This window comes from Oppia nitens, unplaced genomic scaffold, assembly GCF_028296485.1.
Source record: "Oppia nitens isolate AA-2021 unplaced genomic scaffold, nextdenovo-longstitch-racon4-pilon3 scaffold2_pilon_pilon_pilon, whole genome shotgun sequence".
Lineage (NCBI taxonomy): Eukaryota > Metazoa > Arthropoda > Arachnida > Sarcoptiformes > Oppiidae > Oppia > Oppia nitens.
The window spans coordinates 7343317-7487495 of NW_026533210.1; the positions used below are offsets into that span (position 1 = coordinate 7343317).

The 144179-nt window shown below is 23.2% G+C and overlaps 7 protein-coding genes across 8 annotated transcripts; 4 read left to right on the forward strand and 3 right to left on the reverse strand.

Moving 5' to 3' along the window:
* Positions 1-6463: 6463 nt before the first annotated feature.
* Positions 6464-7321, reverse strand: LOC128955986 (uncharacterized). The gene is made up of 3 exons (XM_054301666.1): positions 7211-7321; positions 6680-7151; positions 6464-6600 (listed from the first exon to the last, which is right to left on the reverse strand). Exons 1-3 carry the CDS (start codon positions 7223-7225, stop codon positions 6464-6466), a joined length of 624 nt encoding a protein of 207 aa, XP_054157641.1. The 5' UTR covers positions 7226-7321.
* A 13661-nt stretch (positions 7322-20982) lies between these two features.
* On the forward strand, positions 20983-22963 carry LOC128954986 (uncharacterized). Its single transcript, XM_054300610.1, has one exon. It carries the CDS (start codon positions 21342-21344, stop codon positions 22818-22820), a length of 1479 nt encoding a protein of 492 aa, XP_054156585.1. The 5' UTR covers positions 20983-21341; the 3' UTR covers positions 22821-22963.
* A 3919-nt stretch (positions 22964-26882) lies between these two features.
* LOC128955310 (mucin-2-like) lies at positions 26883-28782 on the forward strand. The gene is made up of 2 exons (XM_054300972.1): positions 26883-27599; positions 27698-28782. Exons 1-2 carry the CDS (start codon positions 26897-26899, stop codon positions 28738-28740), a joined length of 1746 nt encoding a protein of 581 aa, XP_054156947.1. The 5' UTR covers positions 26883-26896; the 3' UTR covers positions 28741-28782.
* A 1844-nt stretch (positions 28783-30626) lies between these two features.
* LOC128954953 (peptidyl-prolyl cis-trans isomerase NIMA-interacting 4-like) lies at positions 30627-32046 on the forward strand. Its single transcript, XM_054300570.1, has 4 exons — positions 30627-30850; positions 30933-31103; positions 31209-31331; positions 32017-32046. The coding sequence occupies exons 1-3, from the start codon at positions 30743-30745 to the stop codon at positions 31314-31316; spliced, it is 387 nt and encodes a 128-aa protein (XP_054156545.1). The 5' UTR covers positions 30627-30742; the 3' UTR covers positions 31317-31331; positions 32017-32046.
* Positions 32006-33610, reverse strand: LOC128955987 (uncharacterized). Its single transcript, XM_054301668.1, has 5 exons — positions 33592-33610; positions 33215-33516; positions 32761-33144; positions 32222-32675; positions 32006-32142 (listed from the first exon to the last, which is right to left on the reverse strand). Exons 1-5 carry the CDS (start codon positions 33608-33610, stop codon positions 32006-32008), a joined length of 1296 nt encoding a protein of 431 aa, XP_054157643.1.
* A 619-nt stretch (positions 33611-34229) lies between these two features.
* On the reverse strand, positions 34230-38487 carry LOC128956416 (beta-hexosaminidase subunit alpha-like). The gene is made up of 5 exons (XM_054302155.1): positions 36362-38487; positions 34665-36297; positions 34570-34609; positions 34393-34491; positions 34230-34312 (listed from the first exon to the last, which is right to left on the reverse strand). Exons 2-5 carry the CDS (start codon positions 36010-36012, stop codon positions 34243-34245), a joined length of 1557 nt encoding a protein of 518 aa, XP_054158130.1. The 5' UTR covers positions 36013-36297; positions 36362-38487; the 3' UTR covers positions 34230-34242.
* Positions 38488-48431: 9944 nt separating this feature from the next.
* On the forward strand, positions 48432-85218 carry LOC128956412 (discoidin domain-containing receptor 2-like). Of its 2 annotated transcripts, XM_054302149.1 has the most exons (7): positions 48432-48643; positions 60922-61072; positions 68168-68405; positions 71803-71953; positions 75339-75740; positions 76131-77214; positions 84516-85218. In XM_054302149.1, exons 1-7 carry the CDS (start codon positions 48541-48543, stop codon positions 85048-85050), a joined length of 2664 nt encoding a protein of 887 aa, XP_054158124.1. In that variant the 5' UTR covers positions 48432-48540; the 3' UTR covers positions 85051-85218. The 2 variants fall into 2 exon arrangements, with proteins under 2 accessions (XP_054158124.1, XP_054158125.1); XM_054302150.1 differs by lacking the exons at positions 48432-48643; positions 60922-61072 and adding an exon at positions 67870-68016.
* The last annotated feature ends 58961 nt before the right edge of the window (positions 85219-144179 follow it).

Genomic DNA, 144179 nt, shown 5'->3' on the forward strand with positions numbered 1-144179 from the left:
TAAAATTTTCAAATCTAAAAAATTTAAAAGTAAATGATAAAAAAGTAGGATAAACTTTTTGTTATAAACATTTCAAGTCTAAAACTATTTAAAGTAAATGATAAAAGAAATAAAATTAATTTTTTATTATAAAATTTTCAAGTCTAAAACTTTTTAAAGTAAATGATAAAAGAAGTAGGATAAACTTTTTATTATAAAATTTTCAAATCTAAAAAATTTAAAAGTAAATGATAAAAGAAGTAGGATAAACTTTTTGTTATAAGCATTTCAAATCTAAAAAATTTAAAAGTAAATGATAAAAGAAGTAGGATAAACTTTTTATTATAAAATTTTCAAATCTAAAAAATTTAAAAGTAAATGATAAAAAAGTAGGATAAACTTTTTGTTATAAACATTTCAAGTCTAAAACTATTTAAAAAAGTAAATGATAAAAGAAATAAAATTAACTTTTTATTATAAAATTTTCAAGTCTAAAACTTTTTAAAGTAAATGATAAAAGAAGTAGGATAAACTTTTTATTATAAAATTTTCAAATCTAAAAAATTTAAAAGTAAATGATAAAAGAAGTAGGATAAACTTTTTGTTATAAGCATTTCAAATCTAAAAAATTTAAAAGTAAATGATAAAAGAAGTAGGATAAACTTTTTATTATAAAATTTTACAATCTAAAAAATTTAAAAGTAAATGATAAAAGAAGTATGATAAATTTTCGTTATAAACATTTAAAATCTAAAAAATTTAAAAGTAAATGATAAAAAAAGTAGGATAAACTTGTTGTTATAAACATTTCAAGTCTAAAACTATTTAAAGTAAATGATAAAAGAAATAAAATTAACTTTTTATTATAAAATTTTCAAGTCTTAAACTTTTTAAAGTAAATGATAAAAGAAGTAGGATAAACTTTTTATTATAAAATTTTCAAATCTAAAAAATTTAAAAGTAAATGATAAAAGAAGTAGGATAAACTTTTTATTATAAAATTTTCAAATCTAAAAAATTTAAAAGTAAATGATAAAAGAAGTAGGATAAACTTTTTGTTATAAGCATTTCAAATCTAAAAAATTTAAAAGTAAATGATAAAAGAAGTATGATAAATTTTCGTTATAAACATTTCAAATCTAAAAAATTTAAAAGTAAATGATAAAAAAAGTAGGATAAACTTTTTGTTATAAACATTTCAAGTCTAAAACTATTTAAAGTAAATGATAAAAGAAATAAAATTAACTTTTTATTATAAAATTTTCAAGTCTAAAACTTTTTAAAGTAAATGATAAAAGAAATAAAATTAACTTTTTATTATAAAATTTTCAAGTCTAAAACTTTTTAAAGTAAATGATAAAAGAAGTAGGATAAACTTTTTATTATAAAATTTTCAAATCTAAAAAATTTAAAAGTAAATGATAAAAGAAGTAGGATAAACTTTTTGTTATAAACATTTTAAATCTAAAAAATTTAAAAGTAAATGATAAAAGAAGAAGGATAAACTTTTTGTTATAAAATTTTCAAATCTAAAAAATTTAAAAGTAAATGATAAAAGAAGTAGGATAAACTTTTTATTATAAAATTTTCAAATCTAAAAAATTTAAAAGTAAATGATAAAAGAAGTAGGATAAACTTTTTATTATAAAATTTTCAAATCTAAAAAATTTAAAAGTAAATGATAAAAGAAGTAGGATAAACTTTTTGTTATAAAATTTTCAAATCTAAAAAATTTAAAAGTAAATGATAAAAGAAGTAGGATAAACTTTTTGTTATAAAATTTTCAAATCTAAAAAATTTAAAAGTAAATGATAAAAGAAGTAGGATAAACTTTTTGTTATAAAATTTTCAAATCTAAAAAATTTAAAAGTAAATGATAAAAGAAGAAGGATAAACTTTTTGTTATAAAATTTTCAAATCTAAAAAAATTTAAAAGTAAATGATAAAAGAAGTAGGATAAACTTTTTGTTATAAAATTTTCAAATCTAAAAAATTTAAAAGTAAATGATAAAAGAAGTATGATAAATTTTCGTTATAAACATTTCAAATCTAAAAAATTTAAAAGTAAATGATAAAAAAAGTAGGATAAACTTTTTGTTATAAACATTTCAAGTCTAAAACTATTTAAAGTAAATGATAAAAGAAATAAAATTAACTTTTTATTATAAAATTTTCAAGTCTAAAACTTTTTAAAGTAAATGATAAAATAAGTAGGATAAATTTTTTATTATAAAATTTTCAAATCTAAAAAATTTAAAAGTAAATGATAAAATAAGTAGGATAAATTTTTTATTATAAAATTTTCAAATCTAAAAAATTTAAAAGTAAATGATAAAATAAGTAGGATAAACTTTTTGTTATAAAATTTTCAAATCTAAAAAATTTAAAAGTAAATGATAAAAGAAGTAGGATAAACTTTTTATTATAAAATTTTCAAATCTAAAAAATTTAAAAATAAATGATAAAAGAAGTAGGATAAACTTTTTATTATAAAATTTTCAAATCTAAAAAATTTAAAAGTAAATGATAAAAGAAGTAGGATAAACTTTTTATTATAAAATTTTCAAATCTAAAAAATTTAAAAGTAAATGATAAAAAAGTAGGATAAACTTTTTGTTATAAACATTTCAAGTCTAAAACTATTTAAAGTAAATGATAAAAGAAATAAAATTAACTTTTTATTATAAAATTTTCAAGTCTAAAACTTTTTAAAGTAAATGATAAAAGAAGTAGGATAAACTTTTTATTATAAAATTTTCAAATCTAAAAAATTTAAAAGTAAATGATAAAAGAAGTAGGATAAACTTTTTGTTATAAGCATTTCAAATCTAAAAAATTTAAAAGTAAATGATAAAAGAAGTAGGATAAACTTTTTATTATAAAATTTTMMAATCTAAAAAATTTAAAAGTAAAWGATAAAAGAAGTATGATAAATTTTCGTTATAAACATTTCAAATCTAAAAAAAAAATTTAAAAAAAGATAAACTTTTGATCTAAAAAGTAAATGATAAAAGAAATAGGATAAACTTTTTGTTATAAACATTTCAAGTCTAAAACTATTTAAAGTAAATGATAAAAGAAATAAAATTAACTTTTTATTATAAAATTTTCAAGTCTAAAACTTTTTAAAGTAAATGATAAAATAAGTAGGATAAATTTTTTATTATAAAATTTTCAAATCTAAAAAATTTAAAAGTAAATGATAAAATAAGTAGGATAAATTTTTTATTATAAAATTTTCAAATCTAAAAAATTTAAAAGTAAATGATAAAAGAAGTAGGATAAACTTTTTGTTATAAAATTTTCAAATCTAAAAAATTTAAAAGTAAATGATAAAAGAAGTAGGATAAACTTTTTATTATAAAATTTTCAAATCTAAAAAATTTAAAAATAAATGATAAAAGAAGTAGGATAAACTTTTTATTATAAAATTTTCAAATCTAAAAAATTTAAAAGTAAATGATAAAAGAAGTAGGATAAACTTTTTATTATAAAATTTTCAAATCTAAAAAATTTAAAAGTAAATGATAAAAGAAGTAGGATAAACTTTTTATTATAAAATTTTCAAATCTAAAAAATTTAAAAGTAAATGATAAAAGAAGTATGATAAACTTTTTATTATAAAATTTTCAAATCTAAAAAATTTAAAAGTAAATGATAAAAGAAGTAGGATAAACTTTTTATTATAAAATTTTCAAATCTAAAAAATTTAAAAGTAAATGATAAAAGAAGTAGGATAAACTTTTTGTTATAAAATTTTCAAATCTAAAAAATTTAAAAGTAAATGATAAAAGAAGTAGGATAAACTTTTTGTTATAAAATTTTCAAATCTAAAAAATTTAAAAGTAAATGATAAAAGAAGTAGGATAAACTTTTTGTTATAAAATTTTCAAATCTAAAAAATTTAAAAGTAAATGATAAAAGAAGTAGGATAAACTTTTTGTTATAAAATTTTCAAATCTAAAAAATTTAAAAGTAAATGATAAAAGAAGTAGGATAAACTTTTTGTTATAAAATTTTCAAATCTAAAAAATTTAAAAGTAAATGATAAAAGAAGTAGGATAAACTTTTTGTTATAAAATTTTCAAATCTAAAAAATTTAAAAGTAAATGATAAAAGAAGTAGGATAAACTTTTTGTTATAAAATTTTCAAATCTAAAAAATTTAAAAGTAAATGATAAAAGAAGTAGGATAAACTTTTTGTTATAAAATTTTCAAATCTAAAAAATTTAAAAGTAAATGATAAAAGAAGTAGGATAAACTTTTTGTTATAAAATTTTCAAATCTAAAAAATTTAAAAGTAAATGATAAAAGAAGTAGGATAAACTTTTTGTTATAAAATTTTCAAATCTAAAAAATTTAAAAGTAAATGATAAAAGAAGTAGGATAAACTTTTTGTTATAAAATTTTCAAATCTAAAAAATTTAAAAGTAAATGATAAAAGAAGTAGGATAAACTTTTTGTTATAAAATTTTCAAATCTAAAAAATTTAAAAGTAAATGATAAAAGAAGTAGGATAAACTTTTTGTTATAAAATTTTCAAATCTAAAAAATTTAAAAGTAAATGATAAAAGAAGTAGGATAAACTTTTTGTTATAAAATTTTCAAATCTAAAAAATTTAAAAGTAAATGATAAAAGAAGTAGGATAAACTTTTTGTTATAAAATTTTCAAATCTAAAAAATTTAAAAGTAAATGATAAAAGAAGTAGGATAAACTTTTTGTTATAAAATTTTCAAATCTAAAAAATTTAAAAGTAAATGATAAAAGAAGTAGGATAAACTTTTTGTTATAAAATTTTCAAATCTAAAAAATTTAAAAGTAAATGATAAAAGAAGTAGGATAAACTTTTTGTTATAAAATTTTCAAATCTAAAAAATTTAAAAGTAAATGATAAAAGAAGTAGGATAAACTTTTTGTTATAAAATTTTCAAATCTAAAAAATTTAAAAGTAAATGATAAAAGAAGTAGGATAAACTTTTTGTTATAAAATTTTCAAATCTAAAAAATTTAAAAGTAAATGATAAAAGAAGTAGGATAAACTTTTTGTTATAAAATTTTCAAATCTAAAAAATTTAAAAGTAAATGATAAAAGAAGTAGGATAAACTTTTTGTTATAAAATTTTCAAATCTAAAAAATTTAAAAGTAAATGATAAAAGAAGTAGGATAAACTTTTTGTTATAAAATTTTCAAATCTAAAAAATTTAAAAGTAAATGATAAAAGAAGTAGGATAAACTTTTTGTTATAAAATTTTCAAATCTAAAAAATTTAAAAGTAAATGATAAAAGAAGTAGGATAAACTTTTTGTTATAAAATTTTCAAATCTAAAAAATTTAAAAGTAAATGATAAAAGAAGTAGGATAAACTTTTTGTTATAAAATTTTCAAATCTAAAAAATTTAAAAGTAAATGATAAAAGAAGTAAGATAAACTTTTTGTTATAAAATTTTCAAATCTAAAAAATTTAAAAGTAAATGATAAAAGAAGTAGGATAAACTTTTTGTTATAAAATTTTCAAATCTAAAAAATTTAAAAGTAAATGATAAAAGAAGTAGGATAAACTTTTTGTTATAAAATTTTCAAATCTAAAAAATTTAAAAGTAAATGATAAAAGAAGTAGGATAAACTTTTTGTTATAAAATTTTCAAATCTAAAAAATTTAAAAGTAAATGATAAAAGAAGTAGGATAAACTTTTTGTTATAAAATTTTCAAATCTAAAAAATTTAAAAGTAAATGATAAAAGAAGTAGGATAAACTTTTTATTATAATATTGTGTTCAAATTACCGATATTTTGCAACAGTTGATAGACATTACCCGAGCGACAGACGGCGGCTGTAATGTTGTTGTTGTAGTACTCGTTTGCTATCAATTTGTGGTCACTTTTACAACAGACAAACCACTTATAAGTCCAAACTCTCTCAAAACTATCGCTAATACCAATCGATAGTTGTTTTTGTATTTCAAAAACCGATTGAATGCATTGATTAAACTGTTTGGATATCACCTGATATTTAATTAGGTCTTAAATGTCGATTTACGACAAGATTTCCATCAGTATGTAGTCGTTTGTTACACGACTACACTTCAGCTCATCGGTTGGCTGTGTATTGAGGAGTCGGGTATCACTCTTTGCACTGACTAATTGACATTTACTGTCCATATTTTGCTACTGATCTTTACTTATAGTATCGAAAACGTTATAATAATTATTAATAAAATCTAAAATCTACATTTATTATATACAATATGTATAAAATTAGATTTTATTTCAAAATGTTTATAATTTAAAACTTTAATACAGAAAATATTAAGCAATAGCTATATTAGAATTTATGTTTAAGGCATTAGAAAATTATATATCAACTGTTAAATACAATAAACCAATAAATACTTTAATAAATTAGGATTTATAATACATTTAATTCAAAACAATAATACAATATATAAACGACAAGATATTATTTAATGGATAATAATTTAAATTATTTGATATGTATGGTTGAACCGGTTGTCGAGTCGATTGTATTAATGGTACCTAAAGTGGTAAATGAAGGCATTTTAGAGATATCTCCCGATCGTATTGAAGCATTCAATGTCTTGTTTGAATTATCCGATTTTCCTAATTGTTTTAAATAAATTTATATTAAAATATCAATTATCAATATTATTAAATACAATGTTTTTGATTTGTGTCATACTTTTGATCACATAATACACACTAAAGACACACAACGCAGAAATAATAAGTATTATTATAAAAATTAATACAACAAATATCGGAAGTCCATAACTATTGTCAAAAATAGACGATTCGCTCATCGATTCCGTCGATTCTAAAGATTGTGTACTATTTGTTGTCGGGTTTGTCGTGTTGTTAGATGTAATCACTTCAGGAATTTTTGTAATTGTTGTCTCAGTTTCGGCGGTAATTGTAGTCAATGTCTGTGTAATTGGTGTTTCGGTTTCAGTTATTGTTGTCATTTCAGTAGTGGATGTAGTTTCAGATTCAGTCATTTCAGATGTTGTTTGTATTGTCGACGGAGTGGTTGTCATTGATGTCGATGAAGTGGTTGTTATTGTTGTCGACGGAGTTTCAGTGGTTGTAATAGTAGTAGTAGTAATGTCTGATTTATGACAATCAACCAAATATTGGATATTATTTTCATCGCACTGTGTTGTAGTGGATAACAAATAATTTAATTAATTAATAATAATAATTATAGGCTAACCTCCTGTTCAGTCATATTGGTTTTAGTGACACAATATTTAGGTCCGTACGGGTCATCAAATATAACCAAAAATTTTTGGAAGTGATATATTGAAAGAATTACATCCAAATGTAATCTTGGATTTAGTTTTGCAATAAAAATGGGAATTTGATAATATGATGGATCGCCTTAAACATAAATTCTAATATAGCTATTGCTTAATATTTTCTGTATTAAAGTTTTAAATTATAAACATTTTGAAATAAAATCTAATTTTATACATATTGTATATAATAAATGTAGATTTTAGATTTTATTAATAATTATTATAACGTTTTCGATACTATAAGTAAAGATCAGTAGCAAAATATGGACAGTAAATGTCAATTAGTCAGTGCAAAGAGTGATACCCGACTCCTCAATACACAGCCAACCGATGAGCTGAAGTGTAGTCGTGTAACAAACGACTACATACTGATGGAAATCTTGTCGTAAATCGACATTTAAGACCTAATTAAATATCAGGTGATATCCAAACAGTTTAATCAATGCATTCAATCGGTTTTTGAAATACGGATGATTTTATGATTTAATTTTCAAATATAAAAATAATAATAATAATTAAAATGACAGCTATACGGATGATTTTATGATTTAAATTTCAAATATAAAAATAATAATAATAATTAAAATGAGAGCTATACGGATGATTTTATGATTTAAATTTCAAATATAAAAATAATAATAATAATTAAAATGACAGCTATACGGATGATTTTATGATTTAAATTTCAAATATAAAAATAATAATAATAATTAAAATGAGAGCTATACGGATGATTTTATGATTTAAATTTCAAATATAAAAATAATAATAATTAAAATGACAGCTATACGGATGATTTTATGATTTAAATTTCAAATATAAAAATAATAATAATTAAAATGACAGCTATACGGATGATTTTATGATTTAAATTTCAAATATAAAAATAATAATAATAATTAAAATGACAGCTATACGGATGATTTTATGATTTAAATTTCAAATATAAAAATAATAATAATAATTAAAATGAGAGCTATACGGATGATTTTATGATTTAAATTTCAAATATAAAAATAATAATAATAATTAAAATAACATCTATACGGATGATTTTATGATTTAAATTTCAAATATAAAAATAAAAATAATAATTAAAATAACATCTATACGGATGATTTTATGATTTAAATTTCAAATATAAAAATAATAATAATAATTAAAATGAGAGCTATACGGATGATTTTATGATTTAAATTTCAATTATAAAAATAATATCTATACTGATGATTTTATGATTTAAATTTCAAATATAAAAATAATAATAATAATTAAAATGACAGCTATACGAATGATTTTATAATTTAAATTTCAAATATAAAAATAATAATAATAATTAAAATAAGAGCTATACGGATGATTTTATGATTTAAATTTCAAATATAAAAATAAAAATAATAATTAAAATGAGAGCTATACGGATGATTTTATGATTTAAATTTCAAATATAAAAATAAAAATAATAATTAAAATAACATCTATACGGATGATTTTATGATTTAAATTTCAAATATAAAAATAATAATAATAATTAAAATGAGAGCTATACGGATGATTTTATGATTTAAATTTCAAATATAAAAATAATAATAATAATTAAAATGAGAGCTATACGGATGATTTTATGATTTAAATTTCAAATATAAAAATAATAATAATAATTAAAATGACAGCTATACGGATGATTTTATGATTTAAATTTCAAATATAAAAATAATAATAATAATTAAAATGACAGCTATACGGATGATTTTATGATTTAAATTTCAAATATAAAAATAATAATAATAATTAAAATGACAGCTATACGGATGATTTTATGATTTAAATTTCAAATATAAAAATAATAATAATAATTAAAATGAGAGCTATACGGATGATTTTATGATTTAAATTTCAAATATAAAAATAATAATAATTAAAATGACAGCTATACGGATGATTTTATGATTTAAATTTCAAATATAAAAATAATAATAATTAAAATGACAGCTATACGGATGATTTTATGATTTAAATTTCAAATATAAAAATAATAATAATAATTAAAATGACAGCTATACGGATGATTTTATGATTTAAATTTCAAATATAAAAATAATAATAATAATTAAAATGAGAGCTATACGGATGATTTTATGATTTAAATTTCAAATATAAAAATAATAATAATAATTAAAATAACATCTATACGGATGATTTTATGATTTAAATTTCAAATATAAAAATAAAAATAATAATTAAAATAACATCTATACGGATGATTTTATGATTTAAATTTCAAATATAAAAATAATAATAATAATTAAAATGAGAGCTATACGGATGATTTTATGATTTAAATTTCAATTATAAAAATAATATCTATACTGATGATTTTATGATTTAAATTTCAAATATAAAAATAATAATAATAATTAAAATGACAGCTATACGAATGATTTTATAATTTAAATTTCAAATATAAAAATAATAATAATAATTAAAATGACAGCTATACGGATGATTTTATGATTTAAATTTCAAATATAAAAATAATAATAATAATTAAAATGAGAGCTATACGGATGATTTTATGATTTAAATTTCAAATATAAAAATAATAATAATTAAAATGACAGCTATACGGATGATTTTATGATTTAAATTTCAAATATAAAAATAATAATAATTAAAATGACAGCTATACGGATGATTTTATGATTTAAATTTCAAATATAAAAATAATAATAATAATTAAAATGACAGCTATACGGATGATTTTATGATTTAAATTTCAAATATAAAAATAATAATAATAATTAAAATGAGAGCTATACGGATGATTTTATGATTTAAATTTCAAATATAAAAATAATAATAATAATTAAAATAACATCTATACGGATGATTTTATGATTTAAATTTCAAATATAAAAATAAAAATAATAATTAAAATAACATCTATACGGATGATTTTATGATTTAAATTTCAAATATAAAAATAATAATAATAATTAAAATGAGAGCTATACGGATGATTTTATGATTTAAATTTCAATTATAAAAATAATATCTATACTGATGATTTTATGATTTAAATTTCAAATATAAAAATAATAATAATAATTAAAATGACAGCTATACGAATGATTTTATAATTTAAATTTCAAATATAAAAATAATAATAATAATTAAAATAAGAGCTATACGGATGATTTTATGATTTAAATTTCAAATATAAAAATAAAAATAATAATTAAAATGAGAGCTATACGGATGATTTTATGATTTAAATTTCAAATATAAAAATAAAAATAATAATTAAAATAACATCTATACGGATGATTTTATGATTTAAATTTCAAATATAAAAATAATAATAATAATTAAAATGAGAGCTATACGGATGATTTTATGATTTAAATTTCAAATATAAAAATAATAATAATAATTAAAATGAGAGCTATACGGATGATTTTATGATTTAAATTTCAAATATAAAAATAATAATAATAATTAAAATGAGAGCTATACGGATGATTTTATGATTTAAATTTCAAATATAAAAATAATAATAATAATTAAAATGAGAGCTATACGGATGATTTTATGATTTAAATTTCAAATATAAAAATAATAATAATAATTAAAATGAGAGCTATACGGATGATTTTATGATTTAAATTTCAAATATAAAAATAATAATAATAATTAAAATGAGAGCTATACGGATGATTTTATGATTTAAATTTCAAATATAAAAATAAAAATAATAATTAAAATGACAGCTATACGGATGATTTTATGATTTAAATTTCAAATATAAAAATAAAAATAATAATTAAAATGAGAGCTATACGGATGATTTTATGATTTAAATTTCAAATATAAAAATAATAATAATAATTAAAATGACAGCTATACGGATGATTTTATGATTTAAATTTCAAATATAAAAATAATAATAATAATTAAAATGAGAGCTATACGGATGATTTTATGATTTAAATTTCAAATATAAAAATAATAATAATTAAAATGACAGCTATACGGATGATTTTATGATTTAAATTTCAAATATAAAAATAATAATAATTAAAATGACAGCTATACGGATGATTTTATGATTTAAATTTCAAATATAAAAATAATAATAATAATTAAAATGACAGCTATACGGATGATTTTATGATTTAAATTTCAAATATAAAAATAATAATAATAATTAAAATGAGAGCTATACGGATGATTTTATGATTTAAATTTCAAATATAAAAATAATAATAATAATTAAAATAACATCTATACGGATGATTTTATGATTTAAATTTCAAATATAAAAATAAAAATAATAATTAAAATAACATCTATACGGATGATTTTATGATTTAAATTTCAAATATAAAAATAATAATAATAATTAAAATGAGAGCTATACGGATGATTTTATGATTTAAATTTCAAATATAAAAATAATATCTATACTGATGATTTTATGATTTAAATTTCAAATATAAAAATAATAATAATAATTAAAATGACAGCTATACGAATGATTTTATAATTTAAATTTCAAATATAAAAATAATAATAATAATTAAAATGAGAGCTATACGGATGATTTTATGATTTAAATTTCAAATATAAAAATAAAAATAATAATTAAAATGAGAGCTATACGGATGATTTTATGATTTAAATTTCAAATATAAAAATAAAAATAATAATTAAAATAACATCTATACGGATGATTTTATGATTTAAATTTCAAATATAAAAATAATAATAATAATTAAAATGAGAGCTATACGGATGATTTTATGATTTAAATTTCAAATATAAAAATAATAATAATAATTAAAATGAGAGCTATACGGATGATTTTATGATTTAAATTTCAAATATAAAAATAATAATAATAATTAAAATGACAGCTATACGGATGATTTTATGATTTAAATTTCAAATATAAAAATAATAATAATAATTAAAATGACAGCTATACGGATGATTTTATGATTTAAATTTCAAATATAAAAATAATAATAATAATTAAAATGAGAGCTATACGGATGATTTTATGATTTAAATTTCAAATATAAAAATAATAATAATAATTAAAATGACAGCTATACGGATGATTTTATGATTTAAATTTCAAATATAAAAATAATAATAATAATTAAAATGAGAGCTATACGGATGATTTTATGATTTAAATTTCAAATATAAAAATAATAATAATAATTAAAATGACAGCTATACGGATGATTTTATGATTTAAATTTCAAATATAAAAATAATAATAATAATTAAAATGAGAGCTATACGGATGATTTTATGATTTAAATTTCAAATATAAAAATAATAATAATAATTAAAATGAGAGCTATACGGATGATTTTATGATTTAAATTTCAAATATAAAAATAAAAATAATAATTAAAATAACATCTATACGGATGATTTTATGATTTAAATTTCAAATATAAAAATAATAATAATAATTAAAATGAGAGCTATACGGATGATTTTATGATTTAAATTTCAAATATAAAAATAATAATAATAATTAAAATGACAGCTATACGGATGATTTTATGATTTAAATTTCAAATATAAAAATAATAATAATAATTAAAATGAGAGCTATACGGATGATTTTATGATTTAAATTTCAAATATAAAAATAATAATAATAATTAAAATGAGAGCTATACGGATGATTTTATGATTTAATTTTCAAATATAAAAAAAATAATAATAATTAAAATGACATCTATACGGATTATTTTATGATTTAAATTTCAAATATAAAAATAATAATAATAATTAAAATGACAGCTATACGGATGATTTTATGATTTAAATTTCAAATATAAAAATAATAATAATAATTAAAATGAGAGCTATACGGATGATTTTATGATTTAAATTTCAAATATAAAAATAATAATAATAATTAAAATGAGACCTATACGGATGATTTTATGATTTAAATTTCAAATATAAAAATAAAAATAATAATTAAAATAACATCTATACGGATGATTTTATGATTTAAATTTCAAATATAAAAATAATAATAATAATTAAAATGAGAGCTATACGGATGATTTTATGATTTAAATTTCAAATATAAAAATAATAATAATAATTAAAATGAGAGCTATACGGATGATTTTATGATTTAAATTTCAAATATAAAAATAAAAATAATAATTAAAATGACAGCTATACGGATGATTTTATGATTTAAATTTCAAATATAAAAATAAAAATAATAATTAAAATAACATCTATACGGATGATTTTATGATTTAAATTTCAAATATAAAAATAATAATAATAATTAAAATGTCAGCTATACGGATGATTTTATGATTTAAATTTCAAATATAAAAATAAAAATAATAATTAAAATGACAGCTATACGGATGATTTTATGATTTAATTTTCAAATATAAAAATAATAATAATAATTAAAATGACAGCTATACGGATGATTTTATGATTTAAATTTCAAATATAAAAATAATAATAATAATTAAAATGAGAGCTATACGGATGATTTTATGATCTAAATTTCAAATATAAAAATAATAATTAAAATGACATCTATACGGATGATTTTATGATTTAAATTTTAAATATAAAAGTAATAATAATAATTAAAATAACATCTATACGGATGATTTTATGATTTAAATTTCAAATATTAAAGTAATAATAATAATTAAAATGACAGCTATACGGATAAATTTATGATTTAAATTTCAAATATAAAAGTAATAATAATAATTTAAATGACAAAATTAAAAGATTGTAAATTATGTTAACGGCGAATATTAAGATTTTGAAGAACATAAACTCTATCTGTAAATATCAAAAATTTGTCAAATATAATATTCAAATATTTTTCAATACCGTTTTAGATAAATACAGTTTAATAATTTAGTGGTCAACTAGTTTCGCAAATTAATTAATTTTACATCCTATAATCGCAGTTTACGACAACAATAAAATTCTTTTTTAAATAACATTTATTTAAATTAATATTTTTAATATTACAAAATATATTAAGGTTGTTTTGGAAAAGTCTCAGACATACAAAAATATTATCTTAAAGTATTATATCTTGATAAACAAGTAATTAATTGTATTTAATAAGATTAATCTAATTTAGATTAAATATTATAAATTTGATAATAATTTTCTTTTAATAATTTTACATTAATTATAACTTTAATCTTTATTAGTTTAAAAACTTATTTAATTAATTTGCCTTTTAATAGATGTAGTTATTGTACAAATAAATAGTATTTAAATATAGAGAAGGATTTGTTGTAAAGTACTAAACATTATAGCAATACATTTCAATTACATGTTTAGCTCTAAATATAGCCAATAAATACGTAAAACAATAAAACAATGATTGAAAGTTTATTTTATTGTCTAAAAGCGCGCAAACTTAGGGTATAGTTATTTGAATACATTTTTTATGGACACTATAATAGCATTACAAACAAACCTTCTCTATATTAAAATATAATCAAAAATAAAGATTTATGTCAAATAATTTTTGAAAATAATGAGCAAAACTATAAATATATTAAAGTAAAGTATATAAAAATAATAAATATTTTAAATAAATATAAATCAGAAAAATTCTGGTTTTGTTTGGTTTGAAGTTTTATTACTAATTGTTTTTTCGTTTATTTAATAATTTAATATTTATTTTTTCAATAGATTTTTACGTACATCAACTGATTATTAATTCAAAATAAATTTTAAGCTATAATATTAAAAACATTATATCTAATTTTTAATACAATATCATCTAATAGTTATCATTCAATGCTTGCAAAGTGTGCTGTTATTTGGCACACAAGTTATATATCTGTAAATATGATATGTTGTACTTTACATTATACGGTATTACAAAATTGATAATAAATAATAAAAACACTACTGTATATTAAGCAGTATATATATATACGATAAATACTGTACAATATTAATAAGTTACTATAAAATACATAAAATAAAACTTTATTAATTTAAAAATAAAAATAATTCAAATCATTATATTGCTTAATATATAATATAATTTTTATTATTTGCAAAATGTTTTGCTATTATAAATTTAATTGTTACAATTAATTATTTTTTGTTGTTATTAAATATTGCGAATAATTAAATTAATATATTCATTAAGTCAAAATATTTTTATTTAAAAGTAAAGTTTTTACTTTAATATAATTGTTAATTATATATATACAATGTATAATTTTAATTAAGTATTACTAAATATATATACACATATGTATATATATATATATATATTGTATATATAATTTTTTATAACTTTGATAATTATTTATTACATGTAGATTGTATTTTATACTTATTAAATTATTTTATTAGTAAACTTTAATACTTTATTTAAGCAAATAGTATTAAAGTTTACCAATAAAATAATTTCATTAATATGATTTTGTTTTTAAATAATTGTAATAAATTTCAGTGATTTTAATTTAACTCTATTACTATATAAAATAATAATAATAAACAAAAAATATATATATTAATAGAAACTATAAAAACATTTGAATATATATATAAAAATTTAGTTTTACATAAAAATATGCTTTTTTAAATTTTTTACTAGTCTGGATTAAATCATTAAATGCACTTTCATTGCATATATTAATATTAAACATTAAAATGTTTGTCTGTATGTGAGTAGTAGAGAGAGGAAAGTCCTATTTTGATCATAATTTAATGTAATAGAAAACATGAGATTTGTTCTGGCATTTCAAGGATTATTATAGCAAACAAAAATTATATATTATTCATATGATTATTATTATTATTATTATTATTATTATTATTATTATTATATGACTAATAATACTGTATATCTTCTAACAAAATTCAATGAATTATAGTTTTGTAATTTACTATTTTTAATAATAACAATAATAGACACATTGCCGTAATTAATATATTTTATTGAATTTTAGTTAAACATACCATAACATTGTTTGAATTTATATTATATCATTATAAACATATATAGGAAACAAATTGATAATCTAGTATTGAAAAATTATATTTGGATATACAGTATATTTAGTACTGTATATATCTATTATATTACAAAAATATTGTTGTATGATTTTAATTTATATAAATACAGTATTATTTTATCTAATTGAGTTTAGTGTGTAACGTGATGTTAAATAAATTGATTTAATTTTTAATAATTAAATAATTAAAGTTTACAATAAATTTTCCCTATTTTTTTATTTTATTAACATATACAACAATAAGCTAATAATGTACTATAATTATAAATGTTGTTTTGCTTCAATAGTTTCCCTTTATATTAATTATGAGAAATTTACCTAAAACTTTATTGTTTTATATATAATATACTTTTATTTAGTCTACCCATTGGTTCATTGACATTAAATAAAATGTCTACAAAAATAATTACTTTATATTTTATTTATGTTTTAAGCAATCTCATTTTTAACTATTTTAGTTGTATAATAATAATTAGTGAATTTATAATTAATGTTTAAAATAGTATAATTATGAATTAAATATAAGAATATATTTTTTATACTGCAGTAACTATAGCAATGTTTAATGTTAACTAAAATTTAGATTTATTTTATTATACTGTAGACAGGTAAGTATACAATTATATTTATTGTACCAGATTTACAAAACAACCAGGATAAAGTTCAATTAATATAGATAATATTTGTAGACAATAATACAATAAAACGGTATCATTTTACAAACTAAAGTTAACATATAAATGTAATATATTATAAAAATATATCTTTGTATTATTTGGACCTTTGATCACATAATCAACTACAAGTGTAGTCTATAACCAAGTTATTTGCTATAAATTAAATGTATAATTTAATACTTTTATTTATTTATTTGTCAATTCAATCATTGCAAAACTTATTTCCCATGTATAGAGTGTTTAATTTAATTATTATGTGATAAACAAATTAAAATTTCTAAGCATTTTAGTCTAAATTCATAAAATGATTTTTATATTGTGTTATCTTAATATTTATAATATTACTAAATATTATTTTTAAATATAAATGGCTATACAGTATGAAAACAGTACAATTATCTTAAAAGTTTTAACTGGCTTATGTTTGAATTTTATATAAATATATTAATTATAAATACAATATTAAATTTTTAAAATTATCTATTAATATACAGTATGTACAGTACACTGTACACAGTATAAATAAACTTAATAATAAACTAAATGTCATATCATTGTAAATATTGAGAAATAAAAAATAACTTTAATGCTTAGTATTTTCTAATGATAACACTATTCAATTGCTTAAATGATTGATTTGAAATATTATTAACTGCATTTGATTGCTTATTAACAACTTTGATAATTGTATAAAATATTTATAAAGTTTAATAAAGTTATTAATTTTATAAATAATTTTTTTTAAATATAAAAAATAAATATATATATTTATAGAAAATTTATAACTGAAATTAACAATAATAGTTAACTAATGTTCACTATAAAATATTTAGTTAATATTTGTCTCCAATTGTACTCATTTATACTTTAGTTATACAACACTTTAGAAATGTAATAAAATAAAAGCATATTTGCCATATTTCACACCACATTAATTGGTATTTTATTACAATAATATATATCTTAAATTTCAATTAAACGTAAAATTACTATATATACATATATATCTATATGTATATATGTGTATATATTGAAAAATATGGTATATTTTTTAAAATACGTTTTGCCTTTTCATAAATAATTTATTATTTTTCTTGAAATTTTTATTATAGATAAATATTAATATGTTTTGATCACTGAAAAAGTGAATCCCAATGTTATTGAATGGTTTCCAAATAAAATAAAATATCACAAACACTAAACATGACTAACATGTGTGCAGAGAAATCTAGACTCAAAATACAGTAATTATAATTTATATAAAAAAGTTTATAATCTTAAGGAAATAATTGCATAAAAACTAATTACAATTTTATTTATTTATTTAAATAATGCAAAAAAACAATTTGAATGTGCAAAATTTTCAAAAGTTTAATAATATTATCAAATTACATATATAGAAATTAAAGCAAAAGTTATAATACTATAAAAACCTAAATTACAGGTGTATTACATTTGCCCCCAGGGTTTAGGTCATTGGGATATTCCAGTCGTTGTTTTAGATTTTTAGTTTAGATTTTTATTTATTTATTTTTATTTATTAGAAAACCCCATATGCTTATTCCCAATTTTCTATAATATAAAACTTTATCAATTTTAAATATATGCCAACTCGTAGGTTTAAAAAAAAATCTACCAAAACTTGTCTGTTTGCTATATTTTTTTTTGCTGCAAAATAAAAATAAATATTTTTAGCAAATGTATTTTTGTACTGAAAATAAATTGTTACAAACAATTTTCAATAAAAGTTAAATATATATACAGTATATATACAGTAAATTTATACAGTATATGTGTCTCTCTTGAAATATATTATTTTAATTACTAAAATATTTTTTTATTCAACAAGTCAAGTAAGCTGTATATATATAACTTATATAATATTTTAAAAATGACAAACAAGTTATTCAAATGTGTTTTTCGAAATATATTTTTACTGTATATAAATAATAATAAATAACTAGAAATGATTCAATTATTTTTTTTCAATAAATATTTTCATTTGTAATAATAATAAAATGCATTATAAATCTCAACAAAAACAATGTTAACACATATAGAGTGAAATCACTCGCAATACTCGTGATTTTAAATTAAGGAAAACTTATATAAAAGTGTTATTTTAAATATAAAATTTAAACAAATTTTTTTTTTAATGACATTATAATTCATGGATTTTGTTGTTATTTATTTTATTATTATTAAATTATTAAATAATTATTTTAAAATTACTTTCTATTGATAATTATATAAATTTTTTGATAATTATATATTTAAATGATTTCTAGTGAATAGAATTTTATTATTATTAATATTATATATAAATAATAAAAATTAATAGTTATGTTAGTTATTAAACAGCAATAATAATTGCTATATCATTATACTATGAGGCCATTCATTCAACACACACCTAACATATAGTATGTATTATATTATATAATAATAACGAAAAAACATTTCATAGGTAAGGGCTTAGTAACAAAACAACAATAATAATAATAACAGGCATTCAGTGTGTGTATGGCATTAATATTACAGCTGTTATAATACTGTATAGTATTACCCAATCCAACCTACCAGTGCTATGCTATGTACACACTGAGCATGTTGGACCTTGCACCTACAGGTGACGTCACCAATGCAGCGATATTCCTCAAGGTCAGGCACAGGTCGCAAATACATACACACCAACTGTGCTAACAATTAATTATCGCTATATATAATGAGGACAACCATATAAATTCATAATAACATGCAGTTAACTAATGGCTCATATTATTTGATAGTATGGCTTATATTATATTACAAGCAATAGATATGATTAGAAATTATTTTTTTATGCATTTACTAAATATACAGGAAATTAGACTATTTTCAAGTCATATAATACAGTATTACTGTATATCGATATCGATGTCAGAAAAAGCGATTCCCAAATAAATAAGTTGTAAACAACTGTAAAGAGAAGTATAGTATAGTTTAGGGGACGACATGTCTAACTATCCCTTTAATGTAAAGAGAGTTTGTGTTAAGTGTATGAAACACAACAACACATAACATAACATACAGTATATAATAGCGATTCACGTGAGCACCTCATGAGCTACACTATGCTTGAGTTACGCACTGATTGTTTGGTGTTATGTAAAGTCCAATACAAATGATGTTTTTACGGGACATGTCGTTCCCGTTTTTATTATTATTTGCTACCGATTTTCTAAAGTTTTAAATTACTATCTAGATAATTTATCTATTTTTTTTAAACAATCACGAGTTAAATAATTTTATTGAAATTTGATATAAGATAACAATAATAATAATTAATCATTTAAACAATTTATAGGGAAATATAAACAATGTAAATGTAGTTTTAAAAATTTTCCAGTATTTACTGATATATTATATTATATAATAAAAACAATTAGGATATTTGGGATATACTCATCATTAATCATAAATTGATTACATTGAAACACCAAACAACTTGATATAGAGATTGATTAATTAATTATTAGTAATAATTGACTTGCTTATTCATACAATTAGTAATTTAATAATAATAAATAGTAAACATAAAAAAATTACAAATTAAACAAGTTAAAATATTCTTATTGTATACTCTTATTATAATTATTTAATTTTTAAACAAAAAACCTTGGTGATATTTTTTAAACATAAAGGTTCTGGAAATAATCATTTTTAGTTAAATATATAATTAAGATAAGATACTATTAAATATAAACTTGACTGATATGTGTTTTTTTAATTTGATGAATACCCGGCACAGTTTGTTTGATGCAAACCTAACCCAGTATTAGATAATGTGTTTGTGTTTGAAAACCCGTGAGAAGTCATATCTAGTATTGAATGGGCGGTACTTAGAGTTGAGTTTTTCAGCTTTTATTTTGATTGAAAGCGCTATAAAAACAGCACAAAAAACTAGTCAAACAATTCAAACACTAAACTCAACACTGAATTTGAATTTAAAAACTAATTATTATTAGATTTTTATTTTAAACACAAAAAACAATTAATAATAATATAATAATAATTGCTTTCATTTGTATGGCTTTGCAGTTGACTGCCAAACGACGACAGCTTAAGTCATCGATGTCTCGCCAAAGACACCATTGATTTGCAAAGAAAATCTCATTTTTATTTTCTGCAAAACATATGAAAAGCAAACTAAAGACCAAAACATCACTTCAAAGAGTCGACTCTTTAGTTGTTTTATAGTTTTTGTTTTATTAACCATTTTTTTTGGCGAAGAAGAAGAAAGAGAAGACAAACAGATGATGTCGTCTATCAATAAGATAACGCCATTGAATGCCATGAATCTGTTGCAGACGAAAGCCATCGCCGAATTTGTGGCCAAATATCGTAGACAAGAGTCGCGACAACATAATAACCGATGGCCACAATTAACGGGTCTTAACATACATCTGAGACAATTGATAATCGATTATATCACAAACGAGAAGATAAATGTCTCACCAAAATTGATCCAAAGTCTTATAGTCGATGGTCTTCAGCGACTGGATCTGTGGTCATTGTGCGAGACCAACACATTGACCACAACAGAGATAATGGCAATCTTGGAGACAATCGCACAGAACTCCAAATGTCTTCAATGGCTTTCATTGGGCGGTAATGAATGGATATTAAACAACAAAGTAATTAAAGGACCGCTGAAGAGGATATTTGAAGGTAAACTTCAACAACTGGTCACTCTTCGTATGCAATCGATTGCATCGGGAGAGGACCTGTTGGCTGTTCTCAAGTCGTGTCCGCGACTTAAACGTCTAGAGATCCGAATGCCATCGATAACATGCAGAGATATCGATCGCATCGAAAGTCGTCTCAAGACATCTACTGATGTAATATCTAATCTCAAAGAATTGCTTTTACCATCGAGTTTCAAATGCCGATCATTAATGAAAATGTTGGCCATATTTAGTAACATTGAAACACTTAAATGTGTGTCATTTGAACAATTACTTGACTTAATCGACCTGTCAGTGACCATCAGTCCAAACACCAGCTATTCAGAAATGGCTTCATTAGCCAAGAAAACATTGTCATCGCTGACAAGCCTAACAGTGACACAAGCAATGAGTTACGACTCTATTGAAAGATTGGTAACAATGTGTCCAAAAATTCAAAGATTGTCTCTCGAAGTACAGGATGGTATGCTATTGTGGCCAATCACTAGACTCGTTGACCTAAAGCACTTGGAGCTACGGAATACTCCGTCAGTGCCAATAGACTTGTCAAACCAAGTGTTGCCAATACTCGAGGCTAAAGGCAAACAATTGGAAGCGCTATCATTAGAGTACTTCGATGTCATTGATTTGGGTGTTTGTACCAAAATGTGTTCAAATTTGCAGCGCTTTTCTGCTCAATGGTTCACAACTCTTGCCTATCCCCGACCCGATATGCCTTCCAGTTTACGAGACAAAGCATTGAAAGAGCCGTTCTCTGGTCTGACTCACGTACGTCTGAGACCCAGTTCTCAGCGCAACATTCCTTCCAACGCGTGTGCCTTTCTGTTGGCCGCAGCCAAACGGGTCACCCATATTGAGCTTTACTGTTGCTTTGATCTCAGCGACGGCGACGTTCAAGTGTTGTTCTCGAAGAATCCGATGACACACTTGAGATCATTGATTTTAAGACACGGACACAAAGTGACCAAAGAAGCACTCAATCTTCTGGTTAGCCGAGCCGATGGCCTGGCCTTTGTTGACTGCGGTATTCCGCTCAAAGACGAGTAGTAACTGATATACATAAATATAAGTTATATATTCATTACCGAAACCCCCCAACAATCACACTCAGCACAACACTAACAGACCTCCCAATTGACAATATGATCATAATTAGTATCATAATAATAATAATAATATTAATATTAAAAAATTGTTTTATTATAAAATTATATAATATAAATGATTAACGATAAATGAGTACAATTTTCAAAGCGAATTTTGCATAAATATATTTAAACTGTTTTTTAATTTAATTTTTTTTGACTATTTCTACGCCTTATACTTGTAAAAACCCCTTTATGTATATTAATCAATCAATTGTATAATTAATGCTAAATATTGTAAAATAATTTATATATTATATTGTATATCTCTATATATTTATTTTCTCGCCAATTAATTTATGTCTAATTTGCGGGGAATTTCTCTATTAAAAAACTACAGCTAAACTCACAGTTATTTTGTGAAACAAATTATATAATATTGTGATCCTTTGCTATACAAACAAAAAACAATTTTTCTCATTATTTATAACCAAATTTTGTATTTATAAAAATTAATAAATTAAAAATTGGTTACTAATTATTATTTAATATAAAGTTATTTCTAAAGTTATATAAAGTTAATTTTGTTTATTAAATGTTTTTTAATTTTTACAATAATAATAATATTTTTAAAGCTACTGTACTACATATTGTTGATAACCTTAAAAAGAGTAATTTAATGTAAATAATGTATGAAATACAGTATAAATTGTTTTTAGACTTTGGTTTGAAAACAATTATTTTTACGACAAAATAGTGTAGTAAAACATCATTTAAATTGAATGTATGTTTATTTGAAATTTATATTTATTTAATATTTATTTTTTGTTGTTGAATACATTATACTTAATACATATTCATATGATATGAATTGATAATACAATACTGTTTGGGAATTATTCATATGTTTATTATAGCGTATTTTATTACTAAAGTTTTTTTATAAAAAATAATAAATATTGTCATGGTACAATTATTAATAACTAATACAACAATTAAACCCGTAATATCTTATTGAAATAATATACGTCATTGCTATTTAATTTAAAAAAAAATAATAATTATTATTATATATTAAACATTTATCTTTATTATATTTTGTATCTTATTTAAAAAATAATTATAACTTTTAATCAATTTAGACATATTTTTTGTCAATGGTATTGATTAATGACAATTATAGCAGGGGTTTTTAAAAATAATACAAAAACACAATAGTCTAGCAAAATGTTTACACAATTACTTAATACACAATTAGAAAAAATATTATATATAATTTATTAATATAGAGATTATAGTAGGATTTATAGTAGTATAAAAACAAAATTATTGACAACAGTTTATACAATAGTACTAAAATAAAATATTTTGAGGAAAATTAGTCAAACAAAAGGAAATAATAAATTAGTTGAAAATATTTTCTAAACTTATTATATCTTGTGTTATAAATAATATAAACAAATTATTATTATACTAAAAAACAAATAGCTCGACAAAAAAAGTGTTTATTACAAAAATGTCTGTCAAAATAATTAAATAAAAAACTGTTGTAATGATAATCATTTGGGAAAATTCTTTAAACATTTACTATTATACAGTATATTATTTTGTTGAATAAATTTTTTTTGGTTAAATTTTTTAGATTCAATGCCAGAAAAATAAGTTTGAAATTAGAGTTAGTTTTTATACAATTTTGTTATATATTTGAAATTTTAATATTAGAATTATATCAAACATTAAATTAATTAATTAAATAATTAGATTAAAAATAATAATTATTTAATTATTTATCATATAATACTGTATTTCTACATTTTAAAATAATTATTAATATTTTTTTTAAAAATAATAATATATGATTAGTTTGCACCATCTGTTATTTCAAAAATTAATTTGCTTAATATTTTAATAAAATTTATTTTAATAAATTATTTAATATTTTATTTGTAATGATATCTAGTATATTATAATAATAACAATTAGATAAAGTCTGAATTATAAATTTAATTACTAATAAAGTGATAATTGAAACACAAAACTATATCTAAAATTTCATCAATGTTAAATATTTTGTTTAGAAATGATTTTCTTAAAATTAGCATTTTAAAAATAATTTTGGATATAAAATTGTTTATTAAAATTAATTATTGAATATTTTACTTATAAAAAAGTACATTTATTTAGATGACGAAAACAAAACTAGAAAACAATGTTTTTACCAAATATTTAATAATAAAATACTTATGGTATGAATATTTTATAGACTTATCTTTAAAATATTGAATACAAATGCCTTTATAATATGTAAAGTTTTTTAAAAAATAAAATGAGTGATGATTTATAAAATATAAATTTTATAATTAGTAATATTCATCTAAAATATACTAAACATACCTAATAAGATGTTTTATTTAATTTATAATAAGTTATACAACTTATACTATATAAATATATTTTAATCATTAAATTATAAAAATTAATAATATTAATTACTGTATTTATAATCTTTAAATTATATTTTATTGTATATTATATTCACTGATAAATTACATCATGTAAGTCATATAACATACGATATATTTAATATCAATTAAATGAAAACATTTATAGAATTAAATTTCAAACATTAAACTAAATAAATAGTTTTAAAATTAATTTAAACATTAAATACATTTATCACATGAATTACCAAAAAAATATTAATAAGTAAACCGATAGCTATTTGAAACATTTTTATGAGAGAACAGTCATCGACAGATGATTGAGTCATAACCGTAATATAAGGACAGTTAGCATAATATCTGACAATCTATTGGGAATTGTAAGTTAAAAATTTAAAACTTATAAGTTATAAGTTATAACTATCTAAAGATGTATAAATCTAAATATATCTTTCAAATAAATAATTTTACTTTTCAATAAATTAAATTAAATATTCACACATTTTAATTGCTAATAATAAAGATATTCTCAATTTATTCTGTAGTCTTTATCAATAATTTTATAACTATTTGTATTTATAATAAAAAAAAATGACAATGGAAAACAAATATCATATATACATGCAATTTACAAATAGTTAAATATATACAGTTTATTATTTCATTTTATTTATACACAGGTATATAATGTTTGTTTTTTATTACAAATAAAACATTATTGATTATTTATTTATTTTAACGATACAGTATATTGTAAGGTAATAATAATAAGTATTATTAATAACGTTAAATATTGAAAAAATTATCGATAATTTACAATTCATTCTATAATGTTATATATTTTTTAAATTGTTAAAAAATTATTATGACTACTAACTATGATTGTAACTACATTGAAAAATAACTATTTATAAATAGATAAACTAATATTTATAATTAAAAAAAATCAATGTATTTACATAATATACAATTACAACAATCACTTAAATAAATTGCTATTCAATATGTTAAATAAATTGAGTTAAAATATGGTATTAATTTTATTTTTCATAAACTATTATAGTACTGTACTATAAATTATGTGTTATATTGAATATTCAATTTTAGATGTTTTAACGATCCATTTTTATAGACATATAATATTATAGTGTGTTATAGTGAGAGTGTGAGACAGTCAGTGATTTAATGGGCGATAGTATTGAGTGAGTGAGTGAGTGACACACCGGGAGAAACAGGTTTCAGGAAAAAATAAAAAACCAAAAAATAAAAATATTTGTCTCAAAACAAAACAACACAACAATTGACTCCCAATTATATGTTATATTGAACTCAATGCTTGAATCCATTGAATTGTATTGATTTTAAATGCAATAAATTAATGACAATTATATTGCAAATCATTATTTGACTGTCGATTTATATTCACTGTTATTGTTATTATTGTTATTATCATATCATTTGTGTTGACATTTACTGATTAAATATTAAATGTTATTATTATTATTATTTTAATATAATATTAATAATACAATAATAGTGTATAGTATTTGTTATTAAATATAATATAATTGTTGTCCATTACATACAATCAGAAACAATGCGATTGTGCGGCAAATGTCTAAATCATGGCCACCGGATCCACGAGATCGGTATGCATGTGATTAAGTGTACGTACAAAACGTGTCAGTGCGACAAATGTGCCGCACGTGTCCAGACAGAGGTAGTCAAGACTGTAGTGAAGACTAATAGTATTGCCGAACCTATTAAAGACAGTATTGTTGCTATTGTTAACGGAAACAACGGTGTGGTGGCGGCGGACAATAACAACGTGTCCGTACAATTGCCAACAACTCGTGACACGTGTACGACGACACTAGAAACACGTGCTATTCAAAAGGCTCGACAGTTGAGCAGCCGATTGGCTAAGTATGACGTGTCCGACGATGTGCTGCGGACAGCTGTTTTGTATGCCGTACTCAAACAAAATAACCTCAACATCGATGACACGATAGACAAGTTATATGAGGCCCGCACTCTCATTACCGAAAGTATTGTTTCGGAACACTTCGGAAGCAATGAATCCAATGATGACAACGACTCGTCATCTGATGAATCTGTTGGCCAGTTAGACATTCCATGTATTTTACGTAATCCGAGCCATACGGGCGTTCAAAAGGCCAGAAAGTCATTTCCGAAACAACGACCGCCGAAACCTGTTATTACTGAGAAGACTTGTGATAGAAATGGCAATCATATTAATGGCAACAACTCGTTGACTATTAAGACACCAATGCCTTCGGGTCTGAATTAATCAAAAATTTATATTTAATTTTTGGTTAATTTATTTGTCTTTTATTAATTATAAACTATTATATCTTTTTTTCATTCTTTAAATTAGTTAAAACAAATGAACCGATTTTAGCTAATTCTTCATTTATTAGCACAACAACAGCTACAACCAGTTCTAGCAAATTATTACCAAACAATATACTGACCAATCGATCGCAAACTATTATATCAGATATATCGACGAATAAAACGTCACTTAATATTACAATTTCAAACAATAATCCCGTCATTACGTCTCACTTGAATCGGTCTCCTATTGATGTCCGACCCAAACCAATAGTGTTGGGCTCTACACTGATACCTATGAATCCCAATCAATCCACTTATATGTTTATGCCGGTTGTCACCAACACTACAGTCAGTACTAATAATGAAAATACACATCACATACCTGTCCCGAAGCAAACCAGCACAAGTGTCACATTAATTAAGCCTACATTCTTAACTAGTCGTCCAAAAACCACTCAATCTCTACACAAAATGAGTTCCCCTATTAATAGATCTACCGGTAATCGTATTTTACTGCCTAAAGAGCCACTCACTACTGGTCCCACATCACATAAACTTATACGTTTGAGTACACCTTCACAGACGACTACTGGTATAACTAGCCAACAAAAAACAATTAATCCGGTATTTCAAAAATTTTCGACACCATCACCGATAATGGGTTCAAATAATACAACTAATTGTTTAAGAAATTATCGAAAATCGCCAGTCGTTCAAAATCGTAATGAATTAATAAACAATCAAAAAGATAAGTTATGCGCTAAAATTATTACACCCGAAGCAGCACTGGCAGCCATATCAGCCATAACTACTTCAAGACGACCCATTGGTGATGAATATATACTACCCGATGGTGTCGATGATGGCATTGAAGAGGAGCCTAATAGTAATGATCTCAAACACTCTAAGTCCAGTCTATTGCTTAGTAATCACAGAAAGACAGATATCTCTTCATTATTATCATCCGATTCCAGTTATCACGAATCCATTCCCTCAACGAGTAAACAATTTAATAGTATTTTAATCCCAAATAGAGTACTCGCGAACAAACATAAGGAAATTGTTGTCATTGATATTGACTGATATAATCAAATTAAATATACAAATATTTTATTTTTTACTAAATTCAAAATGAGTTAACTATTTGATAATTTTATTAGTTATTCTCAACAATTTTTCTCAATTTTATTTTTATTTAGGTTTATTATTATTATAATAAATTAATGTTTATTTAATATTTAAGTATTAAGTAGAAAAATATTGTCAACTTACGGTAGTTTATTATATGTTTGACTTAAAAATAGTATATAATTTTATAATTATTAGTTTTACTTTATATTTAGCTTGAATCTTTTTCTAATTGTTAGCAAAGCTAAATTGTTTTGTCCATATTGTTTAAATTATTTTCATCACAATCATGGTATGAAAATTATAATAGCTAAATATTATAAATATTTAGTACAATAAAAAAAGTGATAATAAAATTTATCATCATTTGCCTTACCGTATAATTGAAATAATAATAATTGAATAATATTTGTCTATATAAGTCTAATAATGTAATTCAAATTTTATTTATCAATTAAAAAATATTTTTGTTAATCATTTAGTTGATAACATATTCACACAATCAAAAAATTAAATAATTTACTGGTAGTCATCGTATTGCTTATAATTTATAATAAGTTAAATAATAAATATTTACATTATTATTGAAAATATATTTCAAATAAATTTAATATTATCGTCTGATACTGTATTTAATATTTACTGATTTATATTAAATATATATATAATATGATAATTTATATCATATAAAAATTATCACAATTTCAATGTTATGTAACAAAAAAACATCTAAAAACAAGTCACATGTCTTTTGATTGCGGAATATCGTCTGATGTCTTGAGTTCATCTGATGTCTTGAGTTCATCTGATGTCTTGAGTTCATCTGATGTCTTGAGTTCATCTGATGTCTTGAGTTCATCTGATGTCTTGAGTTCATCTGATGTCTTGAGTTCATCTGATGTCTTGAGTTCATCTGATATCTTGAGTTCATCTGATTTTTCCACCGGTTTGTTCATCAAATGTCTGTGTTTTATATCCGATTGGATCTCTTTCTTAATATTTTCGGCCAACAGTTTTGTCTGTCTCTTATTTTCTTCAAAAGCGTCGATCTCTTGTTGGCGTTGTTTTGCGGCCAACTCTCTCAACTTGCGCTCCCTTTCTTCTTCTGTATTCACGAACACTTTGTCACAATTGATCCAATCTTTGTCATCGGGTTTGATGTCTCTCTTGTCAATCAATATTTGCAGACATAGTTTGACATCAACTGTTTGGTCCTTAAAGTAGATGTGGTCTTCTGATTGTTTCCAACCACAGCTAAGAAGCAACTGTTGAGCTGATCTGTGTCTCCACACCTTTGCTGAGAAGTTCTTGTTATTGGTGTTGATCTGTCTGTGCTTTTCATTATCACTGTTGTGTACCAAACCCTTGTATATAACAATCAATGTCTCGATGGCTGTCCTCAAATCGGTGCGACCGATGGTTTGGTCAGATATCATGGCATTCAATAAACTACGAAACGTTTCATAATATAACGCCTTTTCGCTCATGATTTGGCACAAGAAGTGAATGATTTGATCCACAAATTTGGACAATAATTTCAATACAATTTGTTGTCACAGAAAATGTTGTCTCAAATAATTAGTTTGTTTTTGGGTTTGAATTTCAACTTTGAATCAATTAATTTGAACACTAAATGTAAGCAAATGTCTACAACAGTCAAACATAAAGTGTACTTCAATGCTATATCTGTCAAACTGTATGTGTATTACATAAATGCAAACAATTTTGTTGACATTTCTATTGTTTGTTTATTTTCATGTTTTTTTTATCACAAATTTCGTGTTTTATTAATAATAAAAAATACAATCAAAACACAAATACTGTAAACGTTTTGTGTTGTTATTAATGTCTCAAAAAAAAACATATGATTTGATATTTTTTTAAAGGTTTTTAAAATTGTTTTTAATTATCAATTGTATTACAGAAACAAATAAACAAAAACTAGTTGTCGACCGAAATGCCGCCAAAAAAGTCGACTAAAGAACCGAAAAAGGACACCAAAAGCGACGCCAAAGACGGAGCAAAAGGTGGTAAAGAAGAGAAAAAGGGTGGAAATGCTATCAAAGTATTTGTCAATTTGTTTCTTTTGATTGTCTTCTCATTTGTCTTACCATTAATGTTATCATTTGAATGTATACTATCTTAAGGTTCGCCACATATTATGCGAGAAACAGTCGAAATCATTGGAAGCGTTGGAGAAGCTGAGGACTGGTATGAAGTTCAACGAAGTGGCCCAACAGTACAGCGAAGATAAGGCCCGCAGTGGCGGTGACTTGGGTTGGATGACCAGGGGTTCAATGGTTGGACCATTTCAAGAGGTAAACGAATACATAATAATATTATATCTATAAAAAAGATTGAATTTTTACTTAACATAAATTATAGTTCATATCATTATATCTGTAATCGTTTATTAATTGAAGGCCGCGTTTGCATTGTCCATATCGACCATATCTTCGCCCATCTTTACTGATCCACCCGTGAAGACAAAACATGGTTATCATATCATTATGATTGAGGGCAAGAAGTAATTCATTTATTGATTGGTTATTAATTTTTTTATTTGTATACACATTATGATTGATTAAAAAAATACAAATTAATTTTATTAATTTAAACAAAGTTATATTCATTACTTTATTTATAGTTTTACTCATAAATGATTGTTATGTTTAAAATTTAAGTGATTAATATGACTATTCTTCAATTACCGTATTTATATAATTAAATAATAAAAATTAAATTATATAGCATTAAAAAATAACAATATTGTTAATCCGAAAAAGTTGAATGAATTATAATTATTACCGTACTATTAAAAAATATTTTTATGTCATAATTTCATCGATTGGTTGTGTGTGGAGGAGTCGGGTATCACTCGTGACACTCACTAATTGACACTTACTGTCCATCTTTACTTATAGTATCGAAAACGTTATAATAATTATTAATAAAATCTAAAATCTACATTTATTATATACAATATGTATAAAATTAGATTTTATTTTAAAATGTTTATAATTTCAAACTTTATTACAGAAAATATTAAGCAATAGCTATATTAGAATTTATGTTTAAGGCATTAGAAAATTATATATCAACTGTTAAATACAATAAACCAATAAATACTTTAATAAATTAGGATTTATAATACATTTAATTCAAAACAATAATACAATATATAAACGACAAGATATTATTTAATGGATAATAATTTAAATTATTTGATAGGTATGGTTGAACCGGTTGTCGAGTCGACTGTATTAATGGTACCTAAAGTGGTAAATGAAGGCATTTTAGTGATATCTCCCGATCGTATTGAAGCATTCAATGTCTTGTTTGAATTATCCGATTTTCCTAATTGTTTTAAATAAATTTATATTAAAATATCAATTATTAATATTATTAAATACAATGTTTTTGATTTGTGTCATACTTTTGATAACATAATACACACTAAAGACACACAACGCAGAAATAATAAGTATTATTATAAAAATTAATACAACAAATATCGGAAGTCCATAACTATTGTCAAAAATAGACGATTCGCTCATTGATTCCGTCGATTCTGAAGATTGTGTACTATTTGTTGTCGGGTTTGTCGTGTTGTTAGATGTAATCACTTCAGGAATTTTGGTAATTGTTGTCTCAGTTTCGGCGGTAACTGTAGTCAATGTCTGTGTAATTGGTGTTTCGGTTTCAGTTGTTGTCATTTCAGTAGTGGATGTAATTTCAGATGTTGTTTGTATTGTCGACGGAGTGGTTGTTATAGTTGTCGACGGAGTGGTTGTCATTGTTGTCGACGGAGATTCAGTGGTTGTAATAGTAGTAGTAGTAATGTCTGATTTATGACAATCAACCAAATATTGGATATTATTTTCATCGCACTGTGTTGTAGTGGATAACAAATTATTTAATTTTTTTCTAAAAAAATAATTAAAAATAATTAATTAATAATAATTATACGCTAACCTCCTGTTCAGTCATATTGGTTTTAGTGACACAATATTTAGGTCCGTACGGGTCATCAAATATAACCAAAAATTTTTGGAAGTGATATATTGAAAGAATTACATCCAAATGTAATCTGGGATTTAGTTTTGCAATAAAAATGGGAATTTGATAATATGATGGATCGACTTCAATAAACTCATTTGAATAGGTATTCCACGAGTATATCTTTGCCTGTCTATTGTAACCGTTTCCAGAATCGGTAGACATTATCATTATAGGCATCAGTTTTTCCAGAGAACTAAAAGCCACAGTCGGTGTAAAATCCGAACCTTTCCATTGGTTTCTTAATTCACTGAAATCATTGCTTCCCAATTGATTTATCACAATATAATCCAAGTCTTTCTATTTGTTTTGTATAATAAATTTATTTATACTAATAATAAAATAATAATCTATACTATAAATGGATTACTTTATAAAATGCTCTCCAAATTCCTTTATTTCCGAAATCAAATAAAAAATTCACATCAAATTTGTGCTTAAATTCATTCATATGATAATGTTGTCCAATGAATGCATTGCCATTAATCCTATCATAATATATAGGCCACGAATAGTTTCCAATAACTACTTCTCTCAACTCATCCGTTGGTCTCCTGAAGGTATCATCCAATGCAAAGTCAAATGAGTTATAATTATTAATGTATTTCTCACAGAAGTCATCGTTATTGTGGTCGTCATTGAACACAACTTTTATCAAACCTATTATAATAACTATTGAAATTGAATGAAAAATATCAAAATCAATATTAATTGATATAATTAAACATTAAATTATAAAAAGTATACCTAAAAAGTTGAAATACATTTTATTGTGATCTCAACAAAATTCAAAGTTATAATAATAAAACAAATAATTGATTACTTTTAAAAACTATTATATTTATAATATAAACTACAGTATTATTGAAACATTGTTTATTTGATGCGTTATAAATAATCAATTTTAATAAAATATAAATAATTATTGTATAAAATTTATATAAATATTGAATAAATAATAAATTATATCATAATTGTTGGCATGAATTTAGAATAATAAAAAATAATTTAATTTAAATCTAATAAAATTTCAGAAACCGTTAAAACAATTATTGCATAGTATTTACACAATATTTATATATATAATATATACTTTTATATATAATACTGAAATAATACAATAATTGATTAATTGATATATAAATAAGCTATAAAATAGTTAAACTGTTCTTTACATTGTTGTTTCTCTATTAAATATATAACTATTTTTTGTAAATAATTATTCTTTAGTTAAATTTATTTAATTATTAATTAACTTTTTTAATTAATTAATTAATAAAATGTTTTTAACGACAAGTGATGGATTAAAACAATTATAATTTATTATTCATTTAGTTTTAATACAAATTCAATTGCAGACAAAATAATTATATTGTTAGTGTTTGTTATCTTCAATCATCAGATAAAGTGATCGCAATGACAGTGTCCGACACCGTTGGACGGCTCTACACGAAGACCACGAGTTTGCCTAACAAATCAATATAATTAGAGAGAGAAAGAGAGAGCAATCATAATGGCATTCATCTTATATCTGAAGATAAGACTCACATAAGACAGTGTTGTCTATTGAATCGTCTGTTGGCTGTAAACGCGTTTTTCATTTCCCGCGAACTCCATAGCCGTTCGGCGACTGCCAGTCCACGGGGCCTATCGGGTGATATAGAAAATGTTAGTCTAAAATAATTATAATAATAATAATAATAATAATAATATGACAGTACATACCACGTGCGACCAATCAAGTTGGATCCGTCTACCCATTCACCTGCAAAAATACCAACAAATTAGAGCTAATATCACGAGATAAAGACAATTCATACCCCAAATGGTTGCCTCCCCTCCGATAATCAAATTGTTTTGTTGTTCAGTACCCTTGAAACTGAACGGTTCGCACGTATAATACTTGTGCCAATCGGTTCCGTATGAGATCCTATTCAAGTACCAACACGACGACAGTATAACCTGATAACCAGCTTTGGTAACATTGAAGAGCTCGCTCTGCCAGTTGTCGTACTTCCACACATGTATGATAGTGTCGGGCAATAGTTTTGCTTTATTGTCGAATATCTCCTGCCAGACAATGGATGATCTGTTGAGTGATCTGACGATATCAATCACTTTTTTGATGTAATGTTCCTCTAGTTTGGCAAACTCTATATCTGACTTCTTACTGATGGCAGCAGTCTTTTTAATAATACTTTTGGCTCTCATATAATCAATGATATTAGGATTAGATCGCCAACAGTTATAATCCACTTCATCGCCGCCTATATGTATGTATTGGTCGGGAAAGATGTCAAGAATTTCTTTGAATAGTTTTTCAATGAAGTCATATGTTGATTGTTTGCTTGGATCTAATGGTCCATAATTACCATTTGGTTTACCATTTGTATAGCATTGTGTCATTAACTCTGGGTATGCCTTACCCCAGGCCAGAGTATGGCCCGGAGTATCCAATTCTATCACAACTCTTATTCCTCTCTCTTTTGCATAATTAATGACACGATTGATATCTTCAATGGTATAGATGTGTGTCTTTGAATTATAGGCCCCTTTGAGACTTAATTTAGGATAGACTTGACTGACGTACGGAATTGACTGGTCATCAGTCATATGCCAGTGAAAGACATTCAATTTATTATAAGCCATTGCATCTAAACTTTGCTCTAATCGTTGGACAGATATATAGTGTCGAGCAGTGTCTATAAGTAGTCCTCTATATTTGAAACGAGGAAAGTCGTTAATCGATGTATAGTTAACAATAAACTGATTGTATCCGACATTTTCAATCAATTGTGACATTGTCTCCAATGCCCGTATGGCACCCCAAACACTCTCCGAGTAGATGAGTGTCATCCTATCATTGATATCTATTGAATAGTTTTCAATCATATCGATGTCCGGTTCAGTTTCGCACTCCTGACTGACCAAAATAGTAATGTTTGTCAAAATGCCCTTAAAATTGATATTTTTTGTCAAATTATTTGCCGATTTTTCATCGAAAAATTTTTCTGTTCCGTTTGGGTCGACCAGTGAACAGTCGTCTATGAAAAACAGTTTCTTATATCTGGCAATAGCTTTGTCTAATAGATCACAGTCACCAATAATTGTCGATACAAAGTGAAAGTTGTTTGGATCTATTATGAAGAATGTTTCGTTTATGATCATCGACTGCGGGAACGGCCATATGTTGTCACTCTTCTTCTTTCACACGAATATTTCGGTATTATTCTTGTGGTTAACTGAGTCGTTGTCTCTCATATTAGTGTTTTCCACAGAGTCGATATGTGAGCAAAATTGATTTCAATAAAATCAAATACAATATTTCAAAAAAATATGGCCAGAAACCCGTTACACGACATTCCTCATTACTGTATCGACTGGCACTAAAGCGACTGTCCGTTTGGTGACGATTGTTATCTCAAACATACTTGCTTTCACAGTCTGGATCAACTATTTTAAAAAATAAATAGTTTTTATTACTTAGATATTACTTATTACTAAGATATTAATTTACCCTCGAGTTCGTTGAGGAATATGAAAAATATAGAGAAGAAGGCCCTGTGAAATGTGCGCCGATAGAGCTCATTACTGACAGTCAGATCAGGAAATATCAGTGATTGCATGACTACACCGAAACTGATCATCACTAGTACAGCCAGTCGGATAAAGTTCAAGAAGTCGACAAAAATCATTAACTTTAATCGATAGAGTAGTGGTCCCAATGTGGATGATAGTAGGCGTGTATTAATGCCAAAGACATTACCACTTTATGATTGTAGGCGTCATCGGTTGATGTCGTCTCATACAGAAAGATGAGTCGAGTATTTGCAAAATATATGATAAATAGTATCTAAAGTATCGCTTGAATTATTGACGACATATTGGAGAAGTAGATGTTCAGCCGTGAGATGATAAAGTTCTGTCGTAATCTGTCGACAACTAAACAGAACGTCCAGACGTCCACAACCAGATCGATGTAGAATTAGCCGCAACGGGGATACAGTACGGCTATACTGAATATTGACAAATAAAATGTATAAAACAACTGGTGGTTCCAGAATTTGGTTATCGGTGATGTCCACAAGTAATATAATATCGTAAAAAACGATAAATTAGTCAATTGGTAGGTCTTATCAAACATAAGCAATATCTGATTATCTTTACTGTACGATTTTTTAGGTATCTTTGTATACGACATCCAATACAGTGATAGCGTAGCCAATGAATACCTGTGACTCTTCTTTCAATTGATCGCACAGTTGTTGGTCGACCACAAACCAAGACAAATGTTCATAACAGAGGGCTATAATCAGTTCCAGATGTATTGTATGATCGGAATATCGCCACAGTATGCGCACCAATATCTTTCTGAAGTCCATAACCGCCCAAAACACCAGTAACTTCAGGGCTTTGCGTTCGCCATCTCTTTCAGTGTTCGGAAATTGTTGGGTAACAAACAGATCCAATTCTTCTTGTGATATAAACTGTCGGACACCACAGCAAACATAGACTAAATAGTTGAACTCACGGCTCATAAAGTTTTTGTTTTGTTTTTGATCAACAGTTCGGCCAAGAATTCCTTCCCAACAGACATTGCTGAAGAAGTCTTTTGTTTGAAGCGTACGAAACATTCGCAAAAATGTCTTCGGTTTGACAAATGATCGTAATTTGAATTTCTGCGACAAAAACAGATCAACAAATTTCCAGCGATTACTTCGGATCAGCGACTCTTCGAACAGACTCTTCAGATAAATAGAGTTAGTACTCAACGAAAATGTCGGATCTTTGACAAGCACTTCATTTCGGGCCACTTCCGGACAGTTCCAGTCGATACATAGTCGAAGATCTTTGTGTATTAATGCCGACGACTCTTCGGGAGTCATTTGGCGCTTCTGATGTCCGCCGCTATCAATAGTAGAGTTGGCGACAGAATATTCTTTTCTTTGCGACCGAAACAACGCTAACAACAAATATTCGGTCAAAATTTCCAAATTACACGAATACTTTTCAAACAAATTAAATAATTGTCAAATAGTTTTGACCATTTTGTCGACTTAAACGAATCGATTCGAGTATCCGATTCGGTAATGTCTTCAATAGTACCGAATTGTTTCGCAAATTGCCAAAAGTCTTGACTATCTTTAGTGTCAATTTCGGCTTCAGATATGTTTCGACAAATTCTGGATTCCATTCATTCATACATCGATCGCGAATCTCGATGTCCCCAAAGGCCAATAAATCAGCCAAACCTCCCGTTCCTTGTAAGACAACAACAGGTAGTTCTTCTTTGATAGTATTCAATACGATTCGTGAGCACTCGTATCCACCTTTCATTAATAACGACACAACCGGTACTTCACTTGTTTCTATTGAACACCTGTCGGCGCTCATCTGTGATCCCTCTTTAGTCGGCAGAACATCTGATTGATTCAATGACAGAAACGACATAAACTTATTGATGAAACTGTTGATACCGTTTTTGTTTCGCGATTTGTCTTCAATCAGTATATAATGACTCAAATTTGACTGTAAGTTGTATTTCATATTAGTGTCTCTGTTGCAACCACTGTTGGAGATAGTTATCAATCAAATTAATAAATCAAATACAAGACATTTGGATATCAAATCTAACATTAAAAATCATTTGGTATACAATTGCAAAATGTCGACAATAGTTGACATTAAAATCACGCAAATTAATACTAAATTAAATGTAATTCACACGAGATTTTCAAATAATTCAAATTCAAATTACAAAATTATAACTGTTTTAATCAAATCAATGATAATTAACGGATTTTATAAAAAAAATAACGGTTTTTATAAGAAATTAACGGTAAAACCTCTTCAGTTACCATTTCAATGATAATTTAAGACAAATATAATAAAAAATATTTTGTGTTAATATTTAGTTATGAAAATTAAATACAAATATCATTCAATTTTAAAGTATTTTATTTGAATATAAAAAATACAAAAAACAAAAATTTTGACAAAAATTTAATTCATTGAATCTTCAATTGAAATCTGAGACACACTTTCAATTCCCGGTCGGCTCTTCATCATCACTTTGGGCTTCTTCTTCCTCTTCGACATTTACAACCTTTTCGGTCACCAGATCGCGATCGGCCTCTTTTGGATCGGGATTGTCTTCCTTGGAAAGTGTGATAATATCATTGACAACTTTTTTGAATTCCAGTTGTTTTTTCATTCCTTGTGTTCTCCAGTTCTTCCTTTTGCTTTCGTATTTAAATTCTTTGTTTCTACAATCTGTGATTTCTTCACAGACTTTGTCCTTTCTTTCTTCCAGTCTCGCCAGTCTCACATCTTTTCTCTCCAAAATAGGTGCCTTTTTAGGGCCAACCTGTCGGCCACCAGATCGCGATCGACCTCTTCTGGATCGGGAACGCCTTCTGCGTCTTCCCCCCGAATGCTTTCTGCGACGTCTGGTCTCTACAACCTCTCCACCCGAACTTCCAGACGGGAGAGTCATTTGTTCAGACTTAGCATTGGTGGTTATGTTGTCGTCCGTTTGCTTTACTTCTACTCCTTCTGCACCCGAACCTCCAGACGGAAGTGTCTTTTCTTCAGACTCGACATCGATAGCAATGGTTTTCATTTTCAGTTGATTTGAATTTTGAGATTTATTGAAAAGAAATAATAGAAATGAAATGATTTCAATTCAACGGAAACTTTGCTTTTTATACGAACACAACAATAGTATCGATGTCTCGAACATCACTTCGATATAACACTTGTAGGATATCAATGACAACAATGGTTTAGATATTGTATTGTTTTTCATGAGTTTTGTTTAATTGTCAAAAGTAATGGCAAACAATCGTTTCGTTAAGTTATCGATAAAAACATTGAAACCAGAAGTGCATGACTTCTGGTTTCAAATGTCATTAAAGGTTAAGACAATTAAGGATTTGAAATCAGAAATCAGCGCTCATTTGGCCAAATATTATAGACTTGTTATCGCTAGCTATCAATTGGATCTCTTCACAAATGGTGGTCAACTAAATGATTATTTATCGTCTGAGATCTTCACAACTCATGAAGACATTGAAATCAGATGCAAACTAATCGTTGGTTTAACAAAGACTGAAGAAATTAAAATAATACAATTGGACGACGAAGTGGACACTAATTCAAGTCATCAACTGATCGTTAAACAAGAAATATCTACTGAAGTGATTGTAAAAAATTCAATCAATTTAAGTCAGATATTTACCACAAAAAGTAATGAAATGATTGAATCAGATGATGGCAATGATGTATTCGGAGTCAGTCAACAAAATAAAGTTTTAGATGACAGCAAACCATTGATGACTAATAATTATATCGTCAGATCACAAGAATTGGAAGACATATCAGATAATGAGTTAGAAATTAAATGTTTGTAATTAAAAGTCATTTGGTTTTACATTTAAAGTATAAACACAATACAAATATTAATTAGTAAATGTTATTAAAGTTTTGTATAACAGATATTAAATTAATCTTTTAATATATTTCTAATTGATTCATCCATTTTGTCAATTAATATAATATTGATAATAAATTATATGATTTATACAATGTAATCAATAATATTATAACTATTAGTTAAATAAATGCTGTAATCTTTGGACATATGGATAGATTGTGTCGTTTGGACTTTTAAAAAAGTTTATATATATTTTTATTAACTTTAATATGTTTTCCTAAATGGATGTCTTGAGGAACGACTATATTATCATTGATCCAAATGATAAACACTATGTTTTGATCACACCTTTGTTGGATATCTCGAGTACAGAGACAATGATTTGTCACTAATAATAGTGATTTTTGATTTGCTTTTCAATTGATATTCAATATCTCAATAGCAATTTTTATTTATTAATATATATAAATATATATATAATTTAATTCATATTAAAAATATTATAAACTAATTGCAATTCATAAATAAAATAAAAATTTAGTTAAATAATGTTTATTGTATTAGTTTAATAACTTTCATTTTTAATCATTTGACACATATATTTAAAATTAATGATTATAATAATAAAACGAAATAAATATTGAACACCAAATTAAAAGCAGAAAAAATGGTACCAAACCCTGAATTATAATAAAATAGTTTATATAATTAATTAGTATTTTTGCGGAAAAATTTTCACAATTATTAATTACAATAAAAACATTAAAATACAAAATTTTTTAACACATGAATATTTAATAAAAAACACATTTTTGTAAAAAACAAAAATCGTTTTCTGAAATGCAATTAAATTCTTCATAATTAAAATCATTATAATTTAATTGTGTTTATCAGATATACATAAATAATTTTAATTGATATCAATTAAAATACAAATAAAATATTCAAAAGTTTAATATTAAATATTCAGCTTTTAACTTATATATTATATAAAGTTTTTATTATTAAAATTGTAATTAAACTTTTTATTTTTTAGCTTGAATTAAATAAAAGTATTTATTAAATAATATAACAGTAATCAAGTGTAATAAATTAAACTTTTTCTTATATATATTTAATTGGTTTATTGATTTATTAATTATCACAATATTATTAATTCAATAATATTGATATTTTTTTAATTAGAAAAATTTCAACCAAACTTAGGTAATAAAATTTGCATTTAGTAAAATTTTCAAAAATAACAAATAAATAATAATAAAAAAGTTAAAATAATTACAATAATTGCAATCGATTAGTGAAGTATACAGTCAATCAATATACAGTATATACAGTTTTACATAAAATATCAATTTATTTGTCAATTGCATGAGTGATGGACTATTTAATCTATAGATATATTAGCGAAAAAAAGACATCATTATTGATATATATATTTCCTTATATATATACTCTATTTAAATAACAAAAAAATAATATATAGAAAAACAACTTTAAATATTGTGATAGTCTATTGAGAAAGTTAATGTTTGGTATATTAGGTCCACAAAAAAACGTATAACTCTAAACATCATTAAGGGATGACAAATGATTGTGAAAAACTGTTTGCAATTTAAATATAACTCGACATTTCATGTCATGCACTAATGTTTTTACACTTTCATATGGTTATTATAGTAGTATGCTATGTATTATACTATCATAAAAAATGTATTGTTGTTTTCATTATAGCCTTAAACCCATAGGTGTGTGTGTATTAGTGTATAGTTGAATAGCATACCTGAAAATTATATACTACGTGAATACGTTTTTTTTGGGTTTCGTATTTTGTTTTTGTTAGTTTTTGACATTTTTCATAATTTTTTTTGGGTATTATGTTTCACAAAAATTGCATTATTATTATATCATATATGGTTTATAGACTGAATAAATAGATGATTGTTTATAATAACAAAAATAAAAAGAAAATATATTGTGAGGTCCAGTGATTACAGTCAACTAACAAAAAAAAAACATTAGAGTTTAATAGCCTTTATTCAGTGGTCTTCATATTAAATATTTTAAATATATTTCAATTATATGTTTTATCAATCAAAATATTTTTTTTATTTACATACAAATATTATATCTATAAATGACATATAATAATAATAGAATATTAAATAGAAATAATATATATATATATAATTTCTATACAAAAACTAAAATAATAAAAAACCATTTAAAATAACTGGTTGTATAGGAAAATACATAACACATCACAAATATATTGTATATAAGAAAAGTATTTTTTTTATTTAAAAAATACAATATAGTTAAACAATATATTCATTTTATTAGAAAATTAATATAACAACAACAAAAATTAATATAATAAACTAATAATAATAATAAAGAGGAAAAATGATCGATAAAAATTAAAAAACAATTTTGAATTTTTAATATACATTATATTATATTGTGAAATAACAATACAATTTCATACAGAAATAAATTGATTGAAATCTCAATATGATATATAACCGGACGGCAACTGTGTTAGAGAGAGTGAGAAACGGGTATTAAATAATATTAAATATAATGATTAATTAGTTTTAAACCTAATATTCTCATTAATTAAATGCATTGAAAAATATATTTTTTATATAACACTTAAAATCTTATATTGTAGTAGCAGTGAATGTATACATATATTGTAAATACTGTATATGTTATTATACAATATACTGTATTAATAAAACTATCTAATGAAACAGTTTTTTCTTTATTTTCGTAACTAATTTTTTTTCTCTCAATTAATAATAATATTAATACTAAAGTAAATTTAATGAATAAAAGATGAGCCACTTTTTCACAGTGTTTTTTTCTGTGCATGAATTTCATTATAATTGTTGGATAATAACACTGTTTAATGAAATTTTTTATAGTTTATTTTAAATATACAATATAATGTATATCATATAATTATACAATACTTATAAATAATAGATACAGTGTTATGGTATTCAATATAATGTACTGTACTTGAGTTCACGTAATTATTTTTATATATAAATATAAATAATAGTTTGCCACAAATAATTGGTTTAAATAAAATAGATAATAAATGCTAAAATATTTTATAAATATTTATAATATTTCAAAATGTGTATCCTATATACTATTAAATGAAAAATATTTTATTTAGATATTATTAATATATATTTTGTAAAATAAATGTAATATTTGATGATATTATGATTTTTCGGCCATAACTTTAACTTTTGTTGAGTCGTCTACGACGGTAGTGATGGTGGACAACGACGATTAAAAACTGGCGGAACTGATAGCTGAGTTGACCGATGAGAGTCGTCAGAAGCGGCGGATGAGACCGTTGTGGTCGTCGTCTCGGACGACAACTCTTAGTTGACTACAAGCGATGTCCACTTAGGACGTCGTGCGTTGACAGTCGTCACGTGATATCATTCACGTGAATTCACGTACATATAAATGATTAATTAATATATAGTTTTTAATTAATTTAAATTTTTAAATTTATTTAATTAAACATTTTGAAAAAAAACAATTTGAATTAAAACAAATAACAACGAATTAAAATGTTTATAACTTAAAAATTATAAAATTTTTTATTTTCTTATTTATTTAATGAACTAATAACTAGTAAAATAATTTATATAAATTACATATTATAGGTAATAAACAATTTAACATAAAGCATGCAAATCATAGACATATTAAACAATCAGATGTTTATAATGTTTAGAAAAACATTAAAGTTATAATATATGTTTTTAATACTACTATAATATAAATTGTATTAAAATAAGAAAAAATGCAATGTTAAAACAGTTCAAATAAATTTAATAAAAAATATAAATAAATTATCTGAATTGAACTGTATTATAATTTCTGGTTATTTTGTTTATTCAGTGTGTTTATTAAAACTAAATAATTTTAAATTATAAATTCTCAATTAAAATGATAATTTTGTGATAAAAAATATTTTTAATAAGTTATAACAGTTAAAGCATATATATATTTAAACAATTTATTTTTTTATTGAATTACATTTGAATAAAAATCAGAATCTTAAGTAAACATTATTAACATATACAGTATATTCATAAAATTGTTAAATAATTAGTTTATTTTGGGATTTAAAAAATTCTTTATATTAACCTTAATATTTATTTTTTAGTAGTTTTTAAAATTTTAATATTTTAATATTTATATATACAGTATACTGTATTTGCCGTGTTATAATAGAAAAATGTACACAAACCATGATATTAAAAATACTATTGAATAAATAAAAGTTTTGTTTGTTTTTTATATAATTAAAAGCGATAGTTTACTATACAATACAATATTTATAAATATCATATAAAAATTTGTCATGTATTTTATATTTTACTATAATATTTATTAAGTTATATAAATACATAAACTAAATTTAGGTTGAGTTGTAGTAAAAACTTGTTTAAAAAATTTAATAATTTTTTCTTTTATATTAATTTTCTACATTTTTAAAGTAGAATTTTATAATCAATCAAAATTTATTTAATATTGGTTTTAATTATATATTTGTGGACAACAAATCTATCATTTATATATTTTTAAAAATAATATATTTATATGATAATAATGAACATATATTAAATATATAACACTAAAAAACCCTTATAAATAATGTATTATAAACCATTTATTAAAATGATGTATGTATACTGTATATATATTTAGGACAATTTGAATAAAATTTAATAACTTTTTTTTATCTTATTATATTTACAGTATATCTTTACATTACGTTATGTAATTTACTTATCTTAATATTTTATAACTAAATTATGTTATATATGTAAATATTAAAATTTATAGTTGGTTAGTAATAATAATTAATTCATTAACATTTATGGTTTTTAATATAAAGTCTATCTTAATCTAAATAGTGAATTTTATAAACATTTATTTATTTAATACTATGCTATGAAATAAATTTAACTAAAAATAATTTTAAATATAAAAATAAGTCATTTAATATTGTTTTAAAATATTAACAAAATTTTTAAAAGCAATTCATCAAGCAAAAAAGATATTGATTGTAAAAAGCAATACTTTTATAAAAATAACTTAATGTATAAAAACTAATGTTACTTATAGTACAATTTCATTAATTTTTAAATAAATTTCCAATAAAACAATTTTTATACAATGACATACTGTACAGTATAATATATATATATATATATATATATATATGCATAAAATATAATATATTTAATATATGAAAACTTGTTTTAACTAATCATTATACAGTATTATATCATATATAATATAATGATTTTTTTTTGTTTAGATAGTCTAGAAAACACATTAAATCAATTCACATAAAAATATTGTTTGGTGTGAAACGTGATAACACATTAATTTGTTTCAATATTTTATTGAATCGGTCGGCAATTTTACACAAAACAAAATTAAGTTCTCATTTGCTTATCGAGAATATCTCTCTTTCTATTACTTAAAAAGTCTTATTTGGATGTTTGCAGCGTATAAATCACATTAAATGCTTATTTTTGTGAAAATATTTTTACTATTAATTTATAAATAGCTGTATCGATATCATTAAAGAGATGTAAATGAAACCAACAAAAAATATATTTATACAGTACTTACAAATTAAAAAGATAGTTTAATTGGCATTTTATCAAATAATAATAACCGGTTGATTACATTATAATTATGTCTCATTTTAGTCACACATTAAAGATTAGTGAAATATATTAATATGTTTAAGATTTTGACAATAATTTTCATAAATATTATTTAAAAATTAATTTCTATGACTAATAATATTTCATTATAATAGGATAGACTACTATTTTTCAAGTATTATTTGGTTAATTTTTTTAGACTTTATGTACACAATAATGATGACCCCGTCATAAACGTTAAAAATATATACAACAGACTATATTTATGATATAAAATTGTGTCAATCAATAGTTTAAGGCAAAACTATTTTTTGTGGATAAAAATCAATAAAAACTAATCCACATTTAAATTAAATTATTGATTTATTGGGTAATAAATTTTTATTGAAATTAAATAAGAAAAAAAATCTAATATAAAATTGATTTAACTTACATCAAGATTATTTAAATTAGTATTAAAATATGTTTTAACTTAAAATCAAATATTGCTTTTTAATATAATAATTTAATATACATTTTAAATTATTATAGAAATATGTAGAAAAAATACTGATATTAAAATTTTATCAAAATTTTTATTAATTTATATTTAATATGTTTTAATAATTTGTAAAGTTTTTTTTAATGAAAATTTAATATATTATTAATAACAGATTTAGAAAATTATTTAGAAAACTGTTCATAATTTAATGTATAAAATAATTTTTTTACTCATAAACATTAATAGTAATGTCCTAATAATAGCAAAAAATTGTAATCTATTAAAAAATAATTATTGTCATAAAATTAAACAAAAATTTTTATTATAAATGTTTTATATAAAACATGATAAATATTATCTAATAATAATGAATATTATAAATATATAAATTACAATTAATATAATAAAATACTATAAAAATTATCAAATAAATATAAAATACAATTAATTTTTATTAACAGATAATATAATAGTAAAATTAGAAACTATATGTAGTAGAAACTAATGTTAATTATTATTACATAAATTTATAATAATTTGTGTCTGGTATATTTAATATTTAATTTTTTAATTTTTAAAAACTATTAAATTTATAAAAAAAAATTAGTATACAATTATTACAAAAATCAATGAATTGCCATAATAAACATATGTAAAAATAGCAACAAATTATACAATAAAAAATATATATAATGTAAATAATAAAACTTAGATAAATAAATATATATCATAAAATTTAATAATGTAATTTAATAGTGATACAAAGTTTATACAAATAGTCAATTAAAAGCCAATTTAGTAATTGATACAAAAGCAGCAAATAAAAAAAAGTTAACTGAAATTTTTATTATTTATCCAAGACTACTACAATTACTACTACTACTACTTGTTGTGTCAATAATTATTGATAACAAACAAACAAAAAATACAGATGTTTTTTATTTGTTGCATATATACTATCATAAAAAACAAAACTTGTATAGCAATTGAATAAAGTTTTTTTCATTTAGAAAACTGATATCTGATACAAAAAAGTAAATTATATATATCTATCTATTGGCAAACCAAATGGTGCTAAAGCCTATCACAATTGGCACCCACAAGAAGGCACTGGTATGTTGTTAGCTAAGCGCCAGTAGATAACAGGTTAGCAGCACTTGGTTTGGTTGTGACGTTGCGCTACCACTCTATTCAAGCGATACAACTGATGCGATGCCTGAGCTGTAAAACGATTTGAAATTATTCGTTGCATTGAATGCTAAGTTGAAAGCCATACACAACTAAACTAAACTAAAAACAGTGAATGCAATGCAATGCTTATCCAAAATGTGTATGTGTTATGTGTACTCTCTATAGACAAAAGTCAATGATATTATAAGAGGACTGGTATGTGTATGTGTAATACACTAAATGATGCTTAGGTTACAAACATTGCAATAAAACTTAATAATAATAATAATAGAAAAGTTTTATCAACTTTTTAATTGAAGAAAAAACATTATTTTCTTATATAAGTTATATTTGTGTTTTATGTACAAAAAAAAATGCCAATACATTTGGAGACTACTTTTAAATTAAAGTTTATTTAAAAAATAATTTGTTATATATGTTTGTATTATTGATGCTATAAAATTTAATTAATACTATATGCGCTCCAATTGTTTTATTGGGTGTTCAAACAGCGGCTCTCAATTTATATCCAATTTATATATATATATATATATCTATCTATAAGTCTATATCCAAATCTATTATGGTTTTTGCTAATCAACACACAAGTCGTACACATCTGTTAACCACATGAAGACAACACACAATAAATATATATAAATATAATCATAATATTTGTGTTAACCATTTATTTATGGCATTTATATATATATATATAATTGTTTGGCATATAAAATGCTATGTACTGTCAAAAATTTCACCTCAAATATCATCATCTATTGAAAAATAAGTTCAACATTAAGTTGAGTGATTGTTTTACACACAATACATGTTTTTTGAACACAATATAGTTTTTTTGTGTGTGTTTTGTCTAAATAAATAAATAAATAAAAATGAGCTTGATAATTGGAACAGTACCTGTGCTGCACATACTTGTGCTGATCATCATCTCAACACTACTATTATTTGTTGTTGTTATTCACGGAGAGAGCTTAGGTATGTTTTTTAAACAAAATTTTTATTTTACTCTTTTTTAAAAACTTTAAGGTTATTTAAAATTATTCATTGAAATGAATAATCAGTTAATAATTAAATAATAAATTTGCAAATATTATCATAAAACAAATAATATTAACAAATAATTAAATTTTGTATAATTTTATTAAACAAACAATTTTTTCAGAAAATGATAATTTTATCATATTTATTTTTAAAATCAAAAAATAAACTTTTATTTTTGGTTTTATTATTATTATTATTACTTAATTACTAATCATATCGGACAGGTTTGACCCATATAACCATTGTTTTCAATATAAAAAAATTATTGCAAAAAAATTAAGTTTTTATTTGGGTATACTATTACAAAAATTTTAAACTTATTTTATTTTATTGTATTCTTACGAAAAAAAATTACACAAATTTTTTAAATTTTATTGAATATAACATAATATTATAGCATTTACTAGTATTTTATAACCAAATAACATATGAAATTAACAATTTTGACATTAATTTATTCCCTAAAATGATTGTCATAAGCCTTAATACGAATTGAGAAATACATAATTCATTTCAATAACAAAAAAAATATTTTTTAGTTATTCACCGAAAAAATTATATTATATACAAAAAAAAGTATATTTTTTGATTTTTAAATTAAATCAACATTTTTTTTTGAATACGGTATATACTTATCCAACTTTCAATATACCTATAATAGGAACAAAAATTATAAATTTATAAATTTGATTTTTTTCTGAAATATAATATTTTAATATTTTTTGACTGATATATGCTATTTATTGGTTAAATACATTATAATAATCCGACTTCAGGTGTTTTTTAAACATATGGTTATCAAAAGAAAAAAATCTTATTGAATAATTTTGAATGTCAATATTATATCAATTTTTAGTAATATTAATAAATTGAGATCACTGTATGTAATGATAAGTTAAATAAAATAAAAATTTGGTTTAAGTTTTGCATATAATAAACATTATAAATCTACTACTAAATTATACTATAATATATTATATATTTGGTGTAAACTATAATTAGCCAAATATATATATATATATATATATATATATATATATATGAATAAATTTTTAGTGGTTTTAAGTGGGATTTACATTAAGCAAAAAAAAAATCTGCTAATATTTTATGATTAACTTTTTAAATATACTTCACAACCAAAATTATTTTTAAATATATGTATAATACAGTAAATAATACCGTATAAAAAATAAAAATACTACTTGACTGTTATAGTGAGTCATTCAAAATAATAAATTGAATTCAATTATCAAATGAATGGTTTAGTATAACATAAATATAATATAATATAATATATATACGGTATTATAAATTTATTGAAATAATTATTATAATGAGCATTGAATGACTTCATTAAAAGTTTTCATAATATGTATGTTTGAATGATTTTCAATGAAAACATCAATTTAAATAAATGCATTATACGATATTTATATATGATATATGTTTTATTATTTTTAATCTAAGTTTTGTTTTGTTTGAATACACACTCATTAATTCAATATAAAAGTTTTGTTGAGCCAAACGATAAGATTTTTGTTGCGATAATTTATTAAATATTGATTTAATAATATAATGACATATAAAATCATAACAAACTATAATGATATGATTGCACTGTCAAACAACAATATAATTTTTATATAACAAATGAGAGATAAAAACCCAAAAAACTAAATTATATAAAATTATATGTTTTTCAATAAATAAAATTATTGTTTTATAATATTTAATACACATTGTAAAGATAAAGCAATTATTAAAATTATATATACAATTTTATATGCGCTCTCAAAAACTAGATAATTGCTATACAATGATATGATATATTGTATGTAAAATACTGTATGTTTATTGTAATAATAATATAAAAAATGTATTCATGTTTAACAGTCCTTTCTCTTGAATCTATTATATAATACTTTATAAGTGTTTTAAAATCAATGCACAGAAAAAAGTAAATAACAATATATTATAATAATGTGACCGATAAAGCATAAGATAGTTGTTTTTGCAATATTGTTGTTGTTGTTAATCATTGAAAAAATAATTGAAAAATATAATTTAGCAAACATTTTTTGCAGTCATTTTCCATTTAAACTTTTTTTAATACAATTTTTTGAACTTTGTTTAACTTTTAGGTAAAGTCTCTCTCTCTCTCTCTCTCTCTCTCTCTCTCTCTCTCTCTCTCTCTCTCTCTCTCTCTCTCTCTCTCTCTCTCTCTCTCTCTCTCTCTCTCTCTCTCTCTCTCTCTCTCTCTCTCTCTCTCTCTCTCTCTCTTCTCTACAAATCTTGAATATCATTAAAGAAAGTGAAAGTCGAGAATCGATACATTTATTTAAAGTTTAATATACAAACTATTACTGTGTTTTTTATTAATGTATGAAAATGTTGTAAAAAACGCAAATCAATACACTTTTGAATAGCAGTGTAAACTCTATGTAAAAGCTTAGTATAACTTATATAGTGTAGTATATAAGTGATTGAATTTCACACAATTTTTATTTCAAAGGGAATGAATTCTCAATTGGGAGGCTTTAAGAGAGATTGAGATTTAAATGATTTTTGATATAAAAATAGTTTTTTTCTCGTATTTTATTTTGTGAATGTATATATAAATATATACAGTATATATATATATAAATTTATATATATATATATATATATGTGTGTGTGTGTGTGTGTGTGTGTGTGTGTGAGTGTGATGTCTAATATGTATTTCAAGCAAATTATTGGCGCAACAGTTAAGGGCTAATGCAATGACTGTTTAATTACTAATAGAGAGATGTTTTACATGACGTGATCACCGCTGGAGACAACAACTTAATGAGATACTGAGTGAGTGAGTGAGTGAGTGAGTGAGTGAGTGAGTGAGTGAGTGAGTGAGAGAGAGAGAGAGAGATGTCATTTAAAATTTTCGGCTCATTTTCATAGGCATTACATTTTATAACATAATATTTTTCGGCTTTCTATGTGATAGTCAAACCTCTCAGTCATATAAAAGTCTTATTATTGAGCACACAGTGGGGGCATAAATAGACCCCAAATGGATGATAATTTGAACAGTTTTCCCAGTTATAATAGTGTTGTAAAAATTTTACAGTTTATACTTAATACTACTGTACTGTACTCTCACTCCTAGTTTTTTTTATTACATTTCTTAAGGATCACTAATTTTTATTATATTATATATATATATTGTGTTTCATACAAACCAAACGAAACAACTTTCGTTTCTCTCTCTCTCACAAAACCAGTGTTTCAGTCGATTATCAAATAAGAAGTTATTTTTTAAATTTTTTTCCAGTGATTGAAAGCCTTGTGTTTCCTAATGATTGAAACAACATTTTCATTGAATTTCCCACAAAATTTTTTTTTCACTAAACATTATTTTCAAAACTATATCCAATTTATATCTATACTGAAATATATATATATATATATATATAAGTATTAAATTATTATTAACCGTTTTTTATCATTATTGTTGGCACTTACTATAACTTTACTTACTTCACTAAAAAGTTATCTCTTTTTAAACTAATTTTTTTATTTTATTTTACAATACATACATATAAAATGGTTATAAAATATGTTGGTTTGTTTTTATTACTGTATTTCCCTTTTTGCTGAATTATCAGATAAGTTAGATAATATGCCGTGTCATCAAAATTATTATATGATATTCAAAATAAATATATTAGAGAAAAAATCTTAACACAAAAAAATTAGTACCAAATATGATATATTTGATAATAATTATTGTTTTATTAGATTATTTTTATTATTATTATTTGTTTTATTTTATTAGAAAGCAGTGAGAATTTTTGCAATTGTTTGCGATTGTCTAATCAATTATTATTATGATTATTATTATTATTGTCTTTTTTATTTATACAATATTATCAATTTATTACCATACAGTGTAGTTCCTGTAACTATTGTTTTTATTTTATTTTGGTTGTTATTTCATGTATACAATTTCAAAAGCGGCATAACATCATATCGCTTATATACAGCTTAATAACAGTCACTAAAAAATTGTTTGTATTGATAGCGACTCCCGAAAAAAATATATGTGAGGTTTCAATAAAATTGCAATAATTGTTATGTTTGATGACAACCGTAATAAAATTAAATATATATATAAGAGGAAAACTGTTGGCATATATGGATAGGGAGTTAGCAAATGAAAGAGAGAGAGAGAGAGAGAGAGGGTATCTGAGAGTCAAACAAGTGCTGCTTTTATTGCATTTAGGCTGTAAAAGCTATAGAGCTGTGGATAATAGTAATTCAATTGACGATCTGATAAGTTATAAAAATTTAAGTATTTAAGTGAAAACACATATAAACACCACTATCTCAGTGAAGCCATACGGATGTACGTACTGTATATATATGTGTGAGTGTTTGTTAGGTGTATTGGGTATGGTATGAGTTTTTGTATGACCATTAAATTGTATTATTACACAGCTTTTTCATTGGAAAGCTCTGAGAAAAATATTGTGACCGTACATCCAATTATACGGTTATTTCATAGCACAAGTAGACACTGATTTGAGACTCAATTTTGCCGTCCAATGGTTATATAGAAATAAAAATAAATATATAGATATTTTTAACTGATTGTTAGTGTCATAAAACCTGAGTTTTCAACTAAAAAGTGAGAGAAAAAAATGTCAAAAAAATCGCCAAATTTGCAGTTAGTTATCATTGAATGTATTGCTAAACATAAAAATAAATATATTTCAGACAATTCATAGCAAAGTTAAGTAAGTGAGTGAATGACTGAGTATATGAATTGACTTTTATTTTTTTATGTTGAGATATGAAAAATAATAGTAAATCCAAGTAATATTCAGTGAAAGAAATAAAAAGCACTGAATTTTTAGTGCCCTTTCAAATAAAAAATAAAAAACAATTGCAAACAACAAAATTGATTGACTTATATATAAAATACATGGAAAACTAGGAATACAAAAAAAGTCGAGAGAGAGTATAATTGATGCTAAAAAGTTAGGTCTTATGGCTAATGGCTTATTGAGTGATTGAATGGCCAAAAACAAGTGCAGACACCATACCATACCACACCATACCATAGGCCAGTGATGTCATTGTTTATGATCAATGATAATAGTGTTTCCGTTGTTTTTTCTCTATCTTTTGTCTTTAAAAACGTCTTTCTCATTGCAAATGCATTTATCGTCATTACATTTCATTTTGAATGCCATTATTCAGTATATACTGTGTATATATACAGTATATATATTGTATAAAAATAAGATAAAAATAGATGAGTCTATTGTATTGTATTGAAAAATATATCAATTATTTAAGTAACAGATAGTATTATGGCTTTTGATTTTCAATATTGGTTTCAATTGCCACATAAATACCAGTTATTTGATCGCTGGAGAGCACCGACATTGAATATAAGACGCCTTTTTATATTTATATTCAATATTATTGTTATTATTTGCTATCAATTTATGATTATGTGATAGTAGTGGGAGAGTGGGACTGCTTATGAAACATATAACAGACTTCTCACAATATACAGTATATATTATATCATAATTATTATTAATTGAATCAAATTTAAAGATAAGAAAGTTTTCTCTCAAGAAAAAAATATAATACATATTCAATGATATAACACAATAATATCATATATATATATATATATACAGATACTGTATATACAGACAACATCATAGTCTACAATAAGCTATTATTATGAGCTTATTATTAAATATGTTATTAACTTATCAGTTTGTGAAACTAAACATTTATTGTATTATTATAATATTGGAGGCGATAATTAAATTTCAAATACATTTCTCTAACGAAACACAAACCAAACCATACAAACACACGCCTTATACATAGTATAATACAATATAAAGTACAATACACTTGTATATTGATATTTCTAATACATTATAAGTATATAATAACAAGTGAACAGAAATTTAATAAAAGAGTCGGATATTTGTAGAGTATTTTCAGTTAAATGAAAACTATTGTTGAGTTAAATACTGGGAATCAACGGATATTGTGTTGAAAAAGAAAGAAAAAGAGAGAGAGAGAGATGTCTTGTTTTTAGTGACACATACAGAGAAAGAGAGAGAGAGAGAGAGAGAGAGAGAGAGAGAGAGAGAGAGAGAGAGAGAGAAATCTGATGATAGAGAAAGAGGTAGTGTTTGAGAGACAGACTTTTCCTTATGATTTAGTTATTCAAATGTCAATCTTTTTTGTTTGTTGTGAATCTTCTTATTGTTGGTTAGTCCTAAAGTTAACATTAAAGGATTTGTATCTCTCTATCTATAGGCGATTCATATATGTATAATTCAAAGACCATCATCTTCTCTGAAGGCATTATTTGTTTTTGTATATATATTATTAATCCTTACATTCATAGTATATATAAAAGCCGAAACACTTGCCGATCAGTTAAATGATAGCACATTCATATGAAAAACTGTGAGAGAGAGAGAGACAATACTACTCTACCCCGGCTTTGTATTATTATTATTAAATGAGGAGAAATTATAATACAAAAATAATTTTGTATGGGTATTGAAAGTCACAGGTATGTTATCATTGACTTAGAGAGTTGGCGTTTTGCTAACATACATAAGTATAGCCATTATTGACTTCTGGGAAAATCTATTTGTTTTTATGCAAACACAATACCGACTTATAATAAGGGTTTAATGTTATGTCTATAAAGTATTTGTTAATAATAATAATATTAATACACATACAGTATAGTATAATATATACATATCTTTACATCTATAATAATTGATGTAAAAATTGATGTAATTATCAAGTAAACTAAATTTCTATTCAAACACTTATCAATCAATGGCATAACATTTTTTAGGTGCAATTTTTTATATACAGTATATATTTTGTCTTTAATATATTATCTAAACATTTGAAGTGTTTCTTTGTTGTTGAATACCAATTGCAATAAACTTAATATTTTTCTCAGTTTTGTTTGTTTTTGCTGTTCAGAGAAGCGTTGATCCAATGATATCAATTGAGTGCCAGTTTTTGTCTAACAATTTTCTTAACAAAACAATAAGGTTTTAGATTTTTGTTGTTGATCTCTCTCTCTCTCTCTCTCTCTCTCTCTCTCTCCCCATCCATATAATGTTTTACTCATTTTGACCCATAAATATGTGTTTAATTTTTTCATAATTTAATTTTCCAAAAACAAAAAGGATTTAAAGGTTTAACTTTTAACTTAACTTAATAAACGTGTGAATTGTTTTTGCGGATATTGTCTCCGATTTTCTGTCACAATTGAGAGAAAGAAATTTTTGGTTAAATATCTGACATTCATTAATGTGTGAAACAAATGTTTATACTAGCAATAGGAAAGAGAGTAAATATAATATAAATAAGTGAGTGAATGAGTGAGTGAGTGAGTGAGTGAGTGAGTGAGTGAGTGAGTGAGTGAGTGAGTGAGTGAGTGAGTGAGTGAGTGAGTGAGTGAGAGAAGGAGAGAGAGAGAAATTTATATAAAATAAATTTAATAATAGACTACAAACATGAGTGCATTTCCGCTACCAATTTATTGCTATATATTTTTATATATAAAAAAATAACTGCAAAGTTGTTATGCACTCAAGTCATGAATGATGTGATGGGTCGACAAACTTGAGTTACTTTTCATATATATCTACCATTGTTTGTGTTGTCGTTGTTGTCACTGACACAAGTCATGCCGTATGACTTGCATGTTAAAGTGGTCTCCAATTATTATCATCATAGCTTCTACCCTTCCTTCCTAGTAATATACCTGTGCCTCTCTATCTATCTATTTCTATCTCAAATGATAGGATATATAATATATGTACAAAAATATTACATAAACTCACTAATTAAGTAAAATTAGAAGAACAGTAACTTTTTGTGTGACTACTTATTAAAATTGAATTAAATTATATTTAAATTATAATTTATTTTTATCGTATATGTATTACAAGTTTCAGTCAATTAATAGACAGACAATACCTGACGGTGAGGTGCGTTGGCAATAGTTTATGGGTACCGCATATCTCACTTATTAAAATTACTTTTTTTAGTTTTATCACTGAAATTATTGTTAATTAGTAGTAGTAATAATAAAATGACATACAAATGAGCTACCAGTAGTAGTATTAGTAGTATAACATAATGTGTGCTTTTAAAATGATTTATATTAAGCAATATACTGTATATGAATATATAAATGAAAACAGAAATTGAATAAAATATTTTTACTAATTGTATGAGTTTTATCTTTATTTGTTTTTCTAGAAAAAAGATTGTCTTAATTGCATTTATTTTGTATATGTATTGTATTGTATATATAAATTATAAAAGGGTTGTTTGATATACCTGAATATAAATATTTAATATATTCAGTTTACTAAAAATATACAATATATTATACAATACAATAAAATTATAAATTAAGTTTATGTGTTGTGACAATAATCATAATTATTAAAACATTTTTGTGTGTATCCTTTTTTTGTGTGTATACTGACAACTAATGAGAGAAACATACTAATGAGTTACTCGTAAATTAAACTAAACTTTTATATATGTATAATACTTTAATATACAGTAGTATAATAAGTGTTATATAATTTTGAGATAACAAAAGCACATTATATACACTGTATATTATACAGTATATTTGTACAGAAAAATAATAATAATAGCAAAACTTTTTCACATTGAAAATAATAGTTTTAATGCTATCAAAACAAACAGAAATCTTTTTTTAAAGATATATTTATTTAAAAATTGAAAGCAAATTCATTAATTAATTAAATAAGTGTTGAAATTAGAAAATATTAATACTTGAACCGACACAACATATATGAATGATATTTATAAACAGTATGAACACAATCATAGTAAACACATATCACAAATATACCAAAAGTTATCATTATATAAGATAACCACAAAAAATTCTGTCACACTGAAATGTATCAACTTTAAGTTATTCCTGTGAAGCTACTGTTAATGATAAAAATGCAATTCTTTTTTATTAAAATAAAATGGTTATGTGTCTTTAAATTTTATAATCAAAATTTTTAAAATAATTTGTTTTAAAGATAAAATGGCCATTCTAATAAATATGATCCAAAATTTACAAATCATAAATTTTTAATTTAATTATTATTTATATGATTTCATCATAAATTATCATTTTTAATTCCACAATTCTATAGTGGTTACCTTAGTGATTATTTTAAAAAATTATCAAAAATTAATAAGATTTAATTAAAGCTTTAAAGACGATTATTAGTCAATAAGATGAGATAAATGTTAAGCGATAATTAAGTTTTAAATAAAAGTTAAAAATCAAATTTTTTATGTCCTCTATTAAACAATATATTCATCTTCTATTATAACATTGTTTTAGATTATTTGTCATAAATTAGTAAAAAATACTTATAAATTAAATAATAACTTTTTGTTATAAGCTGAATAAAATGAAATATTTTTTAATTTTATTTATAACTTAGTCTTGAAGTAAGATAAAATAGATTTTTTTGTATAAGATATAATTCTATGAGTCTCTAAATATGATTAATAAAAAATAAAATATCTAAGTTAATTATAATTATAAAATTTTGGCAATTAATCATCAAATTTTAGTAAATTGCAATATTTATAAAATAATTTATTAAAAAATTAAAAATATTTATCAGTTTAATAATTATTATATAAATTAACATTTAATGCATTAATCTATAAATGATTTGATAAAATTTAGTGATGTTTTAATAAAAAATAACTCAAATAATCTTTTATCACAATATTATTTTAAAATATGTTACTAAATGATTGAAAAAATGGTTGAAAGAGTTGGGATAAAAAATTATTGTTTATTCACTATATAACCCTGTTAATATACTAGCAAAATATCCTTTGATTTTAATTATAAAAAAATGTCTAGTCTATTTAAAATAAATAATTTAAGGTTATGTCAAAAATGACTTAATTTCTTTTTTTGCAAAATAAGTTAAGAAATACTTTAAAAATAAAAATGATAATTTCTATATACATTGCGTAATAATTATTGAAGATGATGGAGAAAATTTTAGTATTTAATTGTCTTTAGTTTTTAAGAAAATTAACTTTGAAAATTCATTAAAACCATGACAGCTATTGTTGTGATTACCTTATATTAATGATTTTTTTGGGCAATAAATATAAGGCCACATAGGACAGTTGATTACCAGTTACTCACTCTAACCAAGTCTAAGGTATATATATATATCAAAATATATATATAGAAAGCTAACACTTATATATATATATAAACTAGTGATTCATTCAATGAATTATATGCTCTAATATTTTTTAGTGTATTTTATTTCTGGTTTATATAACAATAATAAACCATACGATAAGTGAATGGCAATCATTCAACAACATAGTCATCATTTGGAGCTTTCAATTCATTGTTTTTTTATTATTATTATACTGTGTATACATATATATATATAATATTATATATATATATATATATATATTTATTATATATATTATCTTATTTGCTGCCAAAAATACAATACCCGGGCACTAGTATGTGTAGTGCATACATGTCTATCATAACTATTGTTTGCGAAGACAACATATACAAAAAAAACTCAAGAGTGAACTCTCATATAAACATCTAATTAGATAAATGAGTGCTCTCTGTAAGCCTACTTAATCTTATAGTAAATTTCCTTTCGACACTCAGAGAGCTCAAGACATACTGTTCCCCATACAGACAGACACACACACACACACACACACACACACAACCCGACATATACTCACATTTTTTTAAAACTCGATTTTATTCATAAGTATTTAAATGTGTATTATATAAATAATTTAAATAATCCTTCAAAAATAAAAAAAAACATAAAAACTTAAGAAATTGCGGATAAAATAAATCAAGTTATTAGAGATGAAGTACAGTATATATTAAGAGAGAGAGAAAAAAATGTTAACTAAAGAGACGATTGTCTTAAATACCCTTTTAATTCATTGTATAATTTTTTTCTTTAGCGATGACCCGATTTGCTGCTAATAATAATTATACAATAAATTCATTGCTCCCTCAGTCAGTCAGTATTAATAATCTACTATTTTTGTCTCAACATTTTATACATGCATTTTATAGTCATATATGGTTTTATCTTTTATATTGTATATACATTTCTATATAATAATAATTAGTAAAACGTGAATCACGAATAGATAACACTGTTTTTTCTAACTCTACTCTAATATAATTTAATACAATACATATTAAATATGTACACACTTTTTATAGGTGGTATAATAAATAGCATTAATATAATAATATTAATAATAATAATAAGAAAACATATTTTATAATAAACTTAATAATAATATTTTTATTATTTTATTTTTAATATACATATATTTTATTGTTTAATATATACATATATATTTCTATAATAAATAGTGTATATATGTTATTATTATTATTATTATTATTATTATTATTATTATCTAAACTACAGAATTATATATTAAAAAATTTATTGCATAAACAACGAAAAAAATAAATTATTCAAAACACAATTTTCTTTCCGAAAATAAAAACAATATTATTATTATTATTTAATTAAAACAAATTATACTATAAAAATCCCACCATTAAAACTCCAATGATTAATTAAATTTGATTTATATTTTGACATCGAAAAATGAGTATAAAAATTTTATAATATTAATAATAATAATAATAATATAACAAAACACACTAAAGTGTTTAGCAAAATGTTTTGAATCTATGAATAATAATAAATTTGCTTTTGTTTTGTTTTATGTTTCAAAAATAATTAAAATATTTTAATTTAAAATTGTTTTTTTGGGTAAAAGTTATTTTTTGAGGTAATAAAAATTTGGTATTCATATCAAAACATACATCTCTTGTAATAATAATAATAATAATGATAAACACAAAGTGTAATTTGTGTGCTGTTTGTTAGCCAAAAAAACTTTATAGTTTGCATATGTTTAACCATTTGTTTGCATTAAAATAACTACAAATAATTTTCTGTTGTTGTTTTGTTGATGTTTTTTTGTATCTAATTAATTCCAATTGTTTTTAGCATTTATAATAAGTCTGTTATTATTTTATTTTAATTTTGTATTTTAATTTTTTTCAGATAATGAGACCAAAGAGGAACAGACAAGGAGTACGTTATGCGATATTAAGGGTGTGTCGGCACTGGGCATGGAGTCAGGTGTTATTCCTGATGCTGCCATCACCTCCAGCTCAGCCTACAATGAGCTGAGCACCGGCTCAAAGTTGGCCAGGTATGTATATATATACAATATATATATATATAGCAATAGTGACACTCATCCCCTTTACAAAAAAACTCCTCTCATGAATAAATATTGTTTGCAAATGTATGGTTCAAAAACAAAATTACAGAATAATCAGTTGGCAACACATTATAGATATTATATAACTAACTAACTAATGGCATACAATAAGTTTTAATAATAATAATATTAATACAAAAGTGTTATTAGTCAACACAAATAAAATACAGTACTGTATATACAGTTTATAAGTGATATACAGTATTATGAAGTTTAATAAGTTTTAAGCTATTGTAGTGACTGATACACACATTCACATTATTAAGCAACAGTAAACTGTATTTAATAAACTGTATGGACTTAAAGTATTTATTTATTAAATATTTGGCAAATATAATGTTACAGTAATAATATTATTGGAGATCAGATGTTAGTAATCGACGAGAAAAAAAATATTGCAATAGATTTTGTAAAAACATTATTAAAGACCAAAACTAAACATCATTTTATATTAAACAATTTTGATTGATATGTTGTATATCATATACAACACTCTTTACACTAATTATTAAATACTTTCAGTTTATATAAAAATATACATATATTATCACTTATTCATTAAATAAATACTAAAGTATATAAATATTGTATTACATATATTGGACTTAAGATTTATAGACATTAAATTTATATATACTTAGAATGTATATTCTCTATCAATATTGGTTATCATTTCAATATAATAACAATATGTATAAATATATTTGGTTTATAGATATTCTTGAGTAAAGTAATGCCTACATAAGCACACCGTAGGTTAAGGTTAGGCCTAACATTGCTTAAACATTTAAGTTATTTATTTATGACGGTATAAAACATTAATTTTAACTATGTTTCTGACATATCATTTGTGTCATTAATATACGATTTTTGCATTTTTATTGCAATTCGCTGCCTATTTCTCTCTAAACGCAAAATATTATTAACGTTACAATTGTTTTGGTTAAGCAAATCATAAAAATGTTAACATATTTTTCATTTTTGCGGTCAAATATGGCCATTAAGTGAGTGAGTGAGTGAGTGAGTGAGGGGGAGAGAGAGAGAAAAAAAGAGAGAAAGAGAGAAAAGTAATTGTAGGGACTATACATAGCCATAACAGTTATGAATCACATAAAAAATGTACGTAACGTTTGATGGCCAGGTATGTAACAATGCATTTAGTATTTAGTGATTGAGATACTCGTCCCCTAAGCTAACACTCCTCTCAGGAATAAATATATTTTAGCGTTAATGAGAAGCACAATAGTCCGCAAACCATTTAAAATATATTACAAAAATATCATATATTATAACAATATATTATATATGAAAAAAGGCTAACAAAACTATCATTAGTACTCTAACTCATAGCTCATACACATACACTCACTCCCTTATCCTCCACTCACCCGCTCACTAACTGCCCATTATATATAAATTGGAGTACACTTTAATTTTGGGACTCACAATAATCACAATACATATAATATAATCCCAAAATAAAAAGCTTTTTTTTATATATTTATATATAAATATATTTAATAATACAATATTCTGAATAAAACGCGATTGAGAAATGAGAGGCGGATATCACTATTAAAAGGCATTAATAATTTTTTTGTGTCTGAATTAAGGGATTATTTATGGCAATGGATTTTGATTATAACCGTATAGTCTATGTCTATGTCTGTCTATGTTTACTGTTATAAATGCATACAAAAAATATCTATATCATACAATTTGTATGTACAGTACACACAAACACACACACACACACATACATACAGTGATACTATTGTAGAAAAAACATATTGTGTATTCACAGAGATTGTGATTATTTCCTACATTTTATTGTGTATACGTTTCTTAAGCTATTATATACTACTAGTATACCGTAGTATAGTATATATTTATTTATATATAAATATTTTTTGTTTGGAGACTCAATTTTTTTGGATAATATTTTTGGATTTGTTTTGTAGTGCAGAGAGAAGTGAGAGAGAGAGAGAGAGACAGACAGACAGACAGACAGACAGACAGACACAGAGAGAGAGAAAGAGAGAGAGAGAGAGAGAGAGAGAGAGAGAGAGAGAGAGAGAGAGAGAGATAAACCTATTTATTTGTTAAACTATTTTTACTGTTGTTTGTCGATGAAAGAGAAAGGACTACACGTTTTGCAAATAATAGTAAAAGAAATTTAAATATACATATATATAGTGAGTGAGAGTATATGAAAATCTTTTAATGCGTTTATTTGAATGCATTTGAATTTAAACTTTTTTTTAGCTTTTTTTCTTTCTTTCTGATATTATCTCTGTTTAAGCAAAATATTTAAAGAAAAAATGTTATATAAATTATATACATATGTGAACCTAAAATAAAAAGCATTTTTTTCTTCTACTCAAGTGATAGACAATTGTGAGCCCATCTCTCAACTAATACTTTATTGTTTGACTCGAGACTTACTATTGTATTGTATGTCTAGTTTTGTTAAACAAAATAAATTTACGTTCAATACGTAACAAAAAAAATATAAATATATAAAACATTTTTTTTGTCATGAGTTTTATCTCTTCTATGCTAATGTCAAATATGTATAAAAATAAATATTTCAATAAATCTATGAGTTATATATCTATGAGATTTGTTTGACAAAACAAAAACTTTAATGACTTTCAATAAAAATTGAATCACAAGACAATAGCAACAATAACAACATATAGTCAAACAATATTATTATCGATCACTAAACTGAATCTATTGGTGAATACAACCCAAACAAAATGATCACCAAATTTATGGCATACCCTTTACATAGTTGTTGTTACTGTTATACTGTATTATATAACTCACTTTACTCACACACACACATATATATATAAATAGACATACTATAACTCTATTGTCTGTGAATATGATAGTCATAAAAACAATTTTTTGATCTGAAATATCGATAAACACGTAATACAGACACATATTTTTTAGTACATATAACTGTTATTTAAGTATATTTTTTTCTTTTAAGTAATATTGAGGTCTATCTGAGTGGAAAAAATAGTTTGAAACTATTGCTCTCTCTCTCTCTCTCTCTCTCTCTCTCTCTCTCTCTCTCTCTCTCTCTCTCTCTCTCTCTCTCTCTCTCGTGAGTTCTCGAGAGAGAGAGAGAGAGAGAGAGAGAGAGAGAGAAAGAAAGAAAAAAGTACTGATAAGATAAAGTCAGTCAAAAATACAGTATAAATAAATTTTTATATATTTCAATACACATATCTTTTCAAAACCATAATTTTTATGCCAACAAAAAAGACGTCTAAAATATTTATACGTTATATCTCTTCACTATATATACAGTATATTGTATTTTGTAAATATATTTACTAAAAAAATTTGAATGAAAATGATTTTTCAACTCAACTGAACATTTTTATTATGATTATTCACTTCAAAAACATTGCATTTATCGCCGACAGACAGACAGATAGATAAATATAATATATATATATAAAGTTTGTATAACTGTATGACATAACAGATGCAAATTCATTTACAACTGTTTGGGCACCAATACTACTGTATTTTGAAATTGTATTACAACAACAATACGTTTAAAAATAAAGTATATATAATATTTTATCATTATATATATAGACTGTGAATAAATGTGATGATAGTGTGTGTGTTTGCAAGTTGTTTGCCTAAATAAATATCGATTTTATTTTGAGTGTTAAGGATATAGAGAAAAACATTATGTATTTTTGTAAACTAAATTTTTATACATTGTTTTCTTTCACACATTTGAACCAACACACGATTATTTAATAAATTTATGCAAAATTATTTTATTTTAATGCTTATATAATATCTATTATGAATGGCTTATTATTATTATTACAAAAATTTCTTGGTTTAGTATTTGTAGCACTAATTAATTGTCGCATAAAATTATATTATTATAAGAAATTACAGAATAATTCATGTGAAAAGACAATCTTTATAGGTATACTACTGTATGTATATATATATATTATATATAAAATGTTTGCCTAATTATGCAATAAAAATATACAAATTAATGGCAAATAAATGAAAAATTGCATTTCTTATGAGGTGTTTGTCTATGTATGCCTCTAACGTTTTTTCATGTATTATAATACTTATTGGATTTATACACACATATATAAGTTTCTGTAATGTTTTATAAACGTTTTTACATTACAATACATTGCTATCCATTATTATTATTATACATTAGAAAAAAAGAATAGAAATATATCTTAAATTCTCTCTTATTTTTCACTTAAACTGAATATATTAAACATAAAAGCATTATATATATAAATATATTGAAACGTTTACTTCTATAGGATTTTTAAAAAGAAAGAGAAATGAGTAAAATAGCAGATAACTATTCAATGAATTTAAATTAGTTTTATCTCAAATGTATATATCATATACCGTATATATTATATATATTATACACATTACACACTTATATATATATATTCCGGTATATATTATTCATATATATTTTGTGTACAATTTTATTAAGCTATACAACAATCAGGCAAATGGATTTTATCTGCACTTTACATATTATACAATGAATTGTTGTATTCATATATGTTTTCTGGTGACAGACAGCATACAAATGTGTTATACACGCCATACATATTGTCGTCAATTAAGTTGAAATCATATAAAATTGTATTCAACTTTACTTAATGTATTATAATATAATCCATATCTGAATTATTTTAATTAATTAAAAAATAATAAGTTTTAAAATTGCAATATTAATTAAAAGTATAGTTTTATTTTTTTAATACAAAAAACTTTAATTAAATAATTTCAAGGTGTGTTTTAAAACGATATTTTGTTTTTTAATTATTAATTTAGAAAAGATCTTAATTTACTAATTAATGAATTTAAATAATAATTTTTTTAAATAAAATTGTTCACTAAGTGATCTAAATAAGATAAAAGTTTTACATTAATATAGAAATTTTTCTAAATGAAATCTATAACAACAACAAAAAAATATGAATAGAAAATTTTAAAAACAAACAAAAAATTAATATAAAATTAATTGAATTTAAATGTTGTTTGATAAAAATAATTGACAACAAAAAAATTGGGAAACGTGTTTCATATAGATATCCACATAATATTTCTATTTTTTACAAACTAATTATTAATTTATACCATATATATAAATTCAACAATTTTATTTCCCTAAATAAAAAAAATATTAACGCAAAACGATAGCATCTGAAATTTATTTTTTAATTGCATGATTATATCCAACTATATATATATATATATATATATATATATATATTTATATAGATATATATACTGTATATATATATTTGAAATTAACCCCAACTTACGTGTTACGTGTGTTTGATTATCACACAAAAAATAGTTTTAATTTTTTTTCAGTGCAAACATTAAAACAACATTTGGAGGTTTCATAACAAAATACTAAGGCTTTATTATATACCCATTAGATAATAACGTTTTTTTAAAAAAATAATAAATAAATAACTAAACTGAAGTGATAGCAAACACCTGTCAATAAATTATAAATGTGAAGCACTTTTGTGTTATTATAAATTTAATAAAATAATATTCAAATGATTGGATTTAATCATTTGATAGACTAATTTATTTTAAACATATACTATATATACTGAATATATAGTTATATATCATTTTTTGAAAATAATAATTTACTAATCAAACCGTATACAATCAATAGTTGATTTACACGAGTGACACACGAAAAACAAAATATTTTGTTTTTAAAAAATAGTTTTATTTTGTTTTTAATTTATAAAAATATTTTTATTAAATTAAAGTCAAGTGTACTTTTTTTTGGCTGTTGTTGTTTATTATCATTGTATCGCCAATTGATTGCTTTTGCCAAACATAAAAATCTAAATGAAAAACACTAAAAAAAATTTTTAACATTAAAAATATGTTCATTTATTTCAATGTCATTTATCATTGTCTTTATAGTAACGACTAAATTAGTTATTCAATTGAATGAGTAAATAACAAATAGTGTAACAAATTTTATAGAAAAAGATAGATATTATTTACACTGAAAATTTATAGCAAAAATATTTTTAATAATAAATATATTTTATTTATGCTTAAAATAACGCAAACATGACATTCATTAATTAAAATGTCTACAAAATAAGGGGAACAGAGAGAGAGAGAGAGAGAGAGAGAGAGAGAGAGAGAGAGAATGAAAAGTGAATTATGTTTTAAGTAAAAAATCGATAAATTTGTTGAACAAAAAAGGCAATTATGCAAACAATTATAATGAAAACATATTAGCGATAGTGTGTGTGTGTGTGTGTGAGAGAGAGAGAGAGAGAGAGAGAGAGAGAGAGAGAGAGAGAGAGAGAGAGAGAGAGAGAGAAACAAAGAAAGAGTGAAATTTTACATAAAATCTGACAAAAAAAAGTTTTGTTAAAATGTGTTGTATGTGAGGGTCTCTGATATATTTGATTGTGTTTTGCGTATATGTCTCGCATAATGACTGAACCTTATTGTGTGTCTGTATCTATATTGTAGGTACCGGTTAATTATCCGGCACACAAAAAAAACTTCAACGCCATATATAATATAACAACAATATAACATTTGACTCACAAATATATTTGTAAAGTCATTGTATTAGTGATTATAATATAATGCAAATATAGTTTTGACTGCATTTTTGCTTTGGCAATGAGTTTCAAATTATATGATAAAACTCTGGTAACAGTGCAACAAAAAAAAGTGATAATATGGGAAAACTATTTTATTTTAGTAGAAAAATGTAGTCAAAGTGCTTAGAAATGCTTAGGTTTGCTATTTTTTATGACAACTGATTATAATTGGTATTTACTATTGTTATTATTATTATTATTTCTGGTTATTGAATGCACATATTTTTGCAAACAACATACAAAAAACTATTTTTTCTAAAATATAATAAGTTTCATAATTATATCATATATACAATTATATAATAATTTATGCAATTTATAGGTTCAATAATGAGAAATCGGGCGGCGCCTGGTGTCCGCACACACAGCTCAGTACCGATAATTCGGGTCAGGAATGGATCGAAGTATACCTCCCGGACCAGCATATAGTGACCGGTGTGGCCACTCAAGGACGCTATGGCAACGGTTATGGTGTCGAGTTTGTCGAAGAGTATTGGATTGAATACTCGCGAGACAATGGGACCAATTGGATCAAATGGAAAGCCACTGATGGCCAACACGTATGTATATATATATATACAGTATATTGTCGACTCATTTTTTTAATTAAATAAAACATTGCTATTCTTTAACATTAGTATATTATTATTATTTTGTAATAAAAAATATATAATTGACAATCAATATGCATATAAATGATTTATTGTTAGTGGAAAGCCATTAAATGAAGTATTACTATATTATTAAAATAAATGACAAATTATTATATTCAGTTGATAACAATCTCATGTATATAATATATGCTGTATATAACTGTATACTATATATATTTATAGGTTAACATATATGGGTTACATATTATTGATGAGTGACATTCATTCATATAGATATATAATATTATAAATCAATCAGTTTATGTCCACTTTAGACATGTAGTATTGTTTTGTCATTTTCAAAGTTGCCAGTGATTAGATATATAAGATAACCACAAAAAATTCTGTCACACTGAAATGTATCAACTTTAAGTTATTCCTGTGAAGCTACTGTTAATGATAAAAATGCAATTCTTTTTTATTAAAATAAAATGGTTATGTGTCTTTAAATTTTATAATTAAAATTTTTAAAATTATTTGTTTTAAAGTTAAAATGGCCATTTTAATAAATATGATCCAAAATTTACAAATCATAAATTTTTAATTTAATTATTATTTATATGATTTCATCATAAATTATCATTTTTAATTCCACAATTCTATAGTGGTTACCTTAGTGATTATTTAAAAAAATTATCAAAAATTAATAAGATTTAATTAAAGCTTTAAAGACGATTATTAGTCAATAAGATGAGATAAATGTTAAGCGATAATTAAGTTTTAAATAAAAGTTAAAAATCAAATTTTTTATGTCCTCTATTAAACAATATATTCATCATCTATTATAACATTGTTTTAGATTATTTATCATAAATTAGTAAAAAATACTTATAAATTAAATAATAACTTTTTGTTATAAGCTGAATAAAATGAAATATTTTTTAATTTTATTTATAACTTAGTCTTGAAGTAAGATAAAATAGATTTTTTGTATAAAATATAATTCTATGAGTCTCTAAATATGATTAATAAAAAATAAAATATCTAAGTTAATTATAATTATAAAATTTTGGCAATTAATCATCAAATTTTAGTAAATTGCAATATTTATAAAATAATTTATTAAAAAATTAAAAATATTTATCAGTTTAATAATTATTATATAAATTAACATTTAATGCATTAATCTATAAATGATTTGATAAAATTTAGTGATGTTTTAATAAAAAATAATTCAAATAATCTTTTATCACAATATTATTTTAAAATGTGTTACTAAATGATTAAAAAAATAGTTGAAAGAGTTGGGATAAAAAATTATTGTTTATTCACTATATAACCCTGTTAATATACTAGCAAAATATCCTTTAATTTTAATTATAAAAAAATGTCTAGTCTATTTAAAATAAATAATTTAAGGTTATGTCAAAAATGACTTAATTTCTTTTTTTGCTAAATAAGTTAAGAAATACTTTAAAAATAAAAATAATAATTTCTATATACATTGCGTAATAATTATTGAAGATGATAGAGAAAATTTTAGTATTTAATTGTCTTTAGTTTTTAAGAAAATTAACTTTGAAAATTCATTAAAACCATGACAGCTATTGTTGTGATTACCTTATATATATATATACAGACAATTGTCGAGACATACAATGGGTTAGTCATCATTGAATGACTACCATATGTTTAGTCTCTCATTGAACTAATGATCATAACTTAGTTGATAGGTTTTCTCCTCTTCAATGGTGTCCATCACAACTATAACACACACACACACACACACACACACACACACACACACACACACACACACACACACACACACACACACACACACACACACACACACACACACACACACACACACACACACACACACACACACACACGAACTCTCATAATATAACCAATTATTGCTTTTTATTGAGACATTAATATAATAAATTTTTTATTTTTACTCATTTATTATATTAAAGTTATGGCTTAATTTTATTGTGTTGTTGTTTCCACTTATCGATTGCTTTAGTTGAGGCAATTATTAATAAAAATATTATTAATTGTCTTATATTATATATATAAAAAAGATATATAAATTTTAACATTATATTGTCTATGCCTTACAATGACTATGCTAAATATTAAAAATTTTATTTTTCAAATATAATTTATTTTTCAAAAATGAAATATCTATAACATTAAGAAATAAATATTATATAATAAATGTTTAAAGTCTCATATTATTATTATTTTTCATTATCTTTATTTATGACACAAACACATTAAACATATATAGAAGAAAAAAATGTTGAATTTTGATATAAACACATTATTCATAGACACAAAATACTAATAAAATTAAATAATTAATTATATAGTATCCATAATAATAATAGATTGACTTGTATAGGTTAAAATTTTTATTATATACAATAAAATACATTTGACTTATTAAAAACAATAATCATTAATAAATATTAATAAATAAAATTATTTATTACATTTTTATTATTATTATTACTTATTGTTTTATAAACAAATATTTCTTAACATTGTGTCAAAAACAATTCAGAGCATATTATTATTATTATTATTTATCTTTTATACAAATTAGATAAATATAATAATACTATATAAAAATGTATTAATAAATAATATGTATGTTTAGTTATATCTTATTGTTAATCAAAATTGGTTTAAGTGGTAGTCATGTTATTATTATCAATAATAATATTTTAGTGAATGTTATGTTTTTCAATAGTATTTCATGAATCGATATTTCCTTAACAATCGGACGTAACATCCATTTCTCATCAAAATTTATATCCATTATTATTATTATTATTACTGCCGCAAAACCGTAATAAAAATATTTTGTCTTTCTATATATATACCATATATATATATATATGTTAGGTTATAAATTATTATATCACATAATAATGTTATTAGGGTTATAAGTAGGAAAAAAATACCTGTTCCCATATGAGTTACTACTGTATATAACTGTAATATATCGTATAAAAATGAAAACCAAGGTTTATACTGTACAGTATTTTTATTATAAATTATTATTAGGTATTTTATATCAATTTTTTAGTAAATAACTCACAAATAATGTGTGTGTGTGTGTGTGTGTGTGTGTGTGTGTGTACTGTATTTATATACCTATTTCTCTGTGTGTAATAAATACCGTATAAATATTGCTATTTTTTATTGCTTGATTTTATTGCAGGTCATTTTTTGTGTTACATGAATTTATCTATTAGCTATCAATAACAATGAATATTAAATACTGTTTTGTGAATTATTATTTTATTTATATATTATATCATATTATTATTTTTTATTATTTCAATAGCTATTGGAGGGAAATGTGGACACACTGTCGGTAGTGGAGCACGACTTGGATCTACCAATAGTTGACATAAATCGTATCCGACTCTATCCATACTCCAAACATTTGAGGACAGTTTGTTTGAGATTTGAATTGTATGGCTGTCTATATGATGGTATGTCGTGTTTTTTTATTTATTTCAAATTAATTAATAATTAACTTTTTTAATTCAATGAACAAAACACTTAATAGTAATAATAAAATAAGATTTTTGTTAGCCGTTTATAATGACTGTGATTTTTGTTTCATACTAATAATAATTATAATGATGTGTTTAATATACTTATAAATTTATATCCAATTATTTTATATATACAATATATACAGTATATATATATATATGTTTTTACACACAAATGAATTGCATGACTTGTAAACATTTTTTTAATTGATATCAAGTCGACGGTATATAAATAGCTAAAGAAAAATAGCTATATATTTGGTGTTTTAAACATTAATGTGTATTAATTTCGGGAAAATATTTTTTTGAAAATCTAATCAAAATACTAGTTCTTAAAATGAAAATTTATTTCGTATATAATTTATTTAATATATAAATATATATATAAAAGCCGTTTAATTGAGTTTTTCGTTTCCCATTCACTTTAGTGAAGCACTTGATATATACATCACTTGATAAATAACAGTCTGTGAGGACTACAGTACACAACACAACCATCACTACTACTACTACTACTTCAATCTCTAGGCTCTACTCCTATGAAATCAAAACAACAAATGCATTACATTTATTATACTTGATATTGATTTCATGTAACCATTTGTTGATATCATTACCTCAGAGTATATCTCAGTTTTTTTTCTTAATTTTTCATTCCGCTTGTTTGACCTCCAAATTAAACTCAATTTTTATTTTTAAATAGCATTTAATTTAAATAAATTAAACCCAAAGAGAGAGAGAGAGAGAGAGAGATGAGAAAGAGAGATGAGAAAGAAAAAAAGTTATCATTAATTTTAAATTCTTGAGACCAGAAAACTGATATTTTCCCCACATTTATATATATATTAATGATATCCAATTAATATCGACTAAAATTATATCTAAAATAAAAACTTATAGATAAACTATAAGTAAACGTTAATATTATTTGTGCACAACATTTACAGTACTTTATATACCGGTATACAGTATAATAAGAGTATTAATACAAATACCCTATTAGGGATTTTTAGAAAAAGTTAAGTGTAGCATAAAAATCAAAATTATGCATAATTTTTAATAAAACTTTAAAAATTATTAATTTAGTAAACTTCATTATACTGTATAAATAAAAAAATTAAATTATGTTTAGTGACTAATAATTATGCACAACATTATTCAATCAATTATATTATATATATATCAACATTAATAGAGCACTCAATTGAGTAGATTTTTAAATTATAGGCATATCTTAAGCCCAGTGATTCACTTAATTAGTGTTATGTTGTAATACATCTAAATCTAGATTTTAAAAGTGAATTTATGAATATTTCTATTGCATTTAACTCATTATAATTATTGTCGACTAATATTGATGTTTATGTCATTAAGTTAGGATTTGTTAATTATCAGTTTATTTATATATTAAAAAAATAAACTAGAAATTTAAAATTTTTACGAGTTTTATTATACTAATAGTAATATTACTGTAGATGTGATAGAGGTTAGAGACCTTAGAGACATTTTATTGGATATTTAAAAAATATTAAACTTTGCATTTAATTTAAAAAAAAATAAATAAAATAATATACTGTATATGTGAAAAAATTATTAATTTTTGACTTCAATTACTTTCGATATTATACAATATAATAATAATAATAAAGTTATCTCTTATTTGAATCAATCAACAGTAAAATCGATTACATTTATATTTCCAATTCAATGACATTTTCTAAGTATTGGGAGAGAAATCATGCAATTTGTTGCACATAGACTATGTATATACAGTATATACTGTATATATATTTAGTATAAATAAAATTGTGATATATATATACTATAAGTTTTGTGTCTCAATACGTGAGATAAACACAGTTACATGATATTTATATAAAAGTCAACTATATTTTTGATGGGAAAAGCAAACAAATGTGTTGTTAAAATATTTAAGATTCAAGTTTTCAAGAGTTTTATTTTTTTCTCTCTCTCTCTCTCTCACTCACTTTACTATGAATATACAGTATATACTGTATGTATTGTATATAAAGTATTTTTACATATATAAAATAAACGTCTATCCTGTTGTTGTTTTTTTTAGTTTTTATATTTATGATAAATATTTAAGTTGAAAAAGATTTGCTATATTTTATTAAATGAAAAAAATGTTTTGCTATTTTTAAGTCAAATTCAATATTATTTTCAGTATATACTCTACTCTATATATAATGTATATTATTTTGTGTAAAATTACTTACAAAAAAAACATTACTTCCATTGAAAATATCTGAAAAATAAAAGCTTAATAATAAAACTGAAAAACACTATTGCTTTTGATGTCAAAACCAGAACTAACAACAAATAATATTAAATATTAGATGTGTTTTATAATATAAATTAAACTATTTTAGTATTTCAATGGCTTATATACAGTATATTATTAGTTATTATTATACTTATTGACAATATATTGTGCGAGTATTTTCATCTTTATTATGATATTATTATTGTTAACTAAAAAATCAAATATTTAGTGTTAAAAGTAAAGAAAATTTAGTATACACTCTGATGGATACAATAGATATAAAAGAAATTTTTGTTTAACATTTGAAACAAAAAACTAGAGTAAAACTAAAAATAATTTAATTAAAATACAAAAAAAGCCTTTTAACGTATTTCTTAACAAAACAATAATCTCTTTTTTATATACATTTAAAACACTTTTCATTTCATATGACATTATTTTCATTACTCAATATATATATATAAATTCATTATTTAGAGTTTGATTTTTGTAATGCTTTACCTTTAGATTTTGAAAAAAGGTTTTTTCTCTATTGGACATAAAAAAAATAAAATACACACAAAAGTAAAATATAAAAACGATTTTTTTGTTGGAATCAAAATATAAAATAAAAACTATTATAATAATAGAAAATACTAGTTTCTTATAAAATATATAACAGTTTTTAAGGTATACTTTATTATTGAGACTTAATCTTATAGTATGAAAGAAAGAAAGAAAGAGAGAGAGAGAATGGCTTAAGAGTCGGTGTTTATAAACGCTAAGGAATTCCTATATATCTTATCTGTGAAACAAAAGGACAACAAAAAAGATTGATTAGTCGTTGAATTATATATCGATAGTTGAGTGCAATTCACGGGAATTCAATACTTAAGTCTATTAACACACACAACACAACACAACCACTTCTTGAATAGCCTTTGCAATTGTTAACGCTATTTATAGCCAAATTGATAGCCATTACTTGTGAAATGACACTGTAATCATATATTGAGGGTATTATATAATGATTTGTTATATATGATTGTTTAGGACCGGTATCCTACTCGATGGCACAGGGAGAAAAAACCAGTCGTTTCGGCGATTTAATGGACAAAACATATGACGGCCATCGTAGCCAATCTGGACAACTAAATGACGGTTTGGGTCAACTGGTCGATGGTATTAAAGGACTCGATAATTATAAAATCAATAAAGGCTTTGAATGGATCGGTTGGCAAAAGAGTATCAATAAAGACAACGTCGAGATTGTCTTTGACTTTCCCAGTGTTCATAACTTTACCACAACAAGCATTAACTGTCACAACAGCTTTTCAAGAGATGTCCGAGTCTTCTCAAGTGCACAGATTTGGTTCAGCATTGATGGCATCAAATGGTCGACAGTTCCCATTAAGTACACCTATCAGGCGGACAATACATTGCAAAGACCTAGAGGTTAGTGAGTGAAGGAAAACCTTAAGAAATCAGTTTATTTAAGATTATTATTATTATTATTATACAGTAGTTTGTAGTTTATATATACAGTATGTGTCGAAAAGTTAATTTGATTTTCTTTTGATTGATTACCCATTGAATAGTTAGCTAATGGTATTTCCATTGATCAGTTATATAATATATCAATAATACTATAATATTATATTGTATATACTGTTAATTTCTATTTACCTCCCGTTCCCAATTTGATGCCCACTTAAATTATATTCTCATTTTGTTAGTCAGTCAGTCACATATATACTGTTTATTGTTTATTAACTGATGATAACAACAACAAATAGCAGCAATAATACTAAACAAAAAGAAAACTAACAATTGATTTATTTGCAGATGTGATAATACATTTGCAATATAGGATCGGACGGTATGTCAAAATGAGTTTGACTTTTGGTGCCCAATGGCTACACATTAGCGAAATATCATTTGATTCGCAATCCCTGTTCAACACGAGTGCAAACATCAGTGAATTGTTTGATTTTGAGGACAACTTAGGATTGATCAGCAATTTTAGTGTCAATAATAACTCATTGTCTCCAATGGCCACTCAGGACTTTGATCAGACGACTATGAAGTTTTCATTACTCATCATTACATTAGTGACATTAGGAGTAGTAGTATTGATGGTCGTCTCATCTTTCATGATGAAGGCCTATCAGAGCAGAAAAGGTGGCGTATTTCGAGAGATCTCTGACACAGATATCGAATCGGAGAATCAAACGGTTAACCTGAAGGACATTCCGAAGATTACAAGTCCTCAGACCTTATTGTATTGCGAACCGAAAGATTTGTCGCCAACTGAAGAGGAGGCCGAGTATGCGGTGCCGGACGTGATCTGTGCTAACGGCAAGAGTAAGACACTGTCGATGACATCAAACAAAACTATTAAAACAAATCCCAGATATTATGCTTCCGCTGAGATCATTAAAAAACATAATATAAGTGATAATAATTACTCTAAACATCAACAACAACAGCCGATCCTTAATCACTACGAATCGGCCAACTATTCCTCACAGCAGACACCGCTGTTGACCACATTTATGTCCAATAATCACGTAAGGAATGGCTCGTCAACGACGGCGGACGCCATCAATCAGATCAAGTGCTTTCATCCGAATGATGTGTTTGTTTTCGAAAAGATCGGGAATTCCCGATTTGGTGACGTCCTCTACGCCAAAGTGGACGGCATTTATCAGAACAAAGACAATGCTATAGTTAAGTCACTGAATCATTTGCATCTCAAACAGGAGTTTATGGATGAGATGCGACTATTGTGTCAATTATCTCAAAATTGTGATAAATTTGCCAAAATGTTTGGCGTATTGGATACGAGTGACTGCTTGGCGATGATCTTAGAACAGGGAGATTGCGATCTCAACGAGTTCTTGAGGGAATGTGATCCAAGTGTCATCACGTGAGTACTGATAATCTATTTATAGGATTGATATACCCTTATCGCGCACACATATCCCTGTCCTCATCATGTTTTCATACAAACGAGATACTAGTTTACTAGTAAATTATTTTTTAAAACTCTCTCTCTCTCTCTCTCTCTCTCTGGCAATCTGTCTCTGCCGTCAATGCCTTTATGCCTTTCCTCAACAATTTATGGCACAAATTGTCTCATTATTTTTTAGTAGAAATCGTTTAACTCATTAATAAAACAGAGCTTTAATTAAGTAGACGTTTGACTCCAATTAATGACAAATAATTAAACTCTTTTATTCATTTTTCTGACAATTTGTTTATTATTATTAAATCTAAAGATAAATAGATTTTGCTAAATAAAAGTTTTATAATACTGTATTTATTATTAAATACTATATTTAACACAAAAAAAACAAAAATTTCTAATTTGATGGGCATAACAAACCAGTACAACTGTACTGTCGCTCATAGAGGCATATCAAAAGTTAAGGCAATAATTGTTTTTAAAAGGGATTGTTAAGCGGAAACTAACTAATTATGTTAATTAACTATCTCTTGTTGTTGTTATTATTATTATAAAATATATGAAACTATTAATATTTATATACAATGTATAATATTTTATGAGTTTCTACAGAATCTATAATTTTTTTTTTGGTTATATTTTTTTCTACTTTAACTTTCATATCGCATGATATTTGCTGTACATATATTGCTATCATTTGCCAAACGTTTTCACCATAACATTGATATACTTTATTTTATTTTTTAATTTTTTTTATTATCTAACATTATATTATCATAACTATAAAATAGTGGTAACAATACTACTAATAACTATGACATAACATAACAATCTCTCGTTTTTTGAGACCATAATCTCTGTTTCACAATCAGACACAACAACCCCTCACACGAGAGAGAGAGAGAGAGAGAGAGAGAGAGAGAGAGAGAGAGAGAGAGAGAGAGAGAGAGAAAGAGAGATGATATAAAAAATATAATAATAATTGCCTTAATGTTAAAGAGTTTGTAGTACTAAAAACAGTACTAATATTATATAAGTGCTTAAAGGTATGACAATAATAGCGACACATAAACAGTAGAAAAAATATTGTCATTAAATATAATTAAAGTTTATTTTATTTTTTTGAAAAAGCAATTTTGAAATGATAAAGCAAAACAATGTGTCAGTTAAAAGGACAGGAAAAATATTATTTATCTTTTAAAAAGCTTATGAGACAATCATAAATGTATGTATAAATATATATATACAGTATTTATATGTCTATTATAATCACATCTTATGTTTTTATTTATATTTTGATTTTATTTTTTATATATATATTTTTTATTTTCATTTTGTTTTCAAAAACACTTTCCACTCTTTGAACACTGAAAATCACATAATAATAATAATAATAATATGTAATAATGATGGCAATGATTTTTATGACCAATCAAATAAAAGTATAAAAAAATACAACACAAACATACAAACATATTATATAATGTTTACATATAATGTTACTTTTAAAATGACATATAAAAGCCATTAAAAATTGGGCGACAATTTGATTCAATTCAATAAAACTAAAAAATAATAAAACTTTTTTTTATTACATTTACTATATATTATATATATATAAATACTGGTATTTAGTGATAATATTATTCATCTGTTAGTGTAAAAATTGGTGTGAAATAACCGTTTGGTTTCCCATAATTGGTTGCAAAGGCGTTAATATAAATAAATATTATTTTTATTTGTGAGAAATAATCAACAATTTTATGGGTTTTTATAATGTTTATAAAACATTTATTATACACATAATTTTTTCAATGAGATATTTTATTAATTTTATTAAAACAACACAACAACCGATTATTTAGATGATATACAAATTAAATTATATATATTTTTAGAAATATATACATTATATACAGTATAGACTTCATGTTTAAATAGGGATATACAGTATTAACTGTTTGTCATATATATTTATTATACATTATACGTGTATTAGTAAAAATATGTTACATTTGAAAAGCAATAAATAAATGACATTTTTATATTTATGAATAGAGAGAGAGAGAGAGAGAGAGAGAGAGAGAGAGAGAGAGAGAGAGAGAGAGAGAGAGATTAGTTAGTGATTATAATAATAGTAATGATGTGTTAGTATTGTGTATTGTATTTATAATTTATACAATATATTTATTTATTATACAGTAAATATAGTATATTATTATATATATTATATAAGCAAATATTTCATAAATTATTAATAAATTTATTGCTTATAAATCTGTTTATATGGGATTTGAAACGACAAATAAATAGTATTAATGAAAGCAGTCTCTCATCGCACTAACATAAATGACACATAAAAATCACTGTTATTTTCTCTGTCGTAAATTAAATCATTTTATTATATTTATTATTATAATATATTAAACATTTTGTGTTGTTTTGTTTTAAATAAATTAAAATATAAGCAAAAATTTATTACTCTCTTTATTATTATTATTATTATTATTATTAAAAAAACAATATTATTTATAATAGTTTATCATATAGGATTTTTAAATTTATGACACTATATAGTGTTATATAAACTTACAAATATATTTTTATTAAATATGTTATATAAATGTTTTTTATTTTTATAAAATTATATATTTTATTTGATTCTTTATTTAAACAATTTTTTTTAAAAAAAATTTTATTCAAATTATTTACTTTTTTAATAATTTTTAATTGAATTGAAGGCAACAGTGAGGAGTTGAAACTATATATATAAAATCAATGAAAATCAACATTCAATCTCATTAGTCAAACATAAAAGCAAAGTAAATATGAAAATGTTATCTCATTTTTAGTGATACAATCAATAAATTGAATGCAAGGCTATGTGTTTTGTTGTTATTGTTGTTGTGTTTTTTGTTTAAACATTAAATTATTTTCATTATATACTTAACTTTATATATAAGCACTCAGTTATCGAGAGTTTTATATATATTATATATTAGATATTATTATACAATAGTCTATGATATTGTATTATTAATACAACCAAAAATTAAGACATAGGAGTACTGTATAGACTATGATTGACAATAAAGGGCTGTTGTCAGTGATTAATGTCCTGAAGATAGAAATTATTATTTATTATAATAAATGAGAGATTGACACTCAGTGCAAAAAATGCAAAATTACCAAGGTCTCTCTATACATGCAAATAAACAATATATGATTTTAATAAATATTATATTTAAAATATCCTTTTTAAAAAAATAATTTTTATGTTATACTCTAAATTTTATCCATTGTTATTCATATATATATACTGTATGTCTTAAACATTGAAGTTATTTGTTTGGATATTCAACGGCAATCATAATCTTATACTATATGTACAGTATATAACACAACCCCTGGTTTTCCAAATACTATCGGTGGCTCTGGTATTATAAAAATGGTTTTTTTCGAGTTTGAGATTAAACTAAAGCATTTATTTTTTGTGAACACATCTAATACAAAAACTAACTAACGGTGCCTTTTTTATATGTATATAACTTTATATATTATATATATATATATATATATATATATATATATATACTGTATTGGTTCACATTATTTATTTCATGCATGAATTGAATGAATAAGACATCCATGAGTTTTGAGTACAACTAAAGAGAGAGAGAGAGAGAGAGAGAGAGAGAGAGAGAGACTTTAGTAGTGGTAGTAGTAGTGGTAATAGATCCTGATTTGAGAGTTTGATTATTTATAAGATATATTATGTCGACTATTTAAATGATTAAAACTTGAGATACAATTTTTTTCATTTCATTTAGTGCTCAAACTGTTAGGTACTATAAATATACTGTTTATAATATATAACTGTTTGAAACGCTAAAGTTTGTTAATGGCAGCCAATATAATCAATCAATATATTCACTATAAGTTATATATAGTATTATTAAGAAAATCTTTATTTTTATTTTGTTTTGTTAAACAAAAAACTAAAACAATTTTAGTTTTAAAAATATTTTATTTAACAAAAAAATAACTATTACTTTATTTTTTATCTGAATATTGAGTTTTAAAATATGTTTGTAAATACTGTAAACTTATTATTATTTTTTTCTTTAAAACTAAAGTTTTATATTTACTGATAAAACTTATCACAAAAGGGAAATGTATTAATAATATTCTGTGTATTTCTATATACATTATAATATATTTTTTGAATTAATTAAAGCAAAAAATTTGTGAATTACTTTTGCAATATTTTATTTGTTAGATATAGACACACATAGAGTATACATAATATTATCAGACAAATTATTCACAGCTCTCTCTCTCTCTCTCTCTCTCTCTCTCTCACACACACACACACACACACACACAAACATACTATAAATATATATATAATAAATATCGTGATTTAGAAAAACGATATGAGAGGTTGAGAGAGAAATAAGAAAAAAAATGTTAGAGAAATAAATTTTATTTCAAATGTTTTCAAAGATTGAATTTGTCTCTATATTATAAAACTTATGAGAGATAATGCAATTTACTTTAACTCTCATGCTATCCATATATTTGTATAATTAAATTGAGAATTGCATTTAAATTAGAGTTGGAATTATATTAATTTATATAAAAGTTTATATATATCTTAATATAGTGTATATGAAAACTAGTGCACACATGTATGCAACACTACTAATGCATTCAATGATATGATAAGCAATACATTATACTGTATTTTTGTCTTATTATTTCTAATGTATTTGAATTTAAATTAATGCTAATATATATTAATATTATATCACATACTTATCATATACTATGATTGAAACTACGGTTTCCTCTCTTAATATGTTGCTTATGATATATCATATAACATATTTTAATAAGTTTTAATTTTTCTCAATTGCTTATTAAATACAGACAAACTTGTCTATGTTTTTGTGTGTGTGTTTGTTAATGATATATAACACGCAAATATTAATTTAGTGACTTTCAATCAAACATATCTAATCTCAATATTGTTTGATATACTTGAAAACAAATATATATTATACAGTGATTTTTTAGATGGTTTCCTAACTAACTCTGATATCATTTGCAAAATATTTAATTGTTATGTATTTCAAAACAATTCAATATTTTGCAAATTGCAAATTTTTTAAAATAATATTTATATATTTAATTATAATAAATTGTATTTTAAAATCTAAAATTATTTCAACTTAATTTAAATTAATTATTATAATTTGAGTATATACTGTACAATATATACAGTATAACTAATTAATTTTAGGCTAAATGAAATAATACTAGTAAATCTTTTTTGGATTAAACTTGTCTACGTTTTGTATCTAAAAATGTTTTAAATTTATACTTTAGTTTATTTGTAAGAGAGAGAGTAAGAGAGAGAGAGAGAGAGAGAGAGAGAGAGAGAGAGAGAGAGAGAGAGAGAGAGAGAGACTAATATTTTATAGTTAAGTACAAAATATTTTTTAACAAATTAATTATCTTTTCTATTGAGTAATATTATACATATTGTATAATATACTCTTCATATATAAAGTTGATTGAAATCGGTTTTTATCAAAAAGCATTTTATTTGATGTTAAGTTATATTTTTAATTTAAAGAGAATTTATTTGTGCAAACATCTACTTTTATTATATATATGAGACTTATTATGATATAATAAAAGAAATGGAAATATATTTATATAAATATCATATAAATACTATAAATTTAATCAAATTTTTATATACAGTAAATTCTGCGCTATAGAAATATATATATATATATATATATATATATATTATATTAAATATTTACAACAACAAAATTGAAATATTAAAATTTTATAATTCCTATATTAAAATAAATATACATAATTATTTTCAACAAAATTAAAAAAACTATACTTTATTTAAATAAACAAAATTTTAAACCTTAAACGATATTCAAATAGAGTACTTTTGAAAATTTAATTTTAATAATTTGGATAAAAATTTGGATATAATTTTGAACTCAAAAACTAAAATTATATGTTGTCTTGAAATCCGTTATCGTGATGCGTAAGCCATTGATTATATATATATAAATAAATTTATTTATAATATATGAATTTAGCATTTCATGATTGGCTAACAATTCAAAAGCAATTAATAATGTATTTGATCAACAAATTGGTTATTACAATAAACTCATATTAGTGTATAATATGTTATTTTTTTGGATACACCATATGGTTATTATTATATTTGATTTCATGACTATTATACACTATTATGTTTAGTTATTTTATAAAATATTTTGACAATTGATTTTGAAATAAAATAATATACTTTACAATAAAATTATAACTTTAAACAAATGGTTATTTAAACAATTTATATAAAAAATAAAAATAGGATTTTATTTATAATATAAGATAATTTAACTCAACAAACAAACAAAAACTTTTTTATTTAAATTATAGCAAAGATTTATTATTATTATTATAAAGATTTGTTTTTATTTATATTTATAAAACCTGTCCAAATGTAAAATATGATATTTTGCAAAATATATGATCAGGAAAATTGTACAAACAATAAAAATAATAAAATAAAAACAAAATATTAATAATAAGTAAAAGCATTTAGAAAGAAATTATTTTATAAAAAAAACATTTATGTTTTGTATTTAGTTATTATTTTTAATTTTTTTTTTTATATTAAATGTATTATTAAAAACATGATATTTAAAATTTAAAATATTAGATTGCTTTTATAATGACATAATTAAATATATTGAAATATAATATTATATAAAACCTGTATAAACAGGTTGTTTACTATATGTGACTATTTTATAGAAAACAATTTTTTTCACTTTAACTTGATTATGAAAAAAATGAAGTTATATTGAAAATTATCAAATAAATTAACACTATAAATATAAATATATAAAAAAATTTAAACTAAGATCTCAAATAATGATAACGATTGGTATAATACTGTATAAAAAAAATCTCAGATATGATAAAAAGATATTTTATGTCCAAAAATAGCAAAAAATTCAATTAAAATCAATTATAAATAGCGTATCTTATCTTTTGCATTGCATTTGCTTTGGCTATCACTTAATTATATACAGTATATATATATAATATATATTTTGTTAAGCAAATATTTTGTTTTTGTTAAATGATATAACTAATTTTTAAATAATCTTATAACCATTTATTTTTTTTGTTTTTTTAATTTTAAACATTAGTTACGGAACGTTAGTATATATGGCCAGTGAGATAGCGAAAGGCTGTAATTATTTGGAGACATTGGGACGAACACATCGAGACCTAAGCGCCAGAAATATCATCTTTTTTGCTAAGAATCTGATGGTTAAGATAAGCGATTCGGGAGCCTGTCGTGACAAATACCGGGCCGACTATGTCAACGGTATGCCTGTCCGATGGATGAGTCCAGAGTCCATTATCGATGGCCAGTTTACTATCAAATCGGATGTCTATAGTTTCAGTACTACACTATGGGAGATACTGACCTATTGTAAATCGCGGCCGCACTATGAACTATCTGACCAACAATTGCTCACAATTATCATCAACAACAGTACCGAACCAAACGAGGACAGCCTTATACTGGCCCGTCCACATCATTGTCCAAAAGAGATCTACGACCTGATGGTCGAGTGCTGGCATACAAATGAGGACAGACGGCCACCTTTCCATGAAATATGTCTGTTTTTACAGCGCAAGAATCTGGGCTATCAAAAGCCCGTTCCCGACCATTAACAACATCATCACCACTGCCACCACATCATCACTAACCCTCATAACCCTCATAGCCATCATTGAATTCAATCATCAATATGTGGGTTATTTTGTTATTAAAACTGTCGGTAATTATAACCAAATTCACTAATAACCACACAATCTGTTGTTTGAAATAATTATATTTGTGTATATATTTAACATTATTTTTTTCTGTATATATATACAGTCTAATAATATCTATTTATAACTTTAAATATAAAAATATTGTGTAATCAATACATAATGTGTGTGTATAAGCAATAATTGTTATTATTTGAAGATTACACATATATTTATAGACTACAATCCATATGAATTACAATCAAATTAAAATAAATATTGAACACAATATTTGAAAAATCTCTTTATTTTGAAATGATTTTTTTTCCTGTAAATATCTGTTATTTATAGATTATTATAAAACAAAAATTTTAAGATCAATTTTACAATTAGTATTCAATTAATATTTAAAATATATTTAATTTATATATATATTTATGACAATATAAATATTCTCAACTTTATATTTATAACATAAATTAATTTTTTAAAAATATTGTATAAAATATACTAACATAAATAAATTGATAATTTATGATTAGTATTTATATAATAGGTAACAATAATTATTTAATAAATCTATCAATCAATTACCTTATATATACAGTATATAAATCAATTGTTTTAACTTTACTTTTTAATAATCTATCAATATATATATATAAATTATTAAAATATAATTAAATTATTAAATATTTAAATTATATAAAAATATGTCAATTAAATGATATATGAAAGTTTATTGTTAAATTTTTATGGATAAGATTTTTAAAAATATAATTAAATCGATAATTTTTTTGTTCATTTATTCACTCAAACAAACAAACATATCATTATTGAAAATTGTAAATACTTTTTAATTCATTTAATAATCATTTTAAACACTAATAAATTTTAATATTAACTTACATTTTTTGGTAATAACTTTTGTATGAATTTATTTGTTTTTATTTGTTTATAATATTCTGTGATATATATTATTAATAAAAATAAAATAAAAGTTTATTTAATACTATTTTGAAAATTGAATTTATTATATTTTTTAAATAACTTCTTTAAAATTGTAATACAATAGTTATTTTTATCAAATATCTATCAATAATGTTATTATTATATTTGAAACATTAAATGTCAAATATATGTAACATTTAATCAATTGAGAAAATATTTTTTAATACACTTTTTGTGTTATTATTTCCGTGAAAAATGTTATTATAATAACATTTGAATTTTTATTGCATCCGATAAGTGTTAGCCCACACACAACAGCAAAAAAAATGTGAGACAAAAACAAAAATAAAGTTTTATTACTTTTAATATACACTTTAAAACATCATATTATATATTGTAGTTATAATAATAATAATATTTTTATTCAATGCCTTTATAGCCGAGCACTTCATAGTCTATAAACATAATTGGATTTTTCAATTGATTTTCAAGCGCTCTAAGAATTTTTCAGTTAAATTCTCGACTGAATTAAGTCATAAAATTAAGACCAAAAATAGTAGTTTTGTTTTATATTTATATGTTATATATATTTATATATATTTGTAGAGTTTTAGTAACTCATATATATTCTGAATATTAGCTGAAATTTATTATTTTTATTATTAGTATTAATTTAAAAGCAGAATTATATTTATAAATTTATATTAATGTAATTAACTCGTCGTTGAGAGCTTTTTAGTGAAATAAAAAAACAATTTTATCTAATAATTTTGAGTCACATATAATTATGTAAAAATTTTTATTAATCAGTTTATTTTAATAAATATATATATATTAAAATAACTGATATATATATATAATATTTATCACAGTGAATCATAAAAATAATTATAATTTAAATTAAAACTTATTTAAATTGATCTAATTTAATTGCAAATAAATTTGTTTTAGTGGGAAGTAATCGCAAAATCATTAATGAATATATTAAATATTATTAACAGTTAATAATAATAAACAATAGGAAACACTATTTAAATTATCAGATTTTTAATAAAAAATAATAATTATTTTTAATAAATCAATGATATAATAAACTTTTTATAATAAATATTTATGAAATTATACAGTACTTACAACAGTATAACTCATATTGATTTATATTTGGTAAATCATATAAATCTAATATATTTATAAAGTGTTTTTTATTTATATTGATATATTAGTACAGTAGTAGTAATACAGTACAATATAAGTGTAATCTATTAGCAAAAATGGATTAATATTAATAACATTTGATTAATAACTGTAGTAATGTGTATTGAGAGATATCTAAATTATATTTATCTAAATTTATACCATATATTATATTATATAAGTTACATATGGTATGATTAGTATGACATGAATTTCAATAAAATAAAAATCAATGTAAAGTATGTTTCATGTATTTGTCTGATTAAATTGAATGTCTGAAATACCGGTGCCGTCGATACCAACAAAATCGTAAGATCACTGCATTATTAAGTTATATATTACTTACAAAAAAAGTGAAGTAAATATTTTATTTGAAATTTAATGAAATTTGTTTTCTCTTTCATTTTTTTAAAAAATTTATAGTACATTTATAGTAAAATTTAGTGAAAAATTTATATATTATATATAGACTTATTAAAAATCCAATTTTATAAAATTTTTATATTTATTATTAAAATAACTACAATAACAACAACAACACTGACACACAATATTATTAATATATTTTTTGTTTTGTTTGTCTATTACTGTATTTAGGAAATGATATGTCATTATATTTAGTTATTATTGTTAGTATTATATGATATAAACCTATTATTTTAATCCGTTTTATTATATTTATTTCCATGATCATTATTTTTATTATTAATTTATATTTTTTATTTGTTATATCCAATTTTATATTAAGACCATTACAAATAGTATACATTAGTTTATAATAATAATAATAATAATAGTAATAATCATAATTAAAATGTTATTAAACTGTTTCACAGCTTTTTAATAATAATATTACAGTATTTGTTATAAAGGATTTCATCCACAAAAAATACATTGAATTTATCCAAACAATGACAACATTATAACAAACAAATACACATACATTACAATTGTATTATCATTGAAATAGTGATCAAAATTAAATGCTATAATGAAATTAAATCTACAAATCTAAGAGAAAGAAAGAGAGAGAGAGAGAGAGAGAGAGAGAGAGAGAGAGAGAGAGAGAGAGAGAGAGAGAGAGAGAGAGAGAAAGAGAGAGATCTATACGGTAATAGACTTTACTACGATTTTTATTATTATATAATACAAACACTCATAAAATAAAAAAATACAAATAAGTCATTTGTTTGTATCAAATACTATATAATATACTTTACTGTATAATCTAAAAGAAATGCATTTTACTTTAGTTTTGTATTATTTTATTTTATATATAACTGTTTTTATATGAAAAGATAATAAAATTAGTAAACATTTACTGTACGGTAGAAAAAAAGGTTTTCAATAAATACACAGTTTTACGATTATATTCAGTACATAAATATAAGAAAAATTCCTGAAATAACTTTTTTTCTATTAGTAGCAAAACATGTATTAAAATCAAACACATTTTGTCTGTCATTTTAAATGTGAATATTTGTGTTACTATAAGAAAATTATTGTCATAAATGCCTTTCTTTATTAATATTAATAAATTGTTATCTTTTTGGTGTTTTATATAATAAATGAAAATATTTTTATTTTATTTTTTGTTTCAAACATTTATTCATTGTATATAATGTTTCTTATATTTATTATTAAGAAATGATTAATTTTATTTGACTTAAACAACAGTCATGACATACAATATTATATACAAAATTATTTTATATAATAATTTTTTTATTACAATAGATTTTATTTTTTAAATATAAACAAACATTAACAATATTTATATATAAAAAATTATATGTCATTTATGTTTATATAAAAGAAAATGTATATTAAAATAGTTTTATTTTATTTTTTATATATGCTTTAAAAAATAATAGACAAATTTTTTTTATATTTTATTGGAAAAAAACAATTTATAATTTTTTCTTTATTAATATATATTTGGCATATAATACATAATACTGTAGTAAAAAGCGTTAGGTTTTATGTAGTATTTGTTATTCAAATATAATCCACGCAATAGTCTGATGTTATATAAACTAAAAATATCGTATAAATAATATTTTTTCAGACCTTTAATCGCTATACCATTTTGTAAACATTTTTCACTACATTTTACATAATGACAAAAAATATCTAGATTTGTGGTAAAAATGTGTTTTTCCACTGAAATTAGTCTTTAAATGTCATAAATCATGTGTTTGTTTGAAAAATGATTTCATTTTTAAATATTACATTTATTTTTTAACGCTGTGATCAACATTTAATATATATATATTTTTGAAATAAATAAAAATACCTAACATTTGGTAATCGAGTGAATAAAATTTTTTATATATAATGTATTAGACATTTATATTTAATAGTTTATAAATATACGACATTTATGCTAACTTGTAATATTACTTTAGAAAAGTTATAAAATATTAATAGATTTAATTTAAATAATATAGTTTAGTATAAAAGGTTAACAAAATATGTATCATTAATTTTATGCAGAAACTAAAATTTTAAACTTTTTTGTAGGTTTTTTTATATATATTTATAATCCTTATATTATTTTGTCATTTTAATACTGTATTTTAAACTAAATTATTGAAATTTTTATATTTACATTGATAATTTTTGACAATTTATCTTTAAATATGTAACTATATTTGACCTATTTGATTTGTTTGATTTAAATTTATTAACATTGATGTTTAATTAGCTAATATTTGCTAAATGTTAAAATAAAACATTATAAATTATATTAATAGTTTTTAATACTATATAAATATAATTCAAATAATATTTTTTAAACAAATATATACAAAAAATGTAATATTATTTTTTTATATAAAAAATTTATAAAAAAATTAATGATAGCATAAGTAAAAGTAAATGAAAGTCGTTTTAATAATAAAATTTTATGAGTCGACATATAAATGCCAAATAAGTGCGGTATTCAGTGTTGTTATACATTGTTAGGTCATTATATCAATTGATTGCAATTACAGTCATTTCTCATACAGTCCTCACACATGAACTGAAAAGTGATGGCTCTCTCTCTCTCTCTCTCTCTCTCTCTCTCTCTCTCTCGTAATGTGAGTGAACTCCTAATGATTTAAATTACTTAAGAGATCCTCAGATTTACTTAATTTATCTGAACTTCAGTTATTTTTTTGGTAGATTTAATACAGTATTATATATATAATATTTATAGTTTGACCGAAATTTTTTTTTCTGCTAAATCTGTATTATAGTAATTATCATAAATAAGATTTATATTTAAAGAAAATAATAATAATGGGTTCCGTTTTGGGGACACCCATTGGGGGTGCAGTTCACTGGATATATCCATTTGTAATGGTATTGCTCTACAATTTCTCTGTTGAAACTAATGTCTAAAATAATAACAATAATAATAGTTTGTAAGCAAATTCTTTGTGCATTACATAACAATTTAAATGAAATTAAACTTTTGAAAAAACACAGAACCGAAACATCATATAAAATAAAATTAAATGATAGGTTAGAAATTGATTGAAACAAAATAATAAAAAACAGTTAATAACTTTATTTTGAAAAGATATTTTCATATACAGTATACTGTAATTTTAATATGATTTTTCTAATATTATATTATAAATTATAGACAGTATTATTGTTAAAATACTTATTATTTAATATTTAAGTTTTGCTTAAAGTATATAATAACATAATAAGAAAAATATATTAAAAATTTGGTGTAAAGTCTTAATAATTATATTTTAAGGCACAGTATAAATAAATGAGAAAATTTTCAGATGTTATCAAAAATTTTATTAAAAATTATTTTATTCAACGAAAAAAAATAATATATTAAACCAACCAAATAAATATTATTACCATTTATGAGATATTATTAATAAGATATTTTTTGTTAATATAACTTTACATGAAAATGCTATTTAGTTTTTTTAAATATAAAAAGTCATATTGTGTTTACTTTATTATAATAACAATAGATTTTTAAAAAAAATGCTTTCTCTAAATAAGATTTCAAATTTAGATAATAATCTTAATTATCACATTAATTACCTTTTTATAAACACTTTTTTAAATGTGAAATAAACTAAAATGCAATTAATGATCGATTATTATCTCACAAATGATAAACTAAGATCTCTTTGTTTGAAAAAAAGTTTTAATTTTTTTAGATTTATTTCTTTTAGATAACTAAATAATTTAGTTTAAAAGTCTAATTTAATTTTTAAGAAAATATATTTAATAGCATTATATTCTAACAAAATAATTTTAACAAAAGTTTTACTTTTGTGATACTTTTATTATATTATTATTATTATTAACTAAAGTATTAAGTGTTATAAGTATTAGAATACTTGACTATATAATCAGTCAAAAATAATTATTAAATGAAAGTTAACCATAAAAATGCTAACAAATAAATATATATATAACACTTGAGAGTTAAAATACGGGTGCAGTCGACAGGAATGCCAGTGCTTTATTTGTAGGGGATTTAAGGCACACATAAACATCTGCAACAATTAAGTTAGAGCTGATTTAATCAGGATTACGTGCACTTATATWATATATATATATATATATATATATATATATATATATATATATATATATATATATATATATATATATATATATATATATATATATATATTTATATACATATACCGTATGTGAATGTTATTATATAAAATCAACAATTTTTAAGTTTAAAAAAATGCATCTGCAATAATAATCATAATAAATTTTCATGTCTAATAAATTTTAACCAGTTTTCGTGATTTTAATTAATTAAATAACTTTTTCCTAATAAAAATTTTGTTTTTTAATTGGTTGAATATATATATACAGTATATTGCTATATACTAATATATATTTTGAATACATTATAATCATTAAAACTAAAGTTTTATTTTATAGATATACACATTAAACAAAATATAGTGACAATTTTTATATTCAAGTTTCCAGACTATAAAATATTTATACATAAAAAAACGATTCTCAATGTATTTATGGATAAAACATTAGTTAAACATTTATATTGTAAAAATATATATATAAAATATAAACTTTTTTTATGGATACTTATAGATTGATTGCATATTTATGTTCAGACATTGAAAGTAGTCTTTTATTTTTTCTTGCAGTCAGTTTTCCATCACTTTCTCTTATTTGGTGACACTTGGGATGTGTATTCAAATGATACACAAAAAAGCAATACACTGTTTTTGTAGGGATATTGATTATGGAGAGAGAGAGAGAGAGAGAGAGAGAGCTAAATAAAAGCATGTTAGAGAGCACCGGGAGATATTTATGGTGATCATTCATATTGAGATCTCATTCATCTATTTGCTCTCGCAATAAGAGTGGTTGACTTTAGCATTAGATATAGAGAGATACAGGCAATGTATATATATATCAATATAAACAGTTGTCCACTCTATCTATATATATATATTATACAAGAGATAGTGAACAAAAAATTGTCTAAAAATTGCATACAATTGGCTGTTTGGCGTTGAGTTTAATGTTTTTTATACGTATATATTATATATATAGTATAAAGTGGTTCCCACTTTGGTCTCAATCAGCCATAATGTCAATCATTTGTAACACACTATTGAGTTGCAGACAAATGTTTTTGCCATCAATTTTAGAGAGAGAGAGAGAGAGAGAGAGAGAGAGAGAAGAGAGAGAGAGAGAGAAGAGAGAGAGAGAGAGAGAGAGAGAAGAGAGAGAGAGAGAGAGAGAGTAAGAGAAAGTCCAATACTATAGCCATAATCACTCAGTCTAGTGATCAACAATAGGAGAGACAGTTAGTTATGAGTAGAGATGTAATACTGAAAGTGAGAGACATTTCTTGGATTTTAAAGAATAAAAAATGAAAAATTTAATGAAAAATTAAAAAGAAAAATATATATACTTTTCATACAATAGTAAGTGACAGTCGTTTTGAACACACATATAGTAGTGAACAATGAATTTCTTTTTTAAAAGATCTTAAAGAAGAGGAAGAAGAGTGAGAAAAACCTCTTAAAAGTTGTCACAAATGAAAAATACTCCCAAAAGTCGCTTTATTTCTGACTTTTCAGCCAAAAAATCTATCTTTAGGGTCGTCTCTCTCTCTCTCTCTCTCTCTCTCTCTCTCTCTCTCTCTCTCTCTCTCTCTCTCTTCCTTTTACTCTTTCTGGACTTAACTTTCTGTTTCAGTTCATTGCAATGGATTTTTTCTCTCACTCATGAGTTACCAAATGACCACAAATTGAAAACTGCAACCAACTGTATACTCACTACTACTCCAACACTACAGTAGTTCAACTGAGATTGAGTTTTCACAGTTACGGTTGAGTCCCAAATGCATGATATGATTGCTCTCTCACCAAATGATCGCTATATTTGCCGATTTTTTTTTGAATTGCATTTTGTATTTCACACTACAAATGATCAGCAATTCGGCATAACATAAAAGGAAGTGAGAAAATGGTGAGACAGTGAGTGAATGAGTGGGTAAATGTATGAAAAATGAGTGAGTGATTAACTATTTAAGTGTAAGAGTGGGTGAGTGAATGAGAGAAAGAGAGAGAGAGAAAGAGAGAGAGAGAGAGAGAGAGAGACCTTTTAATAGCAAAATATAAGATGAGCTTTAATAGTGAAAAAAATTTAAACTTAAAAGACTTATAAAAAACTGAATGAATAAGATTACCAACAAATCCGATACACAAAAAGCAATTGTGAGATAAAAATTACTTTATTTTACTTTTAAAATTTTAGATAATAAAAATTTAGTTGATTTTTTTATGTATATAATGAAATTTTATAATATAATACAAATGTTTAACAAATATAAAAGAAATATTGTTATCATTAAAATTGACAATTTTAATATTGCTTTTTAAAATTTAAAAATATATATTTATCAGTATTATATTATAATTTAGTTGATTACATAACTCAATACAAATATTTATTTATAAAGTAATAAAATAATCAATATTAAAGTACTTTATACATAATATATGACATTTAATATTATGTTAGGCAATGTTTATTGCTTTTTATAGAAAAACACACAACATTTTGTGGTGAAATCACATAAAAAACTACTTCAAACATAAAGATTAGTTGACATAAAAAACAACAATACTTTTATATATATAAAAAGGTTTTGTTTTTTATTTAAAAAATAGTTATATATATATATAAAGTTTATATTTTCTTCTATATGGTTTTCATTTTAAAGTTTTGAATTATTTTTTTGGTGCTTAAATATTTATTTTAGTTCAAAACAAACAAAAAATAATAATTTTCTATTGTAGTACAAGTTATGGTGAATTTATGATTTAATTTATGTTTCAATATATTTTATTTATTATTTACATTTTAAAATTATATTTTTTATATGTTTTATTTTTATATTTTATAACAATATATAACTTATAATATAATAAACAATTTGTTTTTATTAACATTAATTTTTATCTATAAATGTTTTTTATCGATCACAATTTGCACTAATTATTTGAGTATTAACTGTAATATAATTTCTAATAACAAAAAATATAATTATAATAAATATGTGTTATTTTTTAATAATTAGAGTTCGATCAACATTCTCAAGTAGTGAAGTTCCCTAATAAAAATTTCTCTAATTTTCCCGGAAAATATGGAAAATTTTATTTTATATTTTGCTATTCTTGATCATTAGTAAAATGGAAAATATATTTTATATTATTAGAATAATTAGTGGGAAAACTTAAATAATTTACAGATATAAGAAACAGGGGAAACATAAGGAACTTTTAGATGAATAAAACTAGGGATGGAATTTGATATAACCCTAGTTATAATATACAATAAATAGTTATTATATGTTTGTGACAAAATTTATTAAATAAAATAAAAAAATTTTGCATTGTGTAACTTATAATTGTATTTATGTTAAACAGTATGTGGCAATATTGCAAAAATATGATTATAATAACTAAAAATGTAGTGCATATTTTTTAATATTTATTTTATATTATTATATTATATTATAAAAAAGTACTATAAATTTGAATATAAAAAGATACAATTTGTGTCAACTATTTAGATAAACCGATTAAATAAAATTATTTTTTTTATTAATATTATTATTAATGTTTATACACAATAGTATTAATAATATTTACAAATTATAAACTATAAAATTAGTTTATTTATCATAGTTGTGATAAAATACTTTAAGTTATTTGAATATTATTAATAATTTATAAATATTAAATAATACATACAAATTATATTTGAAATATTTTTAACAAAGTATATCAAAGAATGAAAAATTTTTAAAAGTAAAGAAAAATATTATATCAATCAACTCAACAAACATTTTGTCTCTTATTTTATTTATCAAACTATTTTGTTATCAATGATATAACATTGAAAATACAGTATCTATTGAAACCATACGAATAGCATCTGTATTTGCCTTCAAGTTATCTATGATTTTCTCAAACAATACTATTAAATAATAAAAACAGAATAAGAGAGAGAGAGAGAGAGAGAGAGAGAGAGAGAGAGAGAGAGAGAGAGAGAGAATAGATCTCATAAATCAATAGTATTATTAAAATCATTACCAAATATATAAGATATAAAAAACTTTTTTTTTGTCTTTGTTTTGATTGCCTCAAACAATATACACATACAATAATGTAATCGTCTTATAGTATATAAGCGATTGGCCCTAAACTTCTAAACTACATATACTAAACATTAGACATTAGATAACTTATAAGTATTGTATAACTATAACACTATAAGTCACTAATGGATGGCAGAGAGAGAGAGAGAGAGAGAGAGAGAGAGAGAGAGAGAGAGAGAGAGAGAGAGAGAGAGAGAGAGAGAGAGAGAGAGAGAGAGAGAAATATTTATCGATTTTGATACAACAATACAATTACAATACAAATGCAGATTCTTTGTGTCAATTAGTTTCCAACTTCAGTATTACTGTTACTATAGCTTAGCAATAATATCAACAATAAAAATGTTAGTTTCATTGAATTTTTAGAGTCAAATGCAACAGAAAAAATGCATTCATATGTCTCTTACAGTTATTTTAATAAATGAATGGCAAAGAAATGAAAAGTGTTTCCGGGTTTTCATCAAATAGTAATAATAATAATAAATAGATTTTATTTTTAAGCAAAAAGCAAATGTATTAAATGTGTTCAAAGATATTGGTCCGGAATTTAACTATTATTACACACTTTTATATAACTTTATGTTATTTCAATGTTACAAATTGCCTACAATTATTATTATTATTATTACTTTTTTAAGATACAATACTGTATATGTTATTATATCAGAATAATAATAATAATAATAAAATAAGTTTAACAAAATAAAAAAACTATTGGAAACTCAAAGATAAGAACATGAATTTGATATCAGATGCGAATTTAAATGTTATTTTAAACTTTATTTTGTTAGTTTTGAAAATTCAAAATAATAATAATATAATTTAATATTTATTAAGAGATCATTTATACAATAGATGAGTTTGTGTTGTGACTCTCAGATGAAATCTAATCATCATTTATATAATATAAAAACTAACACTAAATTAATCATTAAAATTATAAGTCTTATATGACTATAGACTACAGTACGGTATATATATAGAGTCATTAAATTACAATCCATTGTAAATAAATTATTATTATCATACAATCGAGTGCTGCCTTTAAACTCATTATTATTTAAATATTTAAGTAATTCAATGCTTTTTATACATACGCTGTATATATTTATATATTTTGCTTATCGATTACTTGCTTATATATACAATACAATATATACTTGAATAATATTTTATATATTTATTTATACCGCATTCACCTTAGAGTATAGATATAAATAATATCTTTCAAAAAATAGTATCTATTTCTATATAAGTTTATCATTTGAATACAAACTTCTTATATTTCCTACTCTTATACTGTATTATGTATATGAAGTAATATACCAGTAATATCATAGTATGAATGCAATATTGAAGTCAACGTAACGTTATGTACAAAACTGAGTCGTGATTTCAAATGCCAAACACATATTGACTTCATATGAATGCATAATCAGATGAATCTCTGAATACATATATTTTATATATAAAATTTTTGTGTGTATTTCATACACTTTGCGTTTAAAATTAACCCTAAAATGTTATTCAGATCATAATCAGTGATATGATAACCATATGACATACACACACATACATGCGATAGATTTTATAGTAAAATTAAATATTTTATGATAATATTTTTGTCATAAAAGCATAACACAAATTTTTTGTGAGATTTAATATGAAATTTAGGACAAAATTTAAAAGCATATTTACTTTTTAAAAATAATTACAATATACAAACAATTGATTTTAATATTAATGAAATTAAATATGCTGTACTGTATAATATCTGTTATAAACTAAATGTTAGCTTTAAAAAAACTGTTTAAAATAAATAATTTGTTTATTATGTTTTATAAATAATTTAATAGATTTTATATTAAACAGAATATATTTACAAATAAAAAAAAAATTCGTTTTGTTCAACAAAATTGTAATTTTAGTGCCAATCTTACACTACATATACAGTATATAAGTACAGTATATCCCTGTTTTGACACTAATTAATGGGCCCAACAAAGCCTTTTTTATACAGTATAATCCCGTTTGTGTTTCATTTAATACATTTTCTCTCTATTATAGTGTCACTTAATTTTTATGTTGTTTTTATTGTCAACTTTTTTTATATTAAAAAAATCTTTATTTTCTAGTTTATTAAAATTTATCAGATTTAGTACAGATTTTTTTTAAAGTAAAAGAGATTTATAAAATGATAAAACAAATGAAATTTTTAATCAATAAGAAAACAAAATAAAATTAGTAGTAAAACTTTTTTTTATTATTATTAATAATAAACTATAATAAGTCCATTATATTAAATTAGATACTATTATACTATCAGTAATAAATTGTTTTACAAAATATATTTCATGTACTAAAATTTTAAAAAACAACAATTTTTAGTTTAATAAACAAATTGTTACTATAATTTTGTTGTTGTTGTTGATAAAAAATAATGATTAAAATACATATTAATGAATAACAATATGGAAAAAATAAATAAGAAATGTTTTTTGTTGTTGTAATATATAAGAAATTTTTGAAGTGTAAGTCACGGCTGATGTCAATAACTGTCAGGTTATATAACAAACATCACATCATATAACACATGCACTAAAAAAATATATCTATAATATTATAGATATTGTATTATTTTTAAAGGTAAATACTCTGTAAAGTAAAAAAAATAACAATTGGTGTCTTATACAGTATATAAATTATATAATTTATATTGTTATCTTTTTATGCTGTTTTGATAAATCATATACAGACAGTACATACAGTTTATATATATATATATATAGTATATATAAAAGAGTAATGTTTTTCTAAGACAACATAACAACAACAACAAAATAAAACTATATATAAAACAACAAAATGTTTGCTTATTTGATATAAACTTAATTTTTTCTGTTGTATGTGTGCTTAAAATACATGTTTTTGTGTGGTTTCATATATATATTTATATATATAGAAATGGGCAAATAAAAATTTTGTAGAAAGTTTCTCAGGAATAAATTTCTAAAAAAAATTTACTTTATTATTATACTATGGGATCCCCATATCTATAGCTATTGTTAATACTGCACCAATGATATATAATATACATTACACACTACTATATTAATGGGTTTATTAATTATAATTAGTTTTATAAAAAAAGATATTTATAATTGATTTATATTTTTAGTTTAATGTAATGAAATTAATTAGTTTTCTACTTTGAATATTTATTAAAATACTAATAATAAAATTTATTTAATATTTATAGTTTTTAATGAATTGTTTCAAATATAATAAAATTAATATGGGTATCCCATAGACAGAAATCTCTTTTAGAAAATTTCCAGAAATTTTTCTAGTATTTTAAAAAAAATCATTTTTGCCAACACTTAGTATATATAATACAAACTTTTGTATCGTTTTTGTTTCACTCATTCTCCACAAGACATTAAGCAAACGTTAGTTTGGATGACAAGACACACACAAACAATGAATATTTTATTATTATTATTATATTATTTTATAAATTATTGTTTTCAAACATCTTATGTTATAAATATATATACAATAATGTTTTGGTCGTTTGCTTATCACTATCACGGCGTGAATTGTTTAACAAAAATATTTATATAGGTTTTTTATATATAATATATACTATGTATGTATGTATGGCATATAATATATTATATAAGTTAGCATATCAAACAAACAAACAAAAAATAATATTAATATTATAATACTTTCATCACTAACTAAATAAGAAAATCAAATTATTCATTATTTTTTATGTTGAAATGTGTAACCATTTTTTTATGATTACATTATTAATATTTTATTATTATTATTATTATTATTATTATTATTATTATTATTATTATTATTATTATTATTATTATTATTATTATTATTATTATTATTATTATTATTATTATTATTATTATTATTATTATTATTATCTTTGTATATCACGGTTGTTCCGGTGTGATCACAGTTGTGTCGGCCACTTTTGGTGGCAGAGACACGACTGGTTAGACTCAACTCAAATCTAGTACTTTTCTGACTGTTCTACAACTCTGAAGTATCACTGCTTTTTGCATTTCATAGATCTTAGTTTTTCTTATTTGAAGTGATTCCATACTTAAGGCCAGATTTTTCGGTATTACGGCCATTGATGACAGTATTATAGGTATTATTTCAACTTTCTTAATGCGCCACATCTTATTGATCTCATAGGCCAAGTCTGTATATTTCCGACGTTTCTCACTATGCGTGTCCTGTAATTTATGTGTTAGTGGGACCGCTATGTCTATTATATACGCCTTATCTTGATGTTTGTCTACTAGGACTATATCTGGGCGGTTGTGGGCCACAGTCTTATCAGTTCTTATTTCTTTATCCCAGTAGAGCTTGGCACTGTTGTTTTCCATTACACTTTGTGGCTCGTATCTATAGTATGGTAATGGGTCTTTGATTAGTCCGAATCTTATTGCCAGTTCCTGATGTATGATCTTGGCTACTTGATTGTGACGGCTTAGGTACTCGGTATTTGTGAGTACTTTACACCCATTTAGTATATGTTCTATTGTTTCGGACTCCATATGACACATCCTGCACTTGTCTGTTGGTATGTTTAGCTTTTGGATATATTTCTGATGGTTACGGGTCGGAACCACTCGATCTTGTATTGCCATCATGAACCCCTCTGTCTCTCCGTGAAGACCGGCGTACTTCAACCATTTTGTAGACATTTCTTCGTCTACGTGTGTTTGGTTGAGTTCTGCCCGGTATCTTCCGTGGAGTTCTTTTGAGGCCCATGTGTTAATCCTCTCTTTTTCATTTTGTATATCTATTTGATGTTCAATATTGCTGAGGTTTAGAGGTGTGTAGTTGTAATCGAGTGTTGCTGTTATTTTGTGGAGCTCTGAGACATAGCATTTTTGTTGATGGTATTTTCTCAACAGTTCTCGCTGTTTGGCCTCAAGGCTTACAATGTTTAGTAACCCTCTACCCCCATGTTTTCTACTAACACATAGTCGTGCTACAGAACTTCTAGGGTGGTGTACTCCAAACATTGTAAGTTGTCGCCTTATATGTCTTTCGATGGTCTCGAGTTCTGTTTTACTCCATTTTATTATTCCGAACGAGTATGTCAGTACAGGTATTGCCCAAGTGTTTATGGCTTTGAATTTGTTGTTTGAGTTTAGTTGAGATTTTAGTATTTTAATGATTCTTTGATTTAATGTTTTCTTTATTTCTTCTTTAACTGCTGTCATTTTAGATTTATGCATTTGTTTAATACCTAAATATTTGTATATATCTCCATTTTCTAGTGCCTTTATATATCCATTATCAGTTTCGTACTCAGGTCTTTCTGAGTAGACACCTCTTTTCAATTTCATTATAGCACATTTATCTAATCCAAATTCCATATTTATGTCATTGGAGAAAGTTTCTGTTGTTTTTATCATTGCATTTAAATCAGATTCTTTTTCGGCGTATAGTTTTAAATCGTCCATATATAGTAGATGTGTTAGATTATATTTTGTATCATTTGACTTTAGATTTACGCCTTTTAACTTTTTGAGTAATGATGACAGTGGATTTAAGGCTAAGCAGAACCACAGAGGACTGAGCGAGTCGCCTTGAAATATTCCTCTGTTTATTTTAATTTCTGTACTTATTTTTGTTCCATTATTTATATTGACACACAATTTAGTTTTCCATTTTTTCATCATATTTTCTAATGTGTTTATCAGTGTGTTGTCAATTTTATATAGTTTTAACACTCTTAATAACCATTTATGTGGGACTGAATCAAATGCTTTCTTATAGTCTATGTATGCCATTTCAAGATTTCTATGTTTTTGACGAGCTCTTATTGTTATGATATTGTCTATTGTTAATTGCTCTTTACAGCCCATTGAGTGTTTTATACAGCCTTTTTGTTCTTCAGCTATTATGTTGTTGTTGCTTAAATGATTATATATTTTTGTTGATATTATGGATGTTAGGATTTTATACATTGTTGTTAGGCAAGTGATTGGTCTATATTTGCTGGGATCTGATGTATTTTCTGTTTTTGGGAGTAGATATGTTATTCCGGAAGTGAGGAAGTCATCGGTTTGTCCTGTTTGTATTATTTTATCCATTGCTATTGCCATTGGTTCATGTATTGTTGTAAAGTGTTTGTACCAGAAGTTTTGTATTTTGTCTTGTCCTGGGCTTTTCCAATTGTGGGATTTCTTGAGGGCTTCGGTTAAGTCATCTTTTATTATATTTACTGAAGTCATATGTGGTATTTCTTTATTTTCATCTTCAATATCATTTATCCAATTAGATTCTTTATATTCTTTTGGGTTACTCCAGATTTCTTTCCAGTAGTTTTCTATTTCATCTATTTGTGGTGTATTGTTAATATTGCTTGAATTTATTTTATTTTGATTTCTATAGAACATTTTTTCGTTATTATAGAACATTGTATTTTGTTTTCGTCTTTCGCTTTGTTGTTTATATCTTCTGATTCTTTGTGATAGGGCTTGAATTGTTTGTTTTAATGTGTCGTTGTAATTTCGGATTATTGATTCAAATTCAGGTTTTCCAGGTTTTGTCTGTAATAATCGGTATATATCTTTCAATGATTGGTTAAGTCTTTTTGATTTGTTTCCATTTAACACTTGCGTTATTCTTCCAATTACTTGTCTTTTCCCTTCTATACGTGTCTCTATTCGCTTTTGCCATTTAGGTATCATATTTTCATGATTTTGTTTTGTTGTTGACATGCGTTCTATTTTGTAACCTAATAGTCTCGATACTGCTACTGCTGCACAATACGTTATTGTATTAATCGCGCTCAACGACATATTATCTTCAATGTAATTTTTAAGTATATCATTAATTGTTATTATTGTAGACCTTGTTTTAACTCCACTTCTTATTTTTGGTAGCTTAGGTCTGAATTCTATTTCAAAGTCTTTATATTGTTCTAAAGATGTTTTTAGTTCATTTTCTGCTGTTATTCTCTTTATTTCATCATTTGTATCGATTCTGTTATCTGTTGTTGTAGGTGTTTCTTCTATTTCTGGCACTACTTCTACTGTGGTATTTAATTCAGTTGTTTCATTTAAGGATAGTTCACGTGCCACTTGTTGTTTGATTTCTTGTAATTCTATTGGGGATATTTTATTATTCTTTGCTAAGAATCGCCGTTGGTCTGCAATTCTTTGTTCCGTTACATTTAGTTCTGGATATTTCTGTTTGAATGCTAAGTATATTTGGTTTCTATAATCAGTCATATTTGTTTCGAGTCGAGTTGATCTGTAGTATTCGCGCATTATCAAGGTATTCATCTCATGTGTCCATTTCATGCGCTTTTGCGATTTTTCAACCAAATTGGTCAGTTGTCGCTGAGAACCAGCTTGAACTGAAACATTTTGGCGGTTAGTCTGATTTTGTTGACTGGTCTGCGGTCGCATTACATCACAGCTTTGCCCGCATAGCACATCACTGCGTGGGATATGATGCATACTTATCGAACTGCAGTCAATGCCTACCTGCTGAACGCGGGATTTATTTGAGAGGGTACCTCCCGAACACCCCCCGTTATTCCTTCGACTACGTGTAATCATAATTATATATATATTTGGTTTTGGCCTTTTTACGGGGTCCCAGTCCCTAGAATAAGCTCAACACTAACATGTGTCTATTGCCACCCATTTCTCACCACTAACATGTATTTGTTGAAATAGGATTTTTATTTTTTGAAACAAAAGTGGCCATTGCGTGTGAGGACGAGTAACTACTCGAAGGGTGAAGGGACATCCTTACGGACGCCCCTTCGGGGTGGGGGCACCTTTTTACAGACACCCCCGGGTGGGAGCACCCTTGCGGGTACCCCCAGGTGGGCACCGATACCGAAGTACCGATACCCGGGTCGGGCAGAAACTCGTCCTCACGTAGCACCCCGCTTTCCCCATACTACCTAAGTTGGCCGTCCTAAGCAGCGTTGGTTGGGCAGGGACGGGAAACACAGTGAAAACAATTTTTATTTAACAGAAAAATTGCTTTCCACATCGGGGCTCGAACTCACGATCTTACTCTCCATTACATTACATAGCCCTACACACTAACCACTACACCACTGTGCCTCCTCTTATTATTATTATTATTATTATTATTATTATTATTATTATTATTATTATTATTATTATTATTATTATTATTATTATTATTATTATTATTATTATTATTATTATTATTATTATTATTATTATTATTATTATTATTATTACTAAGTTAGTATGATAATTTATATATTCAATATATTGTTATTTTTATTAGTTTTGTATGCATTTTATTTTATTTTTTTGTTATCCAAATTATTTTGAGTTTATTGGTAACACACAAAATTATTAATACATTTTTTCAAAAAAACGTATTAATTTAATTTTATATTTAAAAAGTTATTTTTGCAAAAAATCTATTTAATCTAAATGTTTTTAATAATGTTTATTATTTAAATCTTGTTATTAGAGTTATGAGTTTAAAATATTTCAATATTTTTAAGTTAAAAGTTTTAAATACTGTATAATTTATAAACATATGGAAAATTTTTATTAAATGTTATTAACTTTTTAAAAATATATATAGGATTATAACAAACTTTGATAAATTGTAATAAAAATTTTTGACATCTAATAAAATTATCCAGATTTTTGAACAAATAACTGATCTAACATTATATAATATGTTATATTTTAATAGGAGATAAATTAATGTAATTGTCAATAAATATACATTTTATATAATACAAATACAATTTTTATAAAAAATTGTTGTCATAAATCTAATAAAGATAAATAGTTTGAATTAAAAAAAATTAAGTATTATTATTATTATTATTGTACTGTATTTATTGATAAGCATTTAAAAATTATTAAAACATTTTTATAAAGTTTTTTTTAATATGATTAATGAATTGCCAACAATTATTAATAACACTTATTTGAGGTTTAATTTAATAATTAGTTTTTATGTGTTCACAATTATACAACATTTTGCACGTATTTTAATCTCCTGTATATATATTTGTGAAAAGTGTACAAATTATGGTTAAATATAAAGTAAACCTACGCTCGCAATCTATGCCATAATGTATTTACTGATTTATAAATTATATTTAACTATAAGTCATTTATTATATTATTTTTTAGATATATACAAAAAAGTTTAGTTTTATAAACTTTTATATATTATATATTAAACTTTTTTCTTTGGCATTTACATTGTGTGTGTAATATAAAAAAGAAAATTGTAAGCAAAATATTAGGTAACTTATGATAATATTGTATAGTATTATAAGCTAAACGAGACATTTGAGACAAATTTTAATATAAAGTTATATTTCTTTATGTTTAACAACAATGTAGATATACAGTACAGTACTTATATTTTTTTGACAACAAATGTTTGAACTAAACAAGAAAAACAAAACAACTAAACAATATCTCTATTACTCCAGTTGTGTCTCTCAACTGTTAAAATTGCAATTTTTTGCTTAAATGACAACTATATATAAAATCTATATAATGTTTAATACACTGAGACCTCAGAAAATAATAATAAAAAAAACCTCTAAAAACAACAAATGGTTATATAAAAATATCTAAATTAAACATATATTTCAAAACTAAAAGTTAGTTTATGGCCATCAATGTATTATATTGTATCATATAATACAGATATAGTAGTTATGGTAGAGACAAGCACTCATAGATTCATACATATGCCGACACCAAATATACCAAATTGTTTGCTATAAATAATGTGAGAGTTTATATATACGATATATTATATATATAGTAAATGGCAAAAATGTCTAACAATTGCATTGTAAGCTATTTATTTTTTTAGAAAAGGCTATTGTAATAATTTTTTAAAACTACTTTTAACTTAAATTACATCTAATAACTCAAAACAAAATAGAGAAAGTCATTAAAATATTTGCTCAACAGAAAAACATATATAAGTTTATAATATATATATATATATATTTAGTACTGTATATAACTATTTAGTCATATAAATATAAGTTATACAATTATAACGAGAGAGAGAGAGAGAGAGAGAGAGAGAGAGAGAGAAAACACTTGAAAAAGTTAATTTTTGATTAATAGTCACTAAAATATTAATATTAAGCGAGAAATTACTTTCACTTACTTTCCATATAAACTATGTGTCGGTATATATATATATACGGGAATGTAAGTTAAAGGCATTTATCATCAAAATATATACGGTATATATGGGAACCTTTATGTTCATAATAGTAATACTAATAATAATAAGCCATTCCAGGGGCTGAGTCACACCAGACCCGGGGATTTGTGGGCTTAATGTTTCAATTTGTTTCACTCTCGATATATATATAAGTATATCTGTGTAACTATTTTTGCGTCCAATTCCCGGTATATTAAAGCGTGAAAACATTTTTTCTCATTTGTCGACATCACAAATATGAATATCCCTTCTCTCTCCTCATCAGTACTACAGTACAAATGCATGTGTTATAAGTCATCATAACTTATACTTATGAGGTATTTGTGAAAAAGTTTTTTAAATTTGTAGATTTAGACATATATTTATAGTTTAAAGAAATAGTACTTTTTTAGAGTTAGAGACTTAGGAGTTAGATAGTGAGTGATAGAGAAAGAAAGAAAGAAAGAAAGAGAGAGAATTAATTTTCAAAACAATTTTCTTTATTATTATTATTATGAAAATATTATGAAAAAATTTATTTAAATATTAGACGAGTATTTTATTTTATAGCACATTAAACTTATTTTGTTTTGTGAGAGTGTGTATAAAAACGTATCATTTTACTAATATATCGGTATAATTAAAAAAACTAAGAACTTGAATGTTATTTAAATAAAAATTATAATATTATTTATTTATCATAGTTTAATATCTAGAAATTAACAAACATTTTGTTTAGTTTGTTTATTGGTTGTATTATTATTATTATTTAAATAATATAAAACTGTATGAAAATTTCATTAAACTCATGTTGGTACAAATAACAATTTTGTTAACAAAAATATTTATAAAAAAACAATACTCTATTGCTAAATTAAATTATACGGTAGTACATTAATATAATGTGTAAATATTTGTATAGATTCTACAATACAGTATATAATATATAAATAAAATATTTTATTGTATGCAACTATTGTTATAAATTATATTTTGTAACTTAAATTCAACAAATGTGTTGTTATATAATACATAAACAATAATAAGGATTAATGCCATTATATTATTTAAATAATAGGAGAGTTCACTGACATTGATATTTGATAAATAGTCGAATTGTATTGTCTATGAAAATTAAATATTATTGTTTTAAATAGTAATAGTAATAATAATAATAACAATGATTTGATGACAATTGATCTAAATATCAATAGACATAGTATTTTGAAAACTTTGTAAAAATATCTAAGAATAAGTATAGCGATGACAGACTATATCCATGTTTTGTAAATATATAAACAGTATATATAATAGAAACAAATAATAGTCTAATTATTTATTGATTATTGTAGTAGTTTCAGACCCCCTCTTATATAACTTCAACCGTATATAACAGTTTTAAAAATATATACACAACTAGTACAGTACTATTGCATAATGTATACTAAAAATATAGACTACTGTTGATGTTGACCCCCACCTATACAGTATAACTGCAGTAAGGAAAGCACTCACCAAATATTTATTCAATTTTAATGCCGGAGTTCCTCTTAAAATTAGTTATTTAGTTATGCTCTTTATTACATATACTATATAACATATCACACAAAAGTCTATATGTAGACTACCGTATAATACTTTACTGTATATCACTGCTGAAAGCTCTGCCGACAAAAATAAACAGTTTGTGAATACCTAATCATAATATATTCACCAAATATTTTATTTTTATTTTATATGTTATGTATAACTCCAATGCAGACCTCAATCTCTAACAAATGCATTGGTTTTTGGATGTGTTTGTTGAGTAGTGAAAGCCAACTCTCTCTCTCTCTCTCTCTCTCTCTCTCTCTCTCTCTCTCTCTCTCTCTCTATCTATCTATCTATCTATCTATCTCTCTCTCTCTCTCTCTCATTCACTCACTCACTCACTGTTTAATAATTAATTGATATTTCAAAATAAACAGAAATTTATTTTAATAATGTTGTGATTCATGTTTATAGTATATACCGGTATAAACAGTATCTACTGTTGAAACATTACCCAAATCATGTGTATTGCATTTAAACATAAAATAAATGGGAATTGAGTTGAAAATTAATTTAATTATTTTTGCATAGGTAATGTTTTGTAAATAATTTAACCATTTATAAAATTACCATTAGTTAATTTACTTATATATATATATACAGTATTAATACTTACTTTATTGGTTATATATATATTTCTATATGTATTAATATATAGTTTGCAGAGGTTGTTAAAGTTTTTTTTTACAATAATGATTATATTTAATATAATAATAAAACACAAAACTTTAGTTATTAAGTTTAACTTTATATTATTTTATATGAGATGTACTTAATGTATATATACATGTATATATTTAAAAATTATTTAATACAACTTAATTGATTTACATATATTTTCAACTATTTTAGATTTTATGATATTATTATTAACAAAAATATACCCCTTGACATCTTAAAATAATAACGAAAATAAAAAAAATCAATTACCAGTATTAAGTTTACATTAGTTTGTTTAATGTAATATAATTCAAACAATAAACCTAAAAATTTTATATTAACTATACTAACGTTGTTGTTGTTATGTAAAACAATAATAGCGGAATAATTTTTAAAATAAACATTTGAGAAACTTTATTTTTGTGACTTTAAATAAATACTTTATTTTAATTATATGATAAAATAGATATTGAATTACATTATTTGGGATATATATAATATTAAAAATATTAGTTTCAATAAAGACATTTTGAAAATCTGGCAAATTATATGATATTACTATTATTGATGCTATAATTATATATGGATTTTAGTTTTAATTATCAACAAAAACTAACAATTATATTCATTGAAATTGGATGGTTATAATCTTCAAGTAATTTGAGTTACTCTAGAAATAAATATATTAATTGAAATACCAGTGCAAATGGTTGTCATTCAACACAAGTCTCTCTCTCTCTCTCTCTCTCTCTCTCTCTCTCTCTCTCTCTCTCTCTCTCTCTCTCTCTCTCTCTCTCTCTCTCTCTTAACACGCCTTAATCTCCCTAAAGATGCCAAATGCATAACATTTTGAAGTTTCAATTTGACTAACAGTACTGCTATTGTACAACATTTTTGTTTTATATTATATTATTATATTTATACACTAAAAATTGATTGTATATATTATTGTTGAAAATAAATTGAGTGTAAACTAAAAATACAATACTAAAAATAGTTGCTTATATATACTTTATCTATAAACGAGAAAATTTGTATTTTACTATATCACTGTTTTGACCCAACTATTAAATATAATAATAATGACATTTAGTTTTCAATTTGGATAAATGTTAACCCAGTAAATGAACAAATGATTTAAATTTTCATTTATATAAATGCATACAATTTATATAACTTGACACAATATCATGTTATTTGAAAAATTTGTGGAAACATTCCTCTGAACACTGATTACTAGTGCATTTGGCAACTCTAGGTTTGCAACTCTCAAAATAAAAATAATAATATTAAAAAATATAAGCAAATGTCTCATTAAAATTCCGAAACTCTATAGCCTTTTTTGAAAATAACTGTATTAAACATAAATCACAAAACTGAGACATATATACTATACTATATCATAGATACAGTACATACATAAATGTGATGTAAAATTTATGACAAACTCAGACATGTATGTTCAGACATTGATGCGGACAGTAGTACTAGTAGTTGTAGAAGTAGTAGTAGTAGTAGTGTTACTGATATATATGATATTTTTATGTATTTGTGTGCAACAAATTAATTATTCAAGTTCTGGATCTCTCTAAAAATGAGCTACCAGTGCACTGATATGTGTATTTAGCACTGGGCATCAAATATGATTATGTTATAGTTATATATGTTTATGCTATAGTGTATGCTATGAATTGATGGATTAATGAAAAATTTGCTCACAAAACATACAAATTCAAATTTTTTTTGCCAGAATCCTCTTTAGTAATAAACATATTATAATATTTAATATGAATAGATGTTTAGTGAATGTGTCAGCTTTTGAATATCTAAATTATATTTTTTTGAATTTTATTTTTCATATAGTAGTATAATATTGATACTGTAGTTAGTAGTACACACACTGTGGGCTTTCAATTGCAGTTAGCATTTGGAAACGCCAACTACACTACTGACTATATCACATCTCTCTCTCTCTCTCTCTCTCTCTCTCTCTCTCTCTCTCTCTCTCTCATACTTATGATTAAACTAATGGATAGTAGTGTTAGTATATAATATCTCTTATCTCTTTGTGTGTATGTGTATGAATGCATCCCTGAGCCGAAAACATATGCATCGCATATCAAACCTGACGTATAAGATATTGATGTTTGTGTTTCACAAGTAGTAGATACAGTATATATGTAGTGTTTTCAGTTGAATTTTGTTTAATAATATATAACCAATATTTGCATAATTAAGTTATTTTTATGTTATTCAATGCTCTTGTTTGTCATTATGACAGATCTCTCTCTCTCTCTCTCTCTCTCTCTCTCTCTCTCTCATTAATTCATTAAAAATATAGGTAATATCTAAATGTTAAGAGACTTTCCATACCTTAATATTTTATCATTTATTGAGAGAATCTCTACTCCACTCCCTTTCCTTTTTTCACAACAACTAAAAACTACTATAATTTAACATTCATTTAATTTTTATTTTGTAACTTTTCTATCTAAACTCAATAATAAAAAATTATTTTATTATTTTATTATTATCATTACTATTATTTACTTTAATATTAGATTTTAATACTCTATAATAAAGTTTACGACTTATTATATCACATAAAGTGTTTAAATTAAATTTAAACCCAATATTTTGATAATGTGATTTTCTACTTATTTTTTTTTTGTTAAAATTTATAGTATTATTATAGTATATACTATATACTGTATGCACAATATTGTTAATGTTTTTAAGCTATAAAATGTTTTTTACTATAGTATAGGAAAATAAATAAAATACATCTAAAAAAATAACAATAAAAATAAACTTTCAATTTCTTGGAAATAATTGCATTAAAAACATAGTTTGCATTCATTTTGTTCATCAGATTATATAATATAATAAATAAATAATCTCTTTAATCGATAAACCACTCAAATAATATAGATTTTATTAACTGATTATATATAAAATATTCATTTTGAGTCAAACTGTTTGACTTTATTTTTTAAAATTTATTTTATTAAATAAATAATTCAACGTTTTATTTTTTTAAAATAAATATAATTTAGATGATTAAAGATTAAGAATTTTATTTTTGTCAAAAAATTAAAAGTTTATCTACAAAACAATCTTATAAAGTAAAATATTAAAAGAAATTATTCAATAGTTTTTTTATAAGTAAAAAATTTTTATAGAAAAAAGTTGTAAAATATTTTTCAAGTTTCATAATATTTTACAAACAGAAAAACTATAACAGAAAAAATTCTAATAAAATAAATGATTATATTTAAAAAAATAATAATATTTTATTCACAACTATTTTGACATTAATATATTGCTTAAAATAATAATGCATTCAAATGGCGTTTCATATGTTATATATATATATATATATATATATATATATATATATATATATATTATCAACAAAACAAAAAAAACAAAAAAACAAACTCATTTTTACACCAAAAAAATATTTTGCATTAATATTATTATTACTATTTATCCACAGAAATGCTTTCAATTTTATCTCATTTTCTATGCTTATAATACCAAACAATATAGAAATATATAAACTATATATAAATATATATATACCGTAATAGCATCACAAGTAGTACTTTACTATATTGATGGCAACAATAATATAAAAAAAAAATTCAAAAGCAATTCCCGACTCAATGAAAGTTTCAATTTAATAAAATGTTGATCACTAGTAGTAGTAGTAGTAGTGCCACTATTTTATTATTATTATATTGTATTTTATTAGTTTGCAATTTACTTTTTTTTGTTGTTTTTGTATAGCATTTCTCTGAATAAATAAAAACATATATTTATTTCCATATAAATATCTAAATACATATATTTGTATTTTATTATATGATATTTATATTTATATACTGTATATATGAATGCACTAATCATTGTCCACATCTGGTGACTGTAGACACCATAAAATATAATACAAACATATATTACAGACATTATATACAATATATTTATATATTTACTGTTTATTTAAAATATTTGTCCAAATATTACCGCAAAATTTTTATTTATAATAATACTATTAAAATGTCTAAATAATATAAAATTTGACATCAATGTTTTTTTCTGTTTATTTTTTATATATACATTTTATACACATTTTTTATTATATTTAAAATGCATTAACTAAATGTAAAATTTGATTAAAAGAGCAAATTACTTTTTTATATAACTTATATGTAATAATATTAATTTAATTTTGTTATTTAATTTTGCTAACACAAAAAAAGATAAGAAAATGCATACTATTTAAATAATTTATATTTTATATATAAATTTTATAAGTTTATGTTTTGTTACTTTAATTTTCTAGAGTATACATTAAAAAAGTAAGTTTTGTTGATAAGATAGACTGCAGAGAGAAAAATAACTTTTTTAATTAATTAAATCCGTTTTACTAAAAAAACATGTTTTAATATAATATACAGTATATTAATTTAATAATAAACTATTTTTTTTAATTAGATATAATCCGTCAAATAAAATATCAATAATTATATTTATACATTAAATTTTTATATATATAAATTTATTTGCTATATCTAGACGAGTAGATAAAATTAATTATAACATATTATGATTATACAATATAAGGTTGAATTTTTATAAATTGTTAGTAATCTAATTATTTTGATATCAAATGTATTGTAATTATTGATTTATAAAAGTTTTATATATTATATGTGTGCGTAATCTTAATCAATTATCTGGTATTATATGATACTATAGTCTATAGTAGTAGTAGTAATAGTAGTAAAAGTAAAATCATGGGAAATGGCTATCGATTTATTGACTCTTAAAAAATCCTAAATCTAAAGGTTTTTATTTATCGATTGTTGGCTTATATACTGTATATATAATATAAATAATTTGGTTTCAAAAAATACTTAATATGTACAAAATTAATCTTATTTACAAATTAGTAATACTATATAATAAAAACTAATTAAAATAATTTTTTACATAAAGTTTTTTTTATAGGAAAGTATATTATAATAAATATATAACAAAATAAGTTCTGATTTCTTATTAACTTATCAACTACATTAAGTAATTAAATATTTATATTTTCAATTAATATATATAAATCATTACATTTTTATTAACTTTTTGTCTAACTTATGCAATAACATTAATTTATATAATTTTCATTTCAGCAAAAGTAAAATATATTGATATTACTCTGTATATCAAATTCATTGATGTAATTGCATAAACAAAATGTGATTATTATATCAGTCAATGAGGTATAGATATATACTGTATATTTGTGTACTAATTCTTGAAAGTAAATTTGTTTAGTGTTTATTATGAGACGACTGGCCATTAAGTATTCACCTGAGGAAAGGTTAGGTATATATCTAAGCCCTGTCCGTGCATTCATTACATTAATGGCTAAACATTGGATGAGATCATGAAAAAGCAGACAAAAAGCTGATGATTGCCACAGCAATGGTTTAGTAATAGTAGTAGTAGTTGTTGTTGTACTCATCGATCGCATTCATCCTTATATTGCATGTCTTATACAATAAACTTTCAATGATTACACTAAAAACTATCTCATCTCTAGTTTTTTATCAATAGCACTGGTAGTTTAGTTTTGTCTCGGGTTAGTTGTGTACTGTACTTTATATATTGATATAGCGTGTGCTATAAATTTACAAATATTTTGCCCATTGAGTGAGTGAGTGAGTGAGTGAGTGAGTGAGAGAGAGAAAGAGAGAGAGAGAGAGTATTTATGTTGTTATTTGTTTTATTTGGCCGTTTTTTCGGGAGCAGACAAACAAAATAAATGGCAAAATGAAAATAAATACAAAATAGAGAAAAACACGAGTAATTGAATTAAGTATTTATGGCCACAAATGATGACTTATAATAGCAATTACTGTGAATTACTATTACTACTCTCTTTGCAAACCAAAAATGGTTTTTTATAATAGTTTTTTTTTATTTTAGATAATTTATAATATGTAATAATCATATAATATATAGTAGGCCACCATCAGTGATGCAATAGAATTAAGATATAATAAAGTTATAATAATAATCATAAAACTTATAATAGCTAAAATTTTAATCGCAATATTTTACTATAATTATATAATAAATTTTTAAAAATATTATTATATGAGTCTAAAAATTAAAATAATTTAGATATTTTATTAATGTGAATTATATCTTTAATAGTAGACAATCTATTTTTATTCATATAGTATTTACAGTATATTTTACCTTAAGTATTACGATTACAAAATATGACTTCAAGTGTGACTTCTAGTGTCGAAAAATATAAATATAATGTTTTAAAAATTCTACAAAAAATTATCTAAACTATAAAATACTATTTAAATAGTTTAGTTGTTATAAAACATTTTGAAATATTATTTAAAATTATTTAAAATTAATTATATGTAATTATTAATAATTAATTTTGCTATTATATTTAATTTATAATTAATCTAACTATCAAATTAACTTAAATCATAATTAAATATATTTTTCGTCATTACATCTATTACTAGTTCATTAGTAAACACAATCAGTTATAATTTTAAAATTGATATTAATATAATTAATATAATTAGTATAATATTTCATAAATAGTTAGATTTAATTTTTAAATTTTTAGCATATTGTATCACATTGTATCAATTATACAGTATTATATCACAATATATTATACTATATATTATACTAATATTTTACTTTATAACAAAATATTATTGACCTTTATATGCCTTTTATATTATTTCTATTAATAATTTATTGTTTTTAAAAAAATAATATTTTAAAATTTTAATTTATTGAATCACAAATGTCAATGAAATTTATAAACATTGTTATTAGCAACTTTGTTAATGTGTTTATATTTATCACAAATACTTTACAATTGAAAAGGAAATTGTAATTATTTTTATTATTAATAGTAATATCTTTATGTTTAATAACAACCCTTTTTTCAAATATGATTAATAACATATCAAACAAATGATAAATATTTTTAAAAACATATTTTATTAACTCTTCTAAATATGTTTGTCTAGACTCTAGACTCTTAAAGGTGTAGTAATTGTAACACAAACTTATATTTAAAAAATATTTTTTTGATATCGTTTGTATTTTTTTTATTAAATTGAATGTTTGGCCCCGACTTGTAATTATGACACCAAAATTATAATTATCATAATTTATTTTATAATTAATAGGTTTATTAAAAAAAACTGTTGCCAAATTGTTTGATACAATGTAAAAAAATGTTTGGGTTTTTAAATAAGATAAAAAAAAGTATTATCAAAGAGTCGCACCTCAAAGCTATCTTCAAAATTTATTTTAATTTATTTATTAGTATAAAACAATAAAATTATTTGTGTTAAAAAATACTTAATATTAATTATATTCATCCAAAAACTTGTTACAAATAAAAATCAAAACAAAAAGTGATTTTTTTTGGTTTGTTATTATAATTCGCTTTTATTATTAATTTTATAATTTAATTCAAAACGATAATTATGAGATAAAAAGTTAGTGTAATTTTCTTTGTAAAATTAAAATTTTTGAATATTTAAATAATTGAATATAACTAGACGCAATATAAATGTTATTTTTGTTGTTTATATTCACACTAATTTATCAATAATTATTAAATTATTTAAACCTTCAGGTTATACAATATATTTATTTAAAACTTTTCAGTTAAAATAAAAACAAAATAATAAAAATATCAAAAAATACATAACTCTGGGAATGCTTTTTAAATACTTGTTAATGTATTTAATATTTGTATGTTAATGGTTAGGTTAAAACAGTTTAACATGAATGTAATAATTGGTAAAAAAAATTATTGATTATAATTCATAGTGAATGTTTGATATTGAAGTTTTTTTTAAATAATATTAATATTACTTTATATATATTGAAAATAGCGATATTTAATCAATAGGTAGTTTAATAAATAAATTAAATAATAAATATAGGATAAAATCTCATTATAATTATATATAAAAAAATTTATTCAAAACGTAATATTGTAATATTTTTGTTAATTTATTAATGCATTACTTAATAACAAATGGCTAATAATTAGCCAACACATCAAATATTGATAGTAATTACTCATGAAATTATAGTCAATGAATACATAAAACATTTTTTAACTACTAATTTGAGTTTCCGATCACTGTTTCATTAGGCCATAAAACAGACAATAAAATATATATTCAATATGACTCACAAGTATCTAATAAATAGATACAAATGTTTGAATGAAATCTATGTTCATAACGATGATCATCATTTGAGATAAAAAAAATCATATAACCTATTGTTTGAGTTTGAAAAAAATTGATTCAATTTACTAAATTGATTATTACGTGAATATCAGTGTATTTATACTATAATATACTGTAGTATTAAACCTCTATTGTTGTATAATAATTAGGGTTATGTTTTTTGAATGTCAAATAATCCTCTTTTTTTCATTGTTCACAAAAAATAATATTATCTAAAATGAATTGTTCATTTCGTTTTTAAAAAAATAGTATTTAAAATAGTATAGTAATCCACACATAAAACTGTATTTACATTAGTTTTAATTGTCTAATGAATGGTCTCTTTTTTGTGTGTCTGTGTGTATACAATAAGCCCATTGTGTGACACATGTCTTAATAAGCCTTTCCTCTCTGCCGTGTAATCCTTTATGACTGTACAACCCATCCGCCGATTAGATTGAAATTGTTGGGTATTAAAGGGTCGTACAGACACACACACACACACACACACACACACACACACACATACTATTTGACTGTTTGTTAATATTTTTTAATACCCTTTCCCTCTGTGATTATCAATAGAGAGATGAGTCAACTAAAGATTATATACGCAATAATCGTATAATAAATTTGTATTTTTGAAATTTTTGCTAAAATTTAAAATTTAATGACTAAATACATATGTATACTAAATCTATGCAATTAAAGAAAATTTCAAGTCATTATTATTTGTTTAAATTAAAAATACAGTTTTCCCATAAACTTTGATAAATTTTAATACATTTTTTTGGTGAACATTTTCATTACCAATCAAACAAGTTATAACTTGATTTTTGTTGTCAATAATTTGATTTTCTTATAATAAATCAATTTTGATGTCTTGTATAAATGAATATCTTATAAATATTTACATTATATTAATAAATGTTATTTTAATGACTTTTATCATTTGAAATTTCTAATGAATTAGTAAATTATGAAATATACAAATATTTTGTTAATCTATTGACAGTTTATTTATTTTAATGTCTAATTAGTAATTTGTATAAATGTATATATTTTCTGTCTACAGTATATTTCATAAATTAATTCATAGTTTGTATCAATTAATATCAAAATAATATTATCATTTATCAATTAGTTTTTGATTTATATAGATTATGATATGAAGTTCAATAAATGATACTAAATGTATAAATTAATTTACGAAATATAAAATTCTAGATTATATCAAAACTGATTCATTATAATATTTATAAATATATATTCTATTTATATAATAATTTGATAATATTATTAATTCATAATATTTATATAATGTATAGTTTAATAGTTTGATTTTAATTTAAATATAGTGTTAATTTATAAAGTTTAAAAATACAAATTTTATTAGAAATAATAATCACCAAATTGAATATTATTAAATCATACTAATAAATAGATTGAATTATTAATACAGTACATTTAATAAATTGATATCAAATTATAAAGTTGTCGGTAAAAAATTATAGTAGTTATTAATTAGTTACAAAAAATGTGTATAATATTTTGTATTAAAAAATAAAATTATAAAAAAAACTTTTAAATTACATTATTTGATATTTATCTTTAATTTTAAATATTTTATAAAGCATAATATTAATATAACGGTATAATATAATGATAATTAATATTTAATATGCAAAAATTTATGAAACACATCAATTATTTTATACAAAATATATTGAAATGTTTTTTTTATAAATAAATTGATAAAATATAATATTATATTAATTTAATGTTAATAATTTAATAAATATATATACTATTAATTCATTTAAATTTAAAACAATATTTATGATTTGTTAAATAAATTGAAATTTTTTACTAATAAACAGATAAATAAATGTATCACTTAAATGTATTGAATATTTAACTTAAAAAACAAAAATATAAACTTATAACAAATATCTTATTAATGTTCTTAAAAATATAATTAATTAATTAAACGATTTAAAAAACAAAATAACATTTAACCAAACATATATGCATATAAATTATAATATTAAATAAATAATATTAAGATGCTAATTTGAGATCTTAATTTATGTATCAATTTAATGTTTATATGCATTATTAAGTAAGTTTGCATAATATTTAAACAAACAAAAAAAATAAATATATATAATATAACTCAAATCAAAATGTTAATTATCCATAAACATATTAATTGGACGATATTGTAGTTTTATAGCCCCTTCACAAATTGCAGCCATAAATTATAACTCTTTTTTAATTATTTATATGTAAACTATATATAAATTTATATATATATATATATATATATATATATTATCATATAAAGTTGTTATAAACATTAAACATTATATACAGGTAAACTTGCAGTACATGTATAGTATACACAAAATATTTATAAATGTGTGCATAAATATATATATATATACTAATTAATTTGGTACTCAACTATTAAAATTAATTGCCACATATTTTTTTCCAGTGAGAACCCATTTTTTTTAATTGTCGGTCCAATATATTTATTGCCAAACCGTGAGCTTAAATCAGTGTTTTTTCACTAAACATTTATTTGGAAATATATATATATTTTTATAAAATAAAAAATCTACGAAAAAACAACCCAAATATTCATGTCTTGCGGAAATACAGTACTATTTAGTTATTTATTTTCCTATATATATATTAAGATAGTTTAAATGTTATTTTGATTTTGTTTACTTTAGTTTTTTTTTAAATAAATGAAAAATTAATTTTTTTTCCAAGTTAATTAAATTTAAAAAATAGTCATTTTTAATTTACAAAAAATAAAACAAACCAATTTAATAGAAATTTATTAATAAATAAATATATAATTATATACAATTTGGTTTACAAAAATTGTTTAGATAGTGTATGAAAAATTTTTACCGAAATAAACCATCATTATTGATTTGCTCATTAAAATTAATCATATAAATCATATATAATTTAATAAACTTTTTCATTAGTATATAATATATTTATAATATAAATATTTTTCAATATTATATCACACATACAGTATAAATATATATAAAAATCTTTATAATATTTTTTTAGATAAGATAAAATTCCTTAATATATGAAAAGCATTTAATTAATTACTATAGACTAATAAAAACCACCCAAACTATCAAATTATGGCAATTATTAATACACAAAAAAATATTTAATATACAAATCATTTATCAGTATTTTGCACGTTATGAATATAACTTATAATTAATTAATTAATCATAATTTAACATGGTTAACTTTTCTTGTAATTTAAAAATAAAATTAATAAATTTAATACTTTAAATATTATTAATTAATAGGTTAAAATACTTTATATCTCATATGTTATCTATAATTGTTTTTAAAAAATAATATTTATTAAAAAATTTGTTATAATTTAATATTATTAAATTAATCTAAAAATCTTATATTATTATTAGATAGTAACGATTATATCTGATATGAAAAATATACTATATATTATTTTTAATGATAAAATCAAAAAAAGTATAATAATTATTTTTAATATTATAGATATAGATCTAACAAATATAGATATTAGTATAATATATCTTTTAATATTTGAAATATTATTTTTAAACTATTGATATAAATATATACTAACACACATTTTTAAAAATCTAATCTAAATTTATTTTTACTTTTTATATAATAAACATTTTTTAGTAGAGTGTATAAAATAGTTTATAATAATTTTTCATAAGAAAAATAATATTAAAAATTAACAAATGTTTAGTTTGAGAGACAATTTTGATGGTCTAAAACATTAGGAAAACACTTAAAGCGATTATAATAAATCTTAAATGCAATTCAAATAAATTGTCTCATAGTCTCTCTCTCTCTCTCTCTCTCTCTCTCTCTCTTTCTCTCTCTCTCAACATAGTATACAGTGAGAACTGTTAGGTCAGAGAAAAACATTTTTTTTTCTAAAAAAAATATCTAATAGTTAGGTCTGTTTCAATGATAAGACTTTTATGGTAGCGCTTCAACAGATACCGAGATTTTAGTTAAAGATATTTTTGTTTAAAAAAAATCTTTATATCCAATATATGAAAACAATATATGAGAGCAAACTTTAAGGATTACAACAAAAATTGTTCAAAAAACAAACAATTGTTTATTTTTTTCGGGTCTGTAATTACATAATTATTTTATTTAAAAAATATTTTTGTTAAATAGCATATCTTGTAAACAAATATCTTAACTATAATTTTTTTTCGTTGATGTAATCACATGTCACTTGTAATCTATTCAATTTGTTGTTGTTGTTATTGTTGCTGATATTGTTAGTTAAATATAGGAAAAATTTAAATAACTACTATTCAAATATATACAAGTTATAGGAAAAATCTATTAATACATAATATTATTTAGATATAGTTTGTATATATATATATATATATATGTATGTATGTGTGTGTGTGTGTGTGTGTGTGTGTGTGTGTGTGTGTGTGTTTGAGATGGGACTTTCAAACAATCAAACACTGCATATAAATATTTTCACAAAATTTTCAAATTATTTTACACACACACACAGAAAAAGTGTCTGAAAAATGTTTTCATTATAAATATTTCCTTATTCTTCAAACTAACACAAAAAAATTGATTAGTTTTTTGTTTGTATGTATGAAGTGTTTCTAATGAAGTTTTTCTTTAGCCAAAAGAAATAAATTTTAACTCAAGATTTATTCATACAAAACAACTTTATTAACACAAACTTTTAGTGTCAGAGAAAGGAAGCGCTGTTAGGGTTTTTGGTTTTTTTTGGTGGGGAAAGGGAGGCATAAAAACCGAAATTGAATGCAGAGGTGATCACCAAAAATCGTCGACACTTTACAACAAACGGTCTCTTTTTTCATTAAATCTTTATCTCTCTCTCTCTCTCTTTCTGACTCTTTCAATGCATAAATACAATGGAAACCATTGTTTTTATGTTTTTTGGCATAATTTTATTATAACGGGAGGTTTACTGGTATATAGTGGGGGTTGGTATGAGTGGGCTGTCAGTCATAAATATTTCTATCGTATATACACTATACAGTACTTTAGATAATACAATGAAAATACATTCACTGTTCATATGCAGAGCACATGTCTCTCTCTCTCTCTCTCTCTCTCTCTCTCTCTCTCTCTTAGATTTAGTCTCTCCCGTAAAGAAATCAAACTTATTTTGTGACAAATTTAAGAAATTGATTATATATATAACCATATACTGAATATATACATGTATATAATGTTACTATACTTGTTGTACGTAAAAAACTTTATACATTATATCACATGCAATGAATGATAGTCATTGTATTGTTTTGACTCCTATATCACTGTCACTGTATGTCTTCATGTTATGTATTTGATGTTTATTAATATAATAGTCATTTATTTTTTTTAATATAAGTAACCATTTTAATTAAGTCACAATTGCCAACACCTGAGGCTATAAATTAGTTACCAACAAAAACTAAATAGTTTCGGTGTATATTATAAATGCATGTATAGTCCAAACATATCAAAACGCAAAATAAATATAACTTTTATAATTTTTTTGCTTAAAAATAAAACACGATTTTAAACATGTATTTAATTTTCTTAACATATACTGGAATAGTCTACTGTCATATAAAGAAGTCTTCATTTATTAAATTAATAATAATAATGAAAAAAAGATTTTAAATTCCTTAACGATTTTTTTCACGAATAGAAAAACATTTTTTTGAGTTAATAAGAAAAATCAAATGTTTCAATATTTTAAATTTTAATTGGCAAACATATCTAACATAACTGAGCCCATAGTGAGTGAGTGAGTGAGAGAAAGAAAGAGAGAGAGGCTAACAAAAATAAATTTAAATCTTAAAGAGGATTATATAACTTTATATTATATATGATAGTTAGTTATCAGTCAACGATCTTTTTTTATGTAACATTTTGATGTGTAGCCAACAACTATAATATACTTAATATAATTATATTATTTATTAGTTTGCAAAACAATATCGTTTATTTTATTTATTTATAAGGTATTTATTATAATATGTGTGTAACCATAAATATGATTAGGATTTTGTTTTCTATAATTGGATAATTCATGATTAAATATAAACATTTATTGTTTTCATATTATATTTATAGATATACATATTATAAAAAAAGATTATAATTTATATCATGTTTTCTAAATTATAATATCTATTTATTAGATAATAATTATTTTTAAATTTTTATTTTAAATACTAAATCGTGTTTTAGAAAATTATTTTTATTGTTTTGTTATTACTTATGTTTTGTTGATGAAAAACAATATGATTGACAAAACAATTATAATCTATTAGTATTTAAATAAATTAAAGTAATTTTGTTATGTTATATTGATGTTTGATAATGTAAGTATTTGGTAAAATAATTGTGACAACAATTTTATATGTATATTAAACTTTAAATATAGATAATATTTATTCATTTATTTTTAAAATTAAATTATTAATAGTTTTTCTAATCAACTTTGGTTATGATTTTTTTCAACTTTTAATATATTTTCTATATATTATACTTTTTATATTTTCAATAATATATCAATTTGACAGTAAGTGTTAATTTCATTTTGTTTTTTATGCTAATTTTAATAAATATTTATTACAAAATTATATAATGTCAGCAATTGTAATTTAACTATTATTATATTATATTATTTTGTTTTTTTTTGAAGCAAATATTTTTAAATAACAACTATAATAAACAATTGTTTATTTAATTAGAAAAAATAAAATTTTATTACATAAATATAATTAAACAGAGTGGATATTATAATAATTTATAATTTTTATTTTATTTGGTATTATAAACTAAGTAAATATAAATAAAAATTGCCAGATGGGATCTATTTATTTAAAACAAAATGATAAAAAAATAAATGCTAAAATTTATTAAAAAAGTCAGCAATTTTTTCACAAAATTTTTTTTATTTAATTTAAAATAATATAACTTAAATTGAGTTACTTAGTAGTAATATATAAACAGTATATAACAATTGTATATCAATGAAATCATACAAATTTTCAAATATGATAAATGTTATAAATTTACAAATATATTAATTGATTATCAATGGTATGCAGTGCTTATCGTGCAAAATAGCAATATGTATTTTTTTATAGCAATAACAAAATATTAAATATTAAAATTTTGATTACTTTTTAACATATCAAACATTTGTCAGACATTTAATAGTTTTGGTTTCAGTTATTAAGTGAATGCAAGAGAGAGAGAGAGAGAGAGAGAGAGAGAGAGAGAGATCCCAAATGTTATTTAAATCCGTGTTATATTTTATTAAATAATTTTTTCAAATAAAATAACTAATTAATGTTTATTACGATAATAATCATATTTATCACTAACAAAAAAAATACTATTTATACAGTATATATTATAGAAACAAAATATTTGTGCGTTAATTAAATAAATAAAATGCATTTTAAGACATGCAAACAGATTGCAAAAATAAAAAACTAATAAATAATACCAATGTTGCAAATAAATTATTGAAATAAATTTTTTTTATATAAAAATAAAAACATATCTTTATATAACAAATTTTATTTATTACAGACAGAGTTATTCAAAATAAACTATTTATTTATTTATATGTTTTGATATTTTGTTTGTTTGTTTGTTTGGTATTGAAAATTGAAATAAATTACTGATAACGAGCTACAGAAAAATAATTACCACAACAACAACAAAAAGTTTGTTATAAATAGGAAATCATTTGTGTGGATATCACCAAAAAAATATGAATGTTTTTAAACCATTTGAAATTTTCAAAAAATATTTAATAAAAATTAACTATTTTAATGATAAGTATCAAAAAATATCCTTTTAATATAACAGTCATATTGTGACTCTTCCTATAAAAATGCATTCAAAAAAAATAATAAATAAATACAAAGTTTTGTTATTTTGTAAATTAAAAAACTTTTTATTACTATTTTATTTAAAATATTTTTTTTTCTTACAAAATAATGTGAACTTTTAATAAAATGTTTTACTGTACATATATATATATAAATTTACAGTTTTTTTTAACAACAACAACAAAAATTATTTTTAACTAAATTTATCTACAGTAATTACATTATTTTATCCTAAAATACATATGATACATTGAGTCCAATATTCACTAAAAAAAAGTTTCAAATATAATATAATAAGATAAAAAAAATATGATAATTAAATTTACGGTTTTTGAAGGTTTAAAAATTGTTTAACCATAAAATACAATTATATAATTTGTAAAAACACAACCAACTGTATAGATATATATATATATATATATATACAGTATATACAAATATACTTTAAAATCATTATTATACAGTACTGTAAATTATATACGTTATTATTATTATTATTCAATAAATGAATGAATGCTATAAATTGTAATATCTATCCGGCATTTATTGAAATATTATTATTATTTTATTTTCAAATTTATGACTCATTTTCAATTATAAACAATTGGCTAATAGAGTGGTTTCGTGATATAAACGGATCACGAAATATATATATATATATATATATAGTTAATACTAATAAATACTAATGAAATTATAGTCACAAAAAAATACTAACACCATATAAATATATATAATAAATTTAAGCTTAAAAATTATATATATTTAAGCTTATAAATAATTTTTTATAACTAATTCAATGTATTTAGACGTATGTGGTTAATAATATAGGGGTTTATAACATAGTATCATATAATATAAATTATATCATACATTATGCTAAATGATTTGAAAAAAACAGAAGGACAACATATACAGTACGATATCTGTATGATATATATAAGGGCTCACAAACACATAGAAAGATACAAATATATAGTTAACTAACTAACTAACTGACTGTCTATTAGGGAAAAAGTTAGACCTAAACTAATTTAATTATATATATATATATATATAAATCGCATCGTCGGTGGTCTCCAATGATGTCTAACATTATTTTAGTATACTATTCATAGCATAAGTTTTTTTTACCAATTTTGCCAATTTTGAGAGCCTCTCTCTCTCTCTCTCTCTCTCTCTCTCTCTCTCTCTCTCTCTCTTACTTTTTTCATATCCTATTTTTTATTGAAATATGAAAAATAGATGAATAGACACCACTTTGTTTGTAACAGCTCCTCCCGATGGTAACACTAACACTCAATGGATAAGATAGGAAAATATAACATTTGATTTGCATTTATATAACCGATACCTTATAATAAAAAAAGGTATGAGTAATTATATTTAACATCATATATGCTGCCCATATCCAGACCTTTCATAGTAGTAATGAATAGATTTTTTTTGTAGTTAAACAGCAAAAAGAGGAAAAAAGCAAAAGTCATTTGCCATACATAAGCTGTCAAACAAGTGGTTTTCATATAAAAATTGCAAAATTTTCGAAACGATTTTTTCTTAAGATAAGTTAAGTTAAGCCAAAAAAACTAAATTAACGTTAAATATAACGTTAACAATGGCTAACTAACAAACAAGGAGTAAAAAATAAGTTTCATTAATATTTTTTGAATAGTTTTTGTTGTGTTTAACTTATAAAAACATTAATTTTTTTGGGGGTTTATTACAAGTTTTCTTATATAACTTTCATCTATACTATTGCCTAAAGGCTTCTCTAGTCTTTTATTTAATAATAATAATATTTTTTGTCCAAAAAAAATCTAGAGGTGCAAAAAAAGTGAAATCAATTTTAATATTTAAGTGTCAATATCTAAAAACAGGTCTTCAAAACAAAATATTTAACTATTGATAGGGAGAGCTTTGGGTTACTATTTAATATTTAATATCTTTAAAAAATAGATAAATATAAAAATATGCATATATATTAAATATAAGTCAATATTTATAAAAAAAACAGTGAAAGTTGTTTATTATTAATAAAAAAATGTTAGTTAACTGTCAGATATTGAGTGTATTTCTTATAGTTATACCCAAAAGGGATGGTAAGGGAAGGGAAGATTGATTTTTGTGTTGTGTATATAAAAAATACTGTATATATATATTAATACATTAATTGAATTTTTTTGGTCATTCAATGTATATTTCATCGCTTGTATCATCAATTATTATCTATATATATTAAATCAATCATCAAAAATCATATCAATTTTATTATAAACTTTTTTTTATATTTATTTGTTTTGTAAGTGTGTTTGTATGAATGAGTCTAAAATAATATTCAATTTAATTAAAATAATGAAAAATCATTATATAAATAGTTCTTTACATTAATTTTCTAATCTTCTATATATAGATATATATAATATAAATATTTAACTAATAAATTAAAAATTGTTTGCCTATTAAATCAAACTATTTGGTAAACGCCGCAAAACACACACATACACATACATTGCATTTATTTTTCAATTCATTTTAATTATTAATTAATGCCAGTATTGGTGATGTAAACAATAAAATCAATGTCTAATTTATATTGAATGCTCTGGTTTTACCAAACATTTTATTTTTATGGAATAATTTTGTATAAAAACATTTGTATTTTTTATTTATTTTATTTTTTTGATGATCAGGGACTTCAATGATACTATTTCTCTATCAGTGCTTTCATGTGAACCGTACCATAGCTTGTCGTTGATTATACTTTACTGTATCTGTTTGTTGACATTCATTAATGTCATTAATTAGAGCAAAATTGAGGACAGAGATGAATATAGTTGTAGTTGCAGTTTATTTATTGGTATGATTTTGATTGCAAGTCTATAGATATAAATATCGCCAATAATTTTACTACAAGAGCGTCTCATTTGCCTTTATTTACTAATTGGGTATCTATTTTGTGTGTGACTATAGCTCAGGGATTGTCATCCAAACATATTGAATTGAACTATCACTTGACTTGATTTCTCTAGTATTAGTATAATATTTAGTTGCCTTAAATGAAAACTTCAAAAAATAAACTCTGCATTCAATTGTCAACTCTATTATAAGTCTATTCATTAACTAAAACTCTACTACTATTTTGTTGTCTTTCAAATCTCATGTCATTAAACTTTATAATGAATTGTTTAATAAAACAGAGTGTAAGGGAAGAGAGAGAGAGAGAGAGAGAGAGAGAGAAATCTCATTGAATTAATTGATTAAAAATGTGCTCTAATTTAACAAAAGTCTCTCCAAATGATAAAACAGTAGGCTTTGAGTGGTTTTCTCCGCGACTTATAGTGTCTTATATGTCGACATTAATGGGTTTGTCAAACACTAATAACTTGTATATGCATTGTATGTTTGGGTAATACTTGAGATCATTTATATGAATCACAGACACACACACACACACACACACACACAACCATAGCCTAACATCCCTATCCCTTAACATAATTTAACAGAGAGTTGTCGTTGTTTGTGAGCTCTGACACAATCGCAATGCAATCTTCTCGGCTCTAATGTGATGGTCTGGTAATTGGCATTCTTGAGCTCAACTATAACAACATCCACCACCACTACCACTACTACTACAATATAACAGTCCATAATAGCTGCCAAATAATGGACATAATAGATGTGTAATTTTTTGCGGAAATATTTGTATTGGATCTTCCCATCCCTTCCGACATCATTTTATTAGACATTTCCTTTAAGTTTTTATTTAATGGCAAACAACGTATAGATTTATATATTAATTTGGTATTAAATTTCTAATTATAAAAAAATTTAAATAGTTTAAAAAAAATAAACTTATAATATCAATAAATAGTGAAACAGTAGTGTTTTAATTAATAATTTATAACTACTAATTAATTATTATATAGGCTTTTTCAATGTCCAAACACAACACCGGGATCCCTATCGGACAGGAATATTATATAGTCTACTACTATTCAATATATATATATATTTATTACTGTATATTAGTAGTGTGAGAGTTTCATTTATGCAGAGTGCAAATTCAATGGGTGATCAGCAACTACAACATTGACTGACTGCAAGCTACCAGTGCTCTGCCATGAATACCATTATATTGAATGGCACTTTTCTGGCGATGTTTAATAATCCGTATCGTTTGGTTGCACTTAAACATCATACCATGTTTGCACCAACAAAAAAACAGCTCATACAGTATGATAGCATACTTTTCCCATTTCCCTATATACTGTCCACTTGTACTGTAAATGCATTTCTGTAATAATTTTCAGCCGAAAAAAATAAAAATAAAATCTATATAGACTTAACACTCGTTATTAATATTACATTTGAAACGAAATGCACACAAAAAAAAAGTTTTTCAACCTCTGAACTCATAACTCTCATTAATTTTTTTTTCTCTCTCTCTCTCATATCATATGTTATACATACAAAATACAGTCCCAATAAAACTGTTTAAAAAATGTTAAGTGATTTATTGGAGTCTCATTTGTTGGTAACTTTGAATATTCAAAAAAAGACGTTTTTTTATACTGTATAATCATAGCGTGTTTTACTGTATGATATACTATATGTGTTATGTAATATTAATTAGTTGGGTATTATTTACATTATTTTCAAATGAGATGCACACAAAAAATATATACAGTTTATATATGTATATAAAAAAATTCTCTATTTTAGGATATTTTAAAAAATATTGAATATACTGTATAATGTATATTAATATAATAATCAGCAAAAAAATAATCATTAATTATTTTTGGTCGGTTCTTGTATACAGACAGTTAGCATTGAAAGAGAGAGAGAGAGAGAGAGAGAGAGAGAGAGAGAGAGAGAGAGAGAGAGAGAGAGAGAGAGAGAGAGAGAGAGAGAGAATCAAACATATTATGATTTGTAAAAAATAATTATTTAACTTTTCAAAAGTACACAAAATATACTTATACTGTATTTAGGATTTTTAATGATTAATTATTGACCACAAAAAAAATAAAAATAAAATAAAGTGAGAAATTAATCTGTTTTTAATAACTTTTGTATACAACTCGTGTGTGTTATACATTAATATAGATTTTTATTTTTTTTGAAAAAACTACTTTCAAATCATTTGGATATAAAAAACCAATTCAGACAATGAACTCAAACAGTGAATCGCTATTTATCTCTTAATAACTTTAAAATTCCGGGTTTAATGATATCAATGGAGAAAACTAATACAAAACAACACAAAAAACTGCATTGACTTTGATTATACTCCCGACGCGCGATACAGGACTCACACAAAGTGCCTGTTTTTACTATCAGTATATATAATAAGCAAAAAAAACATTACTTTCCTATTTTGGTTCGGGTCCAGCATATGCTTAGGGAGATAACATTTTTAACATTTTAACACGAAATAGATTTTAAAGTTTATAGATATAAAAAAATCCTTACGTTTTTTGGGACTTTATATCAGAAAATTTCAAAAATAAAAATAAAATCCTTTTAAATAATTAATGAAATTTTATAAATTTTTAGTGATTCACACATTGGCTATCCATTAAACAAAAAAAAAAGTTTTAGCCATTCAATTGAGTCGAGAGATGAGAGGAAAGTATGATATCATTTTGAGTGGGACATAGAGTTATGGGACTCGTGGGATAATCTACACTATTATATGTTATCAATGAGAGAGAGAGAGAGAGAGAGAGAGAGAGAGAGAGAGAGAGAGAGAGAGAGAGTAATCATTTTTACAGCAAAAAGGATCAATTGATTGTCGCTCTATAGCGCGCTTCGGTAGCAAAAGGAAAGCCGCCACCGATTTGGATGAGTCGTAATAATATCATCCATTGGATCCCAAAAAATAACAGTTTAACAGGATTTAGACAATTTTTGAATTGCATTTTAAAGTAGACATATAATTGCAAAGTAGAGGACATGAATTGAGAGTGAGAGTAGTGTCGATCCTATATATTTGTGATATGTTTTTATAACAGCTTTAGGAACTCAATATAAAAGATACTACTGGGCCACACATGCGACTGTCCTCTTACATACTCTCTCTCTCTCTCTCTCTCTCTCTCTCACACACACACACACACACACACTGAAATATTTTTGAAAACATAATAATAATCATTAATTTTAATCAAAAAACTTTTTCCAATATTAATCCCTGTCCTGGAAATGGTTCTCTCATTTTCAGTTTGCAATATCCCTAACACTTGACTATGAAATTGTCGTTATTTTATTCTATAATTTTAATCCACGACTAGTGCCAAAAATAGACATTTGAATTATATTATAAAAATTGTGTCATAAATAAGTTATATAGGATTGGATTTTTGTTAGTTAGTTAATAGATTGAGTAGTTTTTTTAAAAAGCAGACTGTCCTTAATGTTTGACTCATGTTTTGCTCATATATTTTCTCATACAATGTGAAACCAAATGTTTGAATTCACAAAAAATGTTTTTTTGACACCAACTTTGCAAATGAAACGATACATACAAATAGGATTTACTCCTTTTTAGTTATCGACTAATGTATTAAATATTTTTTCAATATTTTCAATAATGAATAGTTTTGTAGATTCAATTCAATAGTATAGATACTATGTATGGTTTGTGGGGAAACTAATAGCTGCCAATTGGAGCCCAAATTTTTTTTTTTTTTTAGAACTACCCGTATATTATAAAAGTTATTTTAATTAAATTATGTCGATTACTGAATCGTGAGTAACGGTTCCTTACAATCGGCACATTTACAGGCAAAAGAAAAGCCTTTTAAACTATACATTTTAAAAAGCAAACACTCATTCACTCACTCACTCACTCACACTATAACCCTATATACTGGTAAATCCCTTTAGAGGACTCAATTGGTTGAGAAATGAAAATTTTATACATTAAAAGTAGTCGATTGAAATTCAATGTACAGTAAATGTATATAAATATATGCATATATTTGGGTTATATTTAGGGTCTGAAAAATATCGGACGAGTTATTTGTGCGATTCGTTTCAGTTCAGAGTTTTGCAATTTTTTTCAATTAAACCATTTCTCTTATCGCACGTGTCTTATGTTTAGGCAATACTCTCTCTCTCTCTCTCTCTCTCTCTCTCTCTCTCTCTCTCTCTCTCTCTCTCTCTCTCTCTTTCACTCTCGGCCTCAATCCATATCCAAATCCAATATTATACAGTATGTCTGTGCTCTCAAAATTATATTTATATGCTTTATGTTTCATATATATATATATATAGAACTGTATATACGTTACTAATCCCAAACTCATTTCCTATCAATAATGTAAAACATTTGTGTGGAAAATATTTTTGCTGTTAAAATTTTTTTCAACGATTCAAATTTATACAATAATAATATGTTTTAAGGGCACAGAAAACAGTATGTTTTTGGTATATACCGTGACCAATGAGACGGACGACTTTATCCCGTTCCCAAATTTTACAATGAATTTCTATATTTACTCATTTTGAAGTTTACAGGGAAGAGAGAGAGAGAGAGAGAGAGAGAGAGAGAGAGAGAGAGAGAGAGAGCATTAACTCTCTCCTGTGATAAAAACATTGTTTGCATCACTGAATTGATTCATTAGAGCGGATAACTTATGTCCGAAAATTTAATTATATAACACATTTGGACAACACTTGCATTACTACTGTATTATTACAGTACATATTTTTACCATTAGATATGTGTGATTAACTATTTTTGCCGGAGTTATTGTCATATATATGGAAAGTAAAACAAAATTTATTGTTTTTATTATTATTATAATTATTGCAAAACTGCGTGTTTCTCATTAATAATTTTTGCACCTATTTTTGATAAATTTCATATTAAAGACTTAATTTAAAGCATATCTCCTGTTATCCGATTATAAACCGTTTTTTTTTGTAGAAAATTATTGCTATTTTTATGATTACTATCAACTGGTTGTACATCAGGGATGCTAAACATATTGAATAGATTTTCATTGAGTTTATAGACACTGTATTATTATTATAAAGTGATGTCAATAGGAAATGCGATTTTGTTTTCGATTCAATTCAATTGACAATTGATATGTAAACCTATTATTGAAGACAACTATAATGTTGTGACACAAGAGAGGGATGAATTGAATTGAGAGCATCGGACATATCAATGTCGTCTAATATTTAAGTCCCTAAATAAGCTTATTTTGTCAACAAAATAGACGGCATACTATCAGATCAGATCACAAAAAATTTAATTTTCAACAGTACTACTACTACTGTATAATACTAATACAGTCGTCACCTCATATCATATGTAAAGTAGTAGTTGTTATATACAGTAGAAGAGTAGGCGATCATCAAACAACAGTCGAGAGCACTGGTAGTTCATACTTAAGTCGCTTTTAAAGCTTTTGATATTTGAAACTTTGCTATTCATTGCCATTGCATTTACAGCAATAACAGAGAAAGAGAAAAAAATTAGATATAATTCTTTAGATAGTGAGTCCATATTTGTCGAGTAGTAGTTGTTTAGATAGTGTGTAGACAATTGATAGTATCAACTGGTGATAGTTGTTAGCAGCATCTGTAATAGTAGTAGTAGTAGTAGTCATATGGGTTAGGGTATAATGGGATGGCATATTATGTAACACAGTAATCCATCAACATATCAAACAAATATTTGATGAACCAAATGGATAGATACCCCGGAAAAAAATATAGTGACTCTTATTTTACATAAAGTAATCTAAAGTATGTTTGCTTTTGCAAAAAATACAATTGTTGTGTCACTACTAAAAATATATAAAACAGATACGACAATATCCAGTGTATGTACTACTCAATTACCCAGTGATCCCATACCTCACAGGCAATGACTGGAAATTACTTTTTTTTTGTTTGTTTGTCATTTCATTCATTCAGACAGTTTTATTTTGACAAAAGAGATGCCACCGTTTTTTGTTGTTTGCATAGAGTTAACAGTTTTTTAGTAGTATTATTATTATCATTATTTTTTTGCAGTCATTATTTGTAGGTCTTATTTCTAACAATAAAAAAATCCCACAAAAACCAAACACCAGACGCCAGCTTTGCATTCAAAAAAATGTATTAAAATTTTATATATAAATAAATATAAATATTTTTTTCTGGTATTTTGTCAGTACACAGAAAAAAGATGAAGTTTTTTAATTTGACTTCAAAATAGATTTTTAGCGACAGACAGACGTTTGCTATGGGAATGGGATCTCAGTCCTCATATATCTTAATGTATGACAAACTTTATTTTTTTTTAAAAAATAAAATTATTTGTTTGCTCTTTAGAGACCATCACAACACACACACACACACACACACACACACACACACACACAGTTTGTTGGTGTGATGATGATGACTATCTATATAACTGTTCAAACATAATAACTGTGCAATTTATAAATGCATTAGTCCGGGAGACTGTCACAGTTGCAACTAATCTATATAAGTGTATTGGCCTCACAAATGAGATAATTATGTTTGCATTTTGTATGAAAATTTGAAAAAATAACATATAGACATCAATCTTGTATTTGTGAAAAAAAGGTGGCAAAAAAGGTGTCTAACAATTTACGCTAACAATAGATAGGAAAGAGAGAGAGAGAGAGAGAGAGAGAGAGAGAGAGAGAGAGAGAGAGAGAGAGAGAGGCAATAGTTTTTTATTGAAAAGAAAAAAATTGTTTGCAATTGACTTCAAAACATTTTTAATTGAATTTTTTTCTCTCTCTATATGTATACAGTATATTACTATACGTTTAAAATAATTGCAAAACCATTACATTTATATATGTGAGTCACAACAATACAAATTCATTAATCAATGTTTTTATATTGTTATTATTGCTTTTATTTGGATTCAATTATATTGAAAACGGAAAAAATAAATCATTTTCATGTATTTATTTGTTACTTAATTCAGAATTTTTTTACTCACTTTAATATAAACCTGTTTAGTGATAAAATTCAATGTATTCAATGTTTAATCATTTGAAATAATTGGTAAATATATTAATACATTGAATGCTTTGATATAACTTTTATCTAATTGTAAGAAAAAAAGTTTTCCGCAAAAAATTGTTTGCAATGATGTGTCGGTCATACTATGTAGTCATCTGTAGATAATTTTGGAGTTCAAATCAATGGATAGTTTTTGCAATCATTTTGCACGGGTTTTTGGACACTCTATAATTTTTTTGGTTAAATTTTATTTCACCGAAAAGTAAAAGAGAGAGAAAATGTGTATTTCGTTCACAAATTTGAAATTTATGTTTAATGTTTAACAGAAAGAAAGTAAGAGAGAGAGAGAGAGAGAGAGAGAGAGAGAGAGAGAGAGAGAGAGAGAGAGAGAGAGAGAGAGAGAGAGAGTAGTATATAATACTTGTCCGTACATTAACTCTAATAGACTTACAATCCGTCAAAAAATAATGTATTGATGAGAGAGAGAGAGACCCCGATGTCTGTGTCATAAGTTTGGTAACAGTTTTCTCTCTCTCTCTCTCTCTCTCTCTCTCTCTCTCTCTCTCTCATTCAATGGTTATATTCTTCGGCACAACTGTTCTCATATGGCTGTATTCACGGGCGCCGTCATGCGAGTCGCCTCTAAGTTGCGTAAACCCTAATGAATCCCATAGTATAGAGCAAAAGCAATATTTCAAATAAATATTAGTGAAAAATACACAACAAATGACGGATTATTTCGGTACCAATACATACATATATAGCATATACAGTACAATATGACATTGCAATGCTATTGAAGATGTTTTTATAATATACAGAATTGACAATTTGTGTTATATATATATAACGTATATATATATATTGTAAATCCGTAGAGAATACTCCAAATTTTCGCCGGATTTTACTAATACCTCCCATTCCCTCTCATCTCTACCCAACTCATACCATCTCAACCCCTCTCATACCTTATAGTGACATTGAAAATGAAGACCTGAATTATCCAGACATTTGTCGATGCAATCATATAAAAGATTGATGTCATATATAAACAATCATTTTTAAAGGTCTTATAATGTAAGGGCTTATAGTGTCTTACAGTGGAGATTAGTGTCTACTAGTATTGTATTCATACAATAAATTTTCTCAAATAGTAATAGATTTTAACGATAACTGTTGTACTTTTGGTATTACAGTATGTCTGCAACCGTTTGGGGACTCTCTCTCTCTCTCTCTCTCTCTCTCTCTCTCTCTCTCTCCACTGCACTCATGAGACACAGACACACAAACACACACATCGTATCATAAGTTGTGTCCTTTAATATCATTTCATAACTTAAAGTACATTATATATTATATAGTATATCATAGACCATAACTGCTTAATGGTCTCATAATTTAGTTGATGTATATATATTTTTTTGGTTGTAAAATATTTTTATTTATTAGTATATACAAAGTACTTGACATTACTTTCTAGAAAAAAATTAAACTTAGTTTATAATGTGAATACTATTTGTATGCTAAAGTATGACCATTATGTATGTATCACTACTACTACTACTGAACATCATAATTGGGTTTAGCAACAAAAAAAAACATTATAATAAATTTTTTCTAAATGATAGTTTTCCCAAAAATAAAAATCAAAGTCAAAACGCATAAAAACTAGTTTTATATGTCATATTTGTGGTGATCAACAACAACCAAAAAAATGTTTCAAATTATTTTATATTTTGATTTCATATCATAACGATATTTACGATATAAATGTAAATATTTTTTTTAAATATTTTTGTCTAACATTTTCGGACCCGAAAAAATATGACAACTCACTGTACAGTATATATATATTACAAATTAAATATATATATATATATATACATATTATGAATCTATTAATGATATATTTTGACAGCTAATGGCCTCCTCATGAGTTGTCATATTTTTGGGGGGGTAATAATTTTTGAACTCAAAAAATAAATGAAATATATTTTTTTACTTCATTTGTATGTATAGTGAGGAAAGTGGCAATAATTTGCTGACTATTCAAACTCATATTCAAAACATTTATACTGTATATATACACTACATATACACAGTATATATCATATAAAGTATTGAACGAAAACTTTTTTTTAAGACTGTTTTAAGGCAAAGAAATTATACTTTTAAATGTTTATTGACTACTCATAAATAAAATGTGACGACGACTTTGCAAACTAAATGTATATATATTTATATGAATAGTACAGTTTAGTACAGTTTATGATAGCATTTAGACAGGAAAGGCATATACGGGTATAGCTGTCAAATGAATTTTATTTTCACTGTTTACGTATATATATCTTTTCACTATATATTTTTCCCAACAGTTTAGTTCAAAAATTAGCAAAAAAATAATACGAGAGAAAGTACTGAACCTTTCGTTAGTTGGCATCGATTATATAATCTTTAAGTAAAGATTTTTATGTATTTATTCTCTCTCTCTCTCTCTCTCTCTCTCTCTCTCTCTCTCTCATTCTCTCACAGATAGTTTGCACAAAATTTTTGCAATTTTGATGTTTAACTGATTAGTTGAATGTATAATAAAACCTAATAAAACTATTTTCTCGTTTTCAGAGTATACTGTATAATGAGTTTGCTTTGTTGTGTTGTTATTGTTTTTCATTTATTATTATTATTATTATTATTGTGTTGTTTAGGAAACAAAATTACAGTAATATTTGTTGATTAGAATATACAAAAAATATAAATAAAAAACTATACCTTATTATCATTGAATTTCTCATGAATATATAAACTAATAAATTAAAATACAAGTGAATTCATAAAATTTAAATGTTATATAACTGGCCATAAAATGTTATTTTTTCTCTCTCTTTAGATAAAAACTAAAATTATTTTATCACAAATTAAAACTTCACTATTATATTGTTGCCGTTTATTTTATGGCATTTCGCTGTTTTTTATTTTATTGTAAACTTTTGTTGTTACTGTTGTTAGTTTATTGAGTAATTTGCATTCAATTCCTAATAAAAACTATACTTAAATTATATAACTGAAAGGTATCGTAAAATCACGAAACTATCAAAACAAACAGTAATGAGTGAAATAAAAAAAAAGTTTTAAAACTTTTTTGTTGTTGTCAACGAAATAATTGTATAAAAAGTACTGTATATATACAATATATTGTAAAATAAGTTGTATATTATTTCGATAAAGAGAGGCCGCCCTAAACGCCCGGTGCTCTCAATTCTCTCTTGAATTCCATCCCTGCACTCAACATCCCCCGGTGCTAATAATCGGTGAAAAGAGAGAGAGAGAGAGAGAGAGAGAGAGAGAGAGAGCACATACAGATCGGCGCATGAGTTACAAACCAATCGGTGTGTCTCTACTACTGGTAGTGTATCTCCCAGTGCTGTCTGCATGAGAAGCGTTTAGCCACACAAGCGATGGGACCATCACTTGTATCAGTGGATCAGTCGCTGCTAAGATGTGCTACACTGAAGACACGCACAGCAGTTGTGTTATTGTTGTGTAGAAAAAGTTTTTAGTCAATACATACTTGTCTTTAATATATATATAAAAAAAATCTTAACTATAGTTGAATTGTTTTTTCTCAAAGAAAAGTTTCTTAATTTATGTGAAAACTTAATTAAATTTTTTCGAAAAATATTTTGCTATTAAGTAAACAAACATTTTGTTTTGCTTTTGTTTTAACTGAATGTCCAGCAAAACGGTTTCACTATAAGAGTATAACAAACTCATTATAACTCGAAACAGTTTGTTAAACAAGGAGTGACCATTTGAATAGCCCGTTCCGCTATAACACAGTGTGGGACTGACTTTTATCTCTGTATAGAAGAAACTATTTATTAACTATTTATGACTATTTGTTTCGACTGAAAAACAATATAATTTATATACAGTATATATAATATATACGGTATTTATATATCAAGTGTGCCTACAATTTAAGTGGTGTTAAAACCATTGAATAACTCTCTCTTTCTCCAACTCAACGAAAGGGTCAGCAACTACAGGGAGAGGTAGCTCACAATTGATGACTGGACTGTCCCCTTAATTATATACATCATAAACACTGTGTGTGTATTTTTAAAACGGCAACATTTTTGTGAAAATTGCTTTCCTATTGTTCATATAAACGGCATTTCAGTATTAAAAGCTGTGTTATTATAGCCGAAAAACTAAACTAATTTTTGAAGAGTTGTCAAAAAAAGTATTTTCGGGCCAATAAAACAAAAAAGGTGTGAACAGTTAGCTCCGGATAGTTTTAATTGACACTATCGGCTCTATAATATATATATATAACACAACACCACCAGTCGCTCAAACTTATGGCTCATATACTGCAGTAGTTTTGTTTCAACAAATAAAATCTATTGTCTGTTATTTTATTTATTTTCAAAAAAAAATAAATAATTGGCTTTTAGTGACCATTCAATAAATTTGAAAACTTGGTTTTGGTTTTAATTGGAAAATATTTTACAACAACAAAAACTATTTGTATTAATAATATTATTTTGCTGTTAATACGTGCCATACCTTTATACAGTATACTGAATATACAGGAAAAAGTTTGTTGCCATCGATTAATAAAAAAAAACTTTAGCAACAATTGTGTGTCACTTAGACACTGCTATTATTAACAGCGATATTATTGTTATAACAATTATTATTATTTTATTACATAAATAAAAAATACATTAAAATATTTCATACTTGTTTGATGTTTGGCGATAAACTAATCTATACTGTATATGTATGTATGTGTAAAAATACATATATATTTATTTATATAATGATTAAATGAACTCTTAAAAAAAATAGTTTATCGATTTTTATCATTGATTGATAGCTAAGTTGCAGAAAATCGACATTTTATTTAAACATATATTCTGTAATTTATATATATATATTTAAACCGATCGACGACTCTGAACTTCACAACTAGTTTTTTAACTAAAAGGTATGTTTGAATTTAAATTTTATATTTTTATTTCATATTATTTTTTATATATATATTTAGTCAGTTTTTTACAGTATATGTTTGTGTTTAGATTTTAATAATCCCTGTGTAACTGATTTGAATAAATATATTTAAATTTATATTTGTTTATATTATAAATAATATAAAAAAGAGTAAATTTTTATATATTTATTTATGTTTGTGTGTGTATGTGTGCAATAAAACAACATGTTTTACGATATCTATGTAGTCATATGTATGCTAACAACAGCAACAAACAAAAAGTAAACTAACATTTTTAGCCACAAGAATAATGTTTAGGGAAATTGAATATCAAATAAAAATTTAATATCATATCAAATATCAGTGTATAACATAAAGAAACTAATATAGCATTAAATACAAAATACTCAAAGATATAGAGAGAAATATAAAAAATTTAATACTAAAAACAAAAGAAACAAAAAACACGAGAGACTCTCATATAAAACAAATAAAACCGTAAAATATGATACTTTTTCTTTAAAAAAATAACTGAATTTTGTTGCTGTGATGTTATGTTTTCTTTTAATAGTGAAAACTTAGTTATTTTTTGTAACTTAATTTTGTTATGAAAGTGAAGTGCTTTGTCGCACAAGTAGTTTCTCATCTCTCTCTCTCTTCTTTTTTTCTCTCTTTCTTTCTCTAAATCTATTGTACAGTACACACACAACAGTATAAATATCTATATAATGCGAATGTTAGGACTGATTGAGAAAAAAAGACGACTTTCCTCTCAGGATAGTTGGGTCTCAGGTGCGCTTTTTATATCACTGGGAGATTGCTTTTTGCTAAATTTATATATATATATATATAACCAATCTCTAGCTATATATATATATATATATATATAGCTAGAGATTGGTTATATACAGTATATATAAGACATCTAACTATTCCCTACTTTCCCTCTTTCTATCGCTGATCAGTACTTCACTTGTGGTCGATGTTAGAGCTGAACCATTCAATAGAGACACTGATAGAGACAAAAACAAACTTAACTATTATATGAAACTAAATGGTTGTCAATAATTGATTTCTTTTATTATTATTTTTTCTGTTGTGTTTGCCATTCATAGGCACTATCATAACAAACAATAAGTGACAATAAAAACAATATACATTGAAAAACAAATCATACAATCATAACTTAGATAACATATGAAATGATATCTTGTTTTTTATCTAAAAATTTTAATGGTAATAATATCTATAATAATAATAAAAAACAATATGTGACAAACATCAAAAAATAATATTACTATTTAAATACAATTTATATATACAGTACATATAATCTCTACAATAATATCATTTGTAGATTTATATTGTTATTATATTAAAATTAACATTATATCACATATCATATAAAAGCTTATTGTTTCCAACAACAACTACTAAATTAATACATCTAAATATAAACATCAGTTATTATTAAAAATAAAATATAGACTTATAATATATACTGTATATACTATATATATACTTAAAAGTAATAACATTTATGACATTTTTCATGTGACTCTTTTTTACAGAGACATAGCGTATAATAACTTTTTATTGTGTCGATTGAGATAAGAGTTTAGTCAGAGTTGTGAAAATACAGTATATATTAATATAATATAAAGTTTTATGACTTTATGTTATTAATATCATAACAATAATGATATGCAATAGCAATACCAGTATATAATCCTCAAGGAATGCCTCTCTTATTCCTTCCCTCCCTAACCCTAAACCAGATGTTTAGTTAGAAAAAAGGTTTTTTTTAATCAAATGATAAGAAAAAATTGAATATATATTTCTCTCTTCTCTATTGTTTAGTTTTTATTTTTAAATACATTGAAGAAAACTAATTTTCTCTCATAGAAAGTTTACTTTAATTCATTGTCTCTTATTTTTTATTTAAATAAAAAAAATAGTTGATATATATTTGACATTTGGCTTATTTGTAAAATTAATTTAAATTTTCTAAATATATACACTATTTGTTTCTCTATATATCTTAATGTCTCCAAAAAATATTTACAACAAAAGAGGAAATACATGACACAATGCCTTTGTGTTTAAAATGAGTTACAGTTAACACATACCACACATATATACACAATATATTACAAGACATATGACAAAAGCTCAATAAAAATTTAGTAAAAATTAACTCACAAATAAAAACAGTTTAATATTTTTTTTATATAAATAAGCGAAAAAAAACTAGTTTACATATTATATTAACATTTTGTTGTTAGACTATTATTTGTGTTGGGAAAAAATTATAATATTTTTTTTAATTTTATTAATTTTTAAATCCTTGAAGGGTTGATAAGCAATTGGTCGACATATACGACACGTTTGTTTTATAAAGTATATAAATATATTTTTATATATACATTATGTATATACTGTACTGTATATATACTATATATGTATTATATAGACTACAAAATTATATATAAAAAATATACACAGTTTAGAGATAAGTTGTCAAATAATTTAAATGTTTATTTATTTTTTTATTTATTGTTATTTTCAATTTACATAATAATAAGCTTCAAACATAATATATATATATAATATTTTTAACAAATTAGACATATCATGGATTTGACTTCAAAGTCAAACTATATGATAGTTTGACTTAAATATTAAAATATTTATTTATTTTAAAAATTAATTTGATTTTCTTAACAGAAGTGAATTTTAATAATAATAAAATTAATTTATTTAGCTTACATAAAATTGAAAAATAAAATTATTGATTAAAAATATTTTATAATATAATATTTTTATACAATAAAATCCTATTACATAAGCTATCATATTGTTTGATCAGTTGATGAGGTGTTGCTGTTGTTGTTGTTATTTGTTGTTTGGTTTGGGCTTAACGTTTGAAATTCATTGATTGAATTTATTATAAGTTTATTTAGAAGTGAAGTATTTTTTTTCCATAAAAATGATAATCAGTTTTTCCTGTATATCCGGATTTGAACACAAAAATAAAATGTGAAAGTAATTTGCTTTTTAATACTATTATAGTAATGACCAAAAAAAATAAATAGATAAAAATAAATAATACTTTTAAACTAAAAATATTTCATTTATATAATGCATATCATGCTAATGTCACAATTTATATCTTGTTTTAAAATTTTAAATAATGTAAATATTTTTCTATGTCATGATATTTACAATGTTGTTGTCATCAGTTGTTTAGTGTCTGATGACATGACATTACAAGAGAGAGAGATAGATAGATAGATAGATAGATAGATAGAGAGAGAGAGAGAGAGAGAGAGAGAGAGAGAGAGAGAGAGAGAATTGTAAGAAAAAAGATCAAATGAATGAATGAATGAAATTGAAATAAAAACTGAATTAAAGTGAGACTTATATTGATATATCAATAGTAATAAAAAACATTTTGAAGTATCATTCATTGTAAAGGTTTATATTTATAACATATTTTCTGTGTTTGTGATACACAACAAAAATGTGTGAAATCTTTAGGAATATTATGTTTTTTTAGGTTTCTCTCTCTCCCACTATATGGCAATCCGTCACTTGAGTTGTTGTACAGCACTTTCCTATTGTTGTTGTTGTAGTGACGGGATCTACAAAATCTTCAAAAATATATATATATATATATATATATATATATATATATATATATATAATAAGACTATAATCCCAATCCTCCTGCTGTGCAATATTTGCCAATGTTTTGCCGTCTATTTTGCGAGTATTAACTAGCGATATACAGTATAAAAACATTTTGTAAAAATATATTTTATGTATAATTTTTATGCATTTTGCTAACACAGTCAATATTATGCATTTTATTTTGTATGGTATATACGGTATGTATCGCATCTGTGCCCACATATTGTCAATATGTAAGACAGACATTACAGACACAGTCATAGAGAGATTGAGAAGCTTTAGCCCAAACTGTCAGTAGGTCTCTCTCTCCTCTGAACTCCAATTTTAATACACGTGCGATACCATGACATCCTATTATATAACAATATTACACTATTTTATTATATTTATGTTCACATATATAAAAACCCTTAATTTGGATCATATTTAAAAATAATTGAATTCATTTGCAAACATTGAGCCCTAAAATATAAACTTTGTATTTAGTTCACAGTTGAGGCTATCATTCACTCACTCATACACTCAGATACAGTATATATACAATTACATCCCTGTGCTCCGGCACTCGCCTACAACATAAGCTCTGACACCACACACAGTGTGAGCCCTATCATCAAAGTCTTGAAAAATGGTTATTAAATCTTTTTTATTTGTGCCTCTCATTGACTTATATTTTATTACAATTTTATTGGATTTGAAATGTTTTTGTTATACAAGTTATTAGGTTTTTTAAAAAGCTTAATATATATTAATAT

Excerpts from the sequence above, each read along its gene's own strand:
- LOC128955986 (XM_054301666.1), bottom strand. Across the intron at positions 6,601-6,679 it reads TGTGTATTATGTGATCAAAA|GAAAATCGGATAATTCAAAC; the intron begins GTATGACACAAA and ends TAAAACAATTAG.
- LOC128954986 (XM_054300610.1), top strand. The coding sequence starts at position 21,342 with ATGATGTCGTCTATCAATAAGATAACGCCATTGAATGCCATGAATCTG.
- LOC128955310 (XM_054300972.1), top strand. The coding sequence starts at position 26,897 with ATGCGATTGTGCGGCAAATGTCTAAATCATGGCCACCGGATCCACGAG. Across the intron at positions 27,600-27,697 it reads TAAGACACCAATGCCTTCGG|TTAAAACAAATGAACCGATT; the intron begins GTCTGAATTAAT and ends TCTTTAAATTAG.
- LOC128954953 (XM_054300570.1), top strand. The coding sequence starts at position 30,743 with ATGCCGCCAAAAAAGTCGACTAAAGAACCGAAAAAGGACACCAAAAGC. Across the intron at positions 30,851-30,932 it reads AGGGTGGAAATGCTATCAAA|GTTCGCCACATATTATGCGA; the intron begins GTATTTGTCAAT and ends TACTATCTTAAG. Across the intron at positions 31,104-31,208 it reads TGGTTGGACCATTTCAAGAG|GCCGCGTTTGCATTGTCCAT; the intron begins GTAAACGAATAC and ends TATTAATTGAAG.
- LOC128955987 (XM_054301668.1), bottom strand. Across the intron at positions 33,145-33,214 it reads TTTGGAGAGCATTTTATAAA|AAAGACTTGGATTATATTGT; the intron begins GTAATCCATTTA and ends CAAAACAAATAG. Across the intron at positions 32,676-32,760 it reads CCAATATGACTGAACAGGAG|TGCGATGAAAATAATATCCA; the intron begins GTTAGCGTATAA and ends ACTACAACACAG.
- LOC128956416 (XM_054302155.1), bottom strand. The coding sequence starts at position 36,012 with ATGATCATAAACGAAACATTCTTCATAATAGATCCAAACAACTTTCAC. Across the intron at positions 34,610-34,664 it reads AGGGGAGGCAACCATTTGGG|GTGAATGGGTAGACGGATCC; the intron begins GTATGAATTGTC and ends GTATTTTTGCAG. Across the intron at positions 34,492-34,569 it reads AACTTGATTGGTCGCACGTG|GCCCCGTGGACTGGCAGTCG; the intron begins GTATGTACTGTC and ends ATCACCCGATAG.
- LOC128956412 (XM_054302149.1), top strand. The coding sequence starts at position 48,541 with ATGAGCTTGATAATTGGAACAGTACCTGTGCTGCACATACTTGTGCTG. Across the intron at positions 75,741-76,130 it reads TACATTGCAAAGACCTAGAG|ATGTGATAATACATTTGCAA; the intron begins GTTAGTGAGTGA and ends ATTTATTTGCAG. Across the intron at positions 77,215-84,515 it reads TGTGATCCAAGTGTCATCAC|TTACGGAACGTTAGTATATA; the intron begins GTGAGTACTGAT and ends TTTAAACATTAG.